This window comes from Leptosomus discolor, chromosome 5 (assembly GCF_034619465.1).
Source record: "Leptosomus discolor isolate bLepDis1 chromosome 5, bLepDis1.hap2, whole genome shotgun sequence".
Lineage (NCBI taxonomy): Eukaryota > Metazoa > Chordata > Aves > Leptosomiformes > Leptosomidae > Leptosomus > Leptosomus discolor.
Window position 1 is genome coordinate 32,427,563 of NC_141395.1, and position 144,179 is coordinate 32,571,741.

General features: G+C 38.9%; 2 protein-coding genes across 2 annotated transcripts in view; both read left to right on the forward strand.

Annotated features, from left to right (window-relative positions):
- The first annotated feature begins 889 nt into the window (after positions 1-889).
- Positions 890-116,575, forward strand: HECW2 (HECT, C2 and WW domain containing E3 ubiquitin protein ligase 2). Its single transcript, XM_086465208.1, has 28 exons — positions 890-1,181; positions 33,084-33,191; positions 46,279-46,373; positions 50,974-51,049; positions 53,327-53,496; positions 56,036-56,178; positions 58,692-58,792; positions 60,285-61,625; positions 62,967-63,062; positions 67,104-67,254; positions 67,625-67,728; positions 71,310-71,434; positions 72,902-73,087; positions 80,525-80,659; positions 83,512-83,614; positions 84,636-84,732; positions 88,929-89,012; positions 92,671-92,780; positions 96,732-96,852; positions 99,008-99,121; positions 102,772-102,924; positions 104,982-105,080; positions 106,867-106,996; positions 107,608-107,754; positions 108,403-108,517; positions 109,271-109,356; positions 110,771-110,883; positions 116,464-116,575. Exons 1-28 carry the CDS (start codon positions 890-892, stop codon positions 116,573-116,575), a joined length of 4,707 nt encoding a protein of 1,568 aa, XP_086321334.1.
- Positions 116,576-133,104: 16,529 nt separating this feature from the next.
- STK17B (serine/threonine kinase 17b) overlaps positions 133,105-144,179 on the forward strand; it is a 16,185-nt gene continuing 5,110 nt past the window's right edge. Inside the window, exons 1-4 of the mRNA XM_009949974.2 lie at positions 133,105-133,235; positions 137,016-137,228; positions 143,219-143,363; positions 143,599-143,725. Of these exons, the coding sequence (XP_009948276.1) occupies positions 133,114-133,235; positions 137,016-137,228; positions 143,219-143,363; positions 143,599-143,725 (607 nt within the window). The 5' untranslated portion in view covers positions 133,105-133,113. The remainder of the gene's footprint in view (positions 133,236-137,015; positions 137,229-143,218; positions 143,364-143,598; positions 143,726-144,179) is intronic.

A 144,179-nucleotide genomic window follows, 5' to 3' on the forward strand; every position in this document is an offset into this window, starting at 1 on the left:
ATGCAAGTTCTGCTTCTGAAGCTATGGTGTGATGATACTGGCATGACAGTGAAGACCACCTAGCGTCTCCTCAGGGCTAGAGCAAAGCTGTTGAATTTGTAAGGCCTCTGTTTTCTGATGTATGGAAAAGAACAACAAAATCTGACTGCACAGATAAACAGATAAATTGCATATATATATCCGTAATCTAAAGTACCCCAGTCAATAGTCTGACATGTTTTTGTGTGGTATAGAGGATCTTGGAAGCTATGCTTTGCATCTTAAAAAATAAAATCCTTAAAAAATTATTTTATAGTAGCATAGATCTGTGATACCGTATTTCTACTGAAATATGTCCAACCTTATTAATATCTTCACCACTTTCCTGATTCTGAACATACAGTGCATAGAGAGTATTGCTGGAAACTAACATATCTAAATGAAAGTACATCATATACTGCTGTGATTTCTTTGGTGGAAGATGAGTTCATTATCTCTTCACTCTTTAGGCTGCTGCCAGACTTAAATTAGCTTTGTTACTGTGGCTGTTCTTGCTTGATAGATGGTCTTGAATGCTTTGCATACTGTTGCTTTCTGTATTATAAATGTTATTTCGTGGTGTCTGGTTAACTCTAATTAACTGGTTAGTTTTCTTGTAAGTGATTCATGCTTTTATTTTTTTTTTTTAACGTACAGACACTATGATGGCTGCAGTGGTACAGCAATGAAGTAAAGATTTTACTCCGTCCATTTTAGGCTTTTGTAGGAACATTTTTGCACTAATGCCTCTCCATTTAATATTTGACTGAGTAACCTGCTGGCTCACTTTAACACTTTTTCTTTTTTTGTTCTTCATGATAGATCTCTGAACAACAACTTTTTCACGTAAATTGACAAAAGTGGAGAAGAGATGGCCAGTTCAGCCCGAGAACATCTGCTTTTTGTGCGACGTCGCAACCCACAGCTACGGTATACTCTGAGCCCAGAGAATCTGCAGAGTTTGGCATCTCAGGGCAGCATGGCTGAGAACATGAACTTGCAGCGTGCCAACAGTGACACTGATTTAGTGACCTCTGATAGCAGGTCTAGTTTGACAGCCAGTATGTATGAATACACCTTGGGGCAATCTCAGAACCTCATCATTTTCTGGGATATTAAGGAAGAAGTAGACCCAACTGACTGGATAGGACTTTATCACATAGGTAAGTCAGAACCATGTTGTAATATTTCTGTGTGTTTCTTGCTCTTTTGCCACTTTTTTTATTTCCTTTTCTGATGTGTTCTACATAGACACTACATAATTAATCTAAAGTTGAGGTAAGACTGCAGAGAATTACCTTGGATTTCTCTTTGTTTTTCTTAGTGCAGTGATCTATGTAAAAACATTATTCTAATTAATATAGATCTGATTCTGCAATGACCTGCTAGGAGATGAAATGCATCCTTCTTAAACAATGAGTATGCATACACTTTCTTGTTTTCATTTTTGCTGGTGGCTGGCTTACGGACTGGAAAATTCAGAGTACCATATTCATCATGTATTTTGACATGCTTACTGTCCAATGTTTATACTTATTTTTGATAAGTAAATTCTTAACATTTGTGAAAACGTATTTTATGTAAGTCTTTGGTTTTGTGGAAGTGAAGTTGTATTGCTTCTGAAGGACTGAGAATTTCTGTTTATGAAGAATTCTTGTAGAAGGAAATCGGAAATCCTCTAAAGAGATTCTTTTATGTGCTTTTTTGTGCTATTCAGGATGCTTCATAGGAGGAAGCTGGAAAGAGCTTTAGGCTGGCATGCAGGGGCCTGTGGGCAGCGTGTGCATTAGCAAATAATGTAGCTCAAAAAGAGTGGATCAGCAGGTCGAAGCAGTTGGTACTGAGACTCTAGCATCAGCAGCATATTTGGGCTGGAATTTCCTGTTGTATTATGTTTAATCAGGTCCCTAGATCCAAACATCCCTGCTGCGTGTGTGGTTTGGAGCTGTCCTAAGGACAGTATTTATGTCCCCACTAGGAACTGGAGCATAGCTAGCAGGTAGCTGTAGTGGCACAGAGGGTTTAGTCGTCTTCTCAAGGAATCCAGTTCACGTCCACTTAAAATTGCTCTCTGAATTAACTAGTGCTTAGTATGTGGGACTGATCAGTTGATTTGTTTCAAAATTACACTGCTTCTCTGAACCTAATTATTGTAGAAAGGAACTGTCAATTCAACCCGCCAGAAGCAGGTGCAGCAGAAACTAGGTGGGATTCCTAGTGAGCCAGTGCAGTTTTAACCAGGTCTGACCACTGGAATTTTGTCTGTGCTGAGACTAAACTTATGGCAATGAAATTGGTCTGAGTAGGGTTTCAGAGAGTTATTTGCTGTGCCAGCTTTTTCCAAGGCGTTCCATCTCTGCATCACTTAGTGTTACAAGCTGTGTAGATACTGTTTCCAGTTCTCATTTTTTTTTGTCTGGTATTTTTTCCAACGTTATTGCAGCTCCACAAACTGGACAGTATTGACTTGTGCAGTTCCAGTGCTTGCCTGGTTGTAAAAGCTGTATTGGAGTTGCTGCATGAGCTCCAGTCTCTCCTGGAATGAACTGTGGATAGGTGCTGACATTTAAGCCACCTAAATGAAGTGTCTCCATAATAAATAGAAACGAATTTTCCCAACAGCATTAGGTAGTGAATTGTAATCTGTGCTGTAAAATACAGACTGCATTTTTTTTTTTTAAACATTCTAATTTAAATATGTTGAGAGCTTTATCTGAATAAAGGTCTGACACCCCTTCCTGTATTTTTTTTTTTTTTTCATGGTTCACAGTACTTCAGGGTTGGTATTCAAGGTGCTGAAGTACAGCATCTTTATGTAAAATTCTCATTGGTTCTTATTGTAGGGTATAAGTGATTTTTATCCTACTTTCATGATTAAACATATTTCTACTTCAGTGTATTGAGCCCCTAAAGTGAAAAACAATGTTAAGTTACACTGAGTAAAAATCCTATAAGGAACAGCTAAACTTACACCGTCTTGGACCTAAAACCCCCATCACGCTACTGTGTGATACCAGAGTGTTTGAGTATGTTGGGTTTCCTGTTTTCATGTTAAATGACGAAAGATCCAGGAACTCGTTCTCATTGAGCTTTTGTTTCCACTGCCACTTGAAATCCGTGAGTTTTGTTAATGATTTAAAATAGATCTGAGCAGAGTCTTTCCTTTAAGACTTGTGGTTTCATGATTCTGAATGATGGAATTTCACATTTTTTACAACAGAGGTAAGGATATATTCAGCCTGATAGGCATGCCTGTCTACCTTTGATTTAGGTTTTTTGATTAACTCTTTCAAGTATTTAGCATTTTAAAAATTGTAAGAGTACGATCTAAAAACCTTTCATTTGTATAACTTTTGTAGACATAGCTAAGGTAAATCAAATCCCGCAGGGTATAATCCAGAATTTTCAGTTCTTTGTAATAATTGCCGTGAAGTACCCCCAGTTCCCACTTACTCCTTTGGAAGCTGAGGACACACTTATTTTCTCAGGAGAGGGATATTTGTGGCTGAATATGTTTTAAAAAAAAAAAAAAGCTTCATTCTCAAAAATTCTCAAGCACGTTATTAATATTCATTGTAGTTGCTTGAGGTTACTATCCTGTTCTTTCTTTAAAATGAAACCATTTCACTTACAAAGTCGCTCTCCTCTAGCACTGCTTCCTGAAGGCAGAGGAAATTATGTGTGGTTATTAGACAAGACAGCACTGGGGCTGTGCCAGCCTACTGCTGTACCTCCAATGTTCCCCCACATCTTGTAGTAAAGCACCATTTTCCAAGGACCTAGGAACAGAAAAAGGCAAATATTTTGCTCTTATTTTAAAAAAACACATGGCATAACCAAAAGCACAGTCTTGTGGCTATTTTATGTTGGTTGTACAATTAACTGTCATGAAAGCTGGATCAATGTTTTGAGGGGGGAGAAAAGTGGTTGTTAATTCTTTAAATGAAGAGAAGGTGAAATTCTAAAAACAATCATCATTCTGAGCTCAGGCATTAGTACAGAGAGATCTGGCAAAGGTCAGAAGCTTCAATCCAGGTACATTTTTACTTCAAATTAATTTTGTAAAATACATCCATTATAAAAGGAATTGAAAATGACACACTGGGAAACTGTCTTGCCTCTTCATTCATTAATTTATTCAATTAGCACTCTCATTAGTTTTCAATCCTGAGAAAGCAGTTAGTTCTGTGCTTCTGAGTGTGGTTGTACTGCATGGTTAAGACTGCAGTGGCTCACTAGGAATCACACCAAACTTACTAGATCCCTTTCTTTTTAAGAGGCTGACCACAAACCACTGCACACAGTCACCCAGACATTGGTTGGTGCAGTTGGTCACAAGACTGTCAGTAATCAGAGTCACTGCCTTACTACTAGGTGGTTTGCAGATGATTGGCTTACACTACGGAATAGTAGATGGAGCTTTTTCTAGTGCAGTACAACTTCAGTGAAATGTTTGGTCTGCTAAATGGTTATGAAAATAGATGTTATCTTTTTTAAAACGAGAAAAGCCTAAGGGGAGAAACATAGAATCGCCTTATTCTGAAGGACTGATTCTGTTGGGTTTTTAAGTGCATATGAATTTTTTTGAGACTTCTGTTGTTTTTTTTTTTAAAAAAAAAGGAAAAAAAGAAGGAAGTAATAAATGAATAGATACTGTGTAGAAAAACTGCATATTTTGTTAGATGTTTATTCACTATAGCATCTTCAGGATACTCCTCTGCAGTAACTTTTGGTCTTTTATTTTTAAATGCCGGAAGTTGAACCTGACTGTAAAAAATTCTACATAGCTAAATTTATGCTCAGTTTTTCTGGAATTTGTATTTTGAGGAATGTTTTTAAATATGTATGCGAGTTTGCTGGTTTTAGTACCATACTCATATCTTCCTCCGTTTCATCACTGTGTATGGCTAAAATGTGATCTGTGTTCTTGTCGAGGGACTGCTTTGTACAGAGCGTCTTTTTCTTTTCCAGTATATTCCTCAGGATTACCAGAAGAAAAGTGTATGTGAGGGACATGGCATATTCTGTGAAGGGAAAAATCCTTTTTCCTGACTATTTTTGGTTTTGAGTTGTCTGAACTTTAAAGTGTCAGTATCATGCCTTGAACAATCTTGTCCATCAAGTTTTGTTGAAGCAGCTTTCTAGCTCCAGAGGTGAGATGCGTGGAGAATGTAGATAACACATCTATAAAAGCACCAAAAGGTGTCCCAGTGAGACTACATGCAAGGGAGGAATGTTATTTCTGAGTCTTAGCTCTTATGTAGGTAAATAGGACAGAGTTGCATGAAATATGAATTTGTCAAATCTGAAATACAGATTTTGAATTCAGCTTTAAGCTTCGCCTAGAATGGGCTTCTAATTTCATCTTCAGGACTGATTATGAGGATTGTCACTTGAAAGTGACAAAGCGTGATGAAAATCGTAGAGGGAGTTTTTTAGTAGGGGTATCATACTCATGCTTACTCTGAGGAGTAAAGGTAAATTTTCAGTCTCTGTCCTAGTGAGAAGGAAGGAAGAGGTCCATTCTCTCAATTTTAACTTATTTTTTTTTTTAAAAGAGCTAAACTAGGATTTAGACTGCTAACCTTCTTTGTCTTTTGAAGTGGTAGAAGACTACAGACTTTAACAGATTGGTTTTTGTATCCTATTAGACCCATGAAGTTTTCTTTTTGCTCTGTACATGTGTGTTTTCAAAACACTTGTTCCAAGCGATATTTAAGCTACTGGAGCTTTACAGATGTTTTTTTTTCCTCTAATTAAGAGGAATCTGAATCTTGCTATGACAAGAATGGTCAGGCTCTGGAGTCCTATAGTGCGTAAGGCTGTGCGAAGTATTTGACTTGGTTGGAATCGAAGAAGAGAAATGGATATTCAGTTTGAAGGGACTATGAGACATCCCAGCTTTATTGCTATTCTGTTATTGTAGCAACAGGGTACAAGGACTTCCTTGGGAAGTGAGAACTGTTCAAGAAGATGAGCAGGTGGACTGTCCACTGCTTGTGGGATGCTGAGGGCAGCTGAGTCTTGATGAATTTTACAGGTTGCCATGAAGTCTCATATTTAAAGGAATCAGAAAGTACAAAATAAAGACTAGAAAGTCAGGAGAGAGAAGCAACCCTACTTCTGGTTTAAGTAGATCAACTCCCATGGCCAAATTGCCCAGATTGGCTTATTTTTGTCCTAATTTACAGAGTCCTATTTATGAGATGCATGCCCTTATTCTAGAGATCCATAGCACATTTAAAATGCTGGCTATCAAAGGTCATTATATTTATTTCCATCAGCTGCTTTTCATAGGCTATTTGTTATACCTATAGCATGGATCCACAATAGCATTATAAAATCAAAACAAACAAACAGATGCAAAATTATATAGGGCAATTTAGATAGGATCTAGGTTTATACTAAACATCTTAGGGTAATGGAGTTTGGAGCCTTTCCATTTCAGGTCAGACAAGATTAAAAAGAAAAAAGCTTTCACATAAACTGCCTTTAATACTTTTAAAACAGTGGTTTACATTAGACAGGGAGATTATAGAATGTTAAGATACTTTATTCCCAGAATATTTCTCTGGTTTCCAGTTTAGCAAACATACAAAGTAATAACTTTATTATCTTGGAGAAAAGCTTGATTATTCACTTGATTTTTTTTTTTTTCCTTCCTGTTTTAGAAAGGTGAATACTTTCTGTACTTTAAAATCTGAGCAGTACTGTTAATGTCTATCAACTAGTTACTAGGCATAGCAATATTAATTTGTGGTTAATCCTCACTTTGGCTACTGCTGAAGCCTGCAAACCATGAGCTTGACTTTCTGTGATGAGTCAGTCCTTACCCAGCTGGCTCCTTGGTAGAGTCTTTGGCTTAAGCTTGCAGGAGGCTGGTGTTGGCACTGTTTGTCATCAACCATTGGGGATTTTGAGGTTGTTTTTTTATGATATCATCTGAACATCTTAAGCACTGTGGTGATTTTGTTTTCTTCAAAAAATAAACAAAAGGACCAGCTATGGCTCTGAAGCTCTGGAAGAGCCGTTCCTGTGCATGTTGAGCTGCTGGTGAAACTCCCACTGTAGATGTATGCTTAAATAATATGTGTAACAAAGCAAAATTCATAGTTGATAATAAGTAAGATGACAGGAGAGAACTTGAATTCATCTTGGCCTGCATCTGGGATTGGCGCTAGACTGTGTCTGTCTGATGTTCGTATTTGTGATAAGCAAAAGTACTTGGAAAAAGCTGCCTTGAAATACTTAATTTGCTGGTGACTTAGTAATATTTAGGGAAAGGCCACCTCTTGACTGGAATAATGAAAAGTGAAGACAATCTACTTTAGGAATTGTATCCTGAAATTCTATATGGTGAGGTTTATGTGGTTTAAAAAAACCAACTGATAAAACCCAAGGATCTTCAAAAGCTTTCCCTCAAGGAGCTGCATTTCAGTCTTATTCTTTCCTTCCTTCCTAGATCCTGACCCACGTGCAAAGCTACTTTTTCCACAGCACAGAATTTGGTACTTTCTCCTTCTCAGTTGTGAGCTAGTTAATTTTGTGCAAAAATAAGTGTATGGACAGCATAATACCTTCTCTTTACTGCAAAAATTAGACATGAATAGAAGGTGCTTTCTTTTATGTATTTTCATTGCATGCAGTAGATAACTTAAAATATATACTTGCTATATTAAAATACACTTATTATATTTCTTTTAGGAATAAAAAAATTGCTTCACTGCTAAAAAATAAGAACAAACCTTAGAATCTTGTAGGATCATATTTATGTCTGGAAGAAGTTCAAGCTGTGGCAGAATAAGTGGTGCCAGAACATCCAAACTTTTCAGTTAATTGTGTGTTTTACGTTTTTGAGATACCTCAGACCAGAAAACTAGACCAATGTAGCTGCAGGGAGGACACTTTCAGCTGTGTTGTCAGTATCTTTCCACTGCAAGAGGTTTTGGCATGACATTTATAATCCTTTGGATAGAAAGCAGTGTTCTCCCCACCTACCTTTTTGATGCAAGTGGCTGTTCCAGCAGATGGAAAGATGGCAAATACAAACACTGGATAATGGAAAACAATGTACACTTTTGAATTTGTAATATTCCCTTTTGCCATAAGACTGCCTTATGTTAGCGTGGGTTTTTATTTGTTTGAAGGAGGTGGCTTTAATTTTGATTTTTTTTTTTTTTTTAAAAAGACATTTGCTGAGCTGTTTTCTATCATCAAATCAACATGCAATACAGTTTTCAAAATAATTTGGGAAAAACAGTTACTCCAAATCACTGACAACTGGATTGAAAAAGTAGTTGCATTAATTCATCTATTGATTTTTCTCATGTAAGTAATAGATTATGGATTAGTTTTGCATTATTCACGGTGTTAGAATTCCTCCTGTAAATTTTTTATGAAGTTCTTGGCTCCTTCACCTGCACAGAGTTATCAATGACTGTAAGAATCTGAATTAATGGAGAAATGCTATAAGCTAAGTGTTAAATACAGTGTAAGAACGTAACCAGCATAGTTAAAGCCAGCGACACTTAAAAAGATGAGAAACACACATACTAGGACCCTGAAACGAATACTTTATTGGTGAATATGTTTAATATAACCTTTTCATATATGCTGATATTGGATACACAGGTTCTTAAATTATAACTGGAGGAGGTTACTGAAGGTGCCGGTATTGGTCTTGATAGGCCTTCTTTCCTAGCAAAGCTCATAAAGATGGATCTTGCATTTTATGCTATTTGAGGAACAAAACATTCCAGAGAAAGGCGAGACCTAACCAATTCCTCTGGTACAGAAGAATTTTGAGCTGGGCCTGAGCAGCACTCAGCCCTTGTACAATTTGTAAGTTTTTATTATAAGAGAGGTACTGATGTGGGGTTAAGATGCTACAAGAGTGCAGTTAAAATGGCTGGCTGGTGTTTACTACTTGGGAAGAACAAAACTTACAGATGTCTGTATTGGCAGTGTTTCTTGTCTCTTTGCCCAGCAACATCCAGGACTCTATTGCTTTTACTCTGGTGGGCAGCCAGTTCCCAGGCAAGCAAATGCCATGCTTCAGAGCTTTGTTTCAAGGTCTGGTTAAACTCTCTTCATGAGATCTGCCTCCTTTGTCTAGCAGTCATTTGGAATGACTGTCAAACTGTTTAGACTTCAGTTGTATTTCAAGTCACTAGTCACTCATTCCATCACTAATGTGTCAGTAGTCCTTGAAAATTTATAAAAATTAGTAAATTCATTTCCCTTGTCATTCCTGCCCTGCCGTTCGCAAAAAATTAATCGTTTATATCCTAGTGTGTAGTACTGCAAAAAATGAACCTACAGTTTCCATAAAAATAACATAGGCATTTCCCATGTACTGTAGTAAGGAGAAGAGGAAGAGGTATGACAAAGATTTGTTACTTTGCCTGGAAGAAGCAGGATAAGTACTGTAAAGTGGTATGTGAATGTAAAGGAGATTTTGAAAATTTATATTCAAAATAACTTGCATATTTATGCAAATATATAATCAGATTGTAAGGGAAATGAACAAAGGATATTTCTTCTTAAAGGGCATATTTAAGAATTCAGTTTCAGCTTGATCTCTTCTTGCACGTCACTGTTAACATCAAATCCTCTTTTAACTGCACATAGAAGAAGGTTTGATGGATAAAGGTCACCAGTTTCTAGTGTTCTTACAGAAAGCGTGATTAGAAATTCAGTTTCTGGATTTCCTTAACAATAATTCTCTGATTGTTGCTATTCAGTTGCCATTAGAAGTTTTCGTTATTGAATATGGTATGAACTCTCATGCTCCATTAAATGCTTCCTTCCTTGAGAATGTAAACTTTATCTGATGGTCATAAACGTGTCTCACATGAGTGGAGTCACACTGGAGGATAATTTTCAACAGCTTAAAAACTGAAAGCTTGGACCTACTAGGTGTCATCTGTGAAGAGGACTAAGAATTGAAGGCATTCAGTGCCTTGCAAGATCAGGACCTTAATCAATGTTTTTATCTTTGCCGTCGAATGCGGAAGCTCTTTCTCGCATATGAAGCCAGTTAAGCCTAAATGGGTTTGGCTTTGTAAGATGAAATATGCATAGCAAAACATTATAGTTTTAGCAGGCATATACTGTTGTCGCTGAGATAAACATTCAGTAATGACCTCATAAAAAACAAAAAACCCAACATCTTTCTATATTCACTGTAGTTTACTTTGTATATAGAGTTTTATGCATGACATAGTTCAGCAGATGGTAGCCTACAGGGAGGGAGAAAAACCAGTTTGAGACATTTTTTCAACATAGATCTGAATTTTAGTAGACTTACAGACAGGCAGTTAATTTCAAGATGCTGAAGAAGGACGCAACAGTCTACCAAAGTGAACGAGTAAGATTTTTAGGAGTTATTGATGGGGTAATACTTTCTGTACAGGCAACAACACTTTCTTTGATGTATTCTTTAACTTGCAAATTATTTCAGCATTAGGATGAAAAGTGCATTGTTTAGTTTCCTTTAAAAAACCAAACCAAACCACGTCTGTGATATGTTTTCGGCAAGTAAAATCAAAGACAACGCGTCTGACATCAGTGGCATTTCACCACATGATGCGAATAGCTTTATGACTTGTTGTCCATTTGTCTCGATGTTGAGTCATTAACACATAAGATTTCAATTTTGAAAAGCAGTCCTCATTACATGACACTTAACTGAGTGCACTCCTGTCCTGCTTAAGCAGTTAAATAAAAATTACTGCCTTTCAGATTAGTGTAGATTACTGTCTTTGGTGCTACTGCCCATTGGCTAAGCAGCACTAAACTGGCAGAGCATTTACTCTCTCAAGAATACAGACAGCTCTATGCCAATTTAGCATCTTGAATGGGATGAGGGAGAGCAGCTGGGGTGGCTGCAGGGAACCCCTGTAACCAGGAGTGAGAGGGACTGGCTCTTTGGCAGTAATTTGCCACTGCAATGTGCAGCAGTGACCCCAGCAGAGAGGGTGTGATGGGCTATGATTTGTAGGCTACTATAAGAGAAATGCAAGTCAGGTTGTGCTTTTTGTAATTGTTTACGCTCTGGGTTTACTTGTACTGCTGTGAGTAGCTGAATTGGTGAGCCTTTGGTTTTAGTTGCACTTAATTCTAGGTTGTGTCCTTTGTTTGCAGACTCCCAGGGAATTACTGCTCTTTAAAAATATTCTGCTAGGAATATAAAAGAAATCATGGAAATGTTGTTATCTGTAGGTGCTTTCAAGATATTTACACAAATTAATAAAGCTTCTTTGTCTTCATTAGTCTACACAGCTTTGTGGTCCCTTTACAATGTTGCATGTTAACACTGTGAGAGAGAAAGCTTTTTACTTCTGAGATTTCATGCTAAGAAGTTAAATAGGCAGGATGTTTATCTCCTATTTTCACTTCTAGTGATGATTTTAATGTAATTGGTTTTGACTTTTGGCACTGATAAAATGATACTGCTTCTAAAGAATTGCAACATGACCTTTGTGTTTCTTTTAGCTGGTCTCATCCAGTTTAATCTGGAGAGCCACTTAGTACTTGTGATAAGCAGTGTTTGGCTTTGTCTGCTCTCGTCTTCATGACATAAGTTTAAAGATTTGATTCTAGAAGTAATTGTGTCTGCATCCTTTTTTGTTTAAGAGGTAAATTTTAACCCTGAAGAAATAATCCATCTCATTACAAAATTAATAAAACATATGTGTGAGGAAAAACGTCTAGGCAATGTACAGGGGAAAAAGTATTCCGATGACTGGGTATGGTACGATGGTGCTGAAGACAAATTAGTTGTTTTTCTAGTTGTTACAGCAAAACTAAGTTATACTGTCAGTTAACTCTGAAGTTTAATTTATCCTGGAAATTCTAAATTCTTTTCTGCTGAAGCAGATTGCAAAGATCCTGGGCAATCTTCCAATCTCCTTTTTTCTTTTACTGCATCTACGGCATGAGAGCTAATGAAGACTAGGTTAGTAAGATGCTCACACTTGGATAATGTCTTTTTACTTAGGACTGTGTGCAGTTAGATGTAGTTAATCAAGACTTTATCATAAAATACAGTTTTAATTTCCAATGCAAAACAGTCTTCCATTTAGCTAGGGCATGAACCACCAACTACTTTGAGGTAGGTTATTTGGTACTTAAGAATAGTTACGAACATCTTGGTAATCTTGTAGATATGTACTCACCAGAAACTCCAGTTATTGTGACCAAATTGAAGCTATGTTTGGGTAGTTGGGTATTAAGTACATTAATCTAAAACCTGCGTTTGGCTGAAACTAGTGTTGTGATTCTTTATAGATGAGTAGAGCCTGTTGTAAGTATTTGATTTCAAAATAATGGAGCAGGATGAGCTCACTCTTCAGAGGTCCCACTTGCTTACTATTCAGGTATCTGAATTACCACTTAGCATTACTCCAATTCTCTTTTTGCTCAGAGAAAGGTTAAGCAATTTCATTCTGAAAATTAACTTTCTGGTAGTAAGCTACATAACCTGAAAAAAGTCTTGGATTTTTTTTTTTAACTGATACATTGGCTTGCATTGAGTGTGATTGTGTTTGTTTTGTTTTTTTTTCTCCAAATCCCACTTCTGCTCCTTCCATCCAGTTTCTTTTCATGGAAGGTTCTGTGGAAATAGGTCAAAATTTAGGTTTATGACTTTCTAGGTATTGTGAGCAAACAAATAAAAAGGCTAATTTGAAGTAGGAAATAATGAATTACTTTTTTTTGCCTAGCTCTACACACTTTTTATTTTGCTTTCTATTGGTTTGGCAAGTCTGTATACACCTTCTCACTCAGTCTCTCTTTCTGCCTTTGTACTGCTCCTTCTCATATTTTTATACTGTATTTCTTGTGTGAAGGTGAGGGGTAGTCTGAATGGGAAAAATCATTTAGATGATCAAGAAGTTGAAACTGCCTTGCCCTAGAGAAAACTAACACCTCCTTCCTCCAAAAAACCCACTGATATTCAGTGTAGTTTTGGGTTGCATCTAATCTGGTTATGGTTTTCCTTTGGGTGCTTGCTGATCTGATTTACTTGCAGCTAACCAACTGCTTTATCTAGTGGAGCAGGGTAGGAGACAGTGTGAGGCTGCTCATGCGCAAGCCGTCTGCTGATCTGGTTGCTGCAACTATTAGCTGCAATATGAAACTACGCCATCAGAAGAGCAGTTGGAGCTCTGCTTTCCTACATGAGAGAAAAGCTTTGAAATATTTCTGGATATTGGGACTGGCGTGTTAAGAACTTGTGTATGATGGAGTCAGTGGGTTGCAACTGGCGTGTTAAGAACTTGTGTATGATGGAGTCAGTGGGTTGCAAAGGGGCATGCTAAGGTTTGGAAACCTCTTTTTTTTTGCCAGACCAGGTAAAAATGACAGGTTACATACAGGGATCAAGGGATGGTATATGAGAGATCATCAAAGAGAAAAATGAAGTCCAAGGCAATCAACTGGAAAGACTGAACAGACATTAATCCAAACTGTAAAGACTGTCAAGAGTAATGGAGATGTTATTGTCTTGATTGAATCTGTCTGAAGAGTGACTTTGTGCTGCAAACTCAGGGTGAAGTTTCCCTCTATTGTGAGAGCCCCAGTTGATCATTTCTCCAAGAGTGAGGTGGTGTTGATGAGATTGCCTCTCGGAGCTGGCTGCTGATGCTAATGTGTTCTGGGAGGTTCAGTACCATGGCTGGACTATGCTACATTTCCAAAAGCCGTATGTGCATATGGAGCGAGCCTCCCAAATGAAAGAAGAGGCTTTGCACCTTTGCCAGCCCAGCACATGGACATACGTCATCACGTGCCAAACATCTAGCCAAAGGCTTCTGTTTAGCATTGTCATGCTGTTAATTTCATGTCTAATAGACAATAGCATAGAAAAGTTTTGAATAATGAAAAATTGCCTTTTTTCACTTAATGAATGAGAATAAGCAAAATACTTGAGTTGTGCTCTTTGAGCTTCACAAGTGAGAATCCAGAGAAGGGCAAAAGCTATTTCATTAAATCTTTATCATTTGTCAAATGGATTTTTCATTTATTCCTGTCATGATTTCAGATATTTAGAAACATGAAACCCTGGGGATGAGTGGTTCTTGGAAAGGCTGTAGAAAAAGTTTCTGGTTTGTTGTTTTTGTTTTCAAAGAGTTAAGCTTTTCCAAGATGATGCACTTGATTACATTACTGGATACCCTCAATAGTATGGAGTTCTTGTTTCCTTGTCCCTAGGTGATGACTGCTAGGTAGCCAGTGGCCCCAGAGCTCTGTGGTGAGGTGGTTCTGTGGTGCATTATGCATCTCATTGAAAAGGCTTTCATCTTGGGATGTATAGTTTGACCGTGGACCCTGTGCCCCTGGGGGTAAGCACCAGGGACCTGAAATAAAGTTCTCATGAGGCATAATGGCAGCAATATTTTTAATTCAAATATTGGGGAGATTCACTAAACTGTTTCAGGAAAGGGGAAAAAAAAACCCAAACAAAACCCACTTTACTTTCCTGATTAGCCTTAGTACGTTGCTTTTAAAGTGGGCATACGGAGAGTTGTGATAATGGGAAACAAACATTGTGTTTCACAGGAAATATTTAAGGTTCTTTTAGAACTTCCTCCTGCTCATTTCTTTAGAAATCGAAGACTGACTTATCTTATTGTGTGTGTATTGGATGAATTTCTTCCAGGATGTGTTGGCTCATTTCCTTGATTACTTCTAAATTTTCGGAATTTTTTTCAGTCACAACAGATAGCTGAAAAAGGTTGAAGGAAATGAGTCAACCTCCTGAAGTAAATTGCTTACTGAATAGAGGATACTGTGTTTGAAAGCATAGATGCCCTTGATAGTTCTGTGGATACTAATTTACAGATATTCTCTGAAAATGTATTATATATACTGCATCTTCCAAAGGTATTTGGGAGAAAATATCCCAAAAGAGCACCTGAGTTTTGCTGTTAGGTATGTAGGGCATGTTTTCAGACTCCCAGGTACCAGTGCAAGAGAGATGTGTATTGAGAAGTGACAGGCAGAATCTGTAGTGCAAAATTAAAGATGCCACTGAACTGGAGCGTAAATTAAGAGAAGTAATGTAACGATGCTGAGTTGAAAACTACCAAACTTTCTTAAAACAGCATCCTGAAATCTGAAGGCTGCATAGGCAATGTGCTTTACTCCTTATTTCACCACTTGCAAACAATTTGCATCCTGATTTTGGAAGCCTGGTGTCCTGCGTGTCCTGCTGTCACCTAAAGCAGGTTTGTTCTGTGAGGAAAGGCCTACGACCTGGCCTCCCTCCCTTTGGGGCCACAAGAGTCCCAGCACAGGAGTTTCTCTGCACAGGGGCTTTGCTGAGTCACTGCACTGGCAGCTGACTGGAATCCTACATAGTTAGTTTAAAAATAAGTAAGAGGACACCATTTTAGTAACATATGTGTCTCACACAGTAGGTAGGCAAGGCTTTTAGGATTTTCTTTGCTTTCCAAGAGTTACGCAGCAACTCGGGGACAGAAATGAAGAAGCCAGCATCAAACGTGATGATTTGGGATTTTCTCTCTGAGGAGCCACACTAAAAGTAAAACCAGATGATCCTGAATTTTTAAGAAGTTTGACATCTGGATCTGAGCTTTGAACTTGAATGCAGCAGTAAAAAAAAAAAAAAAAAGTAGCTACCTTGCCCTGCTTTAGTGTATTACACAGAAAGTCCCTGATGCAAGCAATAAATACCACATCTCCAAACAGATGACATACCCTGTCAGCTTTTTAGGCACTCTGGAAAAATCTGAATACATACAGGTCAAAACGGAGAGAAAAAAGCACAGAGTAACTGCAAAGGATTTTGGTACAGACCTCTGCTTCTTGATTTTCAAGTTGTAGTCAGTGGTTCTCTGTGACTTGCAGTCATGAACAGTTGACTTGCTGTGTTTCTGTCATTGGAGCATAAGTGTTGGCCACAGTGGTTTAATACTTTGATTTATAAGCTTTTTAATATGACCTTTAGGGAATGAAATAGCAATGTGTATTAGGGGTTGCAGCTGCAAGTTCCACAGTGGTTTTGTTGTGGCATTCAGTGCAGCTGAAATCTTTTCTGATGGAGAAGCACGGGTATTTATTGGTTATTCTGAAGAGGGTGAAATGTGAAGGGGGCAGTGGAACCAACCAACCAAAACCCCCGAAAAACAACTATGATCATGAGCAGTTGTAAAGCAGTCTCAGTTCAGTGTTGAGGATTTAGGCTAGTGATGGCTTTTTTCCCTCCATTTTTGGTATAGCTATATGAGTATCGTGTGGTATATCTCTTACAGTTTTTCTCCAAGTCCTTATAAATATTTACAACCCTCTATGCTTCCCTGGTATAAAATCCAACTACTTTATTTTGTAGTTAATTTTTTATTTAATCATTCCCAGTTCTTGTGGAGGTGGCAAGGTTGGGGCTCTGTGACCATGTGGGGAGGGAGCTGGTGCTGCATTACTCTTAGCAAGGGCAAGCAAAAGGTCAGAATAATCATGGTTTATTAGAAGAAAAAAAAAAAAAAGAAAGTACTGCATTAGTAGAAGTGTCTCTTGAAGAATCTGATCAAAGTATTGATTGTAATGTATTTGGCAGGAATGCGGGAAAGAAAAACAGTGCGTGACACAAAGATTGACTTGCAGGTCAGCATACTTACATGGGTGCAGCTCCAGTTGAGGCATAGGGGTTGGTATCCAGAGTGTGGTAGAGAAAATCAGAAGAAGTAGGTGGCTACAGCCTACAAACTGTTGGCACATTGTGACAAAATGGGTTTGATCTCCTCAGCAAAGAACCTGCAAAAACTTGGGAATTTCTGTCAAGTAAACAAGCCCCAGGCTGCAGTCCAAGGGAACCTGAATCAGGTCAGGGACAGTACAGAATGCAGGCACCGAGAGAGAGAAGTGAACAAATTAGATTTCCTGTGCCTGTGTACCTTGCAAAAATAGCATCTTTGGAAGTGTATGTGCAAATTTAGAACATGCTGCACTCCTGAACTATTTCTGGGTTATCCTGTGTCTGCTTGAATGTTAATACAACGTATAACCACACTATTTTGTTTGGCAAAATGACTGAAAAAAAATGTGACGTGCCTCTGAAAAGTGGGCTGGGTCAGACTTCAGTCATATGCTCATCCAAAAACCCCTTTACCTGGTGCCTACAGCTTTCCCTTAATTGTGCTGTTAAATTCTGCAATGTCAGCATGCTAGTGCAGACCCCAAGATGGGATAGTCTCTGTTTACAAGTAATCAATAACTCACAATATAAAATTGTACAAAAATGTAGAAACTGTTTCAGCTCAGCTGAAAATTATGCCCCAGGGGCTTAGTTCATGAATTGTATTAACAACATGTTCAGGATCAGAGCTCACTCTATGAAATTGTGTATAGTTAGGTGTAATATAACTGATCTGAACAGGGTGTTTTTTTTTTTAAGAAAGCATTTTTATATAGTTTTAAAGCCATAGGTTTATTTTTTGTTGGTTTTGTATATTGCTTGCCTCCTTCTTGGCTATACACTACCATATTGAGTAGTGCTGGCCGTTGTCATCTACCAATAAGGGAATAATACATGTCTTTGGGAACATTTAAAATATTTTATTTCAGGTGCAACATTAGTAGTAAATGCTTAGAGATGATGTTTTGCTGCTTATAGTGTTGCTGGGCTTCATAACGAACTCAGATTATCCTATAGAATATATTAATTCTTCTAATTATTAACAGCCATATCAAATCTAAAGTGAATCCTGAATCCTTACATCAAAAGCAGGAGGTAGGTAAAAGGAGGAATCTGGTCAAGCTAGGCATATGAAATACTTCTCATAATGGTAAAGCATTGCAGCACATTTGAAGTCAAATAATAGCAATGGCCTCATTAATAATTTTTAAAATAATACAGTGTTTTGGTCTACTTTTATGCCAGTTCAGAACAAGGTTTTTGGAATAAACTGATTTTAGGGGAAGAGACTGTAAAGAGCCTGGAAGAGCTTTTCAGCAATGGAAAATCTAGAAGATGCAGAATCTGCCATTAGATCTTGCTATCATGAGGCACTGAGAGGGAAGTGGAAAGTGTAACTGGCCAGGAAAATAAATGGTAATGGTGACAAAAGTAGTGAAGGATAGTGATTCAGCATATTCATTTAATAACCTTCCTTAGCGCACTGCTTGTGTGGGTGTGCTCTCTTTATGCTGACCTGTTATTCTGCTCTGTCTGTAGGTTTTCCACAGCATTACTTACAAGCCATTTGGATACCTTAGCAAACATATATAAATAAAATAGGAGGACGTTACTGTTTACTTAAGGTAGAGGTTATGTGGTTTGTAGAAAGGAAAGGAGAAATTGCTTATGTAGAGGTATCCACAATATCATCATTAATGGGTTCACTCTTTAATAGAGGCACGAGAGGGAAGCATTGATGCCTGTTTGTACCTTGGTTTGTTTCCTCTTTTTGTTAGTAGGTTTTACATTTGGTTTAGATTACTGAAAGTTGAGGTATGACAAAAGTGTATTGTTTAAATATTTGAATCAAAGAAAACTCAGTAACAACTCAATGTTATTAAGCAGGTATTCTTTATTACGGCGCCAGGCAGCACAGGGGATAGCTCCTTCCATACGTGCTCCAACGGGTTAGCAAAACGCATCAGTTCATATACACAAAAATCATACATATTCATCAGGTTTCCTGAGAAGGGCAGTCTTATGGTGATGAATTCCCAGCGTTCATAGTCTTCCTCACCTGTCCACTGGTTGAATCCTCCTTTTCTTGAGCCCAAGCCTGGGCCCCTTTTCTGATGCAACCTTTTGTAACAATCAGTTGTGTACTAGAGGTGTCTCCTTGATGTCTGGAGCTTCGTCTCCATCCTTGCAGGTGAAGAAAAACTCAGGAAAAATGCAAGTAAAGTTTTTATGTATCTTAGGGATTGTCAGGGGTTTAACTCTTTCATATTTTTCTATTTTTGAAACCAGCAAGCTCTCTGACTTTCTAATAAATTCCCTAAGAAACCTATTAATGTCAGATGACAACAATAGACTAATTTGCATTCCTGCTTAAACAACTCATAATATTGAAGATAAACTTAAAAAATAACAGCTGCTGAGGGAATATTAAATCCCACAAGATCCTTAAGAGATGTGTGCTGCAAAAACATCTTTTATTGACAACTTTTAGAAACTAGAAGGATTTCTAAAGGGTGAGTAATCACTTGGAACTGGCAAGGAAAAAACCAGTTTTAGATGTGTTTCTGTATTGGACATGAGAATGGACTTGAACACTGAGAATTAAATGCTAGCTGATATTGTGACTGTCAAAAGGCTAGAACAGATTAAGAATTATGGATCAGACAATGTCAGAAACTGCAAGGAATAATCAAGTGCAGTCAAAAGTGAAGCTGAGGAATCCGGAGGCAGTCTTTCCTCTCAGTGATGAATCGGTTGTCTCCACCCAGTGTTGAAGGATGCCACATTGTTGGAAAATCCAGAGATATTTGTACCATTGTGGTAGTTGCAGAGTTCAAACCATCAACCATTTGAGAAGGCAAAACCTAAACCAACCTCCTGGATCCCTAGATGTCAGCTGCCGATAAAGGAAAACTCATTTTTCTGGGCATTTTATCTGTTCTGTGGGTATACTGCATCTAGGGCTTCTTGTTTTAGCCCCTTGTCCCTATCAATAAATAGCACTTTCACACACCAAAAAAGGAAAAGACAAAAAAGGAGAAAAAGGGAAAAAGAAAAGGAAAAGGGAAAAAAAAGGTGCTAAACAGCTACCATGTAAAACAAGGGCTGAAAATGCAGAAGTGATTGAGCAGTTAAATGAACATCCATAGGACCCTTGGGTAGTGTGTCTGGCACTTACTTTGCTCCTTGATTCATTCCAGGAAAGAAAATAGAGCTTTGGGAAACCTGAAGGTGGGACTTGCTATCAAAAGCAAAATAAAACCACCCAACTAGTTGGCCATAAAAGCTGCCGATGGATCATTGTGTGCAAAGGCTGGATCAGCTCTTTTCATGATGCTGGCTCTGTGGCTCAGGTTGTTTTGTGCTCTGAGTTTTACACCCTTGCTAATGATGAATTCATCTTTTAAATAAAAATCTTATGGAAAACCTTCAGTGATTCTGGCTGAAACTTTCACCTGCACAAAAAGTCACTTGTTATAGCTGGCGGAGGGTATGCATATGTGGACAGTTAAGACACTGAAGTCCTTTTCGTGGTTACACTCATTCTTCTCCATGGCCATCAGCAGCATATGCCATCTGGCAAGGGAGTGCCTCCTTCCTATTACACACCTGAGAGCTCCCTACAAATGAGATTTCAGCTTATTAGGATACTTTATGCCCTTACTGGAATTCCAGAGGAGACACATACCTTTTCTCTCTTGTACTTTCTTCTAAGTTGCATATTATTTGTTCAGTTCTAGAAAATAATTATATTTACTGAGCCTTTTTGTTTGCTTGCAGTTTGCATATATACAATTAAAGATTTTTCCAGAACTTATTCAAAATTATATAAATCTTATTAATGTATTGAGCCTGTGGCTCTTTCATTGAAAGTTGTGACATGAATTGAGGATTAAAAGTGCAAGCTCTTGCTGAATGACACAGCTCTTGTCCTGTATATATGTTCCTATATTTTCATGAGTGAAAAATCATGAAGTTAATTTTCAGGTGTAGCTGCTTATGGTTGGTGAGTGTTTGTCTGTATCTCTGCAGTGCCTGGAATGCCTTGTCAGTCAAGATGTTGTATATACAGTATGTGACAGTTTCTGATCCAAAGTGATTGAGCTCATCCTTTGTGCTGTATGAGTATTTTCTAGCGCTTGCTAAAATGTAAATATGTCTGTTAAAATATGAATAGAAAAAAAGCCCATCAAGTGGATAACGCACCAGTGAATTCAGGTCAGTTTTTGTAGAAGATAACTGCTATTTGAGGAATTTGTGTCACTTGAGTAAGTTAGAATGGGGCTTTAAAAATTATTGCTGATTACAATAACTAGTTCTGGCTTTCCAGCAGTTTTGAGGATCATTTGTCAGGTGAGGTTTTTGACTTGATAGATTTATCAACCTGAAAACTTAGTTAATAAATGATAGTTTCTTACAATATATCATCTCCTCAGGGGATGAAAAAAAGGAAATAATCACAATACTTGTCAAAAAGTGTTCACAAAATCAATGTGAATTTTTAAAGTACTCACATATCATTATTAAGCTGTAGGGCATGGGAAGTAGGATTGCTGCTACTTAGGGCTGGGATGGCTTCTGATAATTAGGGCAGGAAGTTTTGTAGTTTCTTATTCAGATATTTGCCTTAGGTACTTCTTAGGGTACCCATCTTACCACTGACAGGATTTCTGATAATAATGTACCAGTACTACTGTAAATCCTGTATAAAGTGGGGTAGCTTCTCCTACTGTATGAGCAGCTGGAGGAAAAAGCAAGAGGGAGCAGGAGGATGGACAAAAAGGAAAGAAGGAAACTAGAAAACGTTCTGTGCAAACCTACAGATCAATAATAGCAAATATGCTGGTAATAAATTTTACTCTGCTTCATGGGTAGCCAACATGAGGCATATTGCAAAATGTAATCTGCAGAAAAAGGCAGTTGCAGTAAGTTTTGGTGGACAATTGCCAAGTACCTGTTTGCTTGTATCTGATTTTAAAATTTCATAAATATAAATAGAACACAAGACAATTGCAACAGTGTCAAATTTAAAATAACATGCATATGTTTTAAAAAAAATCTCTTCTAGTCTGTTGGGCTGTTCACATGTGCATTTCAGTGATGTGTATGATGTTTAATGGGCAGATGTACATTTCATAATGATTCAAAAAGGTGTTTTATTTTTAGATTTGCAAACAAAAAAAAGTAAAAATAGCACACAGTCATCCTGACTCTATTTTAAGGCCTCTCAGTTATGTCAATTGTATTTGACAGTTTCACAAGAAAAACCTCTTTTTGAAGGGTAAGTCAGTTACAATTACATGTAGAAAAAAGTGTACTTAAAGTTAGTTTCTGAGTAGTAATGGTTCTCAAACGAGCCTAAATTTTACCAAAATTAAAACCCAGAAGAGATCATTACATCATTTAATCTGATTTCTAATATATTATGGGCCACTCAGTGCTGTCCAAACTTTAACTAGCCTGAATATCCCAGTTCTCAGAAAATTAAAAAATGCACTGTTGTCAGAGAGCAGCAGCAGACTGAATTACAATAATGCTTTTATTGCAGAGGAGGAATTGTTCCAAATACATTTCGGGGCTATGAAGGAGGGAGAGGAGTAGGGTTACTGACCCCAGTGGTAGACTTGACACAGCTGCCATAACCATCTGGCTCTTCCTGAAGTGATTTCCACTGTTTCCACTTCAGAAAAGCACACACACAAAGCAAAACCCCCAGTTTCTCTGGTACCTTTCTGTATTGGGTATCTGCGTGCATGATCAGATGCTGCTGGTCCATAAAAAAACCAGCATGAAGGCCATGAAATAAATGACACTTCACTTTTTCTGCTGGCTTTGAAATTACATATGATCTGTACCGCAGCCACACCAGAGAAAGCCCTCTCTGTAAGTGCAGCTGTGCTAGCAAAATTGTGCTTTTGTTGGTAATGTTTATTTACCAACAGAACTTATCTGGGGGCAGGATAGGCTATGTTGACAAAAGCACTGCCTTGCTGGTATCATGTCTTCACAGCAGGAATACTTTGTTATATTGTCTAGGTTTTCTGGCAAAGACTTGTGATGGGAACGTGGTCGCAGATAAAAGTGCATGCCCTTTATTCTTGGGAAGCTGCAATCCTCTTCTGCGTGCTGCTCAAGCAAGCTCAGCAGCTGATGCCCTGCCAGCAAACAAGTGCTTATCTGACACCATATAAGGTTGTGGTTGAGAAGGAAAATGATGAAAAACATTCTGCAATAAAGTTAGGCTGGAAGATTTAAATATGACACAGAAAAGCCTTTTTTTTTTTTTTAAAAAAAAATATTCGCTCTAACAGTATTTACCCTCAAAATGACCTGTTACAGTTAATTAGGAAAAATTAGGAGAAATGACTGGTGTTTCTAGATTTGCTAAACAGCCTTATCCCAGAATAACAGGTCTTTGGGATACTTGTACACACAGAGTTGAGTTTTTTTGTTTGTTTGGAGTTTTTTCTTTGTTTGTTTTTCTTGGACTTGCTGCAGGTAAAAGCAGGAGATAATCCCTTTAGGCTACAATGTTATGGGGGTGTTGGGATGTGTTTGGCGATATGGTAGGGAACTGAGTATCACAAAGAGGAGCATATTGAGAAGAAATTATGGTTATGAACATGGGTTTGTATGGGATTTTTAATAAGGTGTGAGACACAGCAAAATGATTTTTTTTTTCTTTAAAAAAAAAAGAAGAAAAAAGAAAACCAACAGATTTCTGAAAGTGTCAAGGGTGATGTTACAGCAGAGAGACAGGCTCCCCTTTTCCTCAGTATATTGCTTGCAACTTTGCTATCCTATTCTCTAATCTTTATAATGTGATGGCCCACTGAGTTAGTCTAGTATGTTAGATAAGTGTAGTCCAACTTCAGTAGCTATTAGTGGCCCAAATCTGAATTTCCAAACTGTTCCCTGCCTAGGGGCCCCTGCTTTTGGCTTTCCCTCTGATGAACAGGCTGTCTCCATCTCCTGCAGATGTCACTTCCCCAAACCATCAGCAGCTGAGACTATTGTGAGTTGACATGAGAGGTCATGCAGCTCTTGCCTCAGCTGCATGATGCTTCCTTCAGGAGCAGGTGGAAGCATCTCCCATGCTATATTTACTCCCACATACAGCCAGCTGGACCTCAGTGAACTAAGTGGTAGGTGATGTATTAGCATTTTGCAAAGATGTGGGGACTCTTCTGCAATATAATCAAGTATCTAATGGTCTTTATGTCTAAGGGCATGCTGTACTATCTGTCAGAGTTTATTCAGTGTTTTTTCCCTAGGTTAATTTTTTGTTTAATGCCTTTCTTGAAGTAGGCAGTCTTCTGCGGTGCATTGCAGAAACACCCAAGCGTTATGTACGTGTGTAGGATCTGGCTTCCAGTTGAGCCTGGTCAGCTGGTTGGTGACCCATGCTGCACAGAGTGCTTGTGCTGTGGGGCTGGCACATGTCTGAAACCTGAAGTGTAAGTGGGAATGAAATGCACATCATTTTATCGAGGAGGATTAATAAGATTTTCAGGAAAGAGGTTAAGCTTGAGGTCATTTCCTTCCTATTGTTAGCCTTTTGAATTTTTGCCAGTGAGATAGGTGAAAGGATTTATTTTTGTCTTTGAATGTTTTGAATTTCAATGATGTCTTTACTTTGAATACGGAGAAGTGGAATTCCACTTTATTCCTGCTATTGTACTGTGTCGTATGCCTGAAAAAAATTACTTGTATGTTTTGCAGTATCTTTGTCCTGCCTTCTAGTTAACTAATCCTTTGAGCTGCTGCTGTGCCTTGTGATGTCACATTGTGTGAGGGCATGTGGATATGCTCTGATACCCATATTGAAGGGTTAGTGTATATATAGAAGGAAACAAAATATAGTAGTATAATTCTTGAAAAAGGAGGAAATAGTCCATCTTATGGCCAGTGTCAGAATAAAGGCTGTGTATGAAAACGAGAGCAATAATCTTACTGTCATTAATTTAGTCATAATTATAAAATTATATTATAAAATTATAAATCATTAATTTAAGCTTCAATAGCAAAAAGGTTTCATTGATTAGTATTTGGATGGGGTGTATGGTATGGCTTCTCCCTTTTCTCTGCTTCTGCAGCTTAAGTAAGAGTGAAGTGTTAGAGAAATACAGCTTATTCCTGACCATCCTGTCAGTCAAAGAAAAATAAGTAATTGCTCTTGCTGTGTAAAGTAATAGAGTGCAATAAACATTAGCAACCTAATGTGTGTTGTTTGTAGGGGGTCACAGAGGCACCTGAGGGAATGTGAATGGAGTCTTTCCTCCTCTTGCCCACAGTGCAGGGGCAGTAAGTGGAGGTTTGTGAACCTTAATTTTGGTTGTGCCAGGGAAGAAATTGCTGCTGTGCAGTGAGGAACAAACACCTCCCTGCTTTTTTGACCCTGGGTCATGATATTAAATATCTGAATATAGATAATGATGATCCTTCACTGCTAATATAGCAGGACTGTGTCACCAGAAGGCTGATACTTGTGTCTGGGTTAGAGTTCAGAGGGTCACCCTGCAGCCTCTGGTAGTGTACCATCACCTTCATGAGGAGCTCCAACAGCCGCATCTGTTGTACCTTTCTCTGCCTTTTCTGCTGTTGCTTTTCTCAGCTGAAGATTTTTGACTTATTTTCGTTACCATCCAAGTTTTCCAAAATGTTACGAAGAGTAAAGAGATCTGTGATAGCATGTAGTAGGATCTAGGAGCTGCTTAGGCAGCTTTTAAAGATTGTCCAAGAATTTTGTTCTCAACTTTTTGGGGGGGTTGCTCTGTTGGCATTCAAGGTAGAACAGTTTCCAGCCATTTAGAACACAGCAGTGTTTTAAACTTCTTTTACAGTAGTCTGGTTATGGTGTTCTTTCCCCTCCTGTCCTTTGAAAATAAAATTCCTAGAGGTGCTCATGCAAACTTCAAGTAATACAGGGGCTTTCAGCTCTTTGTTAGCAAAGAATCCGTCTTAATTTCTTTGACTGGAAGCATTTATTGGAATGCAGAATATGAGTAAATATTTGTGTAAGAGTTGTTTGGGGTTTTTTCTGGTTTTTTGTTATCTGGTTATTATTAGGAAAACCAAGATTTGCTTTGAGAGCTTGAACCTAGTGCTCCACAAGCATACAATTTCATGAAATGTGTTCTGTGAAGGACTCGATCTGCAGACCATGGGCCAGATTGCAAAGATATGTTTAAGTACCCTTTTTATTCTTGCAGTACTGGGGCCTCTTTGGCATGGTTTGGGTCCTTGCCACGTGTTGAAGGAGTTGTAGGTCAGCTGCCAGTACCCATCAGGAGGCTTGTGAGCAGGCAGAGTATGTGGCAAAATGGAGCCTTGCCTGAGCCCCTCCGCTGAGGTGGCATTTACCAACCTGAAAGAGGAGAGGTCGTAATAGCAGCTCTCTGCCACCTGCTTATTCTCTTGTTCAGGAGTGCCCAGTGCAGAGCTGTCCTGTGTTAAAGGCAGCTTCATCCTAGCCAGATGTCATGGAGCAGTCTCGCCTTCTGTAAAAATCACTGGATTTGTGCGGAAGTCATGCGGTAGAGCAAAGTACTGAGTAAACAAAAGCCAGCACTTCCAGTGAGCTCCCGCTGTGCTTGTTGCTGTGGCTGCCTTGCCGTCATTTCTAGGATTTAACGATCCTCCTGTTTACATCAGCCTGCCCCACACTGCGGGGCTGTGGCCATGCTTAGGAATACTCCCATGGACAAGGCGAGGAAGGAAGTGGAGGGAGGATGGGGCTTCGGCATCCTGTACCATTTGGAGGGGAGTGGCTGCAAATAGCTGAGCTTGAAGGACGTAATACTTTATATGTTTCAACATGAGCTGTTTGAACCTAGATAAACCCATGATTAAAGGAGAAGAGGCAGACGCTTGTATGTAGCTGCTAGAAACTGCTGGGAAGTTTGAGAACATTCTTCTAAAACCCTTTCCTTCAAATGACAAGAGGAAGGGAGAGGACAGACGCGCCTTGTGGAGCTGAGGTTATGCAGCAGTACTAATACATAGCTAAAGCCTCCCAAACTTGAGCTGCCCAGGCTGGGTCCAGAAGGCAGCTTTTGTAGAACATACTATTTGTGATTGGGAACAGGGATGATATTTTCAGGATCTGTCCTGTGAAACTTTAAATTTTTTTATTCTTCAGTTTGTTAATTGGGCTCAAATGGAGGAATGCAGTTTAGGATCCACAGGCATTCTATGGAATGGCCAGGTAAGGCTACAAGGTGCAACTAAGTGTTGATCTTTAATTTCAGCAATGTACGGTCTACACGTTTTGATTCCATCAGAAAGCCTGTGAACTGTTCACAGTCTGAGACGGGGAATTCTGAAAATCACAGAACATAAGCTGTACGTAGTGGGTTAATATTTGTTTGTATGGTAATAACTGGTATGTAGTGTATTTTAAATGAGTTGACATAATGTAATTTATTATAATAATTACTTGCAGTGGAAGCTCTGCCTTGAAATTGTTAATTTACTTACTGGCTTTCCAGAAAAGGAGTGAGGTCTCAGGTGATAAAATTCGTCTTCTCCTTTAAATGTGTCCTGATGCAGCTTTCAGCTGCTTTTAAGCATATGTTGGATATAAGGGAGAAATTAATTTAGTTCATTAGTTCAGTAAATGTTGTGCTACTTCTTTAATGATTACTCACAGATTATTTTATTTATTTATTTTTTAGTATGTCTAGAATTAAATTGTTAGAGGTTACCAAAGTGAAATACTGCACAAAATTTAGTGTTTCAAACTGTCCCAGTCAGTTGTTCAAAATCCACAGTAAGTACTCTTTGGAATGTTCTTACTAATCTTAAATTTTGGTGACGGTCTGTTTTACTGCTTGGAAGTCTGTGCTCACACCAAAAACCGGAGTGCACTTACTGGCACCGGGACTGAAGTTTTGGAAGTCATGCAGTAAAATGCATGTAAATCAGATTTCTGTTTTATATTGGAAAAGCCATCCTGGAGATCTCCTGATGGTTGGGTCAAAATTAAGATCAGACATATCCTCCGATACAGAATAACTGAAAACCTGTTACTTTTAAAGACAGTGAAATGACAGAGTAAAATAGATAGAGGATGACCGTTCTGAATAGTATGCTTATGAGAGAAACGGATGGCAGATGCATGAATCTCAGCCTGAGACAAGACTATACATAGCCTTGCTATCTACCAGCCTTCCAGCTCTTCTGATACATACTGTAAGAGAACACCTGATAAGAAATGACATTTAGATTGCTGCTTTATAAGCTCCCCCAGACTGACAAAAACCCCTCTTAATAATTGGATGCATGACACGCATCACCTTCAGCACACAAAAATTTATTAAAATTAATCTAAAATGCTAAGGAAGTCAGCATTTTGACAATTGAACTTAATTTGAAATTTTAAATTAAGAATAAACATTACAAGCACTTCAAAAGATTTTGCATAAAACACCTTCCAGAAGGGGATGGAAAAAATGGAGATTGGGATGTAAATCCAAAATGAGGGATTATGCAGGGATACAATGGTTACTAACACGATGGATCTTTTCTGAGCTAAACTGCACGGATTTTTCAAGAGCTATGAATTAGAATACCCATATATGGTAGTGAAAGTTGAAAATTTTAAAATTATGTATAATTAAAACCATTTAGTGACATTCGGATTCTGTTAAGCATCACCTTCCTCTGAACTCTGCCTATAAGCATCTTTTATGGATGTGTGACAGAAAAGAGATGCTTATGCAGAAGTTTGAAGCTCTTAGATTACTATAGGGAACTTCTAAATTTTTTCCTATGCAATAAGCAATCCGTGATGTTTCCACACTAGGAGTTTGTAACTTCTATAATGTTTTTGGTATTAGAAGAAAAAAAATCCTTTATATTCATGGAGACAAGCCTTTTATCACATAACCTAACACTACTGGCCACAGAACTGGGACCAGAAGATGAGGATTAGTTTGTGTATGACCAGTCTGTGCGCTGGGACTGTAAGGCTTGTTTCAGATATTAAATTGGTAGTAGTTCCTGGTTTTTAACTGTCTTATGAAAGACTGTCTTATTTATTTATTGATTTAAGCTGTGCAAGACAACTCTGTAAGGTGTTGGATTTCAGGTAGTTTATCCTTTTTCCTGAGAAGTAGTGAAAGCTGTAAGACACGAAGAACAAAATGTAAACTCCACAGTAGCCTCCAAACCCCTGATGTCAGATATTGGTTTAGCAGGGCTCTCAACACTCCCATTAACATCCTCATGCAAAACTGGGAGTAGCAGTTGATAAACCAGATGGTTGTGCTGCTATTCAGACAGGTTGGAGAAGTGGGCAAACAGCAATGTCACGAAGTTCAAACGGAAATGCCAAGACCTGCCTGTGGAGAGGAATAGCCCCTGACACCGGGACAGGCTGGGTGCTAACCATCTGGAAATCAGCTTTGCAGAAAAAGATCTGGAGGTCCTGGTGGACAAGAAGTTGTACAAGAGCAAACCCACTGGAAGGAAGAGCCTTGGCCATCAGATTGAGGGAGGTGGTCCTTTCCCTCTACTCAGCACTGATGAGGCACATCTGAGTGCTGTGTCCAGTTCTGGGCTCCCAGTACAGAAAAGGCATGGGCATCCTGGAGCTTCTTATGGCTCTTACTCTTTTATAGGCTTAATTTTATTATGCAAACTAATTCTGTAGAAATGATACCACCTTCTTTCATTTCGCTTTTCATCCATTTATCCAGTATTTCTATATTGCTTTTCACATAAGATAACCATACCGAATTGACACATGCCAGAGGGAGCTGCGTCCCATTTACTATCACGTCAGGGCAGAGCTGTGGACGTTGGTGGAGAACTACAACGCTGACATAGAGAGAGCAAGCTGGGGGTATTAAAGATGCTGCTGGTGTCTAACTTACCAACGAGTGTTGCAATGATGGTGAAGCCTGAAAGTGGAAAAAAAATACTTCAGTTCTTAGTACTAGTTTTGCTGATTGCTTAGCAGTTAAATAAAGAACACATTATTACTCAGAACGTTTCCTTTACAGTGATTTCAAGGAGCACTAGTCAGTTTGAGGTTCCACACAGTGATATGTTTATTACTACCCGCTTTTCATTGTAGAGCATGTCTCACATACTCTGATTTATGCAGGGGTTGCAGCTCTGAGAAATGAGTTACTTTCTGTGATATTTTGTGTCTAAGAATTATTGAAGATAGAAAGATATTGTGCATCTTGCATAGTTTTATTTTTTTTCAGAAGTGTAGACTCACTGGACAAGATACCAATGCAGTAAGACAGTATTTTCTTGCATATTTTATGTTCTGGGAAGGGATATTTATATCTACTCTTTGGCCCAGATTCTGGAACAGCTGCCAGTTTCACGAACAGCAACAATTACATGCTAAAAGGGGACTAAAACTTCTTAGAATTGAAGTTCCCTATGGAATATATATATAGAGAGAGAGTGCGTGTATATGTATGTATGTATGTATGTGTATATACACACGTACAGACATATATATCTTCTGGGAAAGAGGAGAGAATGATGTAGTGGTAATTCTGACACTGCTTTTTGTGCTGTCAAACACTTTTTTTGCACAGCTGAATATTAATGAGTTATCACCGTTTGACTATATTTTATTGCAGTGTTGATAGGTAAATTTCAGCAATATTGTGTACTTAAATGTTTTCATGCTACTTAATTTTTTTTTTTTCAGTTCAGTTTCTCTTTTTAAAATACATCAACTAAGGTCTGAAGTTATTTTTCCATATGCATTTGTAATGTTATTTTTTTCACCCCTATGTGAACAACATAAAAATAGGAAAAAAAAAAAGTCTTTTTCAGAAGAAAATTGGAGCTGTCCAAAATAAATTCTGTACTTTGAGTCAATTGCTGAAAGGCAGTGGTCTGTCAGCATCCTCTGTCTCCACCACCTTCTGTTGCAATGGCAGCATGCCTGTGGGCAGAGTATCAATGGTTTAGTCTTCATTGCTGCAAAAGAGACTATTCCTTCATGAAAGGGCTGAAAAGTCAGGAACTTTCTTAAATGTTCCATTTTATTAAATAAGGTGTTAGAGAATGTTCTACTTTCTTGTAACTATCAGCTCAGAATTCAGGAGTCAGTTCATGTAGGACCTTTTCTGAAGCTCTCTAATGTTCCTATAAAAATTACCATTGACTTTAGTTACTGATTTTTTAAAAAAAACACAATTGTTTGTGCCTTAATGTTGAAAATCTCACTGTTAATGACATATTTAAGAGCATGTTAGAGGAGGTGGGTTTTTTCTCATACAGTACATCCTTATTTACCTGGACGTAATGAGAACACTGAATAATTTAAAACTACCTGTGTTTCAGATAACTGTGGAATTTTTACAGAATCTGCTTGCTTTTGGTAACAGTGGTTTGGATAACCAAGTATGTATGGTGGACCAAAATAGGCACTAGTGTATATTTGCTGGAAATTAAGCTAATCTCATGGCTTCCCAGAGTTCTGTCTGTGGAAGATAATAGTGAGGCCTTGGGTTAGGAAGGCACATTAAAAAATAAGTCAACAGAGTATGGTTTTGGTTAGAGTGTCATTGCAAACCACATACAGTGTTGGTTTGTTTTTTTTTTTTTAGGCCCATGGGATGTTTTACAGGGTGTACTTTCAGGATCCTCTTTGTATAGTTTTGAAAAAAAAGTGGCACGTGGGTGAGATATAGCTTTGTTTACTCTGAAAGTTTTTCATTGTAATGAAGAGTAAGTATGCTTGTTTTAAGTTTTTACTGCCTGTGTGCCTGACTTTATAGTGTATGCAGTTTGTATACTATCATGTTGATTCCACGTGAAAGGTTAAGCCTGAGAATATTGTATGCTTTTGTCATTGAGGTAATTGTGAAACTATTCTGGACTTGTCATGGTTTTGAGGTGTTCAGACCACAGCTTTCTAAAAATTATCAGTCACCCATGCTCGCAGGCATAAAAATGTCAGTAGCTTGACATGGGCACCTCTTGACTCTCCAGAGCTCTTCCAGGTTGTGGACAGGTTATGTAACTTAGTCTTGAGGAATCACAGGAGTACGGCATGTGTCTGGTAATGCTTTGCATATCAGTGGATGTACAGACTGCACTAATCGTGATTCAGTAGAATAGTTGTGCATACACTGAGATGAGCAGTCAGAATGAAAAGGAGAAAGAGAAGCTTTAGTGTGAGTTTATATTTTTAAGATGAAAGTAACAAAGCTGCATTGTTTTTTATTCTTTAGAATTTATTCTCTAGATTTCTAAAACATGGGTGGCAATTGTGTAATCTTATTTATGTGGGAGTTCCTACCAAATGTACAAAGAAACATGCTTGAATGGATAGGAGCTTCATGAACAAAGCTGCTGAAAACTAAGCTCTTAGTGAAGTCTTTTTAAGATTGCAGAATGCACTCAAGTGTATATAATAAAACAGGATTTTTTTTTAACAAAATTTAAGACTAAGGGATATCAAGTACTACTGGAAAGAATTAGGATGTTGTATTTGAGGTGGCAGGTATAATTGCTGCTTAAATGCACTTGTAAGATGTTATGACGCATCCTTCCAAAGAAATTCCTGTACAAAAGAGTTCAGTTGGATTTACATCAGCTTCCTCTAGGTCATTGTAACTAACCTTTGTGCCCTTTCAAACAGCTTCTGACTCTGGTTTTCTTTCATTCATGCAGCGTTCTGGGTGCCTGAATACAGGCTGGTAAATAAAAAGCAAACCCCAAGACCTGTGTTTGTTATTGTTAGGACAAAAAGCTTATTTTGAGAGGGGAAAATACTGATATTGCTAAGCTGATCTGCAGATACTTAGTGTTTGCCTCTCTGTTCTCTTTTTGAATGTATTTTGCTTTATCTCTCACTTGTATCTCTGGCTTACTAAGTGACAGTTCTGCGCTTTGAGCCTCTAAGTCGACTTCACTGATAGGGAATAATGCTGTACCTGTCAGGAAACTGAAAGTGTCATGTTTTTTGGTGTATATGTAGAAATATTCTCCCTAGTTTCTAAAGTATGGGAATATATTAAAAAATGAAGTAAGTCTTGATACCTCTAGTTGCAATTCCATACTTCATACTGTATAAAAGAGTGTGGTAGCTCTGTGATGAAGTTTCAATGAGTTGTACACTCCCAATAGCCTCTCTGTTGAGTTAGGGAAGTTTTGGAATTTAATACTTTACCTTGGCAGGTCACTTCTTGCAGGAAACCATGTATTTCCTTTGGCTGAATGTGTGTCTGCTCACTCTGCATAAATTGATCTATCAACTGTAAAAGAGAAGCCATTTATCTTTTGCCAGTTAGTTTCATTATTTTTTTTACTTTTTAAAAAAATAAAAGTAATTTTTTCTATCTGGGCTTCTTGAAACAGAAAACCAAGAAAACTACTCTTATAAATACTACTTGACAAAACTAATTTTTTTTCCTTTCCTTTTCAGATGAGAATTCTCCAGCCAATTTCTGGGATTCCAAGAATCGAGGTGTGACTGGCACGCAAAAAGGACAAATTGTATGGCGAATTGAGCCTGGCCCCTATTTTATGGAATGTGAGTACCTATTTATCCAATGCATGTCCAAAGGTAAGCATGCCTTTGTGTCGAGGCAGGTCAACAAGATGGCATCTGGTACCTGTTTCGTCAGTCCCTCTGATAAACCGAAGGTATTGATCATATTGCTCTAAGGGGCAGCATTTTCAAGTAAGATTGCTGAATGTTATAAAAATGGAGTTGAGCTTAAATGTACATTTGCATTCTAGGAATGCTCTTAGACAGCATGCTTCAGTTTAAGGGAGGAAGAAACTGCCTTGTGCAATGTTGTATATACACATTGAAAGATGAAATCCCTTGCCAAGAAGTTGGACAAACATTAATGGTAAATGCAGATGAAAGAGAAGGTAATAAGCTAGTAGTGCTTGCTAATGTTTGTTAGTATGAAGGTTAGATTTGTCTCTAGGAAGTGCCAGCCTCCTGTCCAGTTGCATCAGGATTTCTCAGCTGAAGTTTTGTTGCTCTGGGAAATCCACTAGGCAATTTTGAAATATAGAGTCTGTGACTGGAAGAAAAAGTCTTCAGTTGAACTCCAAAAGGAGTATTGGTAGCCAAGCTTCAAATTGAAGACTGATGCCACTCCTTTAGGTGACCAGGATTTATAGGAAGCTAAGCTGCTCTGCTGTGTGTGTTTTTTTAATTTTTTTTTTCCTTTATTTTTTGCTTTTTCATGAAAAGGTGCTATCTTACCATCTAAAGTATATGATCCCTTAAAGGAATTGATATTCTAATCCTAGAATGTTGTGTCTGAGCTTGCTGGAAAATGATACACCAAGCATCAAAGTGGTGATCAGTTCCAAGAGAGCTGTGAGCTGCTCTACCACCTGTTTAGCCTCACAGCAATGGATCTTCCTTCATAAATTAAAAAAAAATTAAAATACTCCCACTCTATTGCTTTACTGGACACTGCAGTGCTGCTAACTGTAGGACTGGGCAGAAATTTTTATTCTAATTAACTGATATAACAGCAATACATGTGTTTCAAGAGGTGTTGTGTACCCTGTGCAATGATTACTAAACCTTCTTATTTCTAGAACTCATCATTGAATCTTGCCAACTTACCCTATGTGTTACGCAGCACATTTCTTTAACAACAACAAAAAAGCTTTAATAGGATAAAATTAAGTTAATTTTCAGGAGTTCATTATAGGAAAGAATGATTGAACTTTAGATAAAGATCAAGAAAATAATAAAAGTCAAGATACTTAACTTTCGTGGTGCCAAAGACAGTGGTATAGTAAAGCAGATGAAAATGTATGTTGGAAGAGTTCATTGCCTCATCTTTCTTGTACATATACTATGTTAGTATTGTTGCCAATACGGGCAGTTTGACTTCAAGAATGTTTCTCTGTATCTTTTAGCTTGTGTGTTGCTCCATAATGTATGGCAATGAGGCTCTTGAACATTTTGAGTTCATCTGAGTACCCTAGGCTAATGCTTCAAGAACTGGTAGTTTTGACTTAAAATCAGCTGCAACTGACTTTGCACTTTGCAAGCAACAGCACTTCACAATGAACTGATAGAAAGACTACAGGATAGATCAGCATTCATTGGTCATGGTTAGCTTTACTTACAGTTCTGCTGCCATACCATGAACAAGAGTCAAGCAATTAGGAAGCAGCTGGGAACTGTAAAAAGGAATGTTTATGAGCATATGTTGCTATAGCACATAGTATGGCAGATAAATATGTCACCAGTGACACCTGTGTTTCTAGTGAGAGGCCAAAAATTGCACTGAAACACAACTGAATTTCTGATTTCACTTTTCAAACTAGAAATCACAGCTTGGAAGCATGCAGCAAGTGGCTGTACAGTTCAGGTACAACCACAGTGTTACTGCCTCTGCGGTGCAACACTAGGCCAGGTGGTGGAAGAGCTGTGCTCTCAGAACTCCCACCATGCTTTCTGGCAGACACTATCACTGCCCAGCCTGTGCCAGCCACGGAGATGAAGTTAGCTCCCCTGTTAGCCTCTTTCTTCTGCCACAGTGCTGATATAACTTATACTCTTAGTGTAGCATTAAATGTGATGCCACAGTCATAGCAAGGGAAATGGAGGGAGAGGCAAATGGAAAAGCTAACATCTCCAGTAAATATGTGGCTGATTATTGAAGTTGAGTTATCTCTTATGCTTCAATCTGCCATAGTTTTCCAAATTTTGGAAAGAACTTTACAGTTGTAGATTTCTTGTGTTTAGAACTATCTTTGCTAAGGGGCAGAATATATCAGATACATGGTATTTGGGGTTTGTCATATTTACTTCTCACAGTAATGACATGCAGCAGACCACTAGCAACTTGACTGTGCTTCTCCAGGAATGAAAGGAGCAAGAGGAGGACAATCCCAGATTCAGCACCAACATTTGCTCCAATAAGAGGCGACAATGTCTTGGGGGACAAGCACGGACGAAATGTGTAAATGGATCGATCTAACCTTATCTGGAGACTAACCACAGCATAGGAATGCTGGTTGCATGCAACCTCCTGCTCTAACTGGGACCAACACTCAACCTGGTCAGCTCTGGTTTGTAAAGCACAGTATAGGAAACCTTCAAGGACAGATTTCACAGATGCTGTAGATAACCTTTTCCAGTGCTGCAGTATTGTTCCAGCTAAAAAGATTTCTCTGGCATCTAATCTGAATGGCGAAAGCCTAAATTTAGGGCCATTGCCCCTTCTAAAATCTTCTGATAAACTGGGAAGAGTTGAATTTATAGTATTTGTCTTGCCTTAACACCCTCTTCATCAAATTGAACAAGGCCAGCTCCTTCAGTCTCTTCTCATAGGTCATGTTTTCTCCATCCCAACCATCTTTTGTAGCCCTCTGCTCTTCCCTCTCCATTTTCTCCATGCTTTTGAACCTAGGGACCCCAAACTAGGCACAGTATGCCTCACCAGTACCAAGTAGAGGGGCACAGTAACTTCCATCTGCTGGCCACACACCTTCTAGTGTACCTGTGAGGTAGTTGTATTTGCAATGAGAGCATGGGCTGGCTCGTATTCAACTTGGTGTTCATCTCTTTCAGCCACACTGCAGCTTTGCCAGTCTGGTCAGAGGCCATAGTGATGCACAGGGTCGTTCCACTCCTGGTGCAGAGACTTGCAAGTCTCTCTCTTGAACTTGATGACGTTACTGTTGACCCAGTCCTCTAGCTATTGCTCATGCTCTGACGTGTAGAGAAGGTCCAGCAAGCTGATGGTGAGCTAGGTATATAATTGAGTTAGAGCCGGGCTTATGTCACTATAGGATTTTCTGGCTTGGAGCTGCTTCATGTTTGGAGCACAGACGGTGCTTAATTGCCACCACCTATATACTGCTATACCTATATGATTGCCAGGCTCCCTGCTTTACCTATATACAAGGAGAGGAGGGGGATGTTTGCTGCAAGCCTGAGTAGCCTTGAACCAGCTCTGGCAATGAGGACTGATGATGTTTGTTTACAGACTTATGCTAAATAACTACAACAATCCTTTAGGACTTACAGTCAAAACTGGCCTGAAGTTGTCTTTTTGGCAAGAAAAGGAATGGAAATTCCTAATATTGAATGGTGAATTGGGATCAGTTAGCATGCACATTATCCCAAAAACGTTGGTTGTGGTTTTTCAACAGCAGTGTCAGAGTTTAGGGACATCACATCTTTTCAACAGTAATGTAACATCTCTGTAGGATGAGGTGCAGAGGATGATAGCATTGCCATATGCAGAGGAATCTCATGTGGAAGGAGTATTTCCATTTTAATTACATTAATGTTAATCAGTGGGAGTCAGCTGGATTTGGCCTCAGATTCCTTCTGCAATCGTCAGATTTGTACCTTTTAAGAAAAGCATTATATGCCTTAGTTTGGGAAGCTGTTCTTCCATGAGCGTAATTGTAAACTTAATAGTTTCACTGACGTCTGTGGAATTTATGCTTTTATTTAAATGTTTTATTTTAAATGTAAACATTTAAAAGTAGGCCTTAGCTAAGCAGTTTTCTGAATTTCTCATTACGGTGTATCCACAGTCTTGTAACTCAATTTTCCAGTCATTCCATTTATTCCTCTTAAAATTTTTCCCTATGGATTCAGTATCTCCTATTTCCCAAGCAAGTAACACATAAAGGCATAGTTTGACAACTGCTCTATTCAGATCAAGAAACCTGCAGAAAGAAGAGCAGGGAGAGTCTCATTATCTTCATACTAAAACAAGACATTAATTCCCCCCAAAGCATCCAAAATTAGCAAAACAAGGATGATCAAAGAAAACTCTCACTTGATTTAGACAAAAATCCACACAAAAAATTCTGTAGACTCTGCCCTGAGAAGGAAGAATCAAAGGAATCAACAGTGAAATAATGAGAAATTAACTTAATGTATTCCAGAAATACAAGCAGGCTCTGAGGGGAGTGGCCGAGGAAGGGGAGGGGGGGAAGAGTATGCAAAGGAGAGAGAAAGTACTTGCAAAGTATGAAGTCCAGCTAATCATCACAAACAGCTGGTATCCTTAAGCTGTCACCTGGAGACAGTGAGTGGCTCTGTACTCCAGAGCCAGCCAGTACAGAGGCAGATGTTCTTCTTTCCTTTCCCTGGGGAAGAAGCAGAAGTAAGGAACCATGTAAGCATGAAAGTGAACTCAGTCATTTTAGACATTCGAGAACATGAATCTGAGCATCAGTATGCCTGAGATGCTGTTTCCTTACTCATGTAGTAGAGGTAGCTTTAAAATATCCTGCTCTGAAGCTTGCTAAAATGTGGGGGAAGGAAAACAGTGACTCGCTAGATGGCTCCCTCAGTTTGTTTGCTCTGTAAACTACGCAAGGATTGCTAAACATGGCTGCAGCTCTACAAACAGTTTTCATCCTTCTCCTGTAAATGGAAAGAACAAGTTCAAGGAGTATTATTCTGAACAGGTGGCAATAGTGTGAAGGTGCAACACAGCTTAATGCTTGCTCATTTGATATGGTCATCTGGTATTCAGCATGGCCTCAGACTGTTCAGGTCGTATAGTCCATCAGGACCTTTAGTCTCTGGTGCAAGAGGGGCTGCGGTTGGCCTAGAAGTGATTTTAGATGGCGGAGTGTTTCTCTTGGTGTAGCATTCTGTGAGCTTGGGATGACAGGGGCTCCCTTTGGGGCATCGTGGTGGAATAGAGATAATGATATTCCTTATGCAGAGCAGAGCTAGCTGAAAGGTGGAGTGAAATAATCTATGGAAAGGCTGGTGATAGAAAAAGTATGTGAAAAGAAAGCTTGAGCTTTATGAAGACTAGTTGATAAAAGCTGTTGCTCATTTATAAACTGTGGCTTCCAAGTTAGTTTTCTGCAGTATGGGGAAGGACAGGTTGCGCCGGAGGTGCCACAGAAGAGAGGTTCAGTATAGTACAGTCACTGTCATGCAACAGGTAACTGGTGCTTATGCACTTCCATATGCAAAGTCCCCAGAAGTTAATAGCTGTGCATGTTCTACTAGGCGAAACAGGCCAGGGACTATCTTCTGCTGCTGGGGGCAAGTGACACTGCGTGGCTTGCGCCCATGCAGCCAACCCTTCCCCCTGTGCCAGGGATGCATGGTCACCGTTCAGTAGTATGGATGGTCGTGTGCTTGCATTTGATGCCTACCAAGGTCCTGCCCAGTTTATTAGTACACGTGTAGGCCAAGAATCTCATTTAAGACTGTGTTGGATTTGTATTTATAAGTGTCCTGGTTTGGGCTAAATCAGAACTAATTCTGTTTTAGTGCTTTAACTTTTCAGTTAAGTCTCCTCTAACTACCAGCACTTTCTGAAGCAGCAGCATGTTTTTCCAGACAGTGACTGCTCCTAGCAGTGATAAGGCCTGATGTTTATAGTTCATACCAAGGAATGGTATGCAGAGAGGCCCTTGCTTATACTTGTTCTTATGGCGACCAAGGTCACTGCTAAATCTTGTACTCCGTGTTGGGGTGCCAGGAGCGAAAAGGGTCGCACCTACAGGGAGGAGCGAACTGGACAGGTGACCCAAACCTGACCAACAGAGTATTCCATCCCATAGACGTCATATTCAGTATAAAGCTGAGAGATCACGAGGGTCTCGCCCCTTCGCTCTTCTTCAATGGCCTACATCTGAGGAGGACTGATCCGTGCATCCCTGAATCCAGTGCCTGAGTCCAGCTCCTGCATCCCGTCCCTGTCTGCTGCTGAGTCCAGCCTGGGACTGCCCCAGTGCCAGCCCTGCAGTGTGGTGGTGATGTATTGTCATCAGGGTGGGGGGGAGTTGGGTTCGGTATTGGTTTTGTATATATTTGTACATACTGTATATATTTCATTTTTTTCCTTATTCTTATTATTATCTTTTTCTTTTATTGTTATTGTTCCATTAAAGCTGTTTTAGTTTTCTTTTCCAAACCGTAAAGTCTCTCTCCCTTGTTCTCTCTCCTTTTCCCTTTTGGGAGGGGAGAGGGGTTAGTAGAGAGCGTCTGTCATTTGTTAGTGGCTGGCCCAGCCTCAAACCGTGACAATAAGTTACAGCCTTGAGTCCCTTGAGTATTAATTACAGTATCCACAAGAAACACCTTCGCCTACTTTACCTGTAGTGTAATGTCTTTATTGTTATTTATAGCAGTCAGTGTCATTACTGTGAGTAGAATAGAAATATATTGATTTGCATATATTTTCTTTACTGATGCTGTAGCTTTATGTCTTGAGCAGTAATCCATAGTGGCAGCTGTTGGGCTTTATCCAGAGACTGCCAGTCTTACTGCATCAATCATTTCCAAATCACCCTTGAGATGTTTGTGGTTAAATTACTTCTGGTGCCACACTGCAATACTCAAATGCAGTGACTGCACAGATGCTGTCTGTTTTGTACTTAAAATCTTGGGTTTGTGGCATGAGTAGGCTATGAGATATATTCCAAAAACGTGTTAATGTATGTGTATTACACTGGTGTCATGTTACAAGTGAGGTTTTCTGTGTTCTGGGTATTCAGTCCTTACTTCCATGAAATAACTTTTGCAAAAATACAGTGTTGAGACTGAAACTGCCATACCTTGTAGCTAGCAGAGCAGACTCCAGCCTTTTTTTGTTAAAAAAGCTAATAGATATTGAAGGAAAAAAGTACCAGTTTAATAATTGAACTTGATGTGCTTTTAGCTTTTCAGGGCTGCTGTAGCAAAGAGTTGTTACTAGAGATATGAGCACAGTTTAGTATTTTTAGTGGTTTAGACCAAAATCATCAATGTTAATGGGTATTCTATCAACATAATTCATTACTTGTATCCAGTTTTTGTATTTTCTGACCATTTAAATTAAATTCTGTAAAGGTCATGGTTTTCTTGCATGGAATTTTTCTAAGCCTTGAACACTCATCCGTGTAGTGCCCTGCAACCAGCACCCTTTCAGTGGTTTTTCTGGGGACTCATGGTTATTGTCCCTACCCTATTTATAAACATATTCACTGAGTTAGAAATACTTCTATTCTTCTGCTATTTATATCTGTTGTCTCTTAACAGCTATTTTTGAGTATTACAAATAACTGAAGCAGGATCAGGTCTCATATTTTTTGCATTTGTGGCAAGCCTTGTTGACTTCCTTAAGCACATAATACCCCCACTGTTTTGTTTTAAAGGTTAGATTATAATTAAATGCTTTGCCAAACTGGAATATAATAGGCAATGCTTGTGACTGTAAATAAGAATGTCTCAGAGTGACAGCAAAGTGAGCAGGGCTGGCAGGGATAGGTAGATTCTGTTATCTGAACAACCATTTGTCCAAGTAGTTTCCTTTGAAGCAGATTAGATAAAGAAAGACCACTGGGACACAAACATTTTCTGTTATTGATCCTAGTTTATCTAAAAAGCTTTCTGTAGGTCTGCTTAAGTCACTTGCTAGGATTATTTTTTTTTTTTTTTTAATAATTTCCTTCTGTAAAATAAATTCTATGATACACCCGCTGAGAGAGATGGCAGGTACCCAGAGGCAGCCAGCTAGCTTTGGCACTTGCGTTCGGTGTTTGCTATGCTGTGCTGTTCCTAGTAGAAAGTACTCAAAAAGGTACATGGTTAAAGTGATACAGAGAATAGAGTGATAAATGTCCGAACCAAAAGATTGTGTTCACTGAACTGTCATGCTAAGGAAAACAAATTCAGCTGTTCAGAGCACTTCTAAATTCCTGCAGTTGTCTATGACGTGTTTGGATTCAGCTGGGAAAAAGTAGGGTTTAACCTTGTGCCTTTTCCCTGGATTGCATCTCCCTTTATAGCTTTGTAAAGCCTGAATGAGAGCGACCTAATTTATTCTAGTGGCAAAGTTTTCTTAAATAAGTTTTGAGGAACATAATCTCATATTTTTCAGAGGAGTTACGTGATGTCAGCTTTTTCCTCATTGAATGTTGGAGGGCATATGTTTATATCTGCAGAGAGCCATGGATTCAGCCCAAGTAACTTCTGGCATCTACCTGCGGTGTCTGGGAAGCATTAGCTGCTGTGCAGTTGCCATACAGTTAACCGGGATCACTGTTTACCTCTTCAAACTGTTATAACCCATCTAGGATTTGCCTTGTCTTTTGGAGGTGTCTCTGCCCATCCCTCCTCAATGGACTGCAGGGTGATTCCACCTCTAATATAGGCGGTTCATTTGACTAGGGTATATATGGAGCACACTGTTCTTGCAGCAAACACATTTGTTTGCCTGAATTATCGGTCACCTGGAGAAAATGCATTCTTCTAGAATTAGGTTCATGTTTGTGTATTCCAAGTTTATGTATTCTGAGTATCTTTCTATCCTAAAGCAATATTTTGGGCAAATTTAAAGTATTAAAAGCAGTAAGAAGTAGTTGAAGTGGAGGACTTGAGGGAATTAGTGGTGTTTTAAAAGCAAGCTATTATTTGATGTAAGCTGATCTCTTTATTGAAGAGGCAAGAGTGTATGGTCCATAGAGGGAAGTATAATTTAATGCAGGAGTTCTTTTGAAATTCAAATGTCAATGTTTGAGTCCCAGAAACCTTTGTTAATCCTAACTTTTTTACATAATGGGCCTGAGCTATAAAGCTATGGTTATAAAATGATAACACCTATTAGCTTTTAAAGAAGGGGATTGTGGTTTTACAGAGTGTTCAGTTTAATTAACTTATATATCACTTTTCATATGGCTGTGTGATAACTTTTAAAGAGTCATAGATACCCCAGTTTAATTTTTGTCTTATTTTTAAATGAAGAAGGAATTTCTTGAGGTCTGTATGTCTAGAGGAATGTCAGTGATGATGGGGCGTGTATGGTGTCAAGAACACAGAGCTAGGTACAATCATTTTTTTTCTCCCATGAATGAAAATACTTTTTGTTCTGAAATGTTGTATTTTTCTTTAATGAGACAGCCGATAGCCATGTAGTCAGGTGCAAATGTCTTTCCCTTGCTGGATTTACTGCTATTAATTTTTTCATTACAGGTCACATAGAAAGCAAGCTAATTAACTTGTTGAGGGAAGCAGAAGTAAGAAAGAAAAAAAAAGAGAAGTGCAAATTTTCCCCTAAAGCAAACACATGAAAGAGAGGTGGCAGGAGAAATGAAAGAAACTGGTAGAATTCTGTAGGTGACACACGGTATTGTGCAGTTTATAAAATGGAACAGTTCAGAGGAAGCCTGTGCGTTAATACGGTGTTGGACTCAACTCTCTAAATATTAAAGTCCTGTTTGCAGGTAATTGAACTTACTGTTTCTGAAGAGGTCTGTGTATTTATGGGGCCTTAGTTAGAGGTAGTAGGCTCAGATATGTTGTATCAGCAACAGCCAGATACCTGTTTTCAATATATGCGGAGCTCAGGAATCCAACAGTCATCAACAAAAAACTGTTTTAATCAACATTTTTTTCTGATAACACAGTACAAGAAACGTCTAAAAGCTAGATCCTCAGCTGTTTTGAACTGACAGGGTTCCTCTGAGATTTCTTCTACTGTTAAGTATTAACTGCAGTTTTTAGCATTATTAGTCACAAAAAAAAAAGACTCAGCTGTCTCTGGTCCTATGATGGGGTTGTATTCTTGCTATGTACAAGATCCAGTTTGCAAACATGTATTCAGTTTGGCAACATCTGCATGCATGTGATCGGTAGCCCATTTTTCAATTTCGTGCTGAATTTCAAGCACAGCTTTTCTTGTGTTAATGCTGTTGACACAATGCTAACAGCAGGTCTGCCGTTCCTGTGTGTAGTGCTAGATAAAGACGAAACTAAATCAATGCTGCTTCTGTTGAGAAGTGGGAGAAAAAGTCTCCAGGTTGTGTTTTTAAGTGATTTGCTTTTGTTAATTATTTCTACCAATTAGTCCTGAAGATTTTTTTTTTAAATTTAGTTTATATGAAAGGGATTGTCAGATCTGTTTCTTGAATCAAACATTATTTTCTTCTATTACCAGCCACATACAGATATTGAAAAGTACTGTATGCTCGTAGAAGTCATTGAGAGAAAGAAATCTGAGGATGCAAAAGCCTTGCATTTTGGCCTTTAGGGGAATGTACATGTCAGTGTAGTGACAATGTATTATAAACTTCTGTTCACCATTATGTATGGACTGTCTGTGGATAGAAGCAGGAGCTGACAACCTTTCTGTTGCTAGGTTCTTTCCAGAAGTGATGAATTGAGAGAAGATAGTCAGAGACAACAGACTGAATAAACAGCAGCTCCAGAAACTCTCTGAAAAATAAAGTTTGAGTCACAATAAAGCTGAACAATGTAGCTGCAAAATAGAAGTTTTGGTGGAATAGTTTGTTATCCTACCATGCTCTCATATAGTCATAAAACATTCACAGTGTGATGAAGAGATGCTCAAGGCTTGAATCCTGGTTACTTAATATGTGCATTTTTACTATGTGGAGAGTCCAGCACTTGATATAAATCTTGCCTACTTGTGCAAGTGCTGAGACTCCAGTTTTATGTAAGGTAGAATTTTTTGTGTGTCCATCTGAATATAAGCATTGTTGGTAGATGAACTGAATTGCTCTGTTTAAAAAGAACCTGCAGGTCCTGACCTGTAATGTTTAGGTCTGATAAATCTTTAGGTGATTGCAAATCCTTTTAGCATTCTGAATTTTGCTGTAAAGCTTGTGGTAAATAGAGCATGTTTTGACTGTGTGTGTGAACTCAGCTGTGAGGAGGAGGAAGTGGGATCAGCAGCTCCTCCACCTCATGAGTCCCTGGAGGCACTGTCAGTCAGACGCTTTCCTTTGAAGGGTAGTTCTGAGTTGCCTCCTCTTTGTTCTGGGAGGAACATAGTAAATAAATGTTGACCTATAACTACAGCAAATTTAAAACTAAATAAATAATAAATTCCTTTTGGCTGATGAGGCTTGCAGGTTGGATTTCTGATCCTTCTAAGTAGGGGTAAGTGGGTATTTTATCTTCCAGTGATGAAATACCTCAGCCCTCAAGGAATCACACCATATGTGTCTCAAAACTTTATACAAAACATTGCAGTTTTGTACTTTAGGACTACGGACATATTGTTAAACCAAGTCAGGAACTAAACTGCCAAGACTTCCGTGCACATCCTCTGGTCTGTCTGAACTGACTGCTGTAATTTCTGCTTGCCCGTGGCCATTGCTGTCTGCCTCTGGCCATTTCTGTATCCAGAGGTAAACCCTCAATCAACTTCACATGGAAGAGTTATCCCAGTGGAGCAGGAAAACAGAGACATGGTTCCAGATAAGGAAAATACCACAGGATCAGCCATAATTATAGCTGTTCTACTGGGTTGGAAGAATGCAGAGGAACAACAGTGGAGGTCAAGCTTCAGTTAAACATAATACTCTCTTTGTTTGCAGTAAATGCAGTTTAGCAAGCAAAACTCTATTCAGTGGGGCCAGAAACATGGTGCAACATTTGCTTCTCCTATGTTCCAATATGAAGTGCTTCAAGCTTCCTTCAGATATGTCATACCACTTCTTCCAAAGTCTGATAACAATCATCCTAGAAGCAATTGTCTCAGTAAGCTTTTTTCATAGCTGATTATATTGAAACAGTAGCAGAAATACAAGCTGCAGAATTAGGTAAGTTACTTTGTGTGTTAAGTAATAGAAGGACCCAACACACAAAATGGAGATAACCAGCTCCTCCATTCTTAAATTCCTGGGATTTGTATTTCTGAAGTATTTCTGAAGACAGATCACTGAAAGACGGATCCTACTCGTATACAATGAGCTTTCAGGCGTACACTGAACAGCATATTCATAGCTTTCCACCATGATCAGCCATACGTGTGTCTCCACTCCTACCAGAATGTCAGAATAAATTGGAGTAATATCCAAACTTTAAGAGCTTGAGTTTTATAGTATTTTATCTCATCCTCAAGTTGTGTCTGTTTACTCTCTGATTTTACCAGGATCAGGGGTATTTTTGGTTTGTCGTATTAAACGATAGTAAAAGGTTTGAAAGGTCACACAAAAAGGGAAATCTTGTCAGTCAGGATCTTCAGGAGTTAATACAAGATACAGTACTTTTCAACATTTTCATCAGTGGTTTGAAATCCACCTATATGTGTAAGGCTATAGAGAGGTTTCCATTTTGATATGATTAAATAATTTAAGAATAAAACATATGTGTAATTAATTTTTTTGTTGCAATTTATAAGTCTGCTGAAAAATAATTCACATTAACCCTATTATGTTGAAATGGACTTGTCTTCAGACATCAATACTGATTTCATTTGCTTCCCTCTGGACCCATATAAAACGAACAAAAGTGTCTTCGTGTGAACTGTGGCTTGTGAATGCTTAGATGTTTCTTACGCGGTAGTGACCATGGACATCTCACTGTAAGAACTTGGAAAAAATGACCTGTTGGATTTTTACTAAGTAGAAATCTAGTTAAAATTAAAAAAAAAAAAAAAAAAAAGAGGCAGTATTTAGCAGCTCTTTAGCTAAAAACTGTATTCAGACTTTCTTTGAGACAGGTTTCCAATTTTCTACAGGTTGAGAGAAAATATATTTCAGTTACAGTTACAGCCTGCTTTTACAGCAAAGACATATCAGTCAACTGCCCAAACTGGGACTCCGTGAACAGAAGTATGCACGTTTTCTTTTCATTGTCTCTCTCTTGTCTAGGGTCAGTCATGAAGGGTTTCATGCAATTTTTGTTTTGTTTTCAGCTGAAATAAAGATCTGTTTTAAATACTACCATGGTGTTAGTGGAGCCCTCCGAGCTACTACTCCGTGTATCACTGTGAAAAACCCTGCTGTGATGGTAAGTTTAGCCTATTTGTTCATTGTATTTGTATCAGATTCTACTAACTGTCAGACTGTCTTGGTTTGAAAGACAGGTGTCTGGGGAGGAAGGCAGGAGCCTCCCTTGAAGTGGAAAGTGCAACCCCCTTCCCTCCAAATTATTATAATTTTGAAATTAAGGGGCCTTCAGGCAAAGATATGGGGAATAGGAATAACAGTTCTTTACTAATATAGATATATATATATATATATAACACAAGGCAGGGAAAAACAAACAACCCACTGGTTTACACTGACAGAGTCAGGAATACAACCTGCCACCCTGTTAGGGTGGCAGTAGCAGTCCGATAAGATGATGGCTGCAGTCCTCCTGAAGCGATGGGTGTAGTTCTGTTGAAGCAGCGATCAGGTAAAAGGGTCTGGTCTTCCTCCGAAGGTCCAGTGGTAGGTAGGTAGCTCTTGTCCTCTGGAACTCCACTGGGGGGAAAAAGCTCCTCTGGGAATCCAGTGGAAGAAGGCTGCTAGGGTGTTCGAGATCTCCGTTTTTATTTGGCATGGACTGCTTGGCTCCTTCCCCCACCCCCCCCCCTCCCCCACCCCCACCCCCCTCCGGGCGGAGCATCTCACTATGGGATGGGGAGTCGTGAGGCAGTTCCTTGATGGGCCATTAACAGGAGATAGTCCAGGAGCGAGTTATCGATGGGTCAGGCGATAAGGCATTGTTGTGCCCAGTAACAGGAGATAGTCCAGAGGGGGGAGGCAGGGAGCACCGCCCCACCTGGTCTCAACAGCTCCTGAAGATGGTAATAGAATATTTTTTTTTTCCTTTTGGCACATTTTACACTGTAACCCAAGACACAGACAAACATACATATCAATATAAGTCTCCTAGTTTTACCATTGGCTGCTGGTTTTTTGCAAAAAAAATCATATTGCCTGACAAAAGTCACTGAGTTTGGGAAAGTCTTTTCATGAATTTGTATTGTTTGTGGTAAAATAACAATAAAAAGTCACAATGAAATCTTTTATGCTAAGAATTTGCTTTTACTTGCTTTCAATTTTGAGGCTTACAGTTTGCTGTAATTTAACACCATAATAGAATTTTTTCACACTGGTTATGTAACTCAAACTGGAGCCTTATCAAAAGTCTCCATTTCTTATTTGTTAATATTAAAAAATAAATTGTTGCTGAGATAGCAATTGACAGTATGAAAATGAAACTGGACAAAACTCTGCTTTTGTAAAAGTTACTGAATTTTTTGAATGTTCATATACTGTTGAAATTTAGTAATTCTCTGACTGTTAAGAATTATTGTTGTCTTACTATGCTTTCATTATAAAACTTTATTTTCAAACACTAGAAGTTTTAGAGTTTTTTAGTTGTTTAAATAAGTAGTGGAAGAAGAGCTGTCCAAACTTGTATCCAGGTGCTTTTGGTGGAAGTAATTGTAAGTAACAGGCTAGCTGTTCAGGTGACATGAAGTTTCATAGTGCAGTTGGTTCATTGATATTACCTGCCAAATATTTAAGATCACATCTGTCAGAGTGGTGTCCTGACAACTGCAGTGTTGAAGATACTGTAGAGCGCAAGTTATTCAGACTGAATAGCTTTTATTCTGATCCCCCACCTTTTCAGCATTGTGTATTATATACAAGTGCATGCTACGGCTATATGATACTATATGTGCTGTACTAGCCTTTATATCAAATGTTTTTGATTTCTCTTAGAATTACAGACCTAGGTGAATGAGCTTGATAGCCACTGTCTTTAACATCAATTTATAAACTAAAAACAGTAAGGTGGCCTGATTTTGAACAAAGGAAAAAGTGCATCTCAAAATAACTATTAAAATGGGCTACATGCTGCACTATATCATTACTGAGAAGCAAAATGATTGATTATATTGGATGGAGAAGCCACTGGAACTTGTGTGTTTTCTTGACCTTGTCATACTAGCCACTAGTATTTTTGAGATTAGTTGGACAAAAGGACATTTGAACTTCTGTCTTTGAACATGCATTTATTTACTTGGTAGCTACCTGAAGACCTGTCTTTCAGAGTCTTTGGTCAATCTTGAGTCTTTGGTCAATCTTGTTGCTATTTAAATTTCTTTCCTTTGAAAGGTAACACAGGGTCCTGGGTATTGTACAGAATTTATACACCTGTCAGAAGATGGAATTTTCTATAAACGTTTTTGTTTGTGCTAACAGTACAGATTTCCAGTAATAGTGAGCTGTTAGTTTCCCTGATGAGAATGTCATATGACAGCTCAGATGAGACTTCCTAAAAATACCATATTGGGTTAGTCATACATAACTATACCAATTGTTAAATGTTAATACCTGACACCATTTTCATGGTTTTGGTGCTAAGCTTAAGCACTGTGCGGTAGAGAATACTTTGTTCTCTTGGCACAGGTCATGTGTGTTTAACGTTACATAAATGCTGTTTGTGGAAATTGTGAGAGTCATGGCATGCCCACTCCCTTTTTTAAGCTGCAGTAAATTACCTGCTTACTTGGATCATTCTGTGTTTTTGCTTTACATGATTTGGTGGGAGACCTGTTTCTGGTTTTCCTCATACTGGTGGCATATCACACCAGGCATTTCAGTCCATCTTATTTTTGGATAAGCAACTAATAGTCTGTTGCGTTCATTTGAACTAGTGGAAATACAAGGCCTGATCTAGCATTCAAAAACACTGTGTTACACCAGATGAGATAGCCTTTGTAGTGCAAAAACCTAAGCCTGTATGCTGGGATGAAATTTTGTACTTGGCACAGAAAAATTGAAATTGCAGTTCAGATCTTAATCAAACAAGAAAAGGTTTTATAGTGAAACCATGGAAGTGCTAGGGTACACTGTTACAATTCATTTTATTGTAGCTGAATTGTGGGCAAATCCTATTTTCTGTCAAATGAAGTAGTGATTAGCAATGTAAACAGTATTATTCAGTCAGTGATGTAACAGAAAAAAAAGGTAAAGAATGAGGAAGGCCTTTTTCTTGATGAATAACATTTTTAGCAAGAAAACAATGCATGTTAGAATAAACCCAAAAGAGTAAACTGGTATACATAGCGTTCTTCTGGCCTTGCCTGGGCAGTTTCACCATCCCAGGGGGATGCTCCCCTTGCTGCTTCCAGGGAATCTGTCTGTAGATGAGGGGATGCTGTTCCAGGTGGAATTAACCCATTGCTTTTGATGCCCTCATAATTTTACTACCAGCTGTCACCACTTATGCATCTGTATAAAAGTCACTGGCGTAATAATGCCATGCTGGGTGGGAAAAGTGCGTCATGAGACCAGCAGTGAGGGAAGGGAATGGGCTGGTTGGTGAGCGGTGGCACTTGCTGGCATGGTGTATTCCCTCACAAGACCGCTGAGGCCCATGGGGACATCGGGCATCAACGTCATTGCTGTTTCTTCATTGCTTTGTTTAACTGTTTGTTATGTATGAAGTATTTGAGTTTGCAATGGGAGAAATTCTGTGTGTTTGCTAATTCTGATGAAATTCTAATGTGCTTGCTGATCGTCGTGGGAAGTATTTGAAAGCTAATGTTATTAAATAGCTTAAAGAAATATAAAAAGGAATGATTACATTTTTGGTTAATGCGAAGTGGGTTCCTCACTGCTACCACAGCTCCAGAGTAATTTATTAATCTGGTTACTTCAAACAACTGTTCAGCTGCTTTATGTACTTCATCTACACACATAGGTGTGAGAGTATTTATTCAGCTTATTTTTTTTATTGTTCAATAGATCAAATAACTTCCTGTTCTGTCACTAGTATTAAGCCCTAGTGCTGTGTTCGGCTGAAGCTTTTTCAGCAGGTGGTGTCACCTCTCTTGCCTGGGAGTGAGTGCAGTGCCTACCTGGAGAACCATTTGACTTCAAAGATAGCTCCATTGATGTTCTCATGATAGATTATTCAGCTGGATGCACATCTCTGTCTTGAAAGACAAATTCTTTTGCTAGTTGAAAGAGCTAGACATTAATAAGATGTGAATACATGAGGAACTTTATTTTGAAGTAGTGCTTTACCTAACAAGGGATTTCAGTAGAAACCAAACCTGAAAAATCTGTGAAGCCTAAGCTTTTAGACCACATTTGGATTTAGAGATCTGATGCACTTTTCTGTTTAAAAAGAGCTTTTGTTCATAGATCTGAAGGCTTTTGTTAGTCTCTCTTTGATCTCTTTGCTTTTTTTGTTGCACAGTAAATTATCTAATTGTGGAAAGTGACAAAAGTTACACATGCTGTCACTGGCCAGCTCAGTGCTCTGGTATGTATTACCAGTCCATACTGTTGATTTTATTTTGCAAAAGGGAAACCTATAAGAAAATGGTCTCTTTTTCTCCGATTAATAGTGTCTGCATGTGTATTAGCCTATACATGTTCTGTTTGGAAGATTCCAGGTACGAGTGTATTAGCACTGCATAGCATAAATAATAGATATTTTCCTAGAAACAAATGCTGTAGCTCTGCCTGTCCCTGGTCATAGGCAGTAGTTGGTCAGATTCTTCCAATGCATACTACCTTACAATTGCATTATCATTGTCAAGCATGTACAAAGCAGACAAAAACTTGTGTGGTATATTTCATTTTTTTCTCCTTTTCAGATGGGAGTAGAAGGCACGGATGAAGGTGCTTCTGGAGCCCAACACTCTAGAAAGTTAGTCAGCTTTACCCTATCAGGTAAAAAACAACACTACTCTGTGTTTTACAAATTACTGTTAAAAAAAAAAAAATTGGTCTTTTAAATAACATCAAAGTTGGAACGCTTTTCTTCATTAGCCTCTGTAGGAGCACACTCTAGTGGCTTGAAAGATGTCATTTCTTTAGAAGTTCTGTTTGTTGAAAACAAGCCAGAATCATGAATCTCCAGGAGTGAAAGAAATGGATTTGATAGGTCCCAGCATGAAAAATTTGGAGAAATTTCCAGTTTGCACAAGGGACAGTTCCCCTCAGGTTGAAGAGTGGAAAACAGCCTCTAAATAAAATGCAAGCTGGTTCCATCACTTTGAAGGGGTAAAAAAGCAATGGCTGCAAATGGTGGTTTAGAAAGGAAAAAATCTTGTGACAGAGCTAAGCCGACTCTACAGCAAAATAGCTGTAGGGGTACAGTCTACCAGCTTCACTTGTTTTGATTAGCACTTTATTCCACGGGAATTCTTGTGTGAGACAAAAGCATTTTCTGTCTTTGCTCAGGCTGAATAAACTTGCTTCTGAATCTTGAAGAGCTGACAATGAAAACATTTAGAGATTGTAGGGGTAGAGCAGAAAAAAACCCTGCTTTTTGAAATGATCTTCCAGCAGTTATCTGGGATAGAGCTGATAGGTTGTATAGATACATAGAGTACTACAAAAATAATTGTTTTGTGAATTCTGAAAAACCTGTTGTGTTTAATAGAAGGTTGTGACACAGCCTGAGGAGTACCCTAAATTAATTTTGAAAGTTGTTTTGACTGAGAGGTCTGTAACGTATTTCCTGGAACACTTTTTGGTTTCTCATTTGCACATACGAAGTTGTTTATTTTAAAGGCAATTACCCATTATTTCGTGGTATTTCTGCTGTGTGGCTTAATTTTGAATACTATGTAGGATTTTTTAAATTTTTTTTTTTTTTTTACTGAATCCACACGCATGGCATTTCATTTTAGTGCAGTGAATTTTGCCTGCATGTATAAACTTCTCATCTAAGTATGTATGTGCCTGCTGCATTGGAGTCATAAAAAGTGTGTGACACACATTGCAGTACCTGATGGAGAAAGACACATAAATCTTGTGCTTCAGCAAACCTAAACAGAAATATTTTACAGTTGTTTAAAATTCAATATCATATAAAAAAATACCTCTTTCTCTTTGTTCTTCTTGAAGCTTGTGATGTCATTAAAGTCCTTAGGCATGCACCTGAGGAAATTATTATTTATTGTTGCAAGTCACAAGGGCTGCAGTACTGAGGTTTACCTAGGAAGAAGCAAGCATTTTCAGAAAACTTTGCCTCCTTTTATGTGAGATAGATTATCTTCTTCTAAACTGGGAGAAGGTGTGTATCGTAGTCCAGAACAGCCTTGATAGTGAGTATTTGAAGTTGTTATGTTTATCAAAATCTCAACTTCGGGAAGATGTGAGTGTCTTTGTTTAGCCTGTATCTGGGGCTAAACTCTATTCCATCACCTGATGACCCCTCCCCAGTTGAGAAGGGGAATTGGGGAAAAGGAGAGGAGATCCCAAGGCTGAAGCAAGGACAGATTTAATGAAACAGCAAAACAAATAAAGTATACAAAGTTTGTCTGACCTTCACAGTCCTCTGGAGCAGGAGGAACCCCACAGGAGCTCCCCTTGCTCAGCAAACCTTCCCCCTTTATAATGAGCAGGACACTATGGTAGGGGCTACCCCTGTAGCTCACTCAGGGCAGCTGCCCTGGCTGACTTGAAACTGCTAACAGCCTGCCTAGCATGGCTGGGCTGTGATTCTGTCCCAGCCAAACCAGGACAGTGACAATTCACTACATTACCTTCCATACAGGTTTTTTTATCTTAGCCTCTTCCCCTTAACCAGAAACAGAGCAAGTACTGTGTGATGGTTTTTGGTGGTTTTTTTTGTGTGTGTGGTGTTTTTTTTTGTTTGTTTGTTTGTTTTTTTAAGAGTGGAATTACCTTACATATGGAGAAAAACATTTGTAGGTGAGCTACAAGTTCATGCTTTTTGTTTTACAAATGACTGGAGGCTAAAGTGTAAATGAGGATGTTGATATCTTTCTTCCCTATATTCTCTTGGGAAAACACTTGACTTCCTACTTTAACTGTCTTCTGTGCACTGGATCCAGTTAATGTATAAGTAATTTTAAGTTGCTTTATTTAGTGGTTTATGGTGAATTGATTTCCTGGGTAATATTTTAGGAATGTGCTACTTTGTGAAATAGCTTTAATTTACTCAATTCCTTTTTCCTTCCTTCTTTTGCTTTACAGATATTAGAGCAGTTGGACTTAAAAAAGGCATGTTCTTCAACCCTGATCCTTATCTAAAGATGTCCATTCAGCCAGGCAAGAAAAGTACATTTCCTACATTTGCTCATCATGGCCAGGAAAGAAGGTCAACTATCATCAGTAACACAACTAATCCTGTTTGGCACAGAGAGGTAATGTATCGCTTTTGAGAGCTGTCTGCCAGCTGATGCAGTGTATCAGGCTTGTATTTTCTCTCTATGCATTAGTCCTTACTCTCTGAAGGCTGCTTATTTTGTAGCTAGTTATTTAAACTGACACAGAAATTGTAGTAATTTTAGGAACCCTGTTGTTGGATAGAAACAGCTATCATCTGCATATTTAAGCTGCACTGCTGTGAGGTTTTCATTCCCTTCTCTGCTAACAAGAGTTGAACTCTCAACAGCCCTGTAGATTTCTTGAAATTGCAAAAATAAATTAATTAAAATGGATTATATGTTGTGAGAAGACTCTTTTAAGAAAAGGTACAGTAAGTGAGCATTTATGCTCAGTGATTGCAACAACTGTTCATTTAGAAATGATATTCTCATTGTGCGTACTAGGGTGGCAAGCTTTCAGTTTTGTCAGGCAGAGGAAATGCTTTTTGGTGTAGCCTCTATATGCACTTGCTGTAGGAAGGAAAGCCCAGGGAGGCATTACAGCACCACTCAGCAAGGAGGGGAAAAAAAAGACAGTCTGGCAGAAGACCGTTTTCTGGATGTATTTGTATTGGGTAAGCTGTGCAGGTCTCAGAGAAGGAACTCGGTCCCTGAACTGTCTTTGAGCACTGAAGAGCTAGGCTGTGCCTTGAAGATAAATGTTTATGTGGGAAACAAGGTAAAAATACTAACACAAGTCCATAATCCTTTCAGGACTGGCAAGCGGCGTTCTTGATCTGTGCCTGTTTTCTAATGAGCAGATGCCTGTACTGTGTTTGAATCTTAATGTGTTCTTTAGGAAGGCTGGAAAATTGAGTGGGCTTTGGAAAACGTTCCCACAAATCATAATCATACCAAACAAGCTGTAAAGCAGAACAGAGCAGGGCCAGCATTAACACTGCTCTGGGGTGCTTGGTTGAGGGAAAGACTGTAGATGTGTGGAAGTCTTAAAATATTCTAAAAAATCAGAGTTCTAATTTCTAATTTGAGTCCTCATCTTTCTGTCTATCCGTCCATCTATCCAGTAGATAGAAAGAAAATCTACTCTTATTTTTCTGCATTTTTCTCCTCCAGTTCTCCTTGGTTTTGAAACTTGTATTAGGAAAGTGATAATGTTCACTGGTGCACGCATTGTATCAGCTTGCTTTAGCTGCTGTATCTTCCCTATAGCAATGCTCTGATCCCATTACATATGCTGTCCTAGTGGTGCAGAATTGATCCTGTTTTACATCTACTTCTTTCTGCAAAATAATTTCCAATTTTACAGCAAACTGAGAGTGACAAATTTTTAAGTTCTGTTTATCACAGGAATCCAGCTCTGACAGTTGTCCAGCGTGAGGAAGTGGTTTTCTTCCTGACCCAATTTAATTGCTGGTTTTTAATATATTTAGCTGAAATGGAATTGTTCCTTCTTGTGTTCCTTGTTCAATACATCTTTAGCTATCTAGCCAGGTGCATATTAGGCATTGTACTTGGGTTGTGATTTGCTCAGAGGTCTTAAAGATGGCAGATGATAAAGGTAACCAGATGACCTCAGCTTTTCTGAGTAGGTTATACCATACTTGTTTGTTTGTTTGTTTGAAACATCTTAAAATCTAGAGGAAAAATAAAAATCTTTGGTTCCTAAGCTTGCTTTCCTAAGGGAATTTGCTATCACACTGTGTGTAGATGTGTGTGTCTGCCAACATGCCCGCTCATCAGTTTGCCCTGTACCACTTTTGAATCTTTTGGCCCTCTTCAGGCCAACTTGACAGAGCAGCACAGATCTCAAAGATGAAGTATTCATAAACTGCATGAAAATTGATGCTAAGCTGAAGAGAGTAACTGTGATAATGTTCCCTTGTAGGGAAAGGTTGAAGAATGATCTTACTAGACATCGATGAATCTTTTATAAATTAGCATCATGTTGTTTAAAGGCCCCAAGGGCACAAAAAGGTTCTGCTGAAGCTTGCTGAGAAGATTTGTGGACTTTGAGGCAAAAATCTATAGAAAATTCTACTCCTTTGGTTACAGTACTCCTAAAAATACTGTATACACGGTGTCCTTTTGACCTCCTGTCGTGCATACAAAAAACTAATGCAGAGCGTGGTGTTGGATGGAAAGTTCACTAAGCACAGCCTAGAGTGAGACACTCCTCCTCTCCTCCTTCCTCCCACATTGACCTACCTACTCTTCCATAACCTGGTAGAGTACAGCAAGGATTCCTTCTGTTTTTGCTTTCTACTCTCCAAATTGAAGCAAGTAGTAGGATACATTGCTTTCTCCTTTCTGACATAGACCATGAAAGTGCTTTTATCCAGTGTGGTCTCTTACTGAGCAGTTATTTTCCAGGAATAGCAAAATGGGATTCCTGAGGGGCTAGGTACATATGCAAAAATACAGTGCTTAATAAACGATGTTGACGTTATTTTGCAACATGGAAGCAGCTATCATCAGTCATTGCTTTTGGAGTTCACTGCATGCTAGTAGTAATTATGTACATACTTTTTGAATAAAGGTGTATTGATATGGTGTCAAATATGTTCTTTCCTTCCAGAAATATTCTTTTGTTGCACTTCTAACAGATGTCCTGGAAATTGAGGTTAAAGACAAATTTGCCAAGAGTCGTCCAATCATCAAGCGCTTTCTTGGGAAGTTAACCATACCAGTTCAGAGACTATTGGAGAGACATGCAATTGGGTAAATAAATACATTCTTAGCACTGACTTACATTGATCAGGGAGGCTCAGCATCTAGAATATTGGTGCAGAGCAGCCTTTCTGGCTTACTGGCACAGACCAGCATATTTCTGCTGTGTCTGTAGTAAGAAATAATAGTCATTTTAATAGCCTGATTTCCTGACTGGAAGATGTCAGTGTTTCTAACCCTGTTCTGAATGCATGTACCCATGTTTGTGTGTATGTATGTCTATAACTTGTTTTTGGGTTAATTTTTTTACACAAAAAATATTACCCACTGGCTAGCTATTCAAGAAGCAAGTCATTATCACAGTATTACATGATTGTGTGCAAATTTTTTAGAAGCAGCGGATTTTATTTAAAAAAAAAAAAAGCGCCTGCCCATTTCTTTTGCACTGGTATCCAAGAGCAGCTCAGGTGTATATACAATCTAACTTCCCTATGAAATGCTTCATCTTTGAGATTCAATAAATTGTGATAAGTTGAGCAAGCAGATTTTTCTAATTTGCACACTGCTATACATTCAAACATAGTGCCATGATACAGACTTGTTTCAGGGTGTTCATTTCCATGCTAAACCCCAAAATGTTTTCTGCTCTGGGATTCCTAGTGCTGCAGGGTCTGGAGCTTAACCGTTTGCTGTGTTCATCAGTTCTTGTCTATATTTTTTCAAACCAGTAATCTAGAAGATATTTCCTGTTTTCTTATCTATACGTCAGTGATGTATCAAATCTTTTAATGAGAGGAAGGGCTGTATAATAAATACGTAGCAAGAATATAGGTAAGTATTCCGTTTGGTTTTGCCATCCTGCTGTTAGAACTGACGTTAAATCAGTTTTGCCTCTTCATCTGTAATTTATTTGTCCATTTACAGTTTTTGCATGCCAATCAGTTGTCAGGGTTCCGTTTACCTAGACATTGTGAAGACAGACAACATTTCACCAGAAGTTTTTCAAAGGAGGGTTAATATAGGTGTGAAGTAGAAATGTACTAAACATACAATGAACTGCTAATTCTCTTGTATTTTGGTTTTGGTCAAGCAAGTAAAACATCTTCACTTTCTTCTTCATCTTGATGATGTCAAGGATAATTGAAATCCTCTACTGGGTTAACGTGAACTTTAAAAACTACACAAACAAAGTCCATGGACTTACAGTACACCATATGCTTAACTTGCCCTTCCCTTCATTAATGACCAGTATTAATGAATGAAAAGGTGAAGTTCAGATCCAACCACTTTTGGACAGACTGAACCAAAACTCTGCCCCGCTGTTAGCTGTCATCATAGATCACAAGTTTGCATAAAGAAATAGCCAGTGGCTTTAAAATTCATGGAAAATATGATAAATGAGCATGAGAATCATCTAGTATTGATTCAACTGAATACAGAGCATGTTGTGGCTTTTTCTAATCTTGAATGGCCTAAAAAAATATCAACCTTATGTAAAAACTGTGGAAACCTCAAATGAAAATCTTCTGAGGATACCTCCAAGTCTAGCTGAGGAACTGTGGTTGGAGTACAGAGCAATGAATCTGTGACAGATCCTGGAGACACTACTATAATAATTTGATGTACTGCAGCCTATGTAGTCCCTACAGAGCAATGTGGGGAGGCTGCTTTGCCTTACGTTGTCCACTCAGGACATTTTTTGCTAAAAGTTAATGTTTGGATGCAAACTGCTGCAGCTTATTTCAGTAATGACCTTGCGTTTGTTTTAGTCTGTCACTCATATGGCATTAGGAATGCTCCCAGTAAAGGAGAGGTGTTTATACCAATATAAATTTATTTGCATAAATAAGAATAATTTCTTGTGGAGGTCTTCAGTAGCTTCCTCCTCTTCTTTCAGCTGTCCCAGCTGTGCAGAGGGGGCCTGGGGCTGTGAATTCTGGCTGTGCCTAATAAGAATGTATAGCCTAGGATCTGATCCTAAGTCTCAAGCTGATAAAGTGCTTAATCAAGTCTGAGTCCCAATGAATTCAATAACTCTTAAGAACGTATTTGAAGTTAAATCCAAGCATTAATCGCTTTTCTAAATAGGAATGCAGAATTGCTTTATTGAATGAGAATTAAAATTTGAAGAATCTGGGAATTTTGTGTATAGTAAAAAACCACAAGGGGGCAGAAGGTTTTAAAAAATGAAAGGTTTTTTTAATTATAAAACATATTTTGGGTTGGGGGAAGGAGGAGGTTAGGGGAAAGGGATCCTTTGCAGTTTGATTTCTTTAGGACTTGAGATTTAGGGCTGTGTAAAAATTGCTGGGGCACAAGCTGTATTTGGAAATGATCAAAAGTAGTTTGTTAGACTGTTTCATTTGTTATCTAAAGGTATTTTACACCATTGCTGGTGTTTGTAGTTTTCCACACAAGCCAGAGTATGTGGCTGATTTTAAGGTTGTAATAGAAATTACCTTCTGTCACGCAGACTCTTATCTGATAAGAGCCTCTGATACAAAATCATGGAAAAATAAAACCAGTTAAGATTTTGAAAAACCCCAATATCTTTGTTTTTGCAGAGACCAGGTTGTCAGCTATAATCTTGGCAGAAGGCTCCCAGCTGATCATGTAAGTGGATATCTCCAATTCAAAGTGGAAATCACGTCTTCTGTTCATGAAGGTGAGAATTTGTCAGTGATCTGGATCTCCAGCTAGTTGTATGGAGAGAGTTTCTATATATTTATATTTATAGGATTTTCTGTGATAATATACTTTCTCATTTGTGTACAGTGCCTCTATTACAGGTTTTTCTATTGGGATTCAAAGTGTAGATATGTAAGGCACTGCTTTGGAGGTGGTAATTCCAAAACACCAACACTCACCATTTTATTTTCCTGTTTTGTTAGATAGTTTTTAAATGAATCTGCTTATGATTTTCATTTTATGGGATAGATTGGGTAATCAAATTCATTGTTTCTCTTCACTCTGTAACACCTTTGGCTGAGATAAGCAGTTGCAAGTAAGATTCCACCTCTGCTCTCCTCCCCTGCTAGTGTACATAAAGATCACTCTGTTCTGTCCCCCTTTCACAGGACTCTATCCTGCTTAGAACCAAGAATATGTTACAGTTATAAGAATACATGCTCCCATTGGGCAATTCTTTTGTTTCCCTTTTCCCCTGTTCTGAAGGCAACTAGCAGAACATGGCTGGTAAAGTTACATGTTTGTCACATTGTACGTGTCTATTTACATGTCTATGATCTTAGATTCTCCTCCATTAAACTTGGTATAATCTCTTGGGTAATGAGATACTGCTCTCTATCTTTTAACTTGATACAACCTTCTTGCCTTTTTTATAGCCACGTAGTCCTGTATCTCGTTAATATTCTTGCTTTGTCACCATTAAAGAAAATGCTTCTGTCTTCAGTCCTGTTTGTTGCCAGGCACTCTAGTTCACTGACTTCAGTGTTAGGTTTCTTACAGATGTGTACGGACACTTACAGCTGGATTATTCAACTCTATGCCTGTTTGATTTCCATGGGGGGACTTACCATCTTGTCTCTCAAATGAGATGGCTTATTTTCATTTCCCTTTTGTATGTATTACTATAGCATACCTGATATCTCATGAACTTAAGTAAATTGCCATTCTTTACAGTGAAAAGTCCTATAAATTAACTCAAAATAAATGTTGCGTATAGAATTTGATATCTGTACACAATTTGTGATTCCTCATGTGATCTCAGATGCTGGTTTGCACGCTGCTAAGGCTGTACTCACAGCTTGTGTAAATCCTGATTTTGGATATGAGGGAGACTCTGTAGAAAACTGGTTCCTTGGTTGTGAGGCTGGTTTTACTGACGGTTTGGCAAGATTCTTGGCAGTGCTCTGTCTTTTGAAAGCAAAATGGGAGTCCTTTAAAGTCATACTTCACACCCCTTAAATTTTCTATGTCTTACAAAACGGTATAGACTTATACAGAGAAAATTCTGTAATTGCTATTATAATGCTGTAGGTGCCTCTATTGTTTTAATTGTATTTATTTAGTTGTCTGATTGAAATAAGCAAATATCTTAAAAGATGTGTATTTTTATATCACTTCTGTGATGCGGACAAAGAATGAACTGTCTGTTGCTGCATTGTGTTTCACATTCAGTCTCTGTGTCTCTGCAGATGCTTCGCCAGAAACAGTTGGCACTTTGCTAGGAGTGAACTCTGTAAATGGAGACTTGGGAAGCCCCTCCGATGATGAGGACATGCCAACAGGACATCATGATACATCCACAGTGTGTTCCAATGGTCCAGTCCTCGAATCTTCTGGAGAAGCAATCCTGAGACACCCTTTAAGGACTAGTACAACTCTGGAAACGGACCAGGATGAGTTGACCTCTGGTGCTTCAAGATCTTCACCTACCAGAGGTTGCCAGGACTCACTAAATGACTATCTGGATGCAATAGAACACAATAATCATCCCAGACCCGGGACGTCTGCCTGTGGTGAGCGTCCACGTGGAGCCTCCCCAAAACTGAGGAGTAGCTTCCCTACTGACACAAGACTTAATGCTATGCTTCACATTGACTCAGATGAAGAGGAGCATGAGCTACATCAAGACGTGGGTTTTCCGTCTTCCTTGGAAGACGATGGTGGTTTAGTAATGCTTAATGGTGCTACAAGAAATGTTGAAAGAAATAGTTTAGGTTACTCATCAGATCAGGTAATGCAAAGGCCTGCAGAGAATGAAAACGTTTCAGCCTCTGAAGCTCCTTTGCCATCAGCTGACGACCAGCATCAGCAAGGGACTCTCCCAGAGCTTCCACCATCACAGTTAGCAGGAGGTGAAAGCCTGCAAGGTTCTCAAAGTGAAGCACCAGCAGATCAGGCTGGCAGTGAGTCATGTGCTGCTCAGGAGTCAGAGCAGCCTCCTAGCAGTGTGGAGGCAGGAGCTGCTGATGCTGCTGCTGGGAGCAGAAGGGGTGTTAGTGAAACTGAATCAGTTGATCAAGGGTCTGAACCTTCCCAGATATCATCAGAAACTGAACAGAGTGATCCTGCTCGTACAGAAAGCGTCAGTGAGGCTAGTACCCGTCCAGAAGGGGAGAGTGACGTGGAAGGGGCAGACAGCTCTTGCAATGAAAGCGCAACTGTGCGACATTCCTCAGTTGAAATGCGGTGTTCCTCTTTTGAAAGTGCCAGGTTTCCTGAGACTCCAGCGTTTTCTTCTCAGGAGGAGGAAGAGGGAACTTCTGGCATTGATGCAGCTAGAACTGAGCCAAGTGCTGAAACACAGGACTCTGCAAGTACTTCTGGTTCCCTACCTGCGGTACAGTTACCTCAGGAGGAGGTACAGGAGGCTGAGGCAGGTGAATTACAAGACCAAGATGAAGCAGAAGAAATCTGGCAAAGAAGAAGCCTGCAGGCAGCAGCTGCCAGTAGTCAGTCTCAGGATGAAGAAACTGAAGGAGCCCAAGCAGCTTGTGAGGGTGCCACAGCACAGGTTGAAGGAGCTACTGGAGGTAACAACTGCAGGAGGCACTTTCTGAAGTGACCTTTCTGTAGTCAGTAAAAATTATTAAAAAATTAACGTCTGAAAATAAAGATCTTCATTTCTTGATTTCATTATCTTTCAAAATATTTTTTTGTTCCTTTGAGATTTATTCCCTTCTTCACGAGACTCTTGGGGGCTTTGATTTAACAAAAAAGGGAACCTGCAATATCCAATACATGTTTATTTTGAAATTGGATATGTTTTAATTCTTGAGAGAGTAATGAGAAGGATGAAGAGGAGGAAAGAGATCGACAATGTTTCCCTGCTCACTAAAGAAAATGGTGATGAGGGGGGACAAAAATAACAAAACTCTGAAATGCAAAATAGAATTTATATTTGGATCTTTTCTTTCACTTATTTATATATTAGCATTAAAACATAAGGGTAATCAAAAGAAAGGAGAAAAAATACTGGGTTTTAGTTACACTTCAGGCTGTTTATCTTCCTATTCCCAGTTCCTTATCTGTATAGACACGTCCCAGCACAGCTGTAACCGTGGGAGGAGAGGAATGTGTGACTCAAGTTAAGGCTGTAAAACTCTTACCAATTGCAAAATTATTTTAATAGTTGAGAATTCTGTGTCTCACTAAAATCACTGAAAGTAGAAATGTGTCCCTAACAGGTTGTTTCCAAGCACATTTCAGAGTGGATTATCCATTCAATTTCTTTAGGGATTGACAGGGATCTAGTCAAGTGGGTTTCCAAATGTGTTTTTCATAACATTTCAAAAGTTTTGAGATCTATTAATTTCTTCTCTTCATAAACAGCTCTTTGATTTGGAAAGAATAATTTTAGTATTTATTTCAAATACTGTCAATACTTTATTTTTCAGCATTTTCCAGACGTTTGGGACTCTATTAAGTGTCAGGTTGCACCATGCATTGCAGATCAGTGTGGCTGCAGCGAGGAAGGTCAATGAACAGTTTCACCTCCCACTCTTACAGCAGGGTTTCTGCTGGGGCCAGGTAGAGCTTTGTCCTTGTCCCTTGCTGGGATATGGCTCAGGCACATGATGTTGTTTCTGTGCCCTGGCTTCTGCTGGTTACAGGTGGATTTGGCACACCCCAAGAGGTGACATTTTCAGGACGAGGACAGCAGCGCATCGCAGAGAAATCACTTGCCTAGAACCGTAGGCGTAACTTATTAGAACCGTAGGCGTAACTTATTTTGCCCCCCAAAATAGATAACTATTGGATATATCCTAAAATGTCATAGTCCTGCAGAAGCTTTAGCGTGTCTTGTTCACTGTAGAGGCAGTTCTGAGGCTTCCCCACATTGAAAAGATAATTTGTGGGCATTTTGATTCTAGGTTCTCAAGCCAATGGCCATCAGCCCTTGAGGTCGCTGCCTTCGGTACGTCAGGATGTTAGCCGGTACCAGAGAGTGGATGAGGCTTTACCACCAAGTGAGGTTCTTCATACTTTAATTGGGGGACAGGCTGCCTGGGTGTCATTACATTTCTTTTTTAAATGTGAGAACTGAGAATGAACAGCTGAGAAGTTCTAAGTGAGGAGTGGTGATGATTAAGTCTAGTGCTGTTTTGCAAAAGGCATTGTGCTCAGTCTGCAAACTATCAGGATGTGTTATGACAATTATACCTGGTGTATACAGACTTGCTAAGTGACATTTGCGGATAAGTAGGAGGGCAGGGTGCTGCCTTTTCAGTAGGCAGTGCACATGGGTAGGGAGGTGAGGTGATATGCTATATGAAGCACTTGAGGGAAAGGTGTCAAGCACTCTGAAATCCCTGAGTAGTTTTTGTATGGTGATGATGTACAAAGAAAGATGTAACGTCTTCAATCTCTGCAGGTTTTGTGAAAGATGCCTGTGTTCTCCTCGTGTTTTTTGAGGTAGTGTGAAGACTTTTTGAATTAAAATAAACCTGGGCATTAAGCAACAGTTAGGTGAGCCTAAATTGACAGATAAATTGTAATTTCTCTAATGCATATGAAAAATACATTGCTCCCAATTGTTGGACTGATTCACTTCCTTAAACTTGAGGCAGTGAAAATCTATTCAGTATTAGATATTTAAAGAAAGGAGAAAGGACCAAAAAAAAAGCTACACAGCTAATAAACAAACATTACTTTAAAAGAAAAACACACAAAAAAATTAAATTCAGACCCATGGAAGTCTGTGGCAAAGCTCTAATGCTTTAAAGGAGTCAGGAATTCAGATAGTGTAAAATGAATATATCCTTAATTCACTGTATGGCATGGGACTGTGTTTGCTCTGTAATTGGAGAGCGTAACTGGAAGGAGCCTGATAGCAGAACACAGATACAACTGTGTATTGGAAAGCCAGGGTGATAAGAATGTTTTGCTTCCTACTGCTTCTTTTATAATCAGTACGTATAATGAATCAGTCCTGCATGTAGATCCTAAGGTTAATTAACTGCCACCTCAATAATCCACTATTATTTTTTATGAAATTGTGCCTGGGAGACATATATTTCAGTTGCATTTTTAGCCCTTTTCATACTGGAAGAGACAGAGAACATTACAGGAAATACTTAGAGATAAGTGTAATAAATGAGAAATGCATAGAGATAGCTTTTATAGTACCATAGTTTATACATAGATTGCTTTTTGTGTTTCAGAAGCAAACTATGCACTACAATAATTACTTGGAAAGCTATTGAAATGTTAATGGAAAAGGTTTGGCTGTGTGGTATTTAACATTTTTGACATTTGCTAGGATTTTACACAGTCATGCATGGGCATGCATATACACATCGCCCCTTTACAGTCAATGCCCAATGCAATCTTTATGGAGATCATTCATTTCCTAATGTGAATGAAATCTTAAATACTAATTATTGCCTAGATTTAGTTTTTCTCTCCTAAGTTCTGCTTTTGGATATGTAATAGTTTTAATATTTTAGTAGTGAAAAACTAGAGAAAACATTTAGAATACACTTTTGAGTTATAAACTGTAATTTCTTTTAATTTGGGTTGTATTCTATTTGTTGTTTCACCAGAATCTGAAACTAAGAAAGAAAAATAGGTGTATTTCTTTCAGTTGTGTGTATGTTAAGTTAAAGAAGAAGAGAAAGAATTGAAATATTTATCTGGTATTTCTGTCTATAACATGCAACTTTATGCTCCAGTTCCTACATTCCTAGGGAAAAATCACAAATAACCTTGACTGCACAACCTTGATGAATTACAATTTTGCAATTCAGCAAGCTAAGTTATTTGTAACACATCTCTCTACCAATGATGTGACTAATGGAAGATATCCTTGTCTATCACAACACTGATGCAGGTGCTTTACTTTAGAAGCTATTGCCCAAGTGTTTAAAGTTGTGTATTTAAAATTGAATGCAGGCAAAAGTGCTTTTCTTCTGCAAGACCAAAATGGTGACTGTGTGTCACAATTGGACATGTAATCATCACAAGAAAAAGCTCAAGTATTATACAGTGGTTTAGGGTTTGACATTTAAACGGAATAATGAATTCACAAATTTAAACTGGTTTGTTTGGGATTTTTTCCCCTGACGAATAATTCCCTCCTTCCTGGAATACTTCCATGTTTTGTTTTGTTTACAAACTGTGGTTAAAATTTTTGAGTGTTTTTATTTTGTCAGAAGATACTACTTTTTTGAAATGAGACCTTTGCCCAAGAACATCTGATTCAATCAGGTTTTTTTCTGTTTAAAAAAATGGAGATTTTTTTCAGAGAATGTTGAAATGTTTCCATTTGCTTTTTTGAGATATAAATGAAATTTTTTAAAATAACTTTCAGATGCATTATTTTGAATAGCAAATACTGTGATTACATCACAAGCTTTGCATTGATGTAATTTTGTTTGGTTTTAGACTTGTTTTACAGTATCATACAAAATTTTGATTTTTTTTTTTTTTTTCCTCCTGGAATTGAAACATGTTCCTCAAGCAGTTCTCTTTATTCCTGTCCTATTGTGCTGCTTTTTCTTTTCTTCCTCTGAGCTTACTTTCCTACATAGCTCTTGTTCACACTAGAAATGCTTTAAAACACTAATAGGCTGTTTTGATTGTGCATCGTAAAGATAGAAGAGTAATTTGCATTGTGGCCAGCTAAAATACACAGCTGTCATGTGGAGATGACACAATGAGTTTATCTCAAAACCTGCCTTTCACCCCTCTGAACTCAGGCCCTACAGTGTAAGACAGGGAGCCACTTGGCTGTCTCCAAGAGTTGACAGAAGGCATAGTATGCATACACTAACAAAGCCTGAGGGTTTAAGGCTGTCAGTACTAAATACTTTACAGTAGAATTTAGTTCTCCTTCTCTGCTGTCAAGACATTTTTGTGTTCTCTTTCCTCACAGAGTGGCAGTCATTTAGGATTGGTTGCTTTCCAGTGGTTTTTAAAATGTTACTGCAGTGACTGATGTTTTCACTTAGACTTGCAATATAGAACGTCTCTTCTAGAAACCTTCTGAGCTCTCAAAGACTGTTTTTCAACTGACATGCTAAATGGTTTGCATGTTTTCTGCGGTTGCTAGTGTCCAAGAATCAGGCATGTCTGTTTCTGTATATAAAATATTTTAATATGTTTTTTAATTATTACGTGGCCCCCAGCCATGATCAGTGTCTTGCTCATTTTATAAGCAGTTATTAGCCAGACAGTGTTTCTGACCTAAAAAGCTTATGAACTAAGTCCTAGGTGTTGTGATGCACTTGGTTTCTGCTGAGCACTGAAAAACCAGATGTGGTTGGGGAAAGGTCCCAGTGCCTTCATCTCTGCTCTCCCATTGTGTCTTCATGGTCTAGACTTCTAACACTGTCTGTAGCTTGTGTTGCAAAACCAGTGGACAGCATTATAGTTAATGCTGTTAATAATTAACAAGAAGTTGAATTTGTTATGATATTTGCATAACTGGCAATTCTGGAACCTGCATGTAGTATATGAAGGAGGTTTATTGTTATAATTGTCCATCTTTTCTGGCAGGACAGCTTACCTTTAACATAGATACGTGTAAATGCAGGAAGAGCACTGGCATCTCTTTTATTACTGTTACTATTAGCTGGGGAAAAGCAATGACAAGTGTCAAGTTTTGCAAGGTTTTTGGTACTTATCCATTGGCCTTTTGCACTGGAGTAAGCCTCAGAGATTGTATCTTGAATTACTTAAAGAGAATTAGTCTAAGTATCCTGATTTTTTTTTTTTTTTTCTGGGACAATTACTGGTTAATGGGAAATAGAATAGAGAAAGGAATAGAAATTATTAGATATGGATTCCATAGAACCTCATCTACAGTGGGGAATTCGATTTATGGGATAAAATAGGGAAAAGCCGTGTCTCTTTTACCTTCAGTGAGAAAGTTCTGTGCTGAAGTCATCCTGTAAAAGAGAAATAGAAACTTGAAACAATAGATTCAGTTACAGAAGTGACAGAGCTGAAATAGAGAAATGAATAAACCCCAAGTCCTCCGTAGTTCACAGTATTTTATTGCTACTTAGACTGGGAGGCTCGAATTGACAGCCATGGACGGATTTTTTACGTGGACCACGTGAACAGGACAACAACATGGCAGCGACCCACAGCCCCCCCAGCTCCACAGATTCTCCAGAGGTCAAATTCCATACAGCAAATGGAACAGCTGAATCGCCGGTAAGAATTACCCTTGTTGGTTGTGAATTGTGTGCTTGCAAAACCACATTCACCACTGTAAGACTAAGTATGAAGACAGGGTCACAGCTGCTACCGCAGCTGGCCATATGCATTTATTTTTATGTGGCTGGCCCTTTTAAATCGCATGTGGGCTTCTAGGGCTTTTGTATTCCACCTGTGTTCATAAGCCATGTGGCTAAAAAAAATAATCTGATAATGGTTTTCAGAAATTCAAAAGGCTATTAGTGCAGAAATTAGAGACCAATGTATATTAACCTACACAGCAGAAAAGATGCGCATGCTCCCTTGGAGCCAGAATTGGATCATGGTTACCATATATTATGTATAAAGTCCAGTTTTCTAACCCTAGGTACCAGAGCATCCGAAGAACAATGACTAATGACAGGCCTGAAGAGCATACAAACGCTGTGGATGGAGCTGGAGAGGAAACTGATTTCCACCATTCTAATGCAGGTTAAAAAATAATCCCCCCCCCGCCCCTCTCTAAAGTGGAGTGCTTATCTCATAGATGATTTAATGAGAGTGACATAAGGCAGAACATAACTTCTGCCCCTGAAAGTCTGGGTGAAAATGAAACCATTTGTGTTCATTGCTGTCTAGTTTTTGAAGACTGTGGCTCAGCCTGCTCAGTACACTGAAGAGATGGATGTGACATTCAGAGCATTTTTATATTAGTACCTGACTGGATAAAAATATAGGCAGGACATTTGCAGTGAAAAAGTATAAAATTGTGTGTTCAGGGTTACAAATATTTTGAATCTGCTACTGCATTTTGAAATGGTAGAATACAGGACTAGAAAGGGCTTTGGGCAGTCATTGGCTTCATCTCTGTGCTGAGGATAGATAGGATGAGCTGTACCTAAACCATGCTTGGAAATGCTATCTCATGGGTTCTTATCTTCTCCAGTTGATGGACCTTCTGTAACTTTTTTAGCCAGTCTACTTGTATAGTTTCTTTTATAACATATCTTAAACCTGTTACTTCCTAATCTTTCCTCATGACTCATGTTTTTAGGTCTCCAGTTATTTTGTTAGCCTACTCAGGGTTGTCTTCAGTTGGTCTGTAGCTCCTGAGGAATATTTCAAAAAATTACATAAAGCTATGACTTTGCTGTACTGAAGAGATTGCAGAAAAGTCGTGTGTCTTATATACAACATTCCTGGTACATTCCTGCATAATTACTACATTTTTTTTTTCCTGATAGTTTGACACTAACCACCAGTGTTCAGTCTTTGATTGGCTAAAATCAGGTCCAGACACTTGTGTGCGGATCTTTGTCACAGATGACCATTTTTCATCTGGTGTTTGTGCAGTTGATTATCCCTACCTGCACAGGTCTTCACACTTTTCTAATGTGTCGCTATGGTTTTGAATCTTGTCCGTCCTGCTGTCCAAGTACTGCTGCGTCTCCTAGTTGGAGCAAGTTCTGTCCTCCCTATCCAGTCATTAACAGAAATAGTGAATAGGACCAGACCTAGACAGATCTCGGTGAAACATCACTTGGTGTACTCTCTTTGTTTGACATAAGTCATAACTGCTCTTCAGTACGTTTTTGAAAACTGCTCTCCAGGTAGTTTCATCTGTTTCAGGTAATTTTCTTCTCCAACGTGATTCTGAGAGTATCATGTAAACAGTATTAAAGACCTTATTAACATTGAAATATGTGGCCTGTGCACCACTCCAGTAGTAGAAAATAACTTCGTTAGTCTGCTATGATTCATTCTTCAGAAATCCTGGTTATTTCTGTTTCTCTACCTTGATCTCTTTGCATTGCTTTAAGTAGTTTGACAGTTCATGTGTCTGACTAGAAAATATGTCAACTCATCTATAGTTTCCTTCACCCTTTTTTTTACCTATTCTTAAAAATGGATATAATATTTATCCCTCTTCTTGTTTCTTCTGAGAACTCCTTTAGACCTCCAAAATAACCACTGATGTTTTAGATTGCTTCACCTAAGTGTGTTAGAGTACACTTAATCAAGGCCAAAAGATTTGAAAACCTCTGATCTGCACCACAGTCTTTAACCTGCTCTTTACCTATTTTAGCCTAAGAAGAAAGTTCTCTTCATTCTCCTGTTTTTAGTTCTCCTAGTCGTTTGGTTGGTGTTGGCTTTTTGAATGAAGACAGAAGGAAAGATGTTTTTTGATGAGCTCTAACCATCGTTACTAGTTTTTCCTCTTGCTAAGCAGTTCTGTCCTTGATCATTTTTCTGCTATTAATTTACTAATACATTTATAAGGTTAGTTTGTTACCCATCCAGTCCCTTGTGTAGTTGTGCATATGTGCTTTGGCTTTGTCTCTAGATGCTCTTCATATTTTCTTGTAATACTCTTTCTTACATTAATATAATACCCAAGCAATGCCAGCCTTTCTTGAGTTTCAAGTCATTGTAGAACTTGTGGTTTTGCCAAGTGCTGCCTTTATATTTTTTCTTTACTTCTGCCATAGCCTTTTCCTTTTCTGTCTTTGGACATGTGCAGCTAGATGGTTTGTTTTGCTGTAAACAAATCAGTTAAAGCAAATTCAGGTTAAACCCTAACCAGCAAGTTCAGATGAGTGAGCTTTTATAAATCAAATTCATAAGCTTCCAGACCTCACGAAAACCCAGCTGGTGACCCATTCTAGTTTCCAGATTACCCAGACTGTGACAGCGGACCTACCTGCAGCATGTCACAGCATCTTCCAGGGTGTGAGAAGTGACTGGTGTACACCCAGGTTTTGTACCAATACAGAATTGACATGCAACCGCAGTGCATGCATGGAAGACACTCCCAGCCCAAATATTCAGGCATGGCTTCAGGGGTCTTTATGCTACACTGCTCTTGTTCCATAGACATACCTCATGCAGGAGGGCTTGGGATCTGTTGTTTAAGAAGTGTCTCTAAAAATTCTGTTGTTCGTTTACTTTTCCTTTGGTTACTAACTTTCTGTTTTGTGGTTTCTTCTAATGCTTTGAATGAACTCGTTATGGAAACAAGGGAATGGGGAAGATAATGTTTACCCTTACATATTTAGAATTGTACTCTTTGTTCTTTTCCTCCTCTTTTTTTTTTTCTTTTTTTTTTCTTTTTTTCTTTAATTTCTTCTTACTTTTCCCTCAGTTTAGAGTCTCATTCATTGCCTCTCTTCTTTCTCTGCCTGTGGGTTATGTTTTTTTATATCCATGGTAGCCGTGTTCTACATAATTAATGCTCATTTGATGGGGAAGTGTGCAAATATTGCGATATGTAAAAGAAATAAACTGTGAAATGTAGAAGATAGCATACATTTTAGGGTAAAATCACTGCAGACCCAATCTGAATTGGCAATTTTTCACTTACATTAAAAAATGCATCCAAATGTCCTATTTATTTTCAGGGATAATTGGGGGGAACATTTTTAACATTGTAGCAAATACCACTCATAATGTATTTTCAGTTCCTAGTACTGTTAAAAAATCAGTGCACTTCTGCAGTTGCTAGGAGAAGACTCAAATGTTTACTGAAAGTTGAAACTTGAAAGATACTTCCTTAGCAACCTGTTTCTTACTTACATAAGCTGCTTAAATACTCTGCCAGGATTGGGGCTGTGTTAATGGCAGTGATTTTTTAATTATTTTTTTTTTTAAGGAGGAATGAAACATTTTGAAGTGTGCAATGACTTTTATATCCATTAGTTAGCATTTAAAAAATAACTTTTTTGCATTCAGTTGCAGTATAGCAATGTAGGCTTGCCACAAATACCTTCTTGCATCTTAGGCACGTGTTTGGTAATCCAAATAATTGGATGTGATGATATTTTTTTTTTTTTTTTTATTGATCACTGAAAGCAACAAGTAAAAGTTACTAAACCAATATTGTGATATTTTCAAGAACTTCAGTGCTGTGTTAGAGGAAATTCTGGTACACTTATGTGGAGAATATATGATAAATGTGAAGTAATTGTGTACCTAGTGCTTTTCTTGCTTGTGTGATTCAAATCGATATAGTTCTTTGCAGTGATGTTTTGATAATGATTATTACTGGCAGTTTTTGTCATTTACTTTGCTGTTAGATTTTCGAAGGGAGAATGTGCTGCCTCACTCTACCTCCAGATCCAGACTGACTTTGTTGCTCCAGTCTCCCCCTGTGAAATTCCTTATCAGCCCAGAGTTCTTTACAGTGCTGCATTCAAACCCTGTGAGTATTGCATCTACAGCTGAAAGACTTTCATAAATACGTGCTTATAAATGTAGTTGTCTTGTGTACAAAGATACTGCTCAGTGTTTTATGCTAAGATGTTGGTAGTACGTAGGAAGGCTGGATAAATTCACTCATCATCATTCCTTGCAGTCGGTGGGCTATCAGAGTTGTCATTATAGCTTCTACAGTTTTTTATTTTTTCACTCAATTCTTCATCTTATGATTATGGAACTCATTTGTTTATTGAAGCAATGGCTTTCTTACTGTGCTTTGCAGAGGGTGAGACACAATTCTGAGAAGGGAAACGATGCTTATGTTTTAACATCACTTTGCTGCTTATGGGATGATTTGATTCCCCCAGATTGCCTGGTTTATATCAAAATAGATTCGAGGTCACACTGAACAAAAAAGCATCTTAGTATATATTTTGCTTTTCTGTTTTGCCTGTTCAGTGCTGCTTCTTAAGTATTTTTTTTTCCGCAATGTTTCTTTTCCTTTGTGTAATGGGATGTAGAGTGTAAACAGAAGTAATGGAATGAATAATTTTTTGTCTGCAAGTACACTTCTTCATAATTCAGTGTTTTTTAAATTACTAGTCAATGTTAGTTTGGTTTTGTTATATATGTATGCTTGTCTGTGTCTGAGTAATTCATCTTAGCTTGCATAGCTTTATCTTGAATATATGGAATAGGACAGAGGTCGACAAGACCTCTGGCCAGGGAGAAGAGGTGTAGGGGCACAGAGTGATTTAGGTAGCAGCACAGTGCAATAGGAGGGCCTATGTTTTGGCTTCTGTCTATTGCTAGTCACGAGACAAAGACCTGGTTTCTGGTGGCTGGGTTTTTTTGGAAGGAAGGGTGTTAATTGTTTATTTTACCCCTCTTATTTAAAGTTTTCCCTATTCCTCAGTCCTCTCCTTTTACTCTCTTATTTTACTACATAAATTACACATGGACATGCAATGATAGGGTACTTTTGAAAAATCAATAGGTGGAAACAATATTTATGCAGATTTGTGAGAAATTCTACAAGCTTATGTATCTCTGTCCTGCAGAAAACCTTACGAGCTTTATCGCTGTAGTCTATGGCTGCATTTGACCCATTATTCCAGAAATTAGAAAATATCTATGAAATCTTTGCTTTTAAAACAATTTTCATGTTACAGGATTCTTCACAGTTCCAAGGACAAGTGTAGTAAATAGAATTTGTGATATATTTCACACTTTGATGAAATGAGTCAATTAGGAAATTTTGCGTATCTCAAGCAAAATAAGAAACATCAAACGTTTATCCCAAAACCTCAGAAAGAGGATAATTTTTTTCATACTGTTGTAGCTTAGTTGGAGATAATTTTTAAGGTTTTATAGATGATTAGATTATTTATTTACACTGGAAATGTTGTCTTTTGTAGTAAGAAGAAATTTTATATTTTAAAAGTAGTTCCTTTTGTTATTTATTTTTCAGAGTGCCTACCGCATGTTTACAAATAACACATGTTTGAAGCACATGATCACCAAAGTCCGGCGGGACACCCACCATTTTGAGCGCTACCAGCATAATCGTGATTTGGTGGGCTTCCTCAACATGTTTGCTAACAAACAGCTGGAGCTGCCGAGAGGTTGGGAAATGAAACATGACCATCAGGGCAAGGTAATTGTAACTGCTCATGTGATTTTGAGTGCTTGATCTTGGATGTTGCAATGTCAGGACTGGGTTGCTCTTAACAAGAGCCTAAGTGCACATGGTTCCCCAGATGTAAAAGATGCGCATCCTTTTCTACTGCATTTGCCAAAAGAAGATTGGAATTTCTTGCCTATGCTGACAAAGCATTACATGAAAGGAGAAGACGACTGATAAATGGGGATTAATCATTACAAGGAAAATAGCTAGAAAATCTGTAGCCTTTTTACAATGAAAAAAGTTGTTTAGATTCCCTCAGATGTTCAAAACTTCTTTTGAAAAGAATTATCTGCTGTATAAATACAAGCAGTTCAGTGAAGTTCTTTGGAGTTTTGCCTGTGTACTCCTAAGATAATTTAGATGTAAAGTTACTTTATTATCTACTGAATTTTATTTAGTTATTGTTGAATAATTTGTATTAGCTTTTTTCCTGTCTAACTGTCAAGCTTTTCCTTAGGGCCTTTTTTTTTTTTTTTTACTACTTCAACTTGAAGTCCTGACTGGGATTCATTAGCATGCATTATTTGCACTTTTTTTCTTTAATAGCTGACCATTTTCCTAGGCGAGTCCTCTATCAAAATGCTAAGTAGTGTTCATCAGTTTCTGAGATAAATTGGATGCACTTAAGACTGGGATAGCCCTGGGGATGATCACTCTATTGGTTGTGTATTCATTAACAGGAACGAATTTGCATGTAGTAAGATTCATTAATGGGGATCTCGAATAGTTGCAAGTCTTACTGCCTTTCAAAACAGGTATCACTTTTCAATTTCTAACAAAAATTTTAAAATCAAAGAACAGACATTTTTATAGTAGTAATGTAATTTTAATGTAACTTTAAACTAGTGTATCCTCACCATCTAGAACATGATTTTCTTTGCAGAAGATAGGAGGGTTAAAAATAGACTGTGATTAGCATGGGAGGAAGTGGAAAGGCTATCAGTTCATGTGAGAAGTTCTGATTAGGACTATAGGCATATTAAGCTTCTCAGTTCTTATGTTTATCAGCCTCAGTATGGTTAGCTGTGAGTGTCCGTATAAATAATGATCTTGATGCTTGAAAAGATTACAGGCAGATTCTAAACTGAAGGGTAGAAATAGTGCTTCAGGTTTGTTGTTTTCTTCGGTTTATTTAACTCTGGAAAGTACTGTGTTTTTTCATTAGAAACACAATTAGAAATGTGTAGTTATACTAAACTTGTTCTTTGCTTCCCTCACTCTTTTCCGTTTTAAGTCATTCTTTTTATGTTCAGAGACAGGTTTTCCCCTGAAGAATATAGCAATTTTCAATTGACTTTAATAAGCACTCCATAGAGAGAATTAGGCCTTTGGATTTCTGGTGTGGTATTTGGTAACAATGGTGCTACCACAATATTAATCAACAAGAGGAAGCACTGAATAAATCCTCACTGGGATTTATTGACTTTGAATTAGGCTCAGTATTGTTCATTTTCATTATGTTGCATTGCCTTTGTCACAAGTAGCACTTGTGGCCAGTAGAAAAGCCTATTCAGCACTGGAGAGACATGATGGCCAATACATGGTGAGACCACTGCTTGATGAGACCAAACTAAAACTGGACCTGCCTTTATTAAAGCATAAAGTTAGAGAAGAAAGTAGAAATTAGCTAAGCCACAATATATAATTATGTTTCCTTTCCCTGGTTACTCTTCCCTGCTGAGACGAGGTTTTCCTTCGTTTTTCCAAGCATATCATAGTAGGAGTCTTGGTGCTCTTGCTCACAAGGCACAGTGATCATTCTGACCCTTATGCAGTGCTGAGTAGTAGAGTTTTTACTCCCCAGTGTCAGTGCAGTCCTGGTTGCTTGTCCTTTTTGCAGGCTGTCTTTCAAGGACAGCTGGGGACTGCCTACCTCTGAACTCCCTTCAAAGCTGTACAGCAAAGCCCAGTTGCCCACTCGTCTTTGACTCCTCCGTGTATCCCCTACAGAAGATAAAATCTGTTTGGCATGCAGTTCTCCCTAAAAGGTCTGGTGCAACTAGGATGTAGTTTCTGATTGGCATTGCAGATGAACATTCATTAGTCACTGACCACAGGGAGGCAGAAGACCACTGGAAGAGATGGTAACATATCAGCTAGATAGGTCCCTGAGCTGAACTCAGTCTGATAACTTTGAAATCACAGGCTCTCGTCCTGCTGGGAGACTTCAGCCACCCCGACATCTGCTGGAAAAGTAGCATGGTGAGCTATAGGCAATCCGGGAGACTCCTGGAATGCACTGAGGATAACCTTTTAAGCCAGGTAATAGAGAGACCTACCAGAGGGGATGCCATACTGGACCTGATGGTCACCAACACAAGTGAGCTAATTGGTGACAGCCTGGGCTGCAGTGATCATGCACTGGAGGAGTTCACAGTCCTGAGGGACATGGGTCAGACAAAGAGTAAAGTCAGGACCCTGAATTTTACGAAAACAAACTTGCAGCTCTTCAAGGAGATAGTTGATAGGACCCCCTGGGAAACAGCCCTCAGGGACAAGGATGCAGAACAGAGCTGGCAGATCTTTAAGGATGCTTTCCATAGAGTGCAAGAGCTCTGATCCCTGGGTGTAAGAAATGAGGAAAGCAAGGCAAGAAGACTGACATGGCTGAGTCGAGACCTGCTGGTCAAACTAAAGGGCAAGAAGGAAATGCACAGGCGGTGGAAGCAGGGGCAGATACAGGGACACTGACTGGTTGCATAGGGGTGGGGTCAGGAAGGCCAAGGCGTGGCTGGCACTGAACTTGGCAAGGGATGCAAAGAATAAGAAGGGCTTCTACAGGTGTGTCAGCCAGAAAAGGAAAGTTAAAGAAGGCTTACCCCCTCAGTGAGCAAGACTGACAAGCTGGTAGCAATAGACGAGGAGAAGGCTGAGGTACTCAGCAACTTTTTAGAACTTCAGTCTTCACTGGCAGCCTCTCTTCCCACACCTCTCGAGTGGATGGGCTGGAAGACAGGGACTGGGGGAGCAAAGTGCCTCCTACTGTAAGAGAAGATCAGATTTGTGACCACCTGAGGAACCTGAACTTACATAAGTGTATGGGACCTGATGAGATGCATCCCAGAGTCCTGAGGGAATTGGCTGATGTAGTTGCGAAGCCACTTGCCATGATATTTGAGAAGTCGTGGCAGTCAGGTTAAGTCCCTGCTGACTGGAAAATGGGAAACATTGCACCCATTTTTAAAAAGGGTAGAAGGGAACTACCCTGATAACTACTGACCTGTCAGCCTCACCTCTGTGCCTGGGAAGATCATGGAACAGATCCTCCTAGCAGCTGTGCTAAGGGACATGGAGGACAGGGAGGTGATTAGAGAGAGCCAGTGTGGCTTCAGCAAGGGCAAGTCCTGCCTGACCAGCCTAGTGGCCTTCTATCATGGAGTGACTACATCAGTAGACAAGGGAAGAGCTACGGATGTGATCTATGTGGACTTCTGTAAGGTCTTTGACACATTCCCCCACAACAACCTTCTCTCTAAATTGCAGAAAGATGGATTTGATGGGTGGACTGTTCAGTGGATGAGGAGCTGGTTGGATGGTTGCATCCAGAGGGTAGCGGTCAATGGCTCGATGTCCAGATGGAGATTGGTGACAAGTGGCATCCCTCAGGGCTTTGTACTGTGACCAGTGCTGTTTAATATCTTAATCATTGACATAGACGGGGGGCTCAAGTGCACTCTCAGCAAGTTTGCAGATGACACCAAGCTGAGCGGTGTGGTTGACACACCTGAGGGACGGGATGCGATCCAGAAGGACCTGGAGAAGCTTGAGAAGTGGGCCCGTGTGACACTTATGAGGTTCAACAAGGCTAAGTGCAAGGTCCTGCACCTGGGTTGGGGCAACCCCCAGTATTAATACAGGCTGGAGGATGGAGGGGTTGAGAGCAGCTCTGCTGAGAAGGACTTGGGGGTACTGGTGGACAAAAAGCTGGACGTGGGCCGGTAATGTGCTCTTGCAGCCCAGAAAACCAAACGTATCCTGGGCTGCATCAAAAGCAGCGTGGCCAGCAGGTCAAGGGAGGGGATTCTCCCCCTCTACTCCGCTCTGGTGAGACCCCACCTGCAGTGCTGCATCCAGCTCTGGGGCCCCCCAGCATAAGAAAGACAGGGACCTGTAGGAGTGGGTCCCGAGAAGGGTCGCAAAGATGATCGGGGGCTGGAGCACTTCCCCTGTGAGGGCAGGCTGAGAGAGTTGGGGTGGTTCAGCCTGGAGAAGAGAAGGCTTCAGGGAGACATTAGAGTGGCCTTCCAGTACTTAAAGAGGATCTGCAGGAAATGTGGGGGCAATCTTTATAGCAGGGCCTGTTGTGAAAGGGCAAGAAATAACAGTTTTAAACTAAAAGAGGGTGGATTTAGGCTAGATATAAGGAAGAAATTTTTTACAGTGAGGGTGGTGAAACACTGGAACAAACTGCCCAGAGAGGTGGTGGGAGTCCCATCCCTGGTAACGTTCAGGCTCAGGGTGGACGGAGCTCTGAGCAACTTGATCTAGCTAAAGATGTCTCTGCTCACTGTAGGAGGTTTGGAACTAGATGACCTTTAAAGGTCCCTTCTAGCCCTATGGCTCTATGAAATTCTGCATTGCTGCATATGCGTGCACACATGCATGTATTATACAGAGAAGCACCCCAGTGCATTTGTGCAATATGTGTACGCACTTGTTAATATTTTAAAGCCAGATGCAAATGTATATACTTTTTAATTAGATCTCTGCAAGATGTGCCAATACTTAATAAGTTATTGTAGGGCGCTTTTGTTTTTTCTTTCTACAAATAAAGAATCCATTGTAATTGATTACTAATGTCTTCAATAGGAAGAAAAGGTACTTCAGCAGGCTTCATAGGCTTTAATTAGAAAGATAACTTGGGCAAATATCCATGTTTAATGGGCTAAATGTGGTTTTGGCACTACCCACCTTATGTAAGTCTCTTCAAGCATCACAGATTTATGAATTACTGCTAGACAGGAGTTATGAGAAGAATTTTTTTTTTTAAATGAGCCTGTGAGCTACACTGTATTTTGAGCTGTGTGCCAATGTCCAGATTAGCCCAAAGCCTTGAAGCTCCAATGATTTTCTTCACCGAAGCTTCAAAGTAATAATTTATGCTTTATTTTAAAGTAGGCTACTGTCTTATTTAATAAGATATGATTGTTTTTAACTTAATGTTTAAACAGAGTTGTTTATTTAAATGTGATGCTAAAGAACACTACATGCAATATTAGATTGCTGCATTAACTCAAAGAACTGTGTAATACAACTTTCTTCTATATTGAATTAGTACATTTTTTTCTAAGTGATTTTACAGTATAATGTTGACTTAATGAAATCAATCTTTGTTTTAATGAAAGTGGTTTAGATCTTATAAATACACATAGACCAAATTAGATTAAATAGTAGATAGAGGGACATGAAAAAAACCCCAACTATAGCAACCACTTGCTAATAAGTGAAATAGACCTATTAATCAGGAGCAAAGTTTTCAGAAAGCTTTGATATGTTCCAGCAGCCTCTTCCAGTCATTTTCCAAGCCTAAACCTGAAATTTCAGAATGGCTTTCATTCTGAGCTAGGACAAAGGTTGGATTCAATGATCTTGAAGGTCTCTTCCAACCAAAACTGTTCTATGATTCTATGGTTTCATATTCTTTAATCTGTATACTTGCACTGCAGGTGACATCATTGTCAAGGTGAACAAGTCCCACATCAGGCTCAAACATTACTATTAACATTGCATTTATTGAATACACTTCATAGTTTTTGGACTGTGGAACAGTCAGTTTCACTTGCCTATCTGTGACTATGTCAGATGATCAAAACGGAGTTCTTCCTACCTGTTCAGGTAATGTGATTCCTTGCTTGTAGGCATAGGTTACAGGTACAGGCAATGGCTGTTAGGGCTGTAGGAGGCTTAATGCCCTCTTCTTGAGCGTTTCTAACACTTTGCAACTATGGTGTTATTCCGTATGCTTCTCCTTCCTTGGGAAATGGAAGTATGAATGTTTTCTCCCACCACAATCCATAATGCTATTTTGTTGCTGTATAGCATGACACACTCGTCAGAAGAATTGCATTTTCTGGTCTGGCTATACTAAGCAGTCTGAAGCAATGATTTAATAAATACTGTCAGCTGGCATTGCTGCCAAAAGAGCCAGTTCTGCTCTCTGTTCGTCTCTGGTGGGCTGACCAAGGTTAGAACCAGCAGAAAGAAGGACAAAAAGAGTAATTTTAGTCTTGACCAGCTCCCCGACTGGGTTCACTGCATGGCTACACAAACACTTGTGCCACCATAAGGCAGGAAGGGTGCACAAGGGATCAAACAAGTGGTCAGAATGGGGGAAGATAAGAATGTTTCTTTTGCTGACACTGCAGGACTGAATTGTTTATGAAACTGTGGTCGAAGTACCTCACTGGTATCCAAACACAGAAATGGCTCCCGCAGTCCCTGACCACCTCTCTGCGGGTCCAGATTCTTTGATTCCTCAAACCAGATGCCACTTTCCTGGAACTCTCCTGCTCAAAACCAGGATCTTTTTTTGCCACTTCTACATGTTTTCAGCATCGTGACTGAAAAAGGCAAAGTGTGTTGAAATGGAATAGTGCTGGTTTCCAAGTGCAACACTAACACTGGACAAAGTTTAAATTTCAGGGCTACGAAACCTTTTAAGTTCAAATTAGACAGAATTGTAGGAGTTTTTAGTTTTCCAGGGTATATGCTCCTGTGACCTGGCTTTCAGCAAATGGCTGACCAGCCAATATGTGGTAGTTCTCACTGGATGCCTGGTTTAAGAGTTTTTGTTACCATTGTGTTTGTGTCCCTGACTGACCTCTCTTTTTGTTTTGTGTGTGGCTGGTTGTTTTTAAAGGTTAGTGAACTTAGAATGGATGTATCAGAAGGACAACAAAAGTGCCTGTTGGCCTGTAATCATAGTTCATCACAAGATGCACTCGTACACTTTATATATATACACCCAATTGTGTTCATAATGATATGGTAAACAGTTCACAAAAGGGAATGGTTTTGTCACTTACTGACATCTTTTTAGATGCTCATAGGAAATGAAAGGGAGAATACACCGGGATTGCTTTTATTAAACATTTAAGTATTCTCTTCTTGACAATCATAATAAAGCTTCCGACTTCTGATGCTTGTCAGAATTTCGAAGGGCTTTATAGACATGAATGGAAGTGAGGTATTAAAGAATTCATCCTATGATTCTACGATCCCTTCAGTCAGATATAAAACTGTTATCCGTCTTCTGCCAAAGGGAAATGCAAGCCACAGTAATGTGAGGAAGATTTTCCAAAGCCTCACATCAGCGAATGAAACCTAGATTGTGAATAGACATTCATATTGGACATACTAAGAAAAAAAAAATTGTCTATAAATTCTTTCTTCTTTCTCTTTCTCTAGGCTTTCTTTGTTGACCACAATTCCCGCACTACCACATTCATTGACCCCCGGCTTCCCTTGCAGAGTAGCAGGCCCACTAGCGCGTTAGTCCATCGTCAGCATTTAACTAGACAACGCAGCCACAGTGCTGGTGAGGTAAGTTGGATCTGCCCCTTCCCTTCAGGAACCACCAGGTTTTTAGGATCGTTCTCTTTCACAACTGTTCACAATTCCATGTTGTTGGGAGCATGATTCTCTTGTAAGTGCACGGCTCTCATCCATAACAATTTGTTATAATTGTTTATTTTATAATATTATATATTGTCTATTTGATAGCCGTTGTTGCTTTTGAAATGTATGATTTCAGAGGAAAAATATCAGACAAGAGTTTCCCTTACTTTTAATTTGCAGTAACCCCATTTAACCACAGGAGAGCATCTGATTACAGATTACCAGATATCAGTATATGTATCCTGTCTTCCGCTGTCAAAATACATATTGTTGTCTAGCATGATGTCTGACAAGTATGTTGATATAACTCTGCAAATGTGGGGGGAAAAACGTGCATGTGTGTATATACATCTTGCAACTTTCCAAATAGGTATAAAAAAATCTTACCATATATAGGCTTATCAGACTGTTACATGCATTTGCATATGCATTTCATGTCTACTTTCTGAATGGAAATACATGGAAAACACTATTTGATTGATATGTCGCTGTGGACCATTTTCACCGTCGGTCTCCATATTGTTGTTGTAACTTCTTTTTACTTGTGAGCAACTGTATGTACAATGGCTTAGACTTCAGTTGTACTTTATTTAACCTCTGTACTTTTGGCTGTAAGTTGTCTTTTCAGGGCAAGGCTATTCCATGCCAGGAATTTAGAATGGCAAGAGAAGTGCTCTGATTTATGTTTTTTATAGCTCAGTCTTATGGCAGATGAAGTTCTGCCAGGGGTCTGTTTCAGGGTGGGTGTGAATCTTCTCTGCCACTTCTCTAACAGGGCTTCTGCTGAGCTGCAACGAGTGCCATACTACTGCCTGCATATCTTATCATGTCCTGTGTGAACATGGCTTAGTCACACACGGTACTTTCCACCCCCCACCCCCAATGTAAGGTATATTCTACAAATGGTTTTAAATAGCATTTTCCATCGATTTGATGATGTGATGTAGGCAATGATGGCTTATAGCAGGCAAGGAAGCTAGAAGTGTCTTCATATAGCTATTTAGATCTTTGATAGGATAAAGCAAGTATTTCTGTTGTGATTGATTTATAACAGAGCAGAAATAAATTTTTTTTTCTTAACTTTGCCAAATATGCCCGGACATTATCTTTCTTTAAGCAGCATGCAGAGAGGTTTGTCGACCGTGCTGCTGAAGTTGTCAATAATGCAAAATAAGTTGCAAAATGTAGTTTATCCTACAGAAGTCATCATATATATATATATTGCATATACACAGTGCTGATTACCTGTCAAAATTTCCCACTCTGTCTAGATGCATGAAAGTTATTAAACAATGTTTCTACATGTAATTTTAGAAGTATTTCCTTGCTATTGTTACAATTGTAACTTGAATTGAATAGAAGTATAATTCCAGTTAGGAATCTCAAACACAGCAATTGAATACAGTATTCCCATTCTGGGATTAATGATGTAATGATGTTCATTTATATGTGTATGTATGAATCTGAGCACCACTTTTTCTTCTGCACTTATGACTTAATTATTGTATATTTGCATCTGTTTTTCCTATTTTTAAACCATTGCAACAAGGAACTGTACATTATTGCAAAAGATGAATACTTAATAAAAAAAATTCTCAAAATACTTCCTTTGGATTTGCCTTGCCATGAACTTTGATGTTTTGAAGCCACTGACGCAGTTTTTATGGGGAGATGCTCTAAAGCAAACATTAACCAGTGTAAGGAATGCCTTTTTAGCTAAAGCTGAACGGCAGCGTGAAGCTGGAGCTAATAATAATGGCATTCCTTTTCCAGCACAGTGCCTACAGGAAATGATTTTTCATTTTTCTAAGACAGTATTATCAGAGAGCACAAAGATCCTGGGAGATATCTCAGGACTTTTTCTTCTTCATGATTCCAGAGACTGGATTTAAAAACAACCTTTACAATTATTTGATCTTTTGCAGTTAGATGTTTTAGAGATCTTTGAAGCTTGGAAGTGTCATTCAAATGCTAACCATTACATGTAGATAGAGGAACTGAGAAGTAAACATAAAGGTCCAGCAGGATGAAAAAGAGGTTGAACAAAATGTTTTATATAGATGAAATACGAAATACTGACACTGCAGAAATGGCTGAAGCCTCAGCACACAGAGAACTGCAGAAGCTGCCCTGACATCACAAATGCTACCAGGAACAACTTTGCATTGTGGTTCTACCCTAAAAACCATTCACATGCAACATTTTTTAATCCCAGAAGGTGAACAGAAAAAAATCAGAACAATTTTACTGAGTGATTGTAGGAAATATTTTTACGAGTTTTGGACTCGTTTGCCTTTCTTGAATGTGAACTCACTTCTTTATCCTTCTGCTTCAGCCACAAATTGTTTCCACTTCAAATTTAGGGAAACTCCATTAATGGACAGAGGTAATAGAGGTGCTAGCGAAGGATCAGAATTTGATATTTCAGAACCTTTAATCTGCATAAAGATGTCTGTGAAGTACAAAAGACCCTCTGAAGGAATCCCAGTTTGAATTTTTTAGTCCCTTTTCAGAGTGGGACTATTAATTAAAAATAGCAATAAACTTTCAATCAGTTTTGATTCTTCATATTAATAGGCACAGTATACTAAACAATATTTTACTAATAACTGTTATACAACATAGCTGATTCCTGCTGCAGTGGTTACTGGGGATAGTGATCAAGCAAAGCATTTACATACATGCTTAGTTTTGAGCCATGTGTGTTCTCACTTTTATGTACCCGAGTACATATGCTGGCATAGAGACACTCATTGTGGTTACTTGCACATTTTCAGGTCGGAGAGGACTCCCGTCACACAGGCCCACCAGTTTTGCCAAGACCGTCTAGCACATTTAATACAGTCAGCCGAGCTCAGTACCAGGACATGGTTCCAGTGGGTATGTCGGCATACAGCCTCTCTTCAGAGAAGTTCTCCATGCCTGAGTGTGTCATGTCAGTGTGCGCTGCTGGATTTTCCATTTGGTTGGAGTGGGTGGAAGTCACCTTTTGTTATGATTACTTCTATCCATCAGCATTTCCCAATTGTTCAGTTGCAACCTGCAGGAATAGTACTGAAGTGTCTGTGCAGAACCAAATAACTGGTGTAAAACTTTTACCTTCGTAGCCCACTTACCCTACATGGTGACAGGAAAAGTTGAAGCCGGTGAGCCAAGTCATGTCCTAATTGGGCTCCATGTATTCCCAGTGATTTTTCTACAACTTCTGAGCATCTGTTTTGGCAGGATTCCAGAAAGTGTTAATCAGCTTGGAATTAGTCGTTAGCTTAACTTCTGTTCTCAGTTACACACACACAAAGTTACTGGCTTCTGTGCCACCAAGAACAGAATCTAGCTTATTGAATCTAACAGCTGTCACATTGTGCTAAATCAAGATAAATTAATCGGATTGACTATAACTGGCTCTTTGTACTGTGGCATGTTTACTTGAAAATCTCTGCTAATTTAAATCATTCCCATTGCCATGGACATGGTGTGCATACGCTGCAGGCTCAGCAATTAGTGAGGATCTGATATGGGTGTTTCCAGTGACTTTAATGTTTGAGAATGGATTTCAGTGCAGTGAAAACCAAGGTCCCTGCAATTTTATTCTGGTAATGAATATTCTAGTTTGACCTTAGCTAAGAGTTTGAGTGGTAAAATAGAAATTGCTAACAGAATTAGAGCTGTTAACAGGGGGAAGGATGTGCCACAATGGGATTTGGTTCATAATCACAAAGTGTGTTCCCTAAATGATAGCAGAATCGGTAGCTGTATGTGGAAAAAGTATTAACACAATACTGCTAAACTTAAAACTGTGAAGATGAAGTCTGCTGTCATTATTGTTCGAAATGCCAAAGTAATGCAGTCCTCTCTTTAATATCTCCTTGTTTCAGCATGATATTTTTCTTGATGTTTTCAGCTTACAATGACAAGATTGTTGCATTTTTGAGGCAGCCCAATATATTTGAAATTCTGCAAGAGCGTCAACCGGATCTTACCAGGAATCATTCACTCAGGTAATAAAATTAGTGAAGTTTGCTGTTCCCATTTTGATACAAAATGCTAATTAGAATTAGTTTCTTTCACTAACATTAGCAGTGGGACATAACATATTGTAGGCTTTTGGCCTATTCAAACATATTCATAAAGCTGTGGGAAATAGTTGTTTATTGTATTTCTGTGTAACTCCCTGAAATATGGTTTAGGAGAACAGAGGCAATGTGTTATTACCAAATAAAGGTACCTACAAGAAAATGTTTGGAACAACTGGCATAAGAGATTTGTTGCCGTCTTCAAAATGTGCCAAGACAGCTGGATGGCACGGCAAATGTGCCCACACAGTTGAATATGTGTACAGCTGGGAGTGTGAGGCAGAATGGCATTTGGTTCTGTCCTCATCTTCTCAATGTACATTTACGGAAAGGCTGTCCTGACCTAATGACCTTGGAGGTAATCTTATATCAATCAGAATTTTTAGGATTTCTCCAAAATTTACAAAATGGATATCTATAGGTTTTTGTGTGGTCCAACTAGGTCAGCTGAAGGATGATCTTTGATTGTTATAGGTTGTTATAACTCCTCATATGCTTAGACTAGGAATGATAAAAGTGAAATTCAGAAAGTGGCAAGATCTCTGTGAAAGTGTATCACCCGCAAAGACACTTTAGTTCATGTGCTTGGATGTAAAAGATGGAACAACAGCTTGGATGTTATTGATGAGGACTTGAATGACTGTATCTATTCTTTCTTGGACGCTAGATTTAAAAAATGCTGATTTGATGGTTGTGGTCTGCTCAGTGCAGAGAGCTGCCAGTGCAGTGCTCTGTGTTCCAGATGCCTATCTGGCATAGCAGCCAGCAATGATTTTAATTTTTTTCCATTCTCATAGTGTTACTTATTGATGCCTTTTCTCCGTGTCCTTCAAGTTCCTGAAATTCAACAAGCTGCCCTGTTTCGCAGTTTCCCAGGGATTTGTGATCTAACAAGTTTTGTGATCAGCTTTCTATGTTAAAGATTTAGTTTACCCTTTAAATAAAACCTGGCTGGCAAACCTCAAATGGTGAACTGTCAGAATACACAGTCTCTAGAAAATACAGACAAAAGGAGGAAAATTAAAATGTACAGTTCTCAGCCTGTCAAAGCAGTTCCTATGTTGCACTTGTATCACTACAGGCAAGTTTATCCCACCAGGCTTGGTTTGAAAAATGAGCAAGCTAATCTGTTGGAAAATAATATACAATTTCTGATTATTAGTAGTTTTATTATTCCTTTTTCCTTTCCCCAGGGTGCTTGGCTTCCTTTTTTCTGACAGCAATCAGTGTGTCATTTTATTCATGTGTTTTGTGGTTTTTTGGTAACTTAGAGTTCAGACTGTTCAAAATACTTCTTGATATTGTCAGATTTTGCTTCTTGTAGAACCTTGCTTCCTGATTACTGAAACATAATTTGCCACCAGCTGAGCCCTCCTCAAGAAAGATGGTTTTCAGATTAAAAATGGAAGATCAAAGGATAAAAGATCCTGGTTTCTCTAACTCTTCATTTAATTGAGACTATATATCCTTCTTTATGCTTAATTTGTAAATAGACCGAAGATACAGGTTTAACTTACATGCTTTAGCAGAATGACTAGGATTTTAATGAACATAGTTTTATTTCAAATTAAGTAGGATTGGTCAGAGAAGCCATTCTGTTAAGCCAAATGGTTCCATTCTAGTCTTAGTCTTTGAAGTGAGTATATTTGATTAAGGTAAAGTGTCTTACAGTATACCTCTCCTATACACTTCTACAGTTGATGCTTCAGTAACATTTCCTATTTTTTTATAAAGATCCCAGTTTCATTTTTCCTAGTTAGTCTTTTAAGAGCCTAATTTAGCAAGTTATTAGAATCCATGTGTATTTGATGCATTGTGAGACTAAGCAACTCCAATGACATTGCTGTAACACTTGATGAATTAAGACCTAAGTGAAATCCCACACTATGAATTCTTTGTATAATTTTTTTTTTTAGTGTAGTGATCAGTACAACTGTCTGTAACCTGTTTCTTTGAGGACCTCAGTGCAACTGAAGTAGAGTTATGATTATATTAAATATTATTAGTATTAGTATTATTAGTAGTATTATTATTGGTAGTATTATTATAATTATTACATAGGTGAGGAGGAAAATCAGTATTTGGCCAGTGGAAGAGAACAGAGATAATTTGAAAAGATCTCTTACGTTTTCTGTCTAAAATTTCTCATTCCTAAAAAGAATGAAGAGATGTGATAAGAACTTGAAGTCTATTAAAATATACAGTTAAAGTATACTACAGGTAGGAAATTGTTGTTCAGAGGTTTTGTGGTGGAGTGAGAACATTGTACTTATCGTACTGTTATTAAGCATGGAGCCAGGATCAAATCTTACTGCAAGCCACCACAGATAAAACTGAAAGGCTCTTAAATAATATAAAAGGCTTCAGGCAAAGGCACTGATTATATTAAACGTATTTTATATCTTAAGAGAAGATAAAAGGCATATATTTAAAAAACTACCATTGAAGTGAAAACCCATTGGTGACCCTGAGAAGTCACAGATTGCATTCATCTGGAGGCCTGCAGACATTAGTTAACCCGGAAAACATCCTTCTGGTTCCTGGTGTTGCTGCCAACTAAATGCTAAGATATATTTTGTAATCCACCATTTATTTCCTCAAACCTTGCCATTTCGGCACTGATGTACATTGGAGTAGGCTCTGGAAGTGTCCAGACATCCCTGTTCTGGGCACTCTAGGGCCGTGCTTGCAGGTGGGCAGTGCATGTTGGCTTTGGCTCAATGCTGTGCTAGTGGAACTACAGGGCTTCCAGGCTGAGTCTTGACTGGCAACCACAGTGTTAACAAAGCAGGTGCTTGACTTTCAGTACATCTCTTCATAGAGAAACAGTGAAATACACACTCCTGCTACAGCCACACCTGCCACCCTGGCAAGCAGGGTCTGCGGGGCTCTGGGCACAGCCTGGCTGTGGCCCTTTTTCACCTTTGAATGTGCTGTAAATGTAGTGCAGGTTGCCAGGGAGTGTATGCTAGGTCCACTGATGACAAGGTCTTTATGCATTGTGATTTTGGAGGCAGATGACACGAAATTTGTTCTGATCTTTTTGTTGAAACTGCTGGGCATGAAATGATGTGTTCCAGAAATTAATAATGCAGCTTAAACTGTGCAGCTGCCAGCTGCCTTGTTACAGTGCTGATCGCATGGATTGTTTTTGACCTTCTTGTCACTGTTGGTAATAGGACAGTGGAGTAGATGGACCTTAGAGCTGAGCCAATGCTGTTGTTCTTGTGGGGAGTTCTTTACTTTTGTGTGTGTTTGGGGGTTTTATCCTTTGGAATTGAGACAGTTTCTACTACTTGGGCTTGGTTTTTGTCATCTTTTCCTCCTGAAGAGTAAAGCCAAATTAGAATTTATCTCTACTGTACCATCATATACCTTGTACTGATAGAGAAGAAATAAAAGGGATGTACTTCTACTTTAGAATGCAGGGGAAAACTCCAAAGTAAAAAATAACAGGAATCAGCCAAGGAATTATACTCAATATAGGTCCTAAAAATCTGCCTGTTACCATTCTCAGAATTTAGGATGCATGGATTCCACAATAGTGACCAAACGGGTCTGGGAGGAAGGGTGTGTGCTTGGGTGAGATGGGGGGCGGGGAGAAATACTACAAGGGCTTTTCTGGAAGATCTCTTAAATGCAGTGTAGTATGAAAACCCTGCTTTTAAAATCACAAGTGTGCATGTAATGTATGGCTGGCATTTGTACAGAGGTTCAAAAAAGACAGGACCTCTTTAAACAGTTCACTTTCAGAATAGTGCTGTTCTCCTGTAGGGCTTAGCCTCCTACTTGGAATACAGGGACACAGCTAGTGTGAACTTGAAGGATTTTTTTTTTTTTTTTTTTTTTGGCTTGTTGAGTGGCTGTACTACCTGAAGCAACCTGAGTATTGAAGAGATCAGGGCAAGAGGAGAGTCATTCCTCAAAACAAATTGGCTTTTTTTGGTTTTAATATTTTGCTGCTCACGTGGACATGGTAGGGCAGGGAAAAAAATGGTTTCTGAAATACAGAGGCATAACCCAGAGGTTTTTATTTACCCTGTATTTTTTGTTGTTGCTGTGGTGTACATTGGTGCCTTATTTGCAAAAGATATTTTGGAAGTCTTTTTTTGCTTACACAGGGAGAAGATCCAGTTCATCCGGACAGAGGGAACTCCTGGGTTGGTGCGTTTATCCAGTGATGCAGACCTTGTCATGTTACTCAGGTAGGCACTGCTGCTTTTGATGCACGTATGGAATATGCTGTAGCAGCTGCTGAGGAGCCTTTCAGTGAGTAGTGTGTGCTGATTTAGTGACCTGATCATTTCCCCTTCAGTTCTTGGACTTGCAGCTGGGAGAGCTACAACTCAAGGGTCAGATTTTTTATTTTCATCATGGTCAGTTTCTAGTAGTTGGAGGTCACATTTTTTCATTGGAGTGATGGAATGAGACACTCTGTCTGAGGAGAGGGCGAGTGCAAGAGTAGTGTGCTTGTGATTTATATGGATTTGCCCAGACCACCTTCTGTTGTCCTGTTGCATCAAGCTCTGACGTTTAGATAGGTGGTACAGTTTAGATCTCTTTGCAAGAATGTGCCTTCTACTGCTTTAAGAATGGATCTGTTTAGTTTTGTGGTTTGGGAAGTCCGTATTTGTGAATGTTCATACTTGAGATGTGTTTTTATTACTTATGTCTTGCTACCTTTTCACCATGCTGTCAAGCATTTTCCCATTGAATAAAGGAAATACTGTTACAGAGTTCAAGAAATGGGAAGCTCCTTCTTTAATGTTTTTAATTTAAGCAATTAACTCAAAAAATCAGGTGGATTTTTTGCTAGAATTAAACCCTTGTATCTTGATGTTGTATTCTCATCCATTGTAAAAGTGCATCAAGAAATTTATGAGTACATTTAAAATTGAATCTAGTGAAATAGGATTGGCATTAGTAGTAGTATTTTGAGGTCAGGTTGCATAATGATAATCCTTTCTGGTCCTTAAATCTCTGAAGTAATTACAGCTGTAAAAAAAAATAATCTCATTTTAAAGCCATGCTGAAGCTTTTTAAAATGTGAATAGTTGTTTCTTAAAAAACTTTTTAAGATTTTTGTTTTGATATATAATGCATGGAGATGACAGTTTTTACATATAAAAATATCTCTTCAGCTATTTTTTTTAAATAAAGGTTGCATGAATGATTTTGTCATTGCTCTCTGACTGGGTTTTGTTCCCTCTAGTGTTCTGTTCAACAGCAAAGAGTGCAAATAATTCTTATAGTGGAAATAAAGCAAATTCAAAATTTTGATTGCAATATCTCTTTTGTAGAAAAGCAATAATCAGTATAGCTGATTTTTAAGAGAAAAGTAGTATCCAGTGCCTCCCTAGATTAACTTTATCATCTTCTTTAGGTTATATTTCTCTTAATCTACTTTTTTTTCCAAAAAAATATCTAGTGGAAAAGCATTGCTTGAGGGTTTTCCTGATGTTTTATTAACGATCTAATGTTATCTATGCATCCATTAGTTTCTTAAATGTTGGATGTTAAACCTCAAGACTGGGCTGAGTTACTGTGAGCTTATTGTGAATAAATACTGATGTGAAATTGAAAGTGGGCTAAGTTAAAATAGTGGTGTACTGAGATGATGAAACTTCTTTTCTTACCAATATTTAGTCTCGGTGGATTTTTACTTTTAACAGTATCTTCTAGCAGGGTGTCATCATGACCCTTTTCTATGAAACCCTGAAAAGACTGCACTCTAATCATGGTGACTCAGTCTTTTGGGGCTCAGGACACCTGGGTTCTGTATCTAGCTTGGCTGGTTGAATGACCTTGGGAAGGCTGTATCCATTTCCATGCCACTCTTTCTTCAGTTAGGGAGAAATGATATAATTGTCCTGTAAAGCAGTCTGAGATGTAGTAAATAACTGGGTGGAATCAATACTTCTAATATTTTTATTGCTTGGGAACACTGGACATTTTTTCACCTGCTTCAGTAAATATTAAGTTGCAGCTAACTAAAAAAAAAAGCCAACCCCTGTGCATTTAGGGACTGAAGGAGGTACAATGCATTGCATTTTAAAAAATACTCTGAGAACAGCTTCAGATGTTAAGAAGAAAATATTTTTCAGTTTCTTCTAAATATGTTGTTAGTATTCAACACAAATCATTATTTTAACTCCTAATTGAATCAAAGATTGAAATAGTGGTTTATATTTGTCATATTTTCAGCATCAAAATGTGACTTGGAGGAAAACAACACATGGTCATGAATGTAAAAAGAACTGCCAGAGAATCCCAATTCCAAAAAATAAAATCTCATACGAAAAATTTTTCTCAGTATTTGTTTGGCGAACCAACTTAGTAAGAAACATCTTTTATTTGAACATTGCTTTCATTGGTTGAGCTCTATAGTAAAAGATTGGCTTGTGATTCTTTCTATAGCTCGATTTTTGAAAATAATTTTTACATATTATCTCAATAGCTTATACTTACCTGTGTTGTGTTTAACATCCAACATAGGCTTTGATACCATATCCATTCTGATATTAGATATTCTGTCTCCCTGGATTTGTTTGTGTCAATTTTGGGAAAACACTAGTATTTTAACATATAGAAGTACACAGATGCAGTGATTAGGCTGCAAAATGTTTATTGTTTTTCTCTTAAAAGTTGTGTAGCAATAATAGATGGGGCATGAAATAAATCAATCTCAACAGAGTAGATGTGATACCTGCTTCATAGAATCATGGAATCGTAGAATGGTTTGGGTTGGAAGGGACCTCATCTAGTTCCAGCCCCCTCAGGGGCACCTTCCACCAGACCAGGTTGCTCCAAGTCCCATCCAACCTGGCCTTGAACACTGCCAGGGAGGGGGCAGCCACAGCTTCTCTGGGCACCATGTGCCAGTGCCTCATCACCCTCACAGTAAAGAATTTCTTCCTAATATCTAATCTAAATCTCCCTTCTTTCAGTTTGAAACCATTACCCTCATCCTATCACTACACTCCCTGGTAAACAGTCCCTCCCCACCTTTCCTGCAGGCCCCTTTGAAGTACTGGAAGGCCACTTATAAGGTCTCCCCGAAGCCTTCTCTTCTCCAGACTAAACAACCCCAACTCTCTCAGCCTGTCCTCACAGGGTAGTTGCTCCAGCCCCATGATCATCTTCATGGCCTTCCTCTGGACCCGAGCAGGTCCATGTCTGTCTTGTGCTGGAGACTTCAGAGCTGAGCACAGCACTGCAGGTGGGGTCTCACCGGAGTGGAATAGAGGGGGAGAATCACCTCCCTTGATTTGCTGACCATGCTGCTTTTGATGCAGCCCGGGATGTGATTCACTTTCGGGGCTGTGAGTGCACATTCCTGGCTCATATTCAGTTTCAACAACGGTGTTAGCATTAAAGATAAAATAAAGAAATAACTTATGCCCAGAACCTTGCTATTCAATACACTCAACAAGTTCAGATATGATTCTTAGTCCTGGAGGCTTAGAATGTTTGTCTCTGTTCCTGGTCTTTGTGCAGTATTGCAGATCTTTTTCCAGGAAAGTGTGACTAAGGTTATTGATCCCTTTGTAAAGAGAGCACAAGTTTTAAAAAAAAAAAAAAAAAGGCAAAATTTAAAGGCTGATTAACTATATTTTAACCTTGAAAACAAATACTACACTATATATAGCAATGTCTCACAAGAGTAGTAATTACTGCTTTCCAGTACTTTCAAGATCTGATTGAGGGAATGGCAATAAAATATTTTACAGCACTCTTAAGTGTGCATAGTGGAAATAGGCAAGTGACTACCAAGGAAAGCAGGTTAGTAACTAGAGATTTATTCCTAGAAAGTGGAAAATGCCATTAGTTCAAATAAACATGTTATTTGCTCCTTTTTACCAGCTTGTTTGAGGAGGAGATAATGTCATATGTGCCACCACATGCCTTACTTCATCCTAGTTATTGCCAGTCCCCAAGAGGCTCGCCAGTGTCTTCGCCTCAGAACTCTCCAGGTAAGTTGCTCAGGCACAGCTTCTGCAGAGGCTGTATGAAACCATTTCTCATACTTGGTAAGGACCAGTTCCAGATCAGTAAAGTCAGTAGCACACCCCTGCTGCCTTCCCAGAAGTTGGAGAACAAAAACAGTGGAAAAACTGTTTGACTAATTTTTTGTTTGCTTTCCAAATTGAAATTCACAGCAGCCTAAAGCCAAGAACCTACTATTTGGAAACTATAACCTATTCCCCTTTGCGGCTCCCAGCTTTTAGATGAGTAAAGTTCTGTGAGTTGAAGCACCTTCTGAGTGGTCAGTGAGCTTATCACTGCATCACTCATTATGATGGTATCTGTAAGACACTGCAGTAGAGCTAGTCCCATAATTCAGTTTATATTATGCTGCATGTAATGACTTTCCACCTCTCTGAAGATCCAAGTTCTGTTGCTCCAGCAACAACAAAGATTTAATCCTATTTTTGAGCAAAGTCAACAAGTGTGATTGCATTTGACTGTCAAACTTGAACCTTTGCCTTGGGCTCCCAAGATGTTTTGCTGGTAGAAAAGGTTGGTGTATTACAACTTCAGAGGCTATGATTTTGTTCTGACTTGTAAAATGCACAAACTTGTTTTTCACTGATGTGAAACAGCTAAGTGCTCTTGCCAGGATCCTAATGCCTAGAGAGTTAGAAATATAAGATCTAATAACTGTACCTAAAAATACCAGTGTTAATGGGGCTGTGGGGGCAATAAGTGACAATTTTATGTAAAGACATATTTTTGTGCCTTAACATGAGCTCAAAGGATACCATATTGCAGCTCTGGAAATACACATCAGAAAGAAATGAAACTGATATTTCATGTATTAACTAAGTTGCAAATCAGAACTAAATTATTTCAAATATGACAAGTTCCATTTGACTCTGAAGGCTAAGTACAGCAATTTGAAGTTTATAGATGTCGCTATTCTTAGTTTTCTCAAGATAATAGGTAAGTAAAATAAAATTACTGCAGTAAATCAGGAGTGGCTTAAGGGGATTTCTACAACTTTGAGAACGAAAGCATAGATAAATAGAGAACATTTGGGACATAAGCAACTCTAGGTAGTTCCGGACAATAAAAAAATTTTATCATAAAAAGTACTGTGATTTTTATGGGCATTTCCCAGCCCACAATCATAAAGAGCTTTGCCTTTTCAAGAAACCAGATTAAAACCATTCATAAACATGTCCTGAGTGGTAGCTTTTCCTGCTGCTGGACATAGGACCTCTGTAGGACCTATTTGAAGGACCTATACAAAGACCTTAATGGTCTCGGGACATTCTGCAAAGCAGCAAAATATAATATTCACATGTATTGATATTTTCGATACATATATGGTTTAGATATAACTGTTGCCCTTTCTTGAAAAGAAAGGAAAAATGAAATCTGCATGTATGCATCTTATTTCCAACTACAAACCTGGCACTCTTTTATGAGTAAAAATCGTTTTGGCTTTCAGAGTTACAATTTCTTAATTACTAGGACATGCACCAAAGCATGCTGGACAGGGCTTCACTCCAATAAAGTAATTTCAAAATGCATTCAGTCTTTAACATGCAATAATCTTATCTATTCCTCGATGAAGCAGCACACAGTAAAGGATGAACAGTGATGGTTTCAGTCCCGTTCTTTGTAAAATTGTAATCTCTGTTCTATTTCATGGGAAAATATAGAGGGACGATTGAATCTCTCCCTGTCAGTCTGCAAGTATGCATGTTTGTGTTGGTGTACAAATGACTTTTTTGACAATAAATTGTAGATACCACATCGTTTCTATGGAGGCTTTGTGTTTTTTCGTCAGCTAAACTGTCTGTGCTGCACTGCACAAGGTTGTGTGTTAAGGACCCATTGTTCAGATCAGTCACAATCGGTTGTACTTTCTCTTTCGGGAAAGATGAATAGTCATGAAGCTACTCTTTACATCTGCTTTAGAATATATCCTCTTTGAAAATCAAATATGATTATCACATCACTGGTGTTTTTTAGCTCTTCCATTAACATCTTTTGTTCCCAAGGCGGAAGTAATCACTGTAATTGCCCAGGAATTTCTTGGCATATGCATCTGATTTGCAATGAGGACTTGTCATGTGCTGGCAGAATAATATACTGCTGATTTCTGAACCATGAAGTGATGTGTTACCAGAGTTATGTTCTGCGGTATCTCTCAGCAAAAACTTCCTTCAGGGGTTAAGATTAAAGTATGCCTTTGTTGCCTTTTTTTGGTGACTACATTTTTGTACCTACTTTGACCCAAAGCAAAATAAACAAAGTAGGGGGGAAAGGCCAATAATTAAAAGGCTGCTTACAGTTTCAAGTTTCTGTAAGTTTTCTAGAGAATTCAGCTGAGTGTACCATTAGAAGCCCTTGCCTTGGATAACCACTGTAGATTAGTCAATGACCATTATTTGTTTTCCAGAGGCATCCTGCATGTTCTCATTGGGGCTCTGAGGATTCCCTGACACTTTCTGTTCCTCTCACACATCACCCTAAGCCTAGCCCAAGTGGCAAGTGTCTTTCTGGTCAGACAGGTCTTTTAAAGACCTGTAAGTGGCATTCAGTGTTAATACTGATCTTGCTTTTTCTCTCTCTGATCTCTGCAGAGAGATTGACTTGGCAGCTTCTTCCAGCAGCCACTTCCGCAGGATGTGCTCATCGCCTTTTCCGTCAGACCCATATGCTTTGTGGCTAAGAAAGCTGCTCTCTTTTCCCCTGGTCTCTGCCCACACACTGAACGGATACACGTTCTCTCTCTTTCATAACCTGAAACATTACGTTCTCATGCCTCCACCCGTAGTAGCAATGAATGTTTCTGTATTGGCTTAGTTTCATACAGGGAGCCAAAAGAAAACTCACATAAGGAACTGTTTGTCACTTAAAAGACAGAAGTCTACATAAATATGCTTCTAAACTGTTCATTTATATTTCCAGTGCATTATGGGCCTGTTAAATGACCAACAGTTGCAGATATGTAGCTGGCAACCTATGTGTACTATATACTATATAGGGCATGAGAAATTTTAAATGTCCTCTAAGTTTTTTGTGGGGGATGTCTTCACAGCCATGCAGGGGAGGCATTTAATGCTATAAAAACTAGGGGTGACAAGATGAACGTAAAGGGACTAGGATTAACTGCCTCTTCAGCACACTGTCTTGCAATGAAATCAATGGAAGTAATTTATCCAGGGAGACAGTGGAAGTTCTAATGGTTGTGATATTCAGAACAGATCAGACTAAACAGCTAATTTGTATGTAGTAGACTTGTACGTGCAGATGTGGAGGTATGCCATTTTTTTGGCATACATATCTTAACTCTCCCAGCTTTTAAGAAATTGACCCTCAAAAAGAGTTTTACAGGAAGAAAATCACTTAGATGACCATCATATATGTTCCACAAACTTAAATTTGGTAGTCTTTCCATTCTTCCAATATTTTTCTTCCCCAGGGATGAACTTCTACTTGGGAATTTCCAGAAGTCTTCCTTCATCTTGATGTATTCAGCAGGGGCACAGCAGAGTACAGTCTGTTCGTGCTTCATTTCTGAGTTCTTGTTTTTCCTGATAATATTAAAACCAGAACAGAGCAGAACATTTATTGCATGAGCTATTTTAAAGGTTAGACATAAAGTGTACTTGACAAACAGAAATTAAGTCTTTCCAGTTGATAGTGCTGGTTTTTTAATCCATCTTTTGCATTGACCTGGATTTGCTCTTTTAAGACTTACTTTAGAAAGATGATACTATTGGAAATGAGCAACCAAAAAATCTTGGATGCAGAGCAGATTTGAAGATGTGCAGCTTTTATTCTTTATAAAGGTGACTAAACCAAACACATACCATGCCTTTTTCTATTAAGGAATCTTTTCAGTAGAGGATGGGACATTGATCAGTTCATGTCACTACAGCTCATTCCTTGCTTATTGCTCTCTGCAGGTACTCAGCGTGCCAATGCCCGAGCTCCAGCTCCTTACAAAAGAGATTTTGAAGCCAAGCTGAGGAACTTTTACAGGAAGTTGGAGACTAAAGGATATGGACAAGGCCCAGGGAAGTTGAAGTATGTTGAAGAATCTCATGAAACTGGATTTATTTCTCAGGCAGCTTGCCTTGCCTTGCACGTCTACAAGCTTCTTCCCATTAAAAGGAATGCAGATATTATGGTTACCCTTGCACTTCTGGAAATGTAAAGCCTGTCATAAAAGACTTAGCGCCAGCATGTGATTCATAGCAGAGGATACAGCAAGTTCTGAGCACTTCTTTTGTATGTTTTCTCCAACTATATTTTCATACAAACAGTATTACCAATACAGGGCCAAAAAGCACTTTGGGAAGAGGCATGCAGAACAGGAGGCATCTGAATTCTTCCATTATATCAATTGCTATGATTGAAACAGTTATATTTTCTCATGTCTTTTTCCACTGAAAAAACTAGGTAGGCTTATTTTTTGTACATCATTGCCTGTATTGATACCCCAGTGCTCTTTAGTAAAGAGGACTCATAAAATTAAATATCACTAAATTCTGAGGATTGCCTTAAAGGAACTGCTAATATTTTTACTTCAGCACTCTGAATGCTAGAGTGCTTGGAGTGAGGTCTTCCCTCCTTCATTTATTTGGTAATCGTGTGATTACATACTGTTATGTTAAGGATCATCATCATAAGATACTTTAATAATTTTTTAAATTACCAAGTCTTGTGACAGCTGTCAAACTCATAGTTTGATACTCTCATAGTAGCTATGAGGGTCTAGAACTTTTTTAAAACTATTTCTTCTATTAGAATAAGAGGGTAGGGTATTCTTCTTTGGGTTTTGTTTGATTGTTTTGGTTTGTTTTTTTTATTTCCCAAGCCTGTCACTTCTCATATTTTGCAGAAATTTGTGCAGAGCTCAGACTTCATTTATATAAACTTATTAAAAGTTTTCCACAACTGAAGTGGAATTAAAATGGTATTGTTTAGACAGTCTTAAGAGGAAATGATTGGACGTTGTCTGCCTATAACATAATGAAATAATAAACACTTAAAGCTTAATCTATGAAAGTTTTGTCATGAATGCTTGGGCAAATAGCTGGTAGAAGCGGATGGCATTTGCTACCTGTGAGATCCTGTATTTCTTGCAGCTTTTTTTTTCCTGACTTGTTTGCCACCCCACTGTGGATTTTTAAGCAGAACAGCAGCTTGATTTTTGAACAGGAGTTTTCTCCGGGTTCCTTTCCCAGGCGTGCACTGACCTGCTCATTTTTTTTATTTTAAAACCAGGACCCCAGCACAACTTGTGTACTGTCTGGGTCCTCTTGTTGCCCAGATACCTTTCCAGTTCCTGGCCTCTCTTTTTCTGTGTCCTCTGCAGAATAGCACAGTGCAACAGTGACTGATCTCTGCACAAACAGTAAGGCCAGCAAGGGCTTTTGCAAGAGGCTGCGTGGCAGGGTAAGCTGCCTCTTTTCGGGCAGCAGCAGCTCCCAGCTTCGATCTGACTGACTGATCAAACGCGCACATAAGGCAGTATTTGAATATAAAGCAAGCTAAGTTTCAGGAGACTAATTAAACACAGGTTTTTGGCAGAAGATAAAATGATTAAGTAAGAAGGATCCTTTCACCTCTTATTTTAGATCTTTGTGACACTTCCTCACTTTCACAATTTAAATTTTTTTTTTTTAGGAGGTTCATTATGTTTTCACATGTGATGTGTCAGTGTAGTTTTGAACAAACAATTGCCATTCCTTCTAGACTTTTTGTCCCATCACACTTACGCTGGGAATAATGTAGGCATGTGTAATTCTGGAGTTAGCACTTAGCGACTTTCCCACAGTTTTATCTTTTTTCCTTGTTAAGAGATTGATTTTTACATAAAAGGTTAGATTCTTGCTTACAGTAGGACTGATTTGGAGGCCCAGCCTTACAAAAGGATTTTAAACTTAATGAAAATGCTCACTTCAGGACCTTTCCTATTGAAGCCTTTAATTTAAGGAAGAACCAGGGTAGAAAAAATAAAACTACACTTCTTTGTATGAGAGACATTTTATTGAAATCTAAAGTAGATCCTTGAGGGAGACAGACTAACAGACAGAAGCTACCTGATCTGGATCAAATTATCCAGCTGAAATGTGTATCTCTATGAAGTCACCCTGTTACCTTGCAGTGTAAATAGATGTTTCCAACAGTGGTTCATGCTCACGAATTGCTGTTTCAAAATTATTTTGCTCTTCAGATTAATCATTAGGAGAGACCACTTGCTAGAAGATGCCTTTAACCAGATCATGGGCTACTCAAGAAAAGACCTGCAGAGAAATAAACTCTATGTCACGTTTGTTGGGGAAGAAGGGTGAGTAGTACAGGGAAGTAAATGTGATCTCAAAACTAAGTGTGTCTTGCAGCTGCTGTTTCACCAAACTTCTTGTGGTCTAGAATGAAAAGAGGAAGGATTACAGTCAGCAAATGCCACACACATTAAGTCTAGAACATACAGCTGTTCAAGATGACTTTTTAGGCATTGTGAAATGTAATGTATCCTGCCTTTGCAGAAGTAATGCATGTGTTTATGTGAATTTTCACAATAGTTGGTGTGTGTTTCAGAATGTTGCTGGGAAAGCAAAGAAAAAACAAACAACTTTCTCATGTTATTTGTATTTTTTTTCTGTCAGTACTGACACTGTATCTCCAGTGCTTGTTAAAACACAGCTGCCATTTGTTGGAGGCAGGGTGCTTCAAGAGTAGGCTAGAGGCTCAATCCTTAGTTCAACTCCTGTCTGAATCAATGGGAGAGGTGCTCACTGCCTCTCCAGGCCAGGGCCTGTGTCACAAATAAAAGCAACTAGGCTGTTGCTCATTGTCAAATAAACACAAATATTCCTGACATTTCAAAGTCACTTCAGAGGATGCTCAGTCTGTGTCTAATGAAAGTCTTAACGTGTTGCAAGTTGCGAGATGTGCATTGCAGAGCAAGATGTGGTTAGATTTTCTTTGCAAGTGAAACTGGAACAATACACCATTTGCCTCTTTCGTCTCTTCATTTGTGACCCTTCTGTCAGATCAGATCTTAAAGCCTACTGCTTGAGGCACAGATGTTTTTATTGACGTATTTCATGAATGTATTTGTAAATACATTCAAAATTTTATTCCAAGATATTTAGGAAACTGCAGCACAGAGCTTTTGGAATGCTATAGTGTGTATTATTGCCATGCAATGTGTGAGTCCTTAAAATACGATGTAATAGAAACATTTTATACAAGATTAGATAAAATTAATCTGTCTTTGAAAACCCCTAAATCCTGTTGTTTGTTTAAAGTTCACCATGAAGTGCTTAGTATTAATAAGGACTCACTGAAGTCTTAAAATAAAAAATGTTGTCAGCTGAGAGCCAAGTGTGGACTTGTTCGTATAAATAATATCACCATGCTGTCTGAGGAAAAATTCAGAACTGGAATGACAAGGCTGGTGCAGGATGAGATTACACTGTATTGACAGAGTAGGGTGGGGATGCAGGAACAAGGCCTGTCTTAGACAGCCCTACCAGCCTTTACTTTCACAGCTACAGCCTCGACTCAGATTTAAAAATTAAAGGGAAAATTTTAAAATCATACATGAGAGAGAGATTGATCCAGATAGACTGTCTACTTTCATCAGACATCAGGCTTTTGCATTTCATCACTCAGTACAGCAAGATGAAGAGTGACATAGAAATGGGGGTGACATATCCTGTTCCCATTATATCCACCTTTACACAAGACTCTCTTCCTAATGGAAAAGAATGAGTTAATTAAGGGTGGAGTCAAACTGAAATTACATCAATTCTTTATTTACAAACCTGTGTTTTGAATGAAGAAGGGTTGTGTGCAAACAGTATTGTTTCATCAAAGATGGTGCAAGGATATGTATCACATCAAACTATTCATTTGGCTAGGTGTAGAAAGACGGGTCAGGGTGGAGGAAAAGAGGAATACTGAAAGTTAATTGTTTCCTATTTGCTCGTCCTTTTCCTTTTTTAAGTGTGAGTTTGCTCTTGCATTTCTTTTCCTCTCAGTAAAGAGGTGTAAGTCTTAAAGTAGTGGTTAATGAAATCCTCACAAGTTAAAACCTTTTAGTAACTATTGATTTATTAATGTATAAATAAGTAAGTGGGGCAACTCAGACATAGTTACTGCTGTTCATATGATATTTATCATGTCTCAATGTTTGGTATCTTCCTTGAACCTTCAGTTTCTACAGTCATGCAACTGTGATGCTAGTTTAACGTTTTTACATTCATACTTCATGTGGTGATAAATGAAGAAAATTTTGACAGAAGTAATGTGGTTGCTTAAAGTTATTTTCCCTAAGTTCTATTAACTATTAGCAGAAGCTGCTTTGCATTTAAGAGGGGTAAATCTAAAGCATTAATGGTGCTTCCTAGGAGACGTGAGTCATGTTGCCAACAACATATTACTCTACTCCTGAATACCCAAATGCCCCACAGTTGCAGCTGTTGTGTGGCTGCATACCTCTTATATGAAGTTGTCTCACCCTTGTGCCAAGCCTTTAATTGTGGGATAAATCTGACTGGCAGTGCAGGACTCTCATGATTGATTTATTTAACATGACTCACAATAACACTGCGTACAAAAGGAGCTGTATGAAATGGCTGGTAGTCAAGCACATGATTTCTATTCTATCTTAAGATTTCTTAGTGAGTCTGATTATCCCAGAAGTCTGCAAGAGTCTTCCAGATGACCCTTTACTTGATCCTGGTATTTGTGCCAAGATCAAGATCCAGCAGTTGTCCATGATATCAAACCATTTTGGTTTTTTTTTCTTCAGTTTGAGGATGGAATCTGCCCTTCTTGCCAGGGTAAGGATCTGTTTCAGTACTTCACTTCTGAAGCTTAACAGAAACAAAGTGCTTCCAAATGACCGAGGGGAAAATGTTTTTCATTCAACAGAGGAAATAAGCTTTGTCCTCAACTTGATGATGGTACCTAGCCTTTACTTTCTTCACAACTTCATCCTCAAAAACAACTCTCATCTATGTCTTCTGTAAAATTTCATGAGCCAAAACACAAGTAGCAGAAGTCCTATGTAAAAGCTGACCATCTCTGTGATACTTCTGCCTGTGCATTGTCTTATTACTAAAGCGAGACCTTCTTAAAAGTCAAATATGAAATCTTAAATCTGTAGAAGATATAACTTTGTATCTATTTGTTAGGATTGTAATAGTTTCTGTTCACCGCAGGAAAATCCCTAGTTTTCTGTTTTCCAACTCTACCAGAGCATTCACTTCATTCTTAACTCATTTCACTGGTGACCTCTGCAGCATAATGTCAAAATTCAGTCTCAGTGCTTTGTCAGCAATGGGTTTGTTTATGATCCAGGAAGAAGGGGTGATTTAGATTCTTTGTTCATTAGTACTGGAATCTTGAATCAGCAAAAAAAAACCAAACCCCAAACAACAACAAAAATAAACAACCAAAGGAAATGCACTTTCCAAAAGACATTTAAATGCACTCAAGTTTGGAAGACAGACAAGAAAATTTAAACCAAGAGAGATAAATCACTGAAGTAATCTCAGATTATATTGCTAGGGAAAACAGAAATATTATCCTTCAAATTGTCCTGTTGTTGCAAGCCTGCAAAGACAAAATAGGACCATTGTTAATTTTCATTCTTAATTTGTCAGATGCAGATAGGTCTAATGTTGGCTCTTTTCGTGTTTTCTCCTCCCCTCTGCCCTCAATTATTTGGTTATATTCCTGTGGCAAAGAGGCCATTACAGCTGGAGCCAAAATTTTTGATGAGAGCAGGCCGCATAGAGCCCTTCACTTAGGAGTAGCTCTGTGAGGACTTCACATACCTTGGCATCAAGCAATCTGCAGAATAAAGGTTCTGGTTAAAATCTTATGAAATTTTAATTAAAATACAGCATAAGGAATGTAGATTCAAAAAAGCATTTCTTTGCACACAATGAACACTTTATAGTAATGTCAAGTTTCTCTTTAAAGGTTGGACTACAGTGGACCTTCAAGAGAGTTTTTTTTCCTGGTGTCTAGAGAGCTCTTCAATCCGTATTATGGTTTGTTTGAATATTCAGCCAACGATACCTATACAGTACAGATAAGTCCCATGTCTGCTTTTGTAGACAATCACCATGAGTGGTAAGAATTATTTTTCTTTTTGTTTTTCAAGCATGTTTCCTGTTATTCCTACTTGTACACAGTTGCTTATATCTGCTCAGACATATAACACAGAATCTGATCTGTTTAACCAGCAGCAAAATAGTTGCATTTCTTTAGACTTTCCTGATTTTGTTTTCTCTTGTGGTTTTAAATTGTCTTATTTCTCACAAGATCAGCAAAACTATGATTTGGAACGTGTACCATGGGATTGTCTCACAACAGCTCTCTGCATTTCTTGTACATTAGCAGTTATTTCATGAAAGCAATATTAGCCTCTTGTGCATTAAGAAAAAAGAATGAAACGTTTGGTTTCTTGTCAACTAAGGAAATTAAGGGAGATTTCAAATAGGCGTTACTGTTTGTAATTTGAGTCTTCCTAAAGAGTACACAGGTCTCCTCAGTGGAAAAAACCAACATATCTATTGGAAGGAAATCTATGGAGGTATCTTAATTGGGCGATGAGGGGAAGACTGCCGATTACATCGCTCTTAAGCAAAGTCTGTACATACACACATACTTCTAAAATTGTTACCAAGGATTTTTACATAATTCCATTTTCACAATATAAGCCAGTTTAAATTGCGCTCCATTGATTTAAGCCATGTCATCGCCATAAGTCTGTAAAGCTGTGCTGAGGATATTAACAGAGAATTCTGCTGTGTCTGCAATTAGATTACAGTAATAGTGGAATGACAACTGCTCATCTGTGTAGGACAGATACGTACTGAATTTTTATTTATTGGAAGCCAGTTATGAAGAATGGGTATCAGAAAGGAATCACATTACTAGTCCTAAAAATTAATAGGAAATTAAATGGTTGGCTGCATCCAGTTCAGTTAGTTGAAGCAACCTACCTGTTGAACTCCAATACTGTAACAATAAATGGCATATGCTGTATTGGAAAAGCAGAACAGTCTGGCAAAAAGGGGAGAAAAAACCTTATGTGCTATGCAGCTTCTGACAACGTTTTGTATTCAGCCCTGGCTTCTGCAGTGCCAGACCAGAGACCTTGGGGTGACAGAGGCATAACCCCCTCTCTGGGAGTGCTGGTGCCAGTGAAAGCACTGGTCTTGTACAGCCTCAGGGGGAATTCAGAAAATGCAGCTGTGACAAGCAGTTAGGCATGGAAGGAGAAGGCTCTGCATGTCACATCCTCATCTTGCAAACCCTGTGTACAGGCAGGTGTAATAAAGCCCTAATCTTTCCAAGAAAAATGTTGCTGAAGATGCATAAACAGAAAGTCTAAGAAACATTATTTTCTTTGAAAAAGAACACTAACTTAAATCTAGTTCTAGAGATGGAACTTTTCACAATGGATCTTTATTCTCATGGGAATATTTGCAAAGACCCTGCTATTTCAAAGTTGCTGCCATCTGATCTCAAATCCGTCAAACTCCCTCCCTCCCCCACACCCCTCCTTACACACCCAACAAAATGAAGATAATAGGGGGGAAAAGAGAGAGGGGAGAGGACGAGATTATTTAGATCCCATTGGCATAGGGATGGAGAGCACTGCAATACATAAAAAATCTTCCAGCTAATGTTTGTGAAAAATTTATATAGAACTCCATAATCACCAGTCAGAAGAGGGAGCAAGGAGCCACTGTAAACAGAAAAGACAGACAGCAAGAACTGTCAGGCTGGGAAAGGGTAGAAAAACCTTTGGCCTCCCAGTAACATGAAACCAAGTTAATCCTATATGGGGTGTGTAAAGAAAAGAGACAGTGGCTATCATTTTGGAAGATTTGCTTTTATAAAGAGTCTGGCAGGGGTTAATGGGTTAATATGGATTTGACATTTTTGAGAAGTTACAGCTTAGGTGTCTGAGGGATTTTCCACGCCCTGCAGACTTGCATTTTTTCTGTGCCTTACTGAGAACATAAAAGAAACACAAGAAAAAAAACCCCAAATACCACAATTTAGACATAGCTACATGATTTTAAAATGCTGTTTGCAAATATATGTAAGTTTTGATGACAGTGCAGTGTACAAACCACAAAGTTTCAGTATAACGATTGTAACTCTTTCTCTTCCAGGTTCAGGTTTAGTGGTCGAATTCTTGGTCTTGCTCTGATACATCAGTATTTGCTAGATGCCTTTTTTACACGACCCTTTTATAAAGCCCTCCTCCGAATGTGAGTACAATTGTTCCATCTCCTTTTTTTGTTTGGTTCCTTCCCCATGGACGATACCATCTTGTGTATGGATAAATTAGGATGTTTTATTGCCAAAGAAGACAGACCATTATTTATAATATAATAATTTCATTTCAATCCAGGACTCTCTTTAGAAGAGTACTTGTTTCCGCTTGTGGCTATTAGGCAGTTACCTAATAACTCAGAATGTTGTTTCTGATTATCATGTAAACCTCATGTTTTGTTTTAGCCATGTTATCAGCTTTCTTCTACAAAATCTTACATTTGAAGTTGTACAATGAAATGCTGTGGTTTATTCCAGATACTAATAGAGTTCTTATTCATCTGTCTTGTAATGACTCACAGGATAGGATATGAATCACTTTGTAACTTGGACTGCAAGACCCATTGTCAGAGGTAGACTGATTGTTGGCAATCTCTGTTTTGAGGACCTTTACTCTGATATACTTTAGACTTTGTTTTCAGAACTACTACTCCTGTTCTGGCTGAAACAATGAGAGCTGCATTTGCTCAGCATGCTTGGAATTTAAGACCTACTGAACTTCACTTTTTGTCCTCCATTTGAAAGCTGTTTTTGAGAACTCTGGAAGGTTTGGGTTTTTTTTAATATGATCATATATTCTAATAGTGTGGACTAATGCATCCATTCCTATTGCACATACATTTTAAAAGTACGTAAATGTTAACAGCATAATTTTTAATAAGAATGAGGACTAACCCCAGATGGACTTTATTACTGATATTGTGTGACTGCCATATTAAATTGTTCTACTTGGTGGTTCTCTAAACAATAAAATTAAAAATGAGGGGCAGCCACCTTTGTACTCAACGTAATTTATGCAACTTCCCCATCTAAGCCCTGGACCTTTGCTTTCCTCAGAACTGATGAGCCATCCAGACTACCTCTGCAGATGGGACACTGCGCCCAATTCATCAACTTTGATGTAGGATCTGTTACTGCAGGATGTCACTTAAACTACACTTGAGTGTCCAGGTATAAGTACAGGGCTTTCTTCTGACTTTATACAGACCCAAGAATAGAAGCAGGCAGGGAACCCTGCCGAGGAAAAGTACCTTACTTAATGAATAGCCCCAGTGTCCTATTTCAGAGAATGATTTAAGTAGTTAAGAAGAATGGCAGAAGTTGCCACCATGGTATTAAATATTATCAACAGATGATATGTTTAAAGCTTGCAATAGCAACTGTTAAAGACAGAAAGTGGCAGTTGGCTTACAGGTTGGATTTGGAAAAGAAGGACCAGGTAAGAGGAAATATGGCTATGGGAAAAGGTAAAAAGATATTTCTGTGGTAAGCAGGGTATCCGAACAGGCGTCTTTGCACAACAAGGAGACAAGAGAGGTGGTAGTGTAGTCACATAAGCAAATAGGATAGTAGTTGCTTGTTATAAAAACTTACCATTTCTCTTAGGATTTGAATTTGTTGTCTCTTCAATCTATGTGTTTTCATAATTCCAACCTATTCCTCACAGGAAACATGGGACAGACACCATAAGCTTAAAAAGCAATGTGTCTTCAAATTAGTACATTCTGGAGTTTTGTATGCTAACGAAATTATTTTGTGTTATACAGCAACTGCTATTATTAGGCAAATAAGCAGAGATTTGAAGTCATCTTTATTCAATTGACTTTTCTCTTGGCTCCCATTCTCAGTCTGTTTTTCAGGACTGTCCTATCTGAGTCTAGTTACTGAGCACACGCTACTGCCATCATCTGTGTTTGTGTGTTTTCTTTTTGTTTATGTTAGACTCTGTGACCTGAGTGACCTGGAATATCTTGACGAGGAGTTTCACCAGAGTTTGCAGTGGATGAAAGACAATGATATACATGATATCCTAGATCTCACTTTTACTGTAAATGAAGAAGTTTTCGGGCAGGTGTGCAAGATTCTTAATTTAATTTCCTTTGTGTATTCTACTGCTAGATAAACATTTATTTGGGCAGAAGAATGATTGTCATTCCATGCTGATTTGAACTTGTTTTTATGAAATTCTAGTTGATAAAAACAGTGCTGAAATCTAAGGAGGAATTATTATTTGTAACCAGTCAAACATGTCTTTCTGGTTAACAAGATTTTCTGGGGACTATCTGGAATTCCAAAAGTTTTGATTGCTCTGCTGGAGGTAGTTTACCTGCCTTCTGACTTTAATTGCAGCAGAGTTAGCATTCAAAGGTATTATAACACCTTTGTTATGATATTGTTTAGAAGACTTCACTACTTTAGTAGCTGTAAAGATTGTTTCTTCTTTTCAGCTTATTTTTCATACTAAATATGAAGATTCTTCACACTAAATGGTATTTTAAATATGCTTTTTATCAAAAAAAAAAAATTTGTTGTATGTTCTTTCATTTTACATATTCCAGTTTGCTAAAGTCAGTCTTGGCTAGTGCTTTTTAGGAATTACTTCAACTTAAAAATTTAAATTATTGCAATTCTTTCTTTTGTCTTTATAATATTGTGCTGTCACTTGGTCATTTTTTTCTTAAGATCACAGAACGGGAACTAAAGCCAGGAGGTGCCAACATCCCAGTCACTGAAAAGAACAAAAAAGAATATATAGAAAGAATGGTGAAATGGAGAATTGAGAGAGGAGTTGTACAACAAACAGAAAGCCTAGTTCGTGGTTTCTATGAGGTAAAAAACTCCAAAATGAAATTTACTTTCTCCCTTTATCCTCCCCAAACATTTTTCTCCTCACATACATTTCCCAAATACGGAGTCCCCAAAAGCAGATACATATATAATCAGAAGTGCCCTCACGGATATCAGGGGGGGCGGGGCACGGGATAAGGAAAAAAATTTTTGTTATTGGCTTAACCACTATGGTTATATATCTTCTTTAAACTGGAAAATGCTGTTGATCACTGTATGATTAGCAATGGATGCTTGCTAAAGAGACTTATCTGTTTCTTCATTGGGCCTTTGAGGTTTTTTGTGTGCATGCTGTACTCAGTGTAACACAATAGTATTTCAAGGTATTTCTCTCTTACTTGTTTTAACATGGACAATTAAATGGAATGTATTGAACTTAATTTGTCCTGAAATAATTCAGTATTATTTGCCAATAAAGTTCCCTCCCAATCACTGTGATCCTGCAATGGAAGTGCAGTGTAAGAAAGAAGTCTGTTTCTTTGCCTTTAAAAAGAAGAAAACCCCTTAATTCTTTCCATTCTTCAGACAAATGTTACCTGCTAAATGTCTTAGTAGCAGACAAGCCTTTTATGGGGAGGCAAAAATCAATAAATTAAGAAATGTTGCTATACATTTTATTTCCTTTCCCAGGTGGTTGATGCGAGACTTGTGTCTGTATTTGATGCCAGAGAACTGGAACTGGTTATAGCTGGAACAGCAGAAATTGACTTGAGCGACTGGAGAAATAATACAGAGTATAGAGGAGGTAACCTTAGTTTTTAGTTGTTCACTGACAGTGTTGGGGGGGCCTGGAATTACCCAGTTTCTAAGACAAAAAAGAACCATCCCATGGGTTACATCTTTAGTATCTTCTGAACTTCTGTGGTTAAGTTTGCGTTAGGAGAAGGTAATTTGCCCCTTTTAGTTTGCTTCATTGCTTCCCCATGCAGCTCTTCCCTTACTGTTCTTGTCTGGACAGCATAACAGAGCAGTCCACGGAAAGTGCTGTGCTCACCTGCACACTAGTAGAGTACCACCCAGACACTGGAGACAAATGGAAATGGTAGCCATTCCTAGGAGAAGCTACCTCTTTTCCACTCTTAGAGACAGGAAATTAGAAGTAATCCCAGTGACTGCAGGCTGGCAGTTGAGATAATTTGAGAACAACAGAAGATTTAGGAACTACTTTGAGAGAGATGGTTGCAGCATGATTTGTAGCTTTAGATACATAAAAAGCACAGCATTGGAATGTTTCAGGAATTGGCATTCCTGTTAGTGTTTGACTAATGGAAGAAATGCTCGCAAAAGAGATTTCACTCCTTTTTGTCATAGTAAATTAATTCTCTGCCTTTAAGATTTTTAAGCACTTCAGGAGTATTTTCTTACCTCCTGTCTTTCGCTGCAGTTGGATAAGAAATATGGCATTATTGTGACTAGGGCTGAACTAGGAAAAACTTACTAACTAGTCTCTCAACCACTGTTGTAGCACCTAAAGGTATAAAGGCTCTTGTTTTAACAGGTTATCATGACAATCACATTGTAATTCGGTGGTTCTGGGCTGCTGTGGAAAGGTTCAACAATGAACAACGACTAAGACTTTTACAGGTAAGAAATCAGGTGATCTGTGTAGAAATAGTGTGCATCTTTAAAATTAGGTGCTAAACTAGTCCCATCCAGGTTTATGACATCCAGAAATGATGGTGATGCTGGCTACTGGGAATAACCTGACAGTTCTTAGAGACTAACTGCTTTAAGTGACTGAAGCTCACAGCTACTTTTATAGATTTCCGAGGTAAAATATACATTTAAGATTAAGTATCTGATGTCAATAATCCTTTACAATTGTTTCATTAAAAGTACAATAAGACTTGTAAATATAGAAAAGAACTGCTGTGTAACTGGTTATATAAGTAGGTAGAAATTTTAATAATATTTGTACAGCTTTGGAAGGAGAAGGCTTAGATAGAAGTTGAAGTGCCTCAAATTAGAAAATAATGATGAAAAATTTAAAATTAGTCCAGTTTGATTTTTCACTAAGTCAGCCTGCAGAATCCAGTCATCCTGCTGATGAAGGACAAAAACATCTCAACAGAGGAATATTTTATACATGTAGGTTTAATATTGAGTTAGTTTTTTTAAATTCAGGTTGTCCATCATATCTGTAAAGAAACAGACAAACCCCCACCCCAAACCATACCGTGTTCTGGATCTATTATGAAACCCACTGTTTTTAACAATTCAGAATTTGCATCTGGTCACTGAGTATGATGAAGGATTTTATTTTTTTTTTAATCTAAATACTTAAAAAAGGTCTGTAAAAAGCAGCATGGGACATCTCATTTGATGGAGAGCCAGAGACGTCTGCTTATATGTTCCTATCTCATCTGTTAATCAAAAGCTTTTATCATATCCAGATCATTAAAAATTAAGTAGCCTCTGACCTGTAAAAACCCACGTTTGTTCTATTCATGACAGGTTATAACTAAATCTGCTCAACAGACAGCATTTCAGCAAATGTCAGTGGGCATTCTACCTAACCTTCAGAATTTAGTCTTTTTCTTAGAGTATTTAATAATGGTTTATAAAGATACTGAAATCCACATAGCCAAAAAGGCATAACACGAAGCCATTATCACACAGTATTACTTTTTTATTAGTTCCTCTTAATACAGAATAAAGACAGCAGGGAAAACCTCACTTAGGCCTAAGTTCATGTAACTTGATATTAATAGTGTTTTATTCTACAGCATCTATGAAACGTAATTGCTCTCTCAAAGAGAAACCATTGAAGGAAATTAATCTGAGAAGTTGTCTCTTCTAGAGCCCTACCAGGAAATGGTCTGTTTTCCTTTATCCTCCATTTAAAGAAGCAGTTACCACTTCTGCTTCACAAATTTCCTTCACTGGCAAATGCTTTTATATAAGCATTTGGACTTCAGTGGGTATGCTGCTATAAATAAATTTCTAACCGGCACCATCTGTGTATCCAATGTCTGTGATGTTTTGTTTGTGCTGGCAGTTTGTTACAGGCACGTCCAGCATACCTTATGAAGGATTTGCCTCTCTACGGGGGAGCAATGGTCCAAGAAGGTTCTGCGTAGAGAAGTGGGGGAAGATCACTGCTCTTCCAAGGTACAACTGTGTGTGTATTAATGCTAGAGATACTTTAGAATATCCATTACTGAGATAACAGATGAGCTGTTTGAGAAACATAAACGAGTTTTAACTGGATATGCAAATATACTATGCCTTACATGAAAATTTCTTTCTCCGTTGTTCCAGTGTCTGATGCATCCATTTTTCTTTGAAGTCAGTTTTGTTCTAAGATGGACAAGGCAGTGTAACTGTGGATGACCATCCGTACTGTAATGCTTTTTTTCATGGAAAATTAGATTAGAATGATAACTACTTCTGAATTTGATTTTGTTAAATTTGATTAAATGTGCAAGTATTTACTTACTGAACATGCAGCTCATTACTTAGGAGCAAGAATTAATATGAATTAATTAATATTAAAATCAAATAGCATTTGTGACTGTGTCCAGGTGAAAGCTAATGTCAGACTTCTTGCATTAGACACACGCAGCCTTTAGAGTTTGTTTTAATGATGTAATTTTTATGCTTTGTCTGAGGTCAGGAGTGTTAACAAATACAGAAGAGGCAAGTTATGAACTGCAGAAGAGGTGTATTTTGAGGATGGGTCATTTGACTTAAGAGGCAGCACAGGGACAAGAGAAGATGAAGATTTCAAAGAGAACATGTAGGGTCAATTGAAATATGTGAAGAGGATAAAGAAACAGTATGAGAGTCCAAGATATGAAAGCAGATGTTGAGTTGTACAAGCCCTTGCAGACAAGAGGCAGCATTTAAATTGGGTAATGGCAGGTTTGGAGGAGTAGAATGAGAAGGTTAAGAAAAAAATAGAAGTTGCTTTTCTGAGTTCTCCACTTGTAAGATGGGAAAAAGAGTTGTTTTCAAGCATCCGTAGTAACAATGCCAGGACTAGACTAATAACATATGAGTGATGCAAGAAACATCTTCTAGCATGGATGCTTCTTTGATGAAAAATGACAAATTCTAGTCTTTTCTATATTGTGATCAAGCTGATATGTTTCTGGAAGATTTCATTTCATCCAGTTCTATAATTCTGTAGCTTCTAGAATGGGTTAACAGTGATTAGACAAAGATTAGTGTGTGGAGTGTGGGTGAACTAACTACTTAGTCAGATCTCAGCTTTAGTATGGTGCTTATAGCCTGTGTTGGTAGCTTTGGGCTGAGGAAACTCAATGCTAATCCTAGCCCATCCCTCATAAACAAGATTCCTCAGGAATAACTTGCATCCAGAGTCTCTTTTTAGACACAAGGCAGCTGTCAGACACACAGAGAGTTTCTCTGACCAACAACCCTTAGCTTTTACCTCCAGCATAAAGTCAGAGGCAGAGATGTCTCTTGGGTTGGCTCCTGCCTGCAGGCTGCCATTTGACCTGCACTGAGAAAGTCAAAGACGCAGAAGTGGCGCTGTGAAATCCACAGGCACAGCAGGTGGCCTTTAAACAAAGCCATCTTTCCAGTTTACAGTACAAATAAGAGCCAGGCAACTGAGGATTAAAGACAAGCAAATTCTGGAAACTGCTATTTCAAATCAGATACTCAAATATCTTTTGGGGGCCTAGTAATACCTTGTAGCCCAGTAAGTCTATTTTATAGTTTATGGTTGACTACCTTAGATTCTGTTTAAAAAGAAAAAGCTTTGATTTTATTTTTTTTTTTTAATTAATAATTTCTGACTTCGGAATAGAAGATTTTCTTGTGAGTTTAAGTAAGAAAAGAGATTGTGGGAGTTTTCCCATATATTTTCTAATCCTGGGATTCCTGGTCCTAACAAGCACAGCTTGCAGCATGGAAAAGTTCAGGATATGCCAGAACGGGATGCTCAGAATTTCCTCTGAAAAGGTTATGCCGAGGCCTGGATGTAATGAACTGCAGAATAAAACTGCTTCCTGTAGTGCAACAGGGAGAAATGTGTTGAGAATCTTTGCTGCTGTAGGGTGTTCATCAAGTGCAGGGGAAATTCCAACTCTTCACATTTAGGAGAATGTATCACGCCCTTGAAATTTCACTTATGATTCCTTTGGTTAGGAAACATTTGCTTTTTGTCTCTGTGCTTTTAACATACAAGTGTGAGAATTAAAATAAACAAACATTACACTTGTTTAGTTAAAATAAAACCAGCTGTGTATGGCAAACATCTACAGTTGTCATGAGCTGGCAATTCCTGGCATTCATACATGGAGAACCTTGATCTCATAAAAAAATAAATGATCTTCCATGTTTATGCTTCAATAGGCTAAGCCCTAAGCAGAAAGCAGTATTTGCATTTTTACATTATCCAGTTCCTATGCGCAGTGTAGCTTCAGCCTGTGTCTCACCAGCTTCAAAGCCTTACTGTGCAAACAACAAGTAGTACTGGCTTGAAGGTAAGACATTGTTAACGACGACCCCAAGTAGCAAACTTTCAAGAGGTTTCCAAACAAGCCCTGCATGTGTAAACACATTGCTGGATCTGCTGAGAATGCTGCCCTAGGACTCTGTGACTCTTATTCATTCTCTGATAACTAAAGCATTTGTGCTAAGGCACCATCATTCACTCGTAGCAGTGTTTAGACTTTGCAAATTGCCCTTTTGATTTCAGTGGGAGTGCTTGTGAAATATGGTAATACTTGGTGTAAGGGTGGCAAAAGCTAGGACTTAACAAGTCAGTGGACTTTGTTTCTTCAAAAAACTACTGCACTACTGGAAACATAAGAATACCTGTCCCCTTCTCTTCTTCCTGGTTTTGAGACACAGAAGGCAAGTGATAGAGTTCCTTAGGTATGTGGTTGTGGTCTAAGCAGCTGTGAACATAAATGCAAAAGTATTCACTAGATGTTTACATAATTCCCACTGTTCTACGTAATCAGTTCTGCTGAATCAAAATAGTGAGATTTCTGTAAGGTGCGTGTCAAGTTCCCTAGCTTTTATCGCCATCTTTTACACTAATAAGTCAGTAGCATGTAAAAGGCCCTGATGAAAAGATTGATTATTACAGATTGAGCTTAACTGTTGCTATCCCTGATGCCACTTCTACTTCCTTCTTTTGCACTGTGTTGTATATTATACTATCAGCAGAGGGACTGTTACTCTTTCAGCTCACTTACTGAGAAATTTGGTCCATTGCTGTACATTATATATATGTGCATGTGATGAATCACATGCAAATAGTATTTATGTCTGCCTGCTGGGTTTTAAACCTAAATCACTCTTTTACTACTGTAATCAAAATGAAGGGGAGGTTAATTGGGAATCTCAGCTTCAGGAACCAAGATGTTTTTTTCATGTTGTCATAAAATGTGAGTCCAGGAAGATGAACAGTTAGTGCCCACGTGGTTTGAAATGATGGGAAAAATACTGTCCAGAGGAAAAAAAAAAAACCACTTCCTTCTCAAAGAATTACAAAGTTGCTTGCTAGGGTGAGAAAAGCATGCGTTCTCTCAGAAGACAAAGATCTTAAGTTTTTGTCTTCTTTGGAAAACCAAGTCATTAAAATAGGTGATTGCATTTTCAAAATTGCCCTCAGAATTAAGATAAAACTCAGTTGTCTGAATAAACTTAAACAACATGCTGGCTTACTATTAAACCAGTTTGTAATGAATCCCTTGCTAATTATATACTATGTCTTTTATAATTTGTGGTTTTACAGCCCACACAGCATGATCCATAGTTCTAATGAGTGGCTGTCAGCCCCATGCAACAGAGGCATGTGGTTAGACTGTTAGTTGCTTAAGACTCTTCCACACTCTACACTGAACTCAAGGGAACACTGAGTTCCAGTTGCCCATTTGCTGCTGGGTCTAAATCAATCTCTTTCTTCAAAAGGGAAATTATTATTTTATTTTATTCTTGAAGTACTCTGCAGGAAATGCAATAATTTAATCTGTATCACAGATACTACTTTCCATGGTTTTTTGGAAAGGTAAACGAGGAGTAGAAAGAAAGCTTTCCTCCAGGAGCCTTAGAAGGATGGCTGGGTAGAGAAATTTTGCCAGGCCCCTGGAATACAGGATGGGGAAATGCCCTCTCTGCTTAGCATGTACTAGCACTTCTAAGCACTCAGTATTTGGGGAGGGTGCAAAATTCAGTGTTTTTTAAAGTGATTGCATCTTTGATGTTTGGACTGTGTTTATAATAATAGTGTGATCTTCTGTACTGTGTATACATTCCTTCAGCCTGGTATTTTTATGACACTGTAAGGCTGTAACTGAGTGTTTCAGCTTCAATGACACTTTATAATGGACTCTTATGTTTTTTAACAGATGAGATTAACCCACTTCACTTCAGGCTCCATCCCTGTAATTGAGACCCACTTAAAATGGCGATTAATGAATTTGCTCCCAATTTCTGGGAGTGGTTAGATTAAGTGAGGAGTTGCATTTGCTGTGAGGAGGGAGCTTGCTCAGTCCTTCCATTGACATTATGTTACACACTTACACTTAATACGGATCATACTGATGAAGGGCGGGTCACTGCAGGGAGAGTTTCTTTTTCAGATGGATTGTATTTGAATAATTGTGTTTCACTGCAAAAGAATAAAGTATTTGTAAACAGACACCTGCCAAAATACAAAAAGTTTTTCATCTTCTAAAATCAGTCTAAAGTGAGGCTTTGGTACAAAGCTCCAGGGCAGAAAAGATGCCTCCTCTAGCTTCTCTTCACATAATTTCTTCCTCAAGAACACACTGTATTAATAGTTATGATATGTATTTCACTAGAGCAGGCTCATCCACTATAGTGTTTTAGAAAGTATTATCCTTAGCCTGCCCTGAGATCAGGCAATGATATCCCTTATTCTACTATGAGGAAAAACCTTTATTATCTCCCTTTTCATTCCCCGGAAGGGGTTTTGAGAGTCAGTTCCAAGTGTGTCAAAAACCTGAGGAGATGGACTTTGGAAACAAAGAAATAAATGACGTGGTTGTCCTCTTAAGAAGCAGGGTGGTATGCTAGAGGAACATGCATAGTTTTGTGTAATTACAAAAAGTATTATTCTAAAGGTCGTTGGCTTGTAGGGCCAGACAGGTACAGAGTGTAAATCAGCACAATCAGTAATTTCCCAAGACCATGATCCATATGCCGAGGAAATGTAGAAGGAAGAGCATCTAATTTGTCTGTCCTTTACTACTGTGGGATTGTTTGTTGTATATCTAGAATATTTTAAATATTTCATCAAATCTAATATCTTATGCATATTCAATGTGCTGAAATACCTTGTTTGTGATTCAAATATAGTATTCAAGTATCATCAGTACAGAAAAAAAATACTACTTCTGAGAAAATACATTTAAAGCCAGGATTTCAGAACAGAGCGTCTGAATTGTGCCATGCTATATCATTCTTTTCTCAGGCACGTTTAATGGATAAAATTTGGGCTGCGTTTTGGGCTGTCAGTGTGTTTCTAAAGACCTTCATAAATGCTTCTTACTGGCTGATTTTAATTAGAAGAAAGTAGATTGAACCTCACTACCTGTTCAATTGGAAAACATCATTTGATAGAACAAAGTCTTCTGAAGGAATACTATCTGCCCATCTCTACACAAGCACATGCTAGTCTGTGTGTTCTCTTTTGAACTTTTCAAATAATGTACTTCTTCACCTCCTCTCTTTTTTTCCCCTCAGGGCTCACACTTGTTTCAATCGTCTGGACCTTCCCCCTTATCCATCTTTCTCTATGTTATATGAAAAACTGTTGACAGCAGTTGAAGAGACGAGTACTTTTGGACTTGAGTGATACACAAACCACAGTGCCCAGCTCATTGGACTTCTGTGGAGCTGTCTTCTCAAGGAATGAATTAACGTTTGTATTGGATTTCCTAGAGGAAAATTGTTTCACCATGCAATTCAAATAATGAGGTTCCATGAAAGAGCTTATGTAGCAATTAAAAAGCATTTTGGTAGTGGCAGAATTCTTTACAGTGAAACTAGACTGTGCCTGATGTGCAGGAAAAACCATGTCTTGCAATCCATGGTTTTTCAGGATGGCCAAACTTCTTATGTTTATGTTCTGAGCAAACAAGAAACATGATCTCATGTTGTAGTCAACCTGGCTACTGCAAAACTGACATGTACCCGAAAACTGGATTTCATCAAAGTTGTTGAATAGAAGATTCAAGTCAAAATGTGAGATCATTCAGCCCCTCACCTACCCAGAAAAATTATCAAAAAATTATACAATAGTTTTGGGGGTTTTTAAATTCATAAAGGTACATTACCTTATGCCATATGTTATAATAGCATATCCAGTACTCGCTTTACCTAAGACTATGAGTGCCTGCATGGTGTGCACCGTAGAGCTCAAGTTTCTAGGGCAGAAGTGAGTTGGAAGAAAAGTCAGCAACAAAGGATGTAACAACAACAGCTTCCATTAAGGAGGTTTGTGGAAATGTGTTTGCCACTGGTGTGTATGACAAAAGATGAGCTGTTATAATGAACTGAAGACTGATTTTATGCTTTATACTGCATGGAAACTATTTTAAGAAGAAACTAGCAATTTATCACAGCATATCAGGAAAAAAACCCTAACACAGTGACTTCTGTTTATTTTTATAGGTTCATTATATTATGTTTCTTAGAGTGTAAACAGGAAACAAGCAAACTAAAATGCTATTTCTGGTTTTGTCACTTTCCATGCTTGAACAGACATTCTGCTATTGTTTATTCTTTAAGCACTCTCAAAGGAAAAAAAAATGCCTTTTATTTTTCTAAGAGTAAAAAACTCCCAAAAATATTTTGCACTGAATGTACCAAAGTTGAAGGGACATTATGATCTGACTGAGAGCAGACTGCATCACTATCAACTATCTAACACTTAGGAACCAGGCTTCCTTCACGGTGCCATGTCTATAGGTATCAGGACTGTGCACATAAGTAATAATTTTATAATATTATAAGTGATATTGTAATATGCATTTATTTTAAATGCATCTAGGTCATTTTTCATGCATTGGATAACTTAATGTAGTGGAGTTTAATACAGATATTTCATATGCTCCTCACAACTTTTTATTTGTACAGCGCCATAAAACACTAGCTCATTTGGAAACCCATGAGTAACCTACTTTAAGGTGAGCCACGGGTCATAATGCCACTGTCCCATATCAGTGAACACCTACAAGATGTAAACTGTTCATACTGCTAAGCTTGCATTTTCACTGATACCTAGTTTTCTTTTCAAATGTTATTTGAAAGAGTTTTTATGGCATATCAAACACTGCATGGACACCAATTTCTTTATGCTTAATTTTGCTGAAATACACAAAGCTTGCTCGTATCTTTTTTTGGTACTTTCCTCCAGATGGTCTTGTGGAACACTTGTGCAGTTGTGCGCCGTTTCTTGTACAGCTGTTGTCACATAGTGCATCCACCACATTTTAAAATCCCAGAAAGTTGCGCTTGGATGCTGGATGACAAGAACATGAATCTAGCTTTGCACTAGCCCTCTTGATAGCACTGAAGCACAGCAAGCCCTGTTCTGTGGGAAAAGTAGCTTTTGAAGTAACGTTCTCACTTTGGAGACTCTTGAAAGGGCATCTCAGGGAGATATCCTGCTTGGTTTTTTGGGAGTTTTTTTTCCAACGGAGGTGAACATCTATGGAGATGTCATCAGCAAAGACTGCCACTCCACCCTCCAAGTCAGAAGTCAGTTGCAGCTGTAGTGGTGGCAGCAAAGACTGAGAAAACCCTTCAGGCTTACTGAGAAAATGTTCCCTGTGCAAAGGAGAACCCACTTGCATTCTTTTATTTCAGGAATAACTGAGCTTCTGCATGACATCTGGGACTCGCTTAAGTAATATAGGTTTTCTTATGCTACTTCTGTCTGCTATGAAGTAGCAAAGAAAAATCCAAACATGTCACCCTGTTTTTACACATGTATTTATCAGTCTTTGCTAAGATTGCATGTCACAGATCCTAATGCACATCTTTTTTCAGAACACGAATGAGCAGTAGGCAAACTGACTTTTCATCAGGTCATTCCAGCATGGCTCATGTTTCACATGATCCATTAACTGAGTAGCTAAATTTCTGGCACTCGAAGCAGAATGCAACTTTTGATTGGTTGAAGGACTGCAGAATTTTGCTTTTAAAATACTGTGTTATCTGTGGTCTAAAAAGGAGATTTCCCAGGTGGAAACTGTATCTACAAGTTTTGAACCAGAAACTCTTTGGAATGAAAAGATTAAATATTTGGCACAAAGTAAGTTTATACTAGTCTGCCTTTTAAGTTACGCTTTTGTACAAAACTAAAACAATAAATGCATCTTGTCAATTTTTATTTAAATATATCTACTGCACACATTTGTTCTGTTTTTATGCATGTAAAAATAATTGAAATCAGTCATGATGATCTGTTACTGTGTAAAGATGTGACAGGGTCACCAGCAGGGCAGCTGTTGATTAAAACAAACAAACAAAAAAATCCAGAATCCTTGCAGCATTAAGACCAAGAGAGATAGAAGAAGCTGCTGCTTCCTCCTTTGCGGCCAACATCACCTGGGGAACTCTAGAAAAATGCTATTTGAAAGTGATGAGGAGTTAGCTTCCCCCTATGGCTACCTGTGGTGCCTCAAGCACTTGGCTGGCTCTTTGTGTGATGATATAAGGGATGCTGCTGCTGCTCTGAAGAGATTAGCAGGGAGGGAGTATAGGAAAGGAAGCCTGAGCTTTCTCAAATAGCTGCATCTTCTGGCTACTGCTTGGAATACTCTCCCTTCGGTGGGAATTTCGAAGCCATTCCTGTTAAATGTGTCCCAAGTGAAAGCCAACTTTCATGTCCTGCAGATGACTGCAATAGGCAACCATGGTGCTTTTCCTTATGATAAGCTGTGGCAGGCACGAGAGTCCAGATAGAGAAAGACTGAGAAGCCTTTCTGAAAGCACTGTATCTGTCTCACAGCTTTTCCAGACAGTGCTAAGGAGCTTTGCATTTAGGGAGGAAAAAAAGCCAGTCAACCTGAACTATAAAAGATTCCCTTTAGCTGCAGTGTGATGACAGCTTGTGCTAACTTAACCTGCAGCATCTCCATCAGACAGTGTCTGGCTGGGGAGGTCTCCACAAGAGTTAAAGTGAGGTGCCCATGCTTCCTGCTCTGCCGGGAAGTAGAGCCACACATTGCTAGCCAAAAGGCAGCTAGCAGGTCCTTGCAGCCCACCTGGCCGGGCTGGCAGCACAGTGGCTGCGAGTGGTCTTTGTCCTCCATGCCCCAGGGCCAGGCCCACCTCTTCCCAGGTGCCAGCATCCCAGACAGTGGGTGCACTTTCCTCACCTGGTGCAGCTAGCAGTCAATTTAACTGTAACACTCCTAAATACACTGGAAAAGCTTGTAATCAATGAAATTACGCAATGTGGCACCTACTGAGGCAAGCGGTTACCTGTTTGGAACCTGCAAGCCAGCAGCAGTTAGGGTAGCAGTGTTTTCGCCCACAGCAGGCAGGAGGCAGCCATCTGCTACCTCTGTCACACCGTCAGTAGCACCTTGTAGGGTAATGTGGGAGAGCTTTCTTTCAATCCAAAATAAAATCCAATTTAACACTCAGTCCCACTGACCAGAAGCAAACCTTTTCCCCCATGCCCCACCTGTTGTTTTTCCTTAGTCTTCATCAAATAATTGCCTTTTTTTTTTTGCTTTGAAATATGATTTTCATACTCCTTGTAGTGTTAATACGGAGAGTATCTAGAGTGAAATCCATCTGCGTACACAGGCCTGCTGGGCACCACATAAACTCCACATTGAAGCGGTTAACCTCGGGTCATACAGGGTATGGTGAATATATGTGATCTTCAGGGAAAATGAAAATCCAGGCAGCAGCCTGCTGGCAGGACATCATACAAAGTTTCTGGCATGGGTTAAACTGGCAGAGCACTGGACTGGTAGTTTGCTCAGTTTAAAATTATAGGAGAGAAAAGAGTTTTGTGGTTTCTTACGTATTTTTAATCCTTTTAAATGTTAGAAGAAGCTTCCTTCTGAAGCATTTGTAATGGTATCATCCGGTTGCTAAAACAATCTCAGCAGTATTCATTGCAGATGTTTACTGAATTTCTGCAGTGGTAGCTGCAGAGGTTTATGGAGATACTTGCAAGCACAGTCTCTGGGCTGAGGGAATTCCTGTTCACAAAAGGGGAATCTGTGGCAGCTGCGTTTGAATAGCCAGTGTAAGTTCGTTTCCTGTACCATAAAGCAAGTTAATTCTTTTCAGCAAATGAAACTTGTTTGTATTAAATTATACTAGTAGTTATGTTTTTCTTGCCACTGTTTTTACATGGAGGGGTGATTGATTCCTCTTAGCACTAATGGGAATTGAGCAAAAGTTTGGTCTCCACTGGTAAGATTACAGACTTAGCTTTAATGTTAACTCTACAGTATAAATACACAAGCATCACTGCTGTTTTCCCTTCTCATCCTTTCCTCCCTGGGCAAGCAGATTGAACTCCAAGCAAAATTTCAGAATAATGACTCAAATCTGGCTTCTTAAACTGCTTGCATTTTGGCTCAATTATGTGGTACGAAACAGAACTGCAGAAGTTTATGGGTTGACTAGCTCACCAATTGCAAGTAAAAAACCCTTTACAATTTTATTACCGCAACCGTAGTGGCTGCTGTTGGACTACTCTAACTTTTTACCTACATATTTTACAGTTAAAAAGACCTTATGAGGTTGAATCTGAAATTGCTTGTTTGCTGGAAAAATAAATATATATTAGGTAAATAGTAGGGGAAAAGAACTTTATTGTAAAGCCTTTTATAGCTTATTTTTGTTAGCAGTATGAAAAATTATAAAGCAGACCATATAAACACAGTTTTCACAGTGTGTGTTGGTTTATGTTTTGCATCACTTCGAAATAGACCATGAGCTTCATAGCACTTCTGTTCTATTTCGGACTGACTAGTTTCAAGCCCTAGACTACTACTGCTATTTCAAATGTTGATTGCTGTGAAAAGATTTTTTATTCACACATTTCTAGTATTTTCTAAAATAATTTTACTGTACAGAAAGGTATTGTTCAGGTTGAAACTTCATTTAGGGCTCTACTTCATAGGCTTTGCTCAGAGCCATATTATGCCATAGGTATTTTAAGGTAAACTCATGATTGAGAGTTCTATTTAATACCAGGGACATATTATAACGACCTTCTGGTCACTGCTTAGAAAGGCTCCTCCAGACTGTAGGTAAAAGGATGACAGTCAAGGACTCCTCTGGAATGGTTACAATCCATTGTAGCATCTGTGTGTATTTAAAATGCAATTAAAATATCTCCTGAGGACTATATGAAATAATTACTACACTCATTGATTAGTCCCCTTCTAAATCAATAATTGGAATTTTGAACTTGTTTCCTTTATGTACCAAATGCAGTCAGATTACATTGCAGAATAATAATAAAAATAATTTTACTACAGATGTATTCTGACAGATGTCTAAAAGTTATGGTGAATCTGAAAGGGAGCTGAGCTATGCGTCTTTCAATCCTTCCTCCCTATAAAAAACTTCTGAATAATGAAAATTGTATTTCAGTTATTTTTTTAGAACTTTCAGAAAAACTTCTCACTCAGCCCCTACTAGAAAAAGCCTTGTCTACTTAGAGGGCTTTTGCTGAGCACTCAGGAGGTATATTGTTCCACTAATTTAACATAGTTTTGTGCTGACATCAATATAATCAGCTTCTAAATGTATAGACGTACAAAACGCCACAGGACTCTGGTCTCCCTTATTCTGGGCTGCCTTCCAAAGGCTGTCTGTCCTCTCCCTTTTAATGGCACATGATCCTGCATTCACCCAGAGAACAATTGGTGACCACCTACACTGACTGTAGCTGTCATATCAGAGTAAGATTGTGTGTTTGTTTATTTTTTTCATCAAGAATTAAACCAGTTTCCTTTGCAACAAAAGAAGCTCCCTTCAGTCCAGAGAGCCGATAGGATCCCCGTTACTCTGACATCTAGATTGTGAGTGGTTTAAGAAAAACAGTGATAAAAGTTTTTTGGAAATCAGCTGATTAGGTATCTAAGGGTAAAATAGCCTTTGATTTTGGTTTTGCAAAGTTAAGAACGCAGCAGGGGATTTTTCTTGCAATGTTTTCTATCGCCAGAATTCCTGAGCCCCCATGGGCTGCTTCCAGCTGTTGGCTGGAAGTGTGAGTAGCTCTTGCAGTAGGCAGGTGAGTGCTGATCCAGAAATCACAGCATCAGGTGATGTATTACCTCAGTGAGGACTGTGCCTTCCACAGATGGAGCCTTTGTCATACAGCCCTTGAACTGCTTTCTTCCAAAAGATCGTTCACATCTGCATTGTCTGCTAATTGCAATACAAGCAGCTCCTGACATACTCTGTTGACTATTCAGCATCTCATTTTAAATTAAATTACACTTTTTATACTTAGAAATACTTATCTAGCAGTATAAATCAGGTCAATAAAAGATTTTGCTGAGGCATAGTATTTGATTGCCATGCTGAATGCCGTCAGACATTGGAGCTGAGTAATTTTAAAACAGATGACTGTATGAATAAGCAAATAAATCTCTGAAGCCTCGTAAGTAATGCTAAGGAAGGAATGTAATTGTAGGTGCTGTAATGATAAGATATGGCAGTTTCACACAGCGGATAGAGCACACAAAATGCAACAACAGAGAACAGTGCTAGAGTGAAGACAAGACTGAAAGAGTAGGGACCGAAAAAGGACTACGCTTTGCGAATAGGGAGCAGGAGTGAGCTGTGCTGACCACCGGGTACATGAAAGGGGATGCTTTTTGCTTGAAAATTAGGCTATGATAATGTACCCGGTAAAAATGACTACTCATCCTGAAATACATTTGTGTTACTGCAACTGCAAGACATATTTTACCTTATTAGGTTTCAAAAATCTAAAGTACACAATCAGAAAAATTACTTCTATGTTGGTTTTTTTTGTTTTATTGGTTTGGGGGTTGTTTTTTGGGTTTTTTTGGACTACTTTCAGGAAAATTAAGGCTTCTAAATAAAATAAGGGTAGTGTCTGGAAGTCCTCTTTACTCTTATTGTTCGTACAAATAATTATTGTGTTTATTACTAGCTGCATTAACGGGATAAATAGCACCTAATAAGAAGTTAAGTCATCACTACCAAAGGTGACTTTCATTTTAAATGTGATGGGCCGAGTCCCTAACATTTAAATGTGTGAAAATGTAGGGGGTTTTAATTTTTTTTTTTTTATTGTTGGGCTTTGTGTTACAGTTGTGTAAGAACCATGAATTTCCACAAAGAGAGGGATTGAGATGACATTTCTAAGCTTATTTAAGGTAATTAAAATATCCTCAATGATCTAGTTAAGCTCTGGCCAAGCTGATGTGAGTCTTGACTACATTCACATTGTGATGACATTATCAGAAAAAATACTGTGTAAGAGAGTAGGAAGATTTCAGGCTCTGGTTCTCTACCTAAAAGCTGACCTGGTTCTTTACCTAAAAGCCAAGACTATTGGATGGCAGTATAAGAGTCAAAAGAAGAATTCCTTCAAGTTTTCTTCTTCAACATGGTAACTGAGGTGATAAGAGTTTTATACAAACTTTAAGTCCTAAACAAGAATACAACTAGTACATTGGACCGTAATGGTTCAATAGTTCCACATAGCAGGACACTTTTCTGCAATGAGTCTGCAACTCTCAGGAGGCTGCTGTTTATTATCAGCATTGCAGGGAGGATGAAGAATTATAATAATATTAAGTACATAAATCATCTTAGGAAGATGCTTTTTCTTTGTACTCTGTTTTTCCTTGGAATGACATAGCCTTGAGGGCATCCGTGAATCCTGATCAGCAAGGCTGCTTTTTGTATAAATGACTGAACATTTGTACTTGCAAGGGCTGGTACAGTATGGAAGGAGAAAACTTTAGAGAAAGAGAAGGTAATGAGGGATGTGGTGTGGAATACTGGTACCCCCAAGTCAGTCGATATTTTTGTCCTTGCTAGGCTACAGTTTGGGTTATTCAGCATGTTTGAAAGCGCATATAGTTTTACAAGTTTTTGTAGTGGGGATGCAGGCATCCAAAATCTAGCAGGTATATAGATGCATCTCCCTCATTTTTGACAATTACTTGATATAATTTTATACCAAGTTCTTTGTTTTTAAAGAATTTCGGGCACTGAGAATACAGAGTGCATATTTATTTCTAAGCTTTAAGTAGAACACGTGGTGTATTTTTTAATCCTTTCCATAGTTTTCAGTTAAGTGTTCACAAGACTGTATATCAAATACAATACCAATTTTTTCTATCTTTCTACAAGCCAATTTTAAGTTCCATCTGAATTTGGTATACGTCTTTCACAAAGCACTAAACGGGGAATACATGCTTCAAGCATTAAGATGTTGTATGTCCTTTTTTCCATTTACATTGCATTACATTTCGCTTGCTTTTTTTTCTTTGAGGCAGAGAGAGCAGATACAAAATGTGTTGAGCGTGTTACAGGGGCACACTATGTATTTCAACTGTGCCTGGCTTCAAGGAATGTATTACAGTGTTTGACTGCTCACAGATTTACATAATTATCTACTCAGTTGAATACAGGACTGTTGTGTTGTATTTCCTGTTACTCAAAAACATTTTGGGAAAAGATTTTTCTGTGTATAATTTTATTTTCATACTGATCTCTATTTTGTTTAAGACCATATTTCATCATGAAATCACTTAATCAAAATAAATCTTCTTACAAAATCCACCTTGGAAATCAACTCTTTTATTGTGCCTCTGAATATATTGTAACGTCATTTTTTAAATTAGTACCTTTTGTCTTGACATCATTCTATGTCCTTTGCAGCATTTTAAAAGCTTTAGAGAAACCACAAGATACTCTTTCTTACATCACCTTTTCTAAGTGACTTCTGGTGATCTGTGGAGTCTGGCATGTTACAAATCATAATTTTGGAACTAGAACTCCATATGAAACAAAAATTATGACAAATTAAATGAACAAAGCACCAAATACTACAGTCAACACAATGGAGAGGCCCAGGCTTCGTGTAAGAGTCTCTGCTTTTGAATGGAGCATGCAAACTGGCAGCGACATACTTTACAACAGTGGCTGTAACACAGAAAAGCACTGTATTTTCACAGGGATGTTTATCTTCAGGGGAAATACATTTTTCTGTCCTTAATAATCATCAGTGGCCCCCATCAAAGGTTTCCTTCTACTTTTGTAACAGATAATACTAGTTACAGTAAGAGATACTGGTGTTTATTCAGCACTTAGGCAAGGGTTCTCCCCACCAAGACACAGTCCAAGGAGACCTTTGCTCTAAAATGGTTAAATGGCAAGTTGTCGCTTCTCCTGGGCATTACATAAACTCTTTGTAGAATCCAATATTGAAGTTATATTTCTATTACTTTAAAACTTTTTCTAGAAAGTAATCTTGTGTTATCTTGCTGCTATCAGATATGCGATGCAAGCTAACCTAAATCATTGAAGGGGAGCTGCAGTGGGAAGATGCTTTGAGACTTGAGTCCTTTCAGACTCTGTTCTCTGTTGTCATTCTCGATGTTAGACTTGTATTACATTTTCATCCAAATCACTGATAACTGACACCATGTATTTAGCAATTGCTCATTTTTCCCTCAGCACAAAAACTGGAGTTTGTATGAAGCTTGTGCTGGGTGACACGGAGGCAATTGTGGTAAGTGGTGACTGGGTGAAATACAGACTTTGCCCAGCGCATTAAGGAGTGCCATTTGATGCTATTTCTTATGTGCAGAGGTGGAGGGATTCATGCAGAGATTTTGGAATGGGCAAAAAAAGTCAGATTTTTTTTTTAATTACCTGTATTAAATAAAAATATGACCATTCTTTTTGGATGAGGGTGGTATCTGTATTCAATGATTAGGTCATGTCCAGAAATGACTATTGCAGATATGGCAGGAGGTGGCATGCTGATTCTGTGGGGCCTGAAGCAAAATGTCATTCTGTGCATTGAGTATTTCATGGTTTAGGTTGGCATTTGGTATCACAGAGGTTGCTTCAGCTAACAGTGCTCTCGTAGATGTTTGGGGCATAGGTAATCTCTATAAGGCGGTGGTTTAGGGGAGTGGGGGTGCTTATTTTATCCCCACAGAGTGAGAGAAACAATGCTCAGTGTCAGTAAGTACACGAGTGTCCCCCCTAAGACAGGCAGCTTTATGCTATGATCTGAGATGCACTGAATCAGCACATTTTTCAGCTAGCCTACTACTCTGTGTGGTGTTCTGGCATGTTCTCCATGCTCTTCTGCCAAGCAACAGCTGGGGGTACTCTGCACAACTACGATCATCCACTTTGCAGGCAGATCTGCTCTTGCCTCTTGAAGGCTGCAGTAGTAGAGGCATCATGTAGAAGATGTGGATCTTTCCCCATAACTTTTGAACTTCAGGATGCTGAAGATGGTCAGGTAAGGCTTCGTTTTGCATGTGTTGTTGTGTTACTTAAGTACATACTGCCCTGTGAATGCCACAAAGAGGCTTAACAGCTTGGCAGAGTTACTTTTTCCTCATGTTTTTTGAGGCCTTTTTTGGTGCTACTGATCAGGGTCTTGCCTCGCCAATGTCTTGTCAGAGGAGTTACCACAAACAAGCTGGAGGAGGCGGCTCAGACATTCTCAGCTTCCATCTGTGTGCCTCCTAATGTTGTACACTCGTCCCCCACACTAGTGATAGTTAATCTGCTGAGAAGGGTAGGTTGCTGTCTATTCAGTCCAAACTACATCAACCCCGTGACAGGTCTGAGTTGAAATGGGCACTTCTTGAGGGAATCGAGCTGCTTCCACAGGGTTAGCTTCCTAAAACACCTGTGGCTCTGATCAACATGAGCTGTACATCACAGCTTTGACAAACAGGTAACTGATCAAGAAGTTCTTGATCAGAATAGAACTGATGAAATACTTTTCTTGAAAGTCTCTAACGACTGTAAAAAGCCAGCTTTGTAATGGATAGGTAATTAAGGAAAGCAAGAGAAAAAGTTGCTAAGAATGGCAATTACGAAGCTAACACCTTTGGGATAATTAAAAAATAGCAATTAATGACCAGATGTATGCATTAGTAATAAGCATAGTTCATGATCCTGTACTGTTGTGACCTTCAGCCTACCATTGCCCCTTCTCCACCCGTTGTTTGTCATTCTCTGTGGTGGTGTATCTAAGTAAAATTCCAGAGTCCTCAGGGTGGAGTCCTGCCAATTATACCCTTCTCTAAGTGCCATGCATGTTCCTATGGCATTATATAAACAGATAACCAAGATTACAGTAATGTGCATGTCATGAAGCACTTTTAGTACTTACTTGGTTTTCAGAACTTAAAGGAAGAGTAGAGCAAATCGTGGCCTTGAAAAGGATCGGTAAAGACACATAAACAGCTAAGGAGACAAACATAAGCACTGTCATTTACTCTTGGCACCACGTGCTATAATAACCTAAAACATCTTAATTGTAGTCATCATTTAATTTTACTCCTGTGGATCATTGGTATGTTCAGAATGCTGCTTGCTTTTCATACTGCACAAAACTTCTCAACGAAACCAATCTGTTCTACATGTACATTTATTTGGCAGATGCATTTGAAGTCATGTTACAATGAAGAAAGGGTGCAGTCTGGAACTCTGAAGAGTTGGTGGAACTCTGTGGGAGAGAGTAAAGATTCTGGACTTTTTTTTTTGTCAAAAATATCCATAGCTCAAAACACTAAAAAAACTACATGGAAGGTAAAGCAAGCAGGAGTTACACTTGAAAAGCAGCTCTTGTTCTTAGGAGGTGTATCTTATGCCAGCTGCATGGTACAGCATACTCTGAAGTCTTCACGAATGCTTTCCGTTTTCTCAAACTGTGTATCTCCATTTATACTACTTTAACTGATCTTAATGTAACCATTGCTGTGACAGCATGACTTAGGTACTTTGCCATGCCTGTACCAATTACCCATTTCACTGGCAGCACCATAGCATAAACAAGATTAATCCAGTATCTCTAATGATGCACTGCTGAAATTGAATTTATAACTCTTAAACTCTTATGCTACATTACTATTACTGCCTTTATGGCAAGTCTATTATAAAACAGATGTTTGCAAATTTCTAGGGCAGCTGGTTGGATTGCTTCACAGAGGAAATCCATTTGACAAACAAATTGCAGCTATTTGAGAACTCCTTCTAATTTCAACTTATTTCTAAAGCATGCTTTAGGCTATTTTATATCCTTAAAAGAGTCTTTGAAACCACAAATTAAAGTCTTTTAACTTTTTTTTTTTCTTCTGGCCTCCTTAAAGCAAGAGGTTCTGAAAACCCAGTTGCCATTTACATGCATGAAAAAGATTGTCAAACAGGTTCTGTGTGAGATGTGCCCTTGTATAAAAGTAATAAAAAGCAGATTTTGTTCCCGTTTGAACATGCATATGCAAATGTCCATGAGAACTGGTATAGCACTTTCTGTTTTTAACTGGACCTAGCCAGTGTTATGGTCGCCTGGGACTTTGCAGGCTGCGTCATAAACATAAAAAGCACAACCATGCGCAGTCACTGCTGCTAAGCGCACACCAGTTTCGTTACCGCGGTTGTGGGTTTCTCTGTCAGGCCTGCAGCCACGCCGGACCGGAGCAGAAAGAGGAGGCCGTAGCCTTCGCACCCCTGCCGGCAGCCCGCCCGGCACCAGGGCTGTGCGTGGAGGGCGGCCCAGCTCGGCATCGCCGCACCTTGCGCTGCCCCAGCGCCTCGACCTTTCCCCTTTGCTCCAGTACTGCTAGATGCAGTGCGCGCGCTGGTAAGCCTCGTTACAGCGTTTAGATTAAATACAGCCCTTTGACTCGGAGACGCTATCGGTGCATCTCGCCCAAACCGGCGGCTCCCTGGGCTCCGTGAGGCGGCCAAACAAAATAGCTCTCCCGCAGCTGCCCCCGGCGCGGGCAGACCTTCATCCGGCGGCACACGGCCCCGCTCCGGTGCCCCACCGGCTCCTAAACAGCCGGCCGGCCCAGCGCCCCGGGGAGGCGGCCGGTCCGCCCCAGCTGGGCCGGGCGAGGCCGCGGCTCCCAGCTCCGCGGGAGGAGGAGGAGGATGCAGAGCAGGATCGCGTCCCGGCCGCGCCGGCGGCTCCCCCTCAGCTGGCACGAAGGCGCTGGGCGCGGCGGCAGCTCGGGCAGGCGGCACCTGCTGCTGCTGCTGCCCGCCTCAGCCGCCGACGGCCGTGGCCCCGTCTTGCCCCCGCCCGCCTTCGAAGGCCGAGGGCGGCCGGGCGGGGGCGCTCCCCGGCCGGAGGTGGCCCTCACCAATCGCCGGGCAGACGGCTCGCTCCACTGGGCGCGGATTGGCTCTCTGCGGCCGAAGTGGGCGGGCCGGCCGGGCGCAGCCGGGGCAGCCACATCTACCGGGCTGCGCTTTTCAAACGCCGACTGTGCGGGTGCGGCGGTTGGCGGGGGTGCGGGGCCGGCCTGGCCTGTAGCGCGCGGGCCGTTGCGGCGACCGTTGACCCGTGAGGGGCTTCCTGGGAGTCCGGCGGAGAGAGGTGGGTGTTGCAGCTCCCGGCTTCGGCTGCCGCGGGTGAGGGCGGGCGGGTCCGGTGGGGCGCTAGGTGGGCTGTGGGAGCGTCGTACTGCCTCCCCCCAGCCGGTATCGGAGCTCGCCGGTGCGCGTCTCCCCACCCCGGGGGGCGCTAGCGGCGGCGCGGGGGTGCCCGTGAGGAGAGTTGGGGCGTACTGCGAATACCCTGGGCCGGGTCCCGCCCTGAGGCCAGCGGCCCGTCCCAACCGGGTGTGCAGCGCACTTGGGAGCGGGCAGCTCCCGCGGAGCTGTTTTCGCGGTAGCACCGGGAGCGGGGCAGGGCGGAGGTGGAGGGAGTGCTTCGTATCCTTCGGCCCTCCCCGGACGGGGGCTCGGCCACGGGGGGAAGGCCGACCCGGGTGTGCAGCGAGAGGATGAGAGTGCGGGATGTGGATCCGTTGTTGCCCCGCCTCGTTAGCCCAGAAAGGGGAGCCTGGGCTCGCTGTGAGGACTCTCCTCCGCCTTGCTGTCGGTCGTGCGCGTCTAACATTGCCTTAGCGCTGGCTGCGGAGCGGGGCAGGTCATCGCCGAAAGGCTAAAGCGCGGCTGAGGTGGGGAGGTGTGTGGGGACAGCCGCCTCCCGGGGCTAGCGGTGACCGGAGGAGGACGCTGCCGGCCGCGCAGGTGGCCGCGGGGCTCGCCGGCCCCGCCGGGGCGCTGGGTGCTGGCCGCCGGCCAGGGAGGTGCGGGCCCTGCAGTGTCGCGTAGTGTCCTGGTGCTGCTCGTCCGTGGTCCTTCTCTACTGAACGGCTCCCTAGCCCCGAGGAGGGATTGGCATTTATGGAAGCAGTTAAATGAAGTGACTTTTTGCTGACTTAAAGATAGTTTGGCGGGAAGTTTTCTCTTTAGTGGGAAGCTTGCAAATTTCTGCGAGATCCGTACTTGTAATGTCTGGTACTGGGGGCTTTAGATGCAACGCATAACAACGTGGGTATTGCTTTTAATTTTGGAAATAGTTAACGTCTTAGAATTTGTGCCTTTTTCATAGCTAATTTGGTTTGAAATTGTATCTCAGTCTCCTGAATACACTGTGTGCCTGTTTGTGGGTTTCTGCCTTCTATGAATGTTTTTCTCTATTCATGATACCAAGCTAAAAAGAAGAGATGTGGTATCTTAACAGAGAAACAAAGTTAATTCAACATAAGACAAAAGTTTGCCTTAATAAGAGTAACGATGTAAAATGGAAGCTTATATAATAAACTTGATAATAGTAAGCTCTTAATCAATTAGGTAAATTGTTTAGTATAAATAAATCTGTGCTAACATACTGCAGTAACAAGATAACTATTAAACTGTATTTAGTGAGTACAGCTCTAAGGACAGTCATGTAAAACTTCAGACTTCTGAATCAGTCTCTTAAATGATAAGCTGTCACTTAATTGGGAAGAAGGAATGTATGTTTATTACAAACAAGGTGATTCAAAGATTTGTATGTCAGATTGTATTGTGACCCCTTCATAATTTTCTAAGAAGTTATTTTATGCTTATTAAATGCTACTTTGAAGATATTCTTGAACTGTGTAGTATTTTTTTTTCCCTGCTAAAGCATGAATCATGATTTAAATCAGAATAGTTCCAATATGAATATCCATGTTCTAAGAACTGGTAGTTTGAACAATGTTTGATGGGTGCTGGAATATATTTGAATCATAACTAGTTCGAGTGCTCCTCCAGAAGCTTCTGAAAGTACACTTCTCTCATTTGAAAATTGAAAATGTTTTTTTGTAAGTTAGTTAACTGTATCTGAACTGTAATTTGCCTTGTGATTTTTTTTTTTCTTTTCCTTCATTGATAAAGGTAAGCCTATTCTTAAACTGTGAATTAAGACTTCTGTTATCCTTCAGTAACCTTTTTCTGCCTTGCTTTTGCATTTCACCTGAAGAGTTGCTTCAGGCCTGTAAATATGAATGCCAAAACCCAGTATTTTTACTGTTTGGGTTTTTTTTAATAGTAGTAGAAATAATATGGGTGGGTATATCTTCATAATGTTCTGTTCTGCTTTTTTATTGAGGTAATTTAATCAGGATTACTACATCATTTGGTTCTAAATGATCTGAACTTGCAAAGAGGATGTTGCCCATTCATGCTACTTTCTGACAATTAATCTAGTGTTAAAATGAAATTTAGATGAGCTATGAGTGAGTTTAATAAGAAATGTGAATCTTCCCACTGAAAAAAAAAACCACCCTTTTTTCCCCCCTGTGGTTAGCTGTTCCTGTTGCGTTGCAGACAAAAATAGGAAGGATTTTTGGTTAAGTCCCCCAGGGATGCTAGTTAAAAGTGTAAAGTTAAGGGTGTTGCTGGAACTTACTGAGAATCCAAAGAAGAGTTAAAGCTTATTTTCAGAAAGCTAAAAAAAAAAAGGAAAAGTACATATCGTTAATAGTTAAGCAGTTAGTAGCATTTTCACTAGAACTGAAGCTTATCCCTAATATGTCATGGAGATGCTTCAGGGTGGGAAAAAAAAAAAACACAACTTCTCAAATGTTAAAATTATTACATAAAAAAAAAAGTCTTCAATTGCTTTTCTTAGCATGTCTTGATTAATGTTCCTTTCAGGTTTTATTTTTACGGTGATTAAATGTGTCTTTTTTCAGGTCACTATGGAACAAACTTAAGGCTATTCTAATCTGATAGACCTAAACTCTAATATTTGTATGCTTTCCTCTGCTGTAATTATGGAATTTCCAAAACTTGTAATTGTTTTGCTTTAACAGGTCACTGGTAGAAGAGGGAGACCTGTTCCTGACTATGTCGAGGAGAAAGTTGGAGAATAAAAGCCTTCCTGGCTTGTTAGCCACATCTCTGCAGACACAAATCAAGACAGACAATTTTCACAATTTTTATATGCTTGAATCAAAAGAGTTAGGAAGGTAAGATTATTCCTATTTATTTTATTTTAGTAAGAGGAATTTCTGCTGCAAGAGAATTCTTTGTGCAATGATAGACCTTTTCTGGCAAACTTCTGTGGTAGGATGGGAAATGAAGTACGCCTCTCTCCTTCCCCACCCCCTTCTTTGCAGTATCCAGTGGCTTCTCTAGGGACCGGGAGAAGGTACAGTGAGACATAAATTGCCAGCCTCTTCAATGTCAGAGAGATTTTGCCTGTTTTCATAGGCATGTAGATCTGGGATTATGTTTCTTTTCTTCTGTTTCCCCTGTCTAGTCACACATCACGTTCCAGGTACATAAACTGAAGAAGAGATGACATAGGGTAATACTGCAAGACAAAGAATGGGGATTTTGAGTTGCTCGTTCTGTTTGTTTCATTTTTTTGAAGTCCAGAAAACAAAGACCTTCCCCCCCTGCCCCCCCAAGCAGTTAGTCTAAGTTTCTAACAACCTGCTGTTGCAGAGTTCTACAGCCTCTTCCTGGCTCATGTTTGCAACAGTGAAATAGGAAATAAAAGAAAAAAAAACCCCACAAAACGAAACCTCTTTGTATTTATGATACCATTTCAGACATCTGAGTTAATGCTTCTTTGAAATCACTGGGTTAATTCATACGTTAAAAATATTCAGTGAATTGGGTTTAAAGCCATGTAAACATGCTGTGGTCGTGTTTCCAAACTCCTTCAACAGAAGTAGCCATGGGTCAGTCTCACAGTTGTTGTGCCTTGGTGTGCTACATAGTGATCCTTTCCACCTGCAACTTCTGCCAGCAAAGATGCTCTTCTCCACGTGATTTTGTAAGCCCTTTAGCCTTCACTGTTCTCTTGGGTATTTTTTTTCCTAGCATGTGCTGTATCTGGTACGCTTTTATAAAACTGCACCTTGCAGCCCATAACTTCCCTCTTTTCTTATTCCTTTGTCAGCTCTAGTTTTGAGTTTTAGGCTTTGCAGAAGCAGTTGGTATGCACTATACTCTATAACTCCAGTATTCTTAAAACACTGGATTTTCAGATTATACATACATGTGAGATGGTGTCTAAAGCAAACAAAAGTGTAGATTTTGTGTGCATTCCAAACCAGTCTTTAATACTTTTGGTACATGCAAAACCAGGCATTACAAAGTAAGTGTCAAAATGCAAAGAAACAGAAGCATAGTACGTTTTCTGAACGTACTTTTGACTTTTAGTGTGCGTGTATTTTGGTTTTTTAATGTTTTAAGCCTTTACAACAATTTGTAAGTGATGTAAAATCCATCTTTCTTTGTAGCTTCTCTAAAAGATTTAATATGCGTTTCTTTTCACTTGCAATTTTCTTCTTCCTCTTCAGGTTACTTAGTAAATGGTTCTTTTGTTCTTCCCTGCTTAGGCTTCCCAAGTTCCATTTCTTCCTCCCACACCCTTATCTTTTAGGTCCTTTGGTATTTAAGACACTGACTCACGAAGCAGGCAGGTTCTGTTTAGTGGGTTAAGTAGTTTTGTCCCCAGTGTGTGGATAGCTTGCGTTCTTTTGAAGTAGTTGAATTTCTGTGGTTTATAACTTGGGATATGAAAACAACTTGAAAACATTTTTTTATCTTGTAAAACTGGGCTGTAAAGTGTGATCGTTAAGCAGTTGCTCTGCAGACAACAAGGAGTGGGAACCACTTTGCTTCAGTGCAGTACTTCAGATCTGACTTTTTTTGCGTTTCTGGGGAACTTCCGCTCCTCTAAAACAATTTTTTTGTCTTAATAATTTTATATTAATAATTGGCACACTACAAATACAGTATATGTAAGTGGAAATTCTTACAATCCGGAGATACTGCTGACCCTTCGGAGCTGTTGCACCTGCAGCTACTAGAAGGAAGATGTGCAAAAACTCTTAGGGAAGATCTTGGTGTCCTCATGAAACTCAACCAGTTCCCCTTTTTTAATTTTAGAGAAACTTTTGTGGTTGACAGGGTAATGTGATGTTAAAACAAGAAGGTAAGCTGCGGGGGAGTATCTTAAACTTTGGCATATTATGAAATTCAGCTCAATAACTTAAAATGCTCTGCAGCAATAACCTGGTTTAATAATTGGGAAAGGCCTTGGCCACTTCAGGCTTAGAAATAGTTGCTAAAATGAATAGTGTGCATGTATCAGACTGTAAATAACTTTTACCTCTTAAGTTCACTTTTCTTTTGAGTTTTGTACTCTTACCTTTCCGAATTTAGTGCTTTAAAAAAGGGACAAATAAATCATGCAACCAATTGATGTTGAAATAAACGATGAAAGAGAAGCTCTTTTGTTGAATTTATTTCTAAATAAGTGATAGCAGTATGATGAAAGTAAACTTTACATGTTTAAAAATTTAGTCAGACTTGTACAAACTGTATTTAACATGGTTATTTGCAAATGGAAATCCGATTTTTTTCATGAGATGCCCATACCTTTTTTCATTAGATACTGAAGTCTAGGTTTTTCTTCTTTTGCCCAAAAATAGCCTCAGACTTGCCTTTTTTTTTTTTTTGAGGCATTCTTTTTAGACATTGAGGTTTGCACCAGAAGAAAGCAGAGCCTGCAATGCAACATAGTCTTTTCTACTAAAGAAGCTAGTTTAGCTGAAAAAGCACAGCTTGGGTAACTCATCCTGAGCTTCTTCATTAAGTTTGTTCTCAGTACGCTGTGATAACAAAAAGGTGCACGGAAAGGTGTTTTTTTAAAGACAGAAGTATGAATCTCATTAATCTCATTCTTTTTACACAGTTCTATAACTGTTTTTAGAACTTTACATGATTTATTTTAGCGCTTCAAGTTGTTGGTTTTTTTTTTTAAAAAATAATGTTTCTTGTATAATTTAAAAACACTTTGCAAGTATGCAGCTAGGCATTTCTGGGAATGCAAAACTTGTGATTCTAAAACTTTGGTTTTTTCAGGAGTTTACAACTTGGCTTAAGAAACTGCATTTTTCCCCCTAATTTTTAAAAGGTCAGCTTGGTGTTTTAGCTACAGTATGTGGTTTTCTTTTAAAAACATTCCTTTGCCAAAATACATTTTTGTTTCCATACCTAAAGAGTTGGCTAGGAAATAAAGGAGCACACTTTGTCTAACTGTAATTGAGAAAGAGAATGCTAAATAGTGGGTATTTTTCTGTTAAGATGTTTTTAAACATTTTGCAGATACCTGGAGTTTTTATAGCAGTACAAAGGGAAATTGTGGAGGGAAATTATGACACTAAAATTTTCTGTGCTGAAGACTGCCCCCCCCCCCCCCCCAGCATACAAATATGCTTTATTTTCTGTGTTTGTTCTCTACATTTCTCAGGATTTTGCTTTGTTTATTACTGTATCCTTTAGGTGCTATAATGTGGTTGAGGTTTTTTTAATATAATATTGCAAACCTGAACAAAGTCCTGAGCAGTCTGGTAGGATCTCACAGCTGGCCCTGTTTTAAGCAGGAGGTTTTGCTAGAGATGTTCAGAAGTCCCTTCCAACCCGAGTTATTCTACAATGCTATGATCTTACAGTGAGGATGTCCATGTAACCTGATACTCTGATTTAACACTTAGCTAGTCTGTGTAAGGGAATTGTACTGCGTCTCGCCAAAGTTTCATCCAGTTTAGTATCCTTTCTGCTACAGTGATAGAAAGTGTGCATTCAGGGAATAATGTAAGTACAGGCCAAACATGGTGATCCCCTGATAATTTTTTTTAAATTTCCAATTATTTGCCATGCCTTTTTATTTCCAATGGCAATTTACGTACTTTGTCTTAGGTCTTAATGTTTTCCCTTTTATTTTCTAGAGGAAGATGTGCTGTGGTTAGAAAATGTATAGCTAAATCCACAGGCCAAGAGTATGCAGCTAAATTTTTAAAGAAAAGAAGAAGAGGTCAAGACTGCAAAGCAGAGATTCTTCATGAAATTGCTGTACTTGAATTAATGAAATCTAATCCTCGCGTAGTTAATCTCCATGAAGTCTATGAAACAGCAAATGAAATCATCTTAGTGTTGGAATAGTAAGTATGCCTTCATCAAATGTTCCACATTTGTAGTTACAAATCTGCCAATATACCCATTTTTTGCATGAGTTGCCTGAACACCCAGAAGAATTACAGCAGTACGCTGTATACATTATGCTAATATTTCATTATGATATACTTTGTAAGCTCTTGGGGACTTTTTTGGTATGATTTATTTTTATGTAAATGCAAGAGTTGAATTGATTGCTCTTAATTTGAATATTTGGGTTCGTACATGTGTTTTGTTACAGCTAATAACTTATGTCAAACAACATCGAATAAGATCTGAAACAGAACACACCAAAACCTGTACTCAAAATTTTAAACAATGGATTGAAAGATATTTTTTTTTACAAAAAGTTATCAAAAAATAGATTCTTCTTTCTTTTCACTGCATAACTCGGTTTCATAGACAATTTCACTCAATTTCAAATTGAAATATTTTTTGTGTCTTTAAATACTATCTCAGTAACTTTGATTAAAACTTGCCTGTTAAATTAGAGCAGATTATTTCTTCTGCTAGTTGGATTTTGTAAAAAAGCTCTAAATTAATCTAAAACCTGAATACAAATTCTAGGGTGTAATTGTCTTTATTTTTATTTTTTTTTTCTTGAAGAATCTTTTGTGCTGGTGGGCCAGAGAGAATGTTCTTGAATCCTGTACAAAGTGCATAGTGTTTTGATGCATCTTAAATGATACCAAAAAGTAGCCATTGATACCAAGTACACCGATTTTGGAGAAGCTGAGCATGTCCATGTTCTGTGATCTTCAGTCACTGCTTGATGGTTTTTGGTGACTGAAAACCTGCCATTCTTTTGCAGGTTCTGAGCTTCTAAATGTAGTGTTTGCTGGTTTTAAGTGGCTTTTGGAGCTGTTTCCTCCAAAATTCCCATATCTTTTTAGGTGTTCCTGTGGCTGGCTTCTCATTAGCTCTGAAAGCAAGTCTAATTAGGGAATTTAATTTGAATTTGCTATCATATTTGCTGTATGTGTAAATTTTTGTTTGGGGAATGTAAGGATCAAAAATGCAGTTTGTGCATTAACTCAGAAAGTCTTTCCCTAGGATTTAAGTTTCATGTACAAAACATTTGAAGAGTTGTTAATGGTGGTCTGCACACACCATGATAAATTCCTCCAAATTTTCCAAAGAATGTAGCTAAGTAATCTTTAAAAAAGTTTTTTTCCTGGAATTAGGTGGTCCCTAGCATACTATTTTTTGCTTTGAGAGAAGGCTAAAAGAATAAGTAGTGTAGAAGTAAAGGCAAAGTCCAGATGACAAGTTTTGAACTTCTTATCAAGAGCAAGTGCAAGTTCATGTAAAAGCCATACTGATTTTCCTGCTTCTGTTTGAGCTCAGCTAACTGTCTTGCTTATTAAAGCCCTGTAGTGAAACAACTTCCTTATATTACATTGGTGTTAATGGTCTGCTTTGTAGTAGTGTTCAGAACTCTTGCAGTAAGTGTTCCTTGTTCTATTGGGATAAGCAGAGTGCTGATTATGCTTTTAAGTTATGTCCTTCTGTAGCAGCATACACAGATATTTTTGTTTGTTTCTTATTATCAGAACTCTGAAGCAGTACTTGAAAACAATTGCAAGAAATGAATCTCTTACTCATAGAATAGTTTATGAGCATTTCCCAGTCAGCTGTATTTTTCCTCCTACATATGGTCCTCACTGTTGGATTGTATTTGTGGGGTTCTTTGGAAGATGTAGTAGTAAGAATCAGTTTGTATAAGAGCACGTTTTCTAAATAAAGGAGAGAAGTGTATGCTAGTTCTTAATAAGGCTGTCTTTGTAGAGGGAGTTACTAAAGATATGCATACTTCAAAAGCCCCATGACAGAGGTTGTTAATCTGCAAATCTGAGGGTCAAAGGTAATTGGAGGAATCCAGTTACTTAGAGAAATGTGGCTGCTATACTAGCAGCTGTACTGATTTTTCAAATCTGTCTAGTTTTGTTCATTGAAAAACTAAGAAAGGCCCTACAGAATCAGGTCAATGGTCTGTCTAATCTGCTGCTGTTTTGGCAATGGCTGTAGGGAGATAGGACTTAGGAAGAGCTAAGGAGCGTATGAGCCCGGCTGCTTTTTGCTGTCCATTTTCTTTGCGCTGGCTCAGCAGCCAGAGGCATTGTACTGAGGATACCTCTCTGCCTATTCCTTTTAATATCTGTTTATGGACCTGTAGTCTGTGAATCTGGTGATACTGTCTACTTCAGTGGTAATAAATTCCAGATGTTCATTACCTACTGTGTGAAGAAATACTTTATCTGTTTTAAACTAATCAGCTAGTATCATCAGATGCCTTCTAGTTCTCATTTTGTGGGATTTGGTGAATAACATTTCTTTGTTCATCTTTAAACCAGCTTTAGTGTATTTGTAAGCCTCATTCATAGACTCCCCCATAGTCTTCTGTCCAAACTGAAGAGTTGGTGTCTGTCTGGTTTCTTCTTGTAAAGTAGTTGGCTGTCCTCTTATGTGGTCTTCTCTGTATCTTCAGTAATCTTACATGATGCTTGAAGATACAGAAACCAGAACTACATGCTAAGGTTTTATACTGATTTTTTTTTTCTGCTTTTTGTTCCAAGTAGCCCTCCTGATGATAGCCATGTATGTTGGCTTTTGTTTTGGCTGCTTTGCACATTGGTACAATGATTTCAAAGAACTGTCAATCAAAATTTCATAGACTCATAGAACACCAGGTTGGAAGGGACCTCAAGGATCATCTAGTCCCACCTTTCAAGGTAAAAATACAGTTTAAATGATATGGCCCAGCACCCTGTCAAGCTGAGTCTTAAAACTGTCCAATGTAGAGGAATCCACCACTTCCCTTGGGAGATTATTCCAATGTCTATTTGTCCTCATGGTGAAAAAGTTTCTTCTGGAGTCCAATTGGAATCTCCCCAGGAGTAACTTGTATCCATTACCCCATGTCTTTTCCATGTGACTCCTTGTGAAAAGGGAGTCTCCATCTTCTTGGAGGATTTGCTCCATAACTTTCCCAGGGATTGCTGTGAGGCTAATGGGTCTGTAATTAGCCGGGCCCTCCCTGGAACCCTTCTTGTAGTCATTAGCCCTCCTCCACTCTTCAGGCATGTCTCCTGATCTCCACGACTTCTCAAAGATTATGGAGAGTAGCCTCGCAACAACATCCACCAGCTCTCCCAACACCCTTGGGGGGATGGCATCCGGGCCCGTCAATTTGTATGGGTCAAGCTCCTGTAACAGTTGACGCACCAGCTTTTCCTTCACTGACAGTGGGCCTGTGTCTGCATTGATCTGGATTTTTTTTCCTGTGGCCTGGGACCTGACAGCACTGGTAAAGACAGAGGTGAAGGAGGTGTTGAGGACCTCTGCCTTTTCAGCGTTGTTGGTGACTAGTTCACCTTTCCTGTTTAATAGTGGGTCAGTACTCTCCTTCTGGTTGTTGTTGACGTATCTGAAGAGCCCTTGAAGTTTCTGACATCTGTGGCCAATTTCAGTTCAAGCTGAGCTTTTGCTTTCCTAACTGTATCTCTGCATTCCCTGGCAATGCCCTTGTAATTTTCAACAGGTAATGTTCCACTTTTCCACCTCTAGTTAAGCCAAGGGGGTCTCTTACTCTGCCTCCTTCCCTTGCCTTTAGAGGGGATGAACTGGTTTTGTGCTTCTAGGAGTGTTCTTGGAAAAACTCCTAGCACTCACTAGCGCCTTTATCCTCCATGGAAGCTTCCCACAGGATCCTTTCCAACTGTGCCCTGAGCAAGCTGAAGTTTCCTCTTCTAAAGTCTAAAACCTTTGTCTTGGAACTAACCATCAGTGTGCTCAGCTTTATCTCAAACTCCACAATGTTGTGATCACTGCAGCCAAGGCTGTCGCTAGCCGAGATACTACAGAGCTCGTTTTCTTGGGTAGTGAGCAGCAAGTCCAGCAGTGCCCCATTCCTGGTTGGCACATCTAACATTTGTATGAGGAAGGAGTCCTCTAAGCATTCCAGGAACTTGGTGGGTGACAGGTGAACTGCTGTGTTGTTCTTCCGGCAGATGTCTGGGTAGTTAAAGTCTCCCCTTTAGAACCAGGTTTTGTTGACCCGAAGCTTGCTTACTTGACCCAAGTATCGCCTCATTGGTCTCATTGTCTTGGTTTGGGGGTTGGTAACAGATGCGTACTGTAAGGTCTGCCTTGGGGATGACCCCTCTGATTTTGACCCAGAGGCATTTGATAGGTCTGTACCGTCAGCTATACCTGCCAGTTCACAGTTTGGCATTGTATAGGATTCTATTAGGTTATTTTTCTGAAGATACCGTACCTCTATGTATGCTACAGGTCATCTGGTGCTTTTCTACTCGCTTTCTCACTTGGTGCTGAATGTGCTTGTTAATGTCTTCCTTGAACTGGGGAGACAAAACCAGGATGCTGCATTCTAGCTGTGGTCTAGCGTGCTGGGTAGAGTCACTTGCCTCAGCCTACTGCCTGTGCTTCTGTTATGACAGCCTAAGATACTGCTGACCTCCTCTGCTGCATTCAGCTTACTGTCTGTGAGGACTCCCAGATCATTTTCAGGAGAGCTGTTCTGCTCTTTACCCATCTGGGTGTCCGCCCATCCAGACCATAATCACAGAGTGGTTTGGGTTGGAAGGGACTTAAGAGATCATCTAGTTCCAACCCCCCCTGGCACGAGCAGGGACACCTTCCACCAGACCAGGTTGCTCCAAGCCCCGTCCAACCTGGCCTTGAACACTGCCAGGAAGGGGGCAGCCACAGCTGCTCTGGGCAATAATGTAGTAACTTGGATACAAGAATACTGTGGGACACAGTGTTGAAAACCTTTTTAAAGTTGAAGTAAATGACATCCACTGCTCTTCCCCTTATCTACATTTTGTCATAAAGGCAACTAGGGGAGGCATTACTGGCGCCTCACATAGCTCCAGCAGGTTAATGACTATTTATACATGTTGTCCATTTTCTACCTTTTGATAGACTTCTATTATTTTGCTAATGATGAAATTCAGGCTTACTGATCTGTAGTGTTGAGGTAGACCTTTACCCTTAAGAGAGGAAACTTTGGGCAGTTAGAGCAGGGTGAATAATGATTTCAAACCCAGCACAAAAGGAAACAGCTGAATACTGTGGCGAAGTGTAGAAGTATAACTAGTAAACCACATGCAGCATGGTTATTTCCATGCTTCCTTTACGCTGTACTAATAGCAGGGTTTTCTATAAGTTCTATAACAGTATCTGCCTTCTGAGGAAGATAGATTTGAGATGCTGTGTGAAAAATGAAGCTTGTCAATCTCATCTTTGTTAATGTGGAAATGGTAGATTTCAAACTGTCAGAGCTGAGCCCTTGTATTTCTGAATATTCTGTGTCTACTAGAGTTATGAAAGATACTGTTCACTAACAGACCAGGCAATTGTGTACTTAGTCATCAGCATGTTAGATTTTCTTCCTGGTACCTCTGATTTTTAGTCTTTGATCAGAATGGCAGGACCTAGGGTGGCAAGTACACAGTTTCCTCCCACTGTGGAAATATTTTTCAGTAGCTTTAGTTGTTCATTGCATTGTAGTTCTTATATCTACACCACAGCCACATCATGTAAAAAAAAAAAAAAAAAAGGTAATTTTTACTCCCAAATTCAGAGAATAGGAATAGTGCTGCGCTTTCTTGCTTTGAATTCTTCGTGGAACTGGTCTAATGGAAGAAATTATAGATTTAACTTGAAGAGAAAGGCTTCTGTTATGGAATGATGATAGAACTCATCTTCCTGAAGATATTTTCACACTTGCTTACAGGAAAGCATGCTTGAGGCTACCAAAGCATTATGAGGCTGTCAACCACAAAGTTCTGTTTCACTGTCTCAACTGCTGTTGCCAGCTCTGAGGAAAGAAAAAGCATAATCAGATTATAATAAATAATACAATAATAATATTATATAAATAATAACATTTTTCCTCACTTAAGCTTGAGAATTCAAACTTAATATCTAAGTGTTCTTGAATGTGTTTTAGTGCTGCTGGAGGAGAAATATTTGACTTGTGTGTCCCAGACCTGGATGACAGAATTGGTGAAAGGGATATTGTAAGACTTATAAGACAAATACTTGAAGGACTTTGCTGCTTGCATGGAAACAATATTGTTCATCTTGATTTAAAGGTGAGGCTGCAGCAGACTTTTTATTTTAGTGCTGTGCTTCAATTTAATATTATGATGATCAAAGTAATTTGTTAAATATGTAACAAAGATGAGCAGAAAAAGGAGTGTATTAGAGATTATAATTTTAAAATAAGATTTAGCAATAAGTATTGTATAATAGAAACTGAAATGTAATTCAGTACATGAGGTTTTTTGCAGTTTGTGTTAATTGAGATTTAAATCTTTTCTATTCTAGCCTCAAAATATTTTGCTGAGCAGCGTCAATCCTCTTGGTGATGTAAAAATTGTAGATTTTGGTATGTCTCGGAAGCTTGAGAATTCTAGTGAACTTCGGCAGATCATGGGAACAACAGAGTATCTAGGTAAAGAAGAGTTGCTTCACAATCTCTGATGTGTGGTTTTGAGGAAACAGAAACCGTTCATGTAATGTGCTTATCAACTTATCAGTCATTACTGGAGAAAGAACAACAGGGCAACGTAACATGTTCTGAGCTGTTCTTTTCTTTAGAGTAGTCAACAAATATTTGCACCAAAAAAATCCCAAATTGTATCAGTAAGTGCACCTCTGATTTCAAGCTGTAGTATTTGCTGTGATGCAGACTTGTTACATCAACAAGAAATTTTGGCTCTTAAATTCTTTTGATTAGAGTTGAAATACAATGTTAGCATGCACAAAGAAATACTCCTTGAATTAGGAATGCCATTTAGTATGATGATTTAATAAGATTAAAATATTCCTTGGAAAGGGAAGGATTGCCATTAACACTTGGCCTTGTCTGAGGGGCAGGTTTCCTTAATGATTTGCCTACGCTCAAT

Bases quoted from the DNA above. Each gene is read 5' to 3' on its own strand.
- HECW2 (XM_086465208.1), top strand. From the start codon at position 890: ATGGCCAGTTCAGCCCGAGAACATCTGCTTTTTGTGCGACGTCGCAAC. The intron at 67,729-71,309 runs GTTAAAAAATAA...CTTTGCTGTTAG, and splicing joins TTTCCACCATTCTAATGCAG to ATTTTCGAAGGGAGAATGTG. The intron at 110,884-116,463 runs GTACAACTGTGT...TTTTCCCCTCAG, and splicing joins AAGATCACTGCTCTTCCAAG to GGCTCACACTTGTTTCAATC.